General features: G+C 38.1%; 2 protein-coding genes and 1 pseudogene across 2 annotated transcripts; 1 reads left to right on the top strand and 2 right to left on the bottom strand.

Moving 5' to 3' along the window:
* Positions 1–9,964: 9,964 nt before the first annotated feature.
* Positions 9,965–56,261, bottom strand: LOC125137686 (transmembrane protease serine 11A-like). The gene is given in 11 exon segments (XM_047798619.1): positions 9,965–10,498; positions 12,264–12,406; positions 15,803–15,965; positions 15,967–16,063; positions 18,554–18,725; positions 21,159–21,197; positions 24,677–24,837; positions 27,135–27,202; positions 41,234–41,352; positions 43,126–43,247; positions 56,113–56,261. Coding segments are annotated over 11 exon segments (1,257 nt in total). The 5' UTR covers positions 56,124–56,261; the 3' UTR covers positions 9,965–10,336.
* Positions 23,091–23,542, top strand: LOC125137687 (protein mago nashi homolog 2-like; annotated as a pseudogene).
* Positions 56,262–62,023: 5,762 nt separating the features above from the next.
* Positions 62,024–80,855, bottom strand: LOC125137431 (transmembrane protease serine 11G-like; the record flags this gene model as incomplete). The annotated part of the gene is made up of 8 exons (XM_047798117.1): positions 62,024–63,606; positions 65,271–65,413; positions 67,069–67,328; positions 68,522–68,693; positions 69,972–70,010; positions 75,758–75,918; positions 77,491–77,558; positions 80,799–80,855. Coding segments are annotated over 8 exons (1,062 nt in total), but the record flags the coding sequence as incomplete, so codon positions are not given.
* Between the last annotated feature and the right edge of the window lie 28,181 nt (positions 80,856–109,036).

Genomic DNA, 109,036 nt, shown 5'->3' on the forward strand with positions numbered 1-109,036 from the left:
TATTAGTATCTGTTTTGAGATTGATCCCATTATCTGTTTATGACTGTTGGTATTAGCTTACTCTTCATTACTGCCTAGCAATACAGCCACATTCCCCTAGTCAGGGTTTAGTGTTTACAAAAACCATTTCATATCTTCTCTATTAGAAGATTTTTATTTTCCATCCCTTGTATCTGCTCTTGCTTTTGACGGATGACCTATAGTTCTATTGTTGGAGAAAAAGATAGAAGCCTTCAGAGGGACTCTTCCTTAAGTACTTGTCATTGTGCCTGTAAATTTCACACATCTGCCTGTATCCTACCTATATGATGGAAGAGGTGTTCGTCCTCCCTTGGGAGGCTAATCTTTTCACTAGTGCTTTGTATGCATATCTTTATGTTTCTTCCTAATCTGCTTTTCTATGATTTCCTATCTCTACAAGTCACCTCCTATTCACCCAGTTTCTCAGACTAGAAACCTGGGTGCCATCCTGGGCTCCATCTCTTTTCTCAGTGTTTTATGTGCATAAATATTTGTCGAACCCATTTTTTTCCCTTGTCCTTATATCCACTGCCACCATGAGACTCTGGGCCCCTATGATCTTTCAGCTGGATTACTGCCACAGTCTTCTGATTAGCTTTTCTGCTCCTAATCTTTTTCCACTCTAGTCTCTTCTTCACACCTACAAGAATGATCATTGCACATTGAGTTGTGTCATTACCCTCTTAAAAGTTCTTCAGTAGCTTCTCTTGAATTATGATAGAGTTCACTCTCCTTAGCACAGGTGACAGAGCCCTGTAGCATCTGAACCTTGCCTGTCTTTTCACCCTTCTTCCCCACCCTGCTTCTCAAACACTATACTCTATCCATTGGATTTCTTTTAGTTACTTGAGTATACTGCCCTCTCTATCTCCTCCAGCTCTGTTCCCTCAGCTTGCCCTGTTATCTTCTACCTCTTTGAATACATGTCTTTTTAGTTCCCAAATCTGAATTTTTTTTTTTACATCTGCTTATAAGCATCACCTTCCACGAAGGCTTCTTAACTCTTAGAGTTGGTTGGTTCTTCTTCAGTGCGATTTCCTAGCAGTTTGCTTCTCCTCTCACACTCCTGCATGCTCAGCACACTGAGAAACTATTCCACAGTAGACCATAGGGCCTATGGGGGAAAGGACGGCTAAGTTTTCAGAGCCAGTCATCCCTACCTGGCATGTGGTTAATTCAAAAATTATTGGATGAAATAGTGAATAAAAAGTCACTGCTTTCTGAAGTGTCACAGGTATATTCGAGCCATGTAAAAGATCACTCTTTTAGGACAAATGGCAATAGCCTGGAGATCACCCTTCAAGATTAACTGCTCAGCTGCAAAAAGTATAAGTATCTGTATTTTAAAAACATAGATTTTGTTTTTAATTTAGGTATGATGAGGCCAGCAGACCAGAAGATGACTGCCATTGAAGAGATAGTTTGTTGTTTACTGCTCTCAAGAAGGGCATGTGCCACAACATGCAGGGCCACATGGGAAAGCACCAGGGTCAGTCAGGAAGCAGAGGGAAAAAGGAGAAACTGTGCAAGAGTCTTTAATGTGATTTCCATGGGAAGGACAGGTGAGTCAGGGTAAGCAGGCTTATGACTAGCTAGTTTGAATAATGTCAGTGGCCTTTGTGGTATAGAGGCTGTCCCTCCTTGTCTGGTACTTGGCCTTGGCATGGATACACTGTAATGGTATGTACCCTGTCTTCTGGAAGAGGAACAGAGGCCCAGACTATAAGAGCTCAAAGAAGGATTGGTTGGGGTATGAACTCTGGGTTGGTTTGCATATGAAGGACATGCTCACAGGGGAGTCATTTGCTGTCTCTTGGACTTAACTAGCCCTGGGGAGGCAGTGCCTCCAGGGTCAGTAAGCCCTCAGAGATCAAAGCGTCAGAATAAAGAGATATGCTTAATACAAACTGACAGATTCTAGCTGTTAGTTTTATCAAGATCTGCCTATTTCAAGCTCAGCACATTTTCTTCTCTGGGTAGCCCATGGCCAATGACTGAACAAAGGTGGTGGTGTAGAGGTCTAGTTGTTTCCACTCAGTGTGGATTTCTCTAACAGGTAATGTTTACTTCAGAATTCCCAGTTGATCTGGGATAGATTTTTGTCAGATTGGCACTGCTGACTGATCCCCACCCCAGCCCAATCCTGTGTCCTTCCTTTTCTTTAGCAGGCGTCATTTCTCAATAAGCCTTTGCAATTTTACTTTGTCAAAGTGTCTGCTGCTCAGAAAGCCCAGTTTGTAATAGGTACTACTGAAAGAGCTCCAAGAAGACGGGTTTAGATACGATTTGGAGACTGAATCAGGTACTGGCCAGTGAGGACATGATGGTGGGTGGCATGCCCACAGCCTGGAGCACAAAGGGGTGGTGTGATTGTTATAACCTCTACCACTAGTGCTAGGCCAGCCTGATGGTAGAGGTGAGCGCTCAGGCCTGTGCCGAGTGACGTGTTTTAAAGTTATGAAGGCAGGAGACCTAAGGACATAAGGACAATGGAATTTTATGGTTGCCACCAGGTTGTGTATATGTACAAGAGATGGATGGTGATAAATTGAAGGTAATTAAGGTAATGGAAAGCTGAGTATGAGACCCAGAGATTCTCTTTGGTAGATTATTAAGAAGCCCTCATCTCATATAGCAGGTAAGCAGAAAAAGTTGAATACTAAGCACAGAATTGGATAGAGTGGCTGAATTCCAGTGATGGTTGAATGTTCAACAGAGACAGATCTGTCATTCCAAAGTCAGAACCCTAGTTGGGAGCACGTGTGACCTGACACACAGGATTTGGCTTTCTGGCCAGATGTCCCTGGAGTGTTTGACTTTGCAGACTTTGAGCCTCCTGAGTCTGCAGAAGTAGGTCCTCTCTCCTTTAAGAGCTAGCTTTCTTTAGGGACATTGCAGAAGCCTCTTTCCCACATGGTGACAGTCGTCCTTGCCTTCTTTCCTATTCCCAAGGTGAAGTCATAGTAGGAGAGAGCTCAGTGAGAGGCAGGACAAGTAGGAGTGTTTAGGGAGACAAAACTACATTAAGTATTAGCATTAAAACTTTCTTTTTCATTTTTGTTTTTAGATGCTTTAAAGGAAGCAGTGTATACATGTCTAAAATAGAGTGATTAGACTATTATAAATAAGATGTAGAAATCTCCCACCAAGGAAAGAAAGTACCTAGAAATATTTACTAAGATCTCTATTATTCTGGGGATGGGTGTGTGTTTAGGGAATAAAGTAAAGACAATGAAGAAATTAGAAAACATAGGAAATAAATTAGAAAACATAAGTAAGGTGGCAGAGTTATACAAAACATAAAAATTATGCCAGTACACATAAACAGTTTCAATAGATGTAGTAAAAGGCAAAGATTCTTATGATGGTTTTAAAAAGAAAATCCAGTTATCAGAAGCCTGTGTATTGTCAGATACACAACTAAAACAAAAAGAAACTTAAAGAACAAAGGAGACATATATACAGAGATAGTAAGGAGGGCAGAGGTCTAAAACAGTAACATTAACCAGAATAGTTATTTGTATTGATAAAAAGTACACAAACGCGGGAGTTCCACTCGTGGTGCAGCAGAAACGAATCCAGCTGGGAACCATGAGGTTGTGGTTTTGATCCCTGGCTTCGCTCAGTGGGTTAAGGACCCGACGTTGCTGAGAGCTGTGGTATATAGATCACAGACATGGCTCAGATCTGGCGTTGCTGTTGCTGTGGCATAGGCTGGCAGCTACAGCTCCGATTAGACCCCTAGCCTGGGAACCTCCATATGCCGTGGGTGCAGCCCTAAAAAGACAAAAGACAAAAAAAAAGTACACAAATATAATTTTAATAATGAGAAAAATAATGTAATAGATGTAGAAGAGATGAGAATGTGTAAAACTATACTAAAAATTTTAATCTTAAGAAAATAATACATTTCTTAAAAAATTATTGAAATTAATTCAAGAACTAGGAAAATTGGACAGAAAAATAACTGGATAAAATAGAAAACATTATATACATTTTTTTTCCCTAAAAGCATCCGGAAAGCCTCTGGACTCATAATGTTTCAAGAAACATCTGTTTTCTGTGCTATTTTCTTAACTGTTCCCAAGTATAAAACATGCTAAAATTTTATAACACTGACATTATCTTAGTTAATAAAAATCTAAATAGAGCACTAAGAAATGTACCAATCTGCCCCTGAGAAATTATGAACTATAAGTCCCTGGATCTGTCTTTCCTAGAATAATAAGCTACCTAGGTTTGCTTGTGTAAAAGACAAACCAAACACTTGTAATTTAGAGTGTTTGCCCTTCAGTTTGCGGTTGATATAGCAAATATTGCTTTTTTTGTTTACTTCTGATGTACATGGCATGGCCTCCTACGAGATCTTTAGTTACATAGACCTTTCACGGAATTTGGGTTTTCCTTGCTTTGGCACTAGGGGTGGTCAAAGCAGATTTCTTGATTTTGATTTGTGGATGTATTATTGTTACCTAGAAGAGGTTAATATCCATTTCTCTTTCTCTGTGTTTATGCTAAATTCAAGATAGTTCCCTGCTTTATTGAGATGTAATTTATATAAAACATTGTGTAAGTTTAGTGTGATGACATACATGTATATTGCAAAATGTTTATTACAGTAAGATTAGTTAATAATATAACCTTCACCTCACAATAATTACCATTTTATTGTCATTATGCTCTACTCTCAGAGAAACTTTCAAGTATTTAATATAGTATTATTAATTATAGTCACTATGCATGTATTAGATCCTGGATCTTATTCCTGTGTAGCTGAGAGTGTGTATCCTTTAAACCGACATCTCCCCATTTCCCCTGCCCTGCAGCCCATCAACCTGATGTACAGCCTAGTGACTTTAATTAATAATACTGTATCACATACTCAAAATTTTCTGAGAGAGTAAGTCTTAAGCATTTTCATTACAAAAAGAAAAGATAACTATGTTAGGTGATGGATGTGTTGGTTAACTTAATGTGGTAATCATTTTACAATGTATACATAAATCCAGTTACCATGTTGTATACTTTAAATATATATAATTTTAAATTTTATTTCAATAAAGCTGGAAATATGTTAGTATTGTCCAAAACACTCTCAGAATAACATCCACAATAATGTTTAATCATGTATCTGGGCACCATGGCCCAGTCAGGATGAAACATAAAACCAACCATCACAGAGTTCAAATAACACACTCATAGTCACCCAGCTGATAGGCTGAGAAGTGGGATTCAAATAAATTCTGTATAACTTCATATTGTTTATTCTGTTTTGCTGCCTGCTATCTAGCAAGTGTATGATTTGGTATTGTAATCACTTACAACCATTTCAAAAGATTATTTGAACCTGAATAATAATCCATTTGATTCAAATGAGCATCAGTGGCCAGATTTTGTATTTGTGTTGAATTCTTTCACTAATCTGTGAAACACAGGATTGTAGAGAGGAGGACTTGAACAACGTTTGAGGTCATTTGGAACCATGACAGTGCATCATAACATTCTTTTTACACAAAGATAATAATTCTCACTTACTGTTGGAAGAGCATATACTTGAGTTGTTTTTTTTAGTAATGCTGGTTCATTTCCACTGATTCATCCTCATTTGTTTTCCAAGACTTTTGAGCAAGAACATTTTTTTAATACTGTGGTAGTTTTTTGAGATTAGGAATAGTCTGTAGTCATAGAATAGGGAGAAGCTACCAGCTCACATTGGAATGTTGGAATCCAATGTGTGTGTGTATTTAATTTATCTTGTGAATCTTTTGATCATGTTTTTTTCCAGAGGCATCCAAATGAGAAGGAAATAAGGAATGTGAATCAAATAGGAGATGGTGATGATGTCCTATTTGATGGTTATATTCTTAAAAAATGCCCTACTGAAGGACAGTGTGAGGCTGTGGTTTGAGAGTGGTTTTCATGAAAAGCCTTTTAGAAAAGGTGTTTGTGCTTTTGCACCAGGAATAGTATTCATTGCCTCAGACACCATCAGAGAGAGAGGGGGCAGAGCTGTGGTCAACTGTGGCATGACTCCTGACCTAGAATGAGCTCCATCCTACTTCTATTTGTCCAACCAGGGAAACCAGGAGGGGCTTGGAGTGTTGGAGGGTCAAGGCTTGTTCTGGACCACCACTGAGCAGTGTGTGATGGAGCCAGATCACGCTGCAGGCATGAACCCAGCAAGATAACTGACAGCAGTTTATAAGGAGGAACCTTCAAGTTAGATTAAAAACGTGTAAGCTTCTCCAGTGATTTGTTTCATGCTTTCTGACTTGGCCACTTAAACAAAACAAAACAACAGCAAACATTTACATGGGAAAGAGGTTTGTCTGGATCCTCAGAGACAGCCGTGGACAATGACAGGAATTACTCCAACCTCCTCCTCTAAATTAACCCTACCTTCCACAGTGAAACTGGAATTATTTTTTTAAAGGATCTCCACTCATGTCTGATTCTTCAGGATAGCATTCCTACAAAGGTAAAACACTTTTTCCTTTCAGTATCAAGCATACTTTTGGGAGTTAGAAACATTCCTTTGAGGGGGAGCCAGTATCATGTCTAGACTTTGGTGGCCTGTTCTGCCATGGTTACTGCCTCTGTTCTTTTTGGTTGTCCTTTCCCTGAAGTAGAGCCCAAACTGCCAGATGGCTCCCCTAGTCCTGGAAGCTAGGTTACTGAGGATGTAAAGGGAATTTTTCCTCGGGAGATCTAACAGACTTGAGAATTTTGAGGTCATCTAGCTTTCAGCCAGACTAAAGCAGATGGTCCCTTACAGGCTAGCAGAAGAATCCTATGGATAATAATGCCTCATAAATGGCAGGGCCTCCTGAGAGCCCTGGTGGGCCCCGGGGGCAGTGGTGGTCACTTCGTGATAGTGGTGGCTGATAACTCAGAAACGTCCTCCCTGTACCAGGGTGTTGCCCTAGTTGATCCCTGCAGCCCATGCAGAATACTCAACAGGCTATGCAGGGATTTCGGAACCCTTGTATGTATGACATGACATAACTAGAGCTTCTCATGTTCTAGTAGCTACTTTTCTAAAATAGAGAAATAGTGTTTATATTAAGAGAAGGTTAAAATTCATAGTATAATTGACACTGAAAGTACAAGGAGCTGCCGTATACTCGCTACTCCCTGACATACACAGCCTCTCCACCACTCACATCCTGAACCGGAGTGGTGTACTTATTACAATCAATGGCCCTGCAGTGACACATCATTATCACGCAAAGGTCACAGTTTCCATCAGGATTCACTCTTGCTGTTGGGAGCCTATAGGTTTTGACAACAATTAGAGTATCACACAGAATAGTTTTACTGCCCTAAAAGTCCTCCATCCCCTACCAGTCCATCCCTCCCTTGCCTCAGTTCCTGTCAGCCACTGATATTTTTACTGTCTTCATAGTCTTGTCTTTTTCAGAATGTCATATAGTTGGAATCATTCAGTATAGAGCCTTTTCATCTTGGCTTCTTTCACTTACTAATATGCATTGAAATTTCTTCCATGTCTTTTCATGGCTTGATAGCTCCTTTCTTTTTATCATTGAGTAATACTGCATTGTCTGGTGGTACCAAGTTTATTTGCTCACCTACTGGAGAATATCTTGGTTGTTTCCAAGTTTTCGTAACTATGAGTAAAGCTACTATAAAACATTCTTGTGTACGTTTTTGTATGGACACAGATTTTTCACCCCATTTAGGTAAATACTAAGGAGCACAACTGCTAGATTGTACAGTGAGAGTATGCTTAGTTTTTATAAGAAACTATCAAACTTTTTTCCAAAGTGGGTGAACTTTTTAGCATTTGGAAAATGTATAGGCCACACAGAAGCATAGTCTGTGAGGTATCAGGATCAAGTGCAAACATTATGTCAGATATGTAGCATCTTTAGGGACGTTGAATTTTTTAATTAGGGAAGAGTACTATGCAGAATATATGCTCTGTTCTTCTGACTTATGCCATAGTCTAGAGGTCATCAGGACTGCTTTGAGATGTTAGTAGCTGATAATATTAAGGCCTTATTATATTTTTCTGATAAAAATGCTAGTAGTCTAACATAGATTCAATGATACTATTTGTAGAATGCTCTAATCACCAACTTTATTATTAGATTTTAAATGATACATCAGTATTTGCTTACATGTGACCCAGAATTAAATGTTTCATGAAACAGTTTAGAAATATAAAGTTATAACTCTCAGATCATTTCTTGAATCTTAATACTAAAAATCAGAATTATACCTTACCACCATAACATTGAATAATTTATATGCCTATGTATAGTTCTACATGTGAAGAAATATTATCTTGAAGTGAGTTCAGAGACTTGGCAGCCAGCTGCCTAAATGAATCACATTATTTAAAATTCTTGAGTTTCTTAATTTAAAATGAATTCAGTAGAACTCACTGAAGTTTTTATAAAGCTGATGCTTCAGTAAATATAGATGATCATCAGGGTATACCTTGTAAGGAAAAGGGCATGTGAAATTGCTTCCTGGGTTCAGGGCCACTGGGATACAAATTACCTACAGCTTCACCAGCTCATTTACTTTCCTGACTTTAGTTGTCTGAACAGTAAGTGTTTTGTTTCATTTTCTGAACAATAAGTGTTTTGTTAATACATAGAACTATACATAGGCCCATGAGAGTTATCTTCTCTCCTGAGGAGCTTTAAAATTCTATGAGTCTAAGTTATAGACCAGTTTTTATGGAAAATAAATTTTAAATCTCTTTTATATTATTTTGGGATTATTTTTATGCCTGATCAATAGTACATGAGAGAAATTACTATAATGTAAGTCAGCTTTCTAATAGTTTGGTTAATAGCTGGACTGCATGAGTAAATGATCCCCTGCCTATAATCCTGAGGTTTAGTCAGCATTGTCACACAGAGTAACAGTTTCCACAAAATTTTCATTTAATTCTTATCATGGACTCTCCAAATGTCTTCATGAGACACTTTAACTAGGAGGTTCATTTGCCCTTTCAGATCACTCTGTTCATGTGTTCTTTATGGTAGGTCCTCAAAATTTATGTTTATTAAAATTAAAAAAACAAAACAAAACTAGTGTTTCGGAGTTCCCGTCGTGGCGCAGTGGTCAACGAATCCGACTAGGAACCATGAGGTTGCGGGTTCGGTCCCTGCCCTTCCTCAGTGGGTTAACGATCCGGCGTTGCCTGAGCTGTGGTGTAGGTTGCAGACGCAGCTCGGATCCCGCGTTGCTCTGGCTCTGGTGTAGGCCGGTGGCTACAGCTCCGATTCAACCCCGAGCCTGGCAACCTCCATATGCCACGGGAGCAGCCCAAGAAATAGCAAAAAAAAAAAAAAGCCCAAACAAACAAACAAACAAACAAAAAACTAGTGTTTCATAGTTAGAGTAGTCAGGCTATTTTGCTACAAGCCTTAGGAGATAATTGGCTGCAACAGTACAAAGGAATAAACTTTTTCTTTCTCCGTGGAAAGATAATACTTGTTGATTCTTCAACATGTATTTCTTGGTATTTAACCTTACAGTAATAATGTACAAAGCTGCCTCCTGGTGGTACAGACATGTAAACGCATCTATAAAATGCCCAATTTTTGTGCCATTGTTTTGGGACTGACTGCTCATCAAGTTACTGCCACTTTTCCCAAAATTTTTGTAGCAAAAATACATTTTTGATTAGCTAATTAATCTATATAATTATTTATTAATCAGGGCTTTTTCTGAGTATATCTGAGGGTAGGAGTATTCTCTGTGTGTGTGTGTGTGTGTGTGTGTGTTTGTGAAGGAATCACCAAAAAAATCAGGGTGATTACACAGCAAACAAAGGTTAGAAGATCTCTGGTTTGATTTATCAGCATAGATTATTTTCCTAGATATAACTTCTTAAAAAATGAGGACCACTTAAACCTTGGAAGAACAAGAAAAAAGAAAAAAGTATTTGTGAGCTCTAGAGAAATGATAGAAAATTATATAAAGGTTTTGTGAACTCTGAAAATTTAAAAAGTTTCTCACTTTAGGGGACATTGCTAACAAAGACACTGTAATAATCTCATGGATTATCCTCAGAAATTTTCACTGTTCCTCTTTTATACTCTAGTTTGTATGATTTAAAAAGCTAAGTATCTCTGCTGTACTTTTCAAACCAGGCTAAACTGACCCACTACTTTACAGATTTAAATTCTTTATGAATTGGCTATGGGTTTTTGGTTGATTCAAGTGATTCTGAAATAATTCATGTCGTTTAATCTCACTTCATTGAATAGAATATTTGGATTCTTATACATGTATGACCTGCATACAACTCTCAGTGTTTAACTTGTATAGTGAATTAAAGGCCTGTTTTTGAAGCAATCCAGTTTCGGTAATTAGCCACTTTTGTGTAGACTCCAGGTTTGTTCTTTTGACCACAGTTATCACCCCAGCTCACAATTCCAATGAGATACCAGGTGTCTTTAAGATCCTTTCCAACTAAAGGCCCCCCAGAATCACCCTGAAAAGAAAAAAAAAAAGAAAGAAAGAAGAATATTAGCAAAATGTAAAACTTGTTACTCAGAATATTTCGATGAACCACATGTTTTATTGTTAGTATTCATATAGATTGCCAGTTATAGAATAATTAATTGAAACATGGATTTCAACTTATAAACATCTTAACATTCCATTTCCACATTTTAATTAAAAATTTTTTCAGTTTTATAGATGTATAATTTACAAGTAAAATTATATATATTTAAAATGTACAATGTGATAGTTTGACATGTATACTTTGTGAAATGATTACCATAGTCGTGTTAGTTAACACATCCATCACCTCACATAGTTACCGTGTGTGTGTGTGTGTGTGTGTGTGTGTGATGGGAATGCTTAAAGTCTACTCTTAGCAAATATGAAGTATGTAACACAGAAAGTCCAGCTGATGTTGGTTCTTCTGACTCCAAGTAGGGTGCCTGGGCCTCTGTTTTATCGGACAGACTCTGCCCCTGGCCATGTGCCTCAGCAGCACTTACTGTATTCAGGTCTTGGACCCCTGTGCCTGAGTCGCTTCCTCAGTCACTTTCCCAATTTTTCTAAGGCCAGGGCTTTGCCTTATATGCACTGTGGAGTCATAGGGTAGAAATCTGACTGCTGCTCCCCAGTCTAGTGAAAGTTCTTGGTGACTCCAATCTTCCCTGAGGTTTGTCCTTAGAGCCCCATGTCCTGTGTGACCCTGTATTCCTGTTGCCACTTTCCACTTGTCTGTCATAGCAAGAACCTCTCTTTGGGTTTCTTGAATCCCAGCTGCCTCCCTCCACATTCTCAGCAACTGAGGCTGGGTGTGTACTAGATTCCACTCTTGCCCAGCATATATGTTGCAAAACTCCCCGCTCTGTTTCTCACAGAGGTTGGCTATGTTGTATAATTTGTGGGGCTCTGGGCAGGACTTACCACCACCTGCTAACAATATATTTCCAATTATTTCATCATGTAGAATTAATTATCTCCTTGGAATTTTCAAGAATCTCACATCATAAAGCAAGTGTCTCCAGGAAGAAACACTCTTTACACCTTTGTCAAAAATATACATGCAGGATAGAAGTTGTCCAACAGACAATGGACAGCAGAGGGCCCTGGAAGGTGGTAGATATTCGTGCTATGTCTAACTCATCTTCTTAGCATTAACTGCTCCTCACTCTCATCTTCTTTTGGCTGAGACTCAATGGACTTGCCTCAAATATAAACTGTAATTTTACACCTTCGTAGTTTTGGCTGTGCTTTTCCTCTTTTCTGTAATATTCTCTTCTTATTCAATAATTGGGCAAATGCTTTATCCTTTAGGCCTCACTGACTATCATCTCTGTAATACCTATTCCAAAAATGTTTCCTTCCAACAAAAAATATTTGTTCTCCACACTTGAAACTGACACAATATTATAAATAAACTATAATTTAATGAAAAATATGTTCTCCATTATATATTTATGACATCATATCATAGTTCATTGTTCATGATTGTTTGCTTTATAGATATGAGCTCTTTAAGGAAAGGGATTCTGCTTTATGAACCTTTGGATTTCTGGTATTAAGAAAACTTAATTTTGTTGGTTAGTTTGACAGCATCGGAGAAATTCTGCTTGTTTCATAAAACATTTAAGAACATGTGCATTTAGAAATTTTTGAACTGACATTTGTATTTTACCAGTATAAAGAATATAGAATATTTATTGAGCTATATAAAATATTTTGAGTTAATATAAAACTAATCTCTCTCTACCTACCCTGCAGGCATCATAAATTCCTTCCAGATATCCAGCACAAAACATTCCAAATTTTATATCACTGCCGTACACGTGTGGCTGCTTGCATACATCATCACTTATGATTTTCACTCTGGCTTCTCGAAGATTATTTTGGGATTCCCCTTAAAGGAAAGCAAAGCAATTTCAGCATTTACAATCAGCATCCTTAGTTTGAGTGAAGTGTGTGGACCTTTTCCTAATTTTTTCATACTGAAATTGTCAGTACAGAATGAGGTTAATGTAAGCGGTTCTGAGAGAAGAAATTTCTATTCAGTGTCTGGTACATGTAAGTGACAGCTGTCTTTATCTTATTTTTATAAATACCCATGCTAGCAAGAAAAACATTTTGTTTCTCTTTCTGGAAAACCTTTGTACCTTTAAAAACAATCAGTTCATGTTTTAGGAAGGCATTTTTTAAAAAAATAAAGTTTGTAGATTCCACATCGTTCCCAGAAACTTTGTAGGCATAGGTAGTTTCCTCCCTTAGCTTGATAAAATAAAGATGTACCTTTATTTTATCCTTAACATTTTATGAAGAACTTCCACACACATAATGACATTTAAAGGCAATGATTTCATTATGTATTACAATTTGGGGACTCCAGATCATAAATTAGATCCTGAGTTACAGAAACCAATATTAATGCAGAGGACATCTGCTTATGGTGAAAAGCAATAATATCACAAGCATTCAGAGATTCTTTATATCAGACCATATACTTGTCAGGAAACTGACTCTGTAGTAGAGAGCATGTTACCATGATCCCCAAGATTCCTATGTGATCGCTTTTTCCGTGGGTATAGGTGGGATCTGTGAATATAATGGATGTCATTCTCATGATTAGCTTATGATATGGCACAAGTGAGGGATTTTGCATATTAATTAAGATGTAGTCAGTTCGACACTGAGTGCATCTAAAGGGAGATTATCCAAGGTGGGCCTGACCTAATCAGGCGAGCCCTTTTAAAAAGGGCTTATGCTTCTCTGAGTTCAGACTTTTTCCTAATGGTGTTGGAGAGGCAGGCTGTCATGAGCTCTACAGCTGCAAGAAACTGAATTCTACTAACAACCAGTGAGCTTGGAAGAGAACTCAGATTTACAGATGAGATCACAACCCTAGCTGTATGATATTTTGATTGCTGTTTTGTGAAACCCTGAGAAGAGAACCCATCTAAGCTGTGTCTGAACTTCTGACCCATGGAAACTGTGAGATAATAAATGCATGCTCTTTTTTATTTGAAATTTCATTTATTATGATGAAAACAGTTGCAAATCACACTACCACAGAGGATACTGTAAAACCAGCATGCTCTTTTATACTGTTAAATTTGTAGTAACTTTGTTATACAACAGTGGAAAACTAATATTGACACTCATTTCTATAGAATTACAATTCAGGACTTACTTGTGGAGAAGTGTTTGCTAAGATGTTTAAAAGTTCCTCAAGCGATTCTGTTACTTGAATACAACTGATGTAATTTTTTTTTCCTACTAAATTATTAATTAAAAATAATTCACACCCAGTGCTGGGAAGAGTTAAGATGAAATGTATATTTAGGTAACAGTGTAAATTCATAACTTTTTCATAAAGCTAGTTGGCAAAAAGTTATTAAAAGTATAGCTTGTGAATCCTTTATATTCCTGAATTATTTCTCAGTTATTATGAGACTGATCAATGATAATTTCTCAGAAAGTATTGATTTTTTTCAAAGAATTAGCTTTTTATTTAGTTAACTTCTCTGTTTTTTTTTTTTTTTGCTTTTGATTTTATTTATTTCTACTCTTACCTTAATTATTTTCTTCTTCCTGTTTGTTTTAGATTTAGTTTGTGCTTCCTTTCTAGTTTTTTTGACATGGGAACATATGTTATTGATTTGAGACCTTATTTTCTAATGCATGCATTTGCTATAAGTTTCCCTCTTTCTGTACTGTTTTAGCTGCATCCTTTATGTATTGATTTTTTTAGTTTTCATTTTGTTCTTTGTAATTTTTTCAAGATTTCTTCTTTGACCTATGGATTATTTAGAAGTGTATTCTTTAATTTTTAATCATTTAGAGAGTTTCCTGTTATTGTTCTGTTACTCACTTATTCAGTTACGATCAGAAAGCATACTGTATATGACTTCCATTCTTTCAAGTTGGAGATTTTTTAATGGACTTAGATACAGAATCTCTTGGTTAATGCTCTGTGAATGCTTTAAAAAAATTTGGTAGTCTCTTGTTCATTATAGTGTTCTATATAAGGTAGATTCTATTGCTATGCAAAAACTGTTCTGGCAGGTATATTTCTATTCCAACCTTAAACTCTGGGACAGAAATGATTCTTTCCACCAAACCAAAGGAAATTTGAGATGCCCTTCTCATCAAGCAATGAATGCCAACTCTGTCTTAGGAGAAAACCCATCAGAGAGAGTGCAGACATAGTGGTGCCAGGGTAAACCAGGCCTTGCACAGAGACGACACAGGGAATAGAGTTTTAGTGTTGCTGAGGGAACATTCTTTTATATCTGCCTTGAAGTCTTCCCTTTGAAACTGTCTTTCCCTTGTTTCAAGTGATTCTGACCGGGCTCCCAGTCACATGCCTGCCTTTCTTGGTATAGGCAGAGGAATGAGTATTTGAGTTAGCCAGTCAAACCAGGCACCCTGGGCCAAAAGAGACCTTTTCAGGGGTTAACATTGGTTCTGGCAAAAAGAGGGACATATTCTTTCCTGGCATCACCTAGGTAAAGATGATGAAAACCCTAAGCTAGTTAGTCACCTTTGCCACTATGTGGAGCTAGAATCCCATTAATATGCAGGTGACCTGTGGAAAACAGAAGTAAGCAGTGAAAAGACTCAGATTCATTGCTTAATGACATCATACAAACTCTTGAATCCAGCTGTGCCTTGAAGCCAGACTCACTACAAGGGCCAAATTTGCTATTTTATTATTATTAGGGGTTATTATTACTATGTTTTGCTTTTTGGGTCAGCATCCTCGACCTATGGAAGTTCCCAGTCTAGGGGTAGAATCGGAGTTACAGCTGCCAGCCTACACCATAGCTCATGACAACACCAGATCCTTAACCCACGGAGCAAGGACATGGATTGAGTCCACATATTCTTCATGGATAATAATTGGGTTCGTTACTGCTGAGACACGAAGAGAACTCCTTATTTTTTTACTTTAGTTAATTTAAGTTGAGGTTCTGTCACTTATAAAACAAGAGCCCTAACTAATCCAACCAAACTGTGTGGAAAATTCTGACAGGATAATGTTGACACTAATTTCTATAGAATGACAATTCAGGACCTATTTGTGGAGAGGTGTTTGCTAAAATGTTTAAAAGATGCTCAAGTGATTCTGTTCTTTGAATACCACTGGTGTTAATTATTATAATTATTTTTTTGCCTACTAAATTGTCAATTAAAAATAATTCATATCCAGTGCTGGGAAGAGTAAGATAAAATGCATATTGTAGGTGACAGTGCCGTAAATAGGGCTGAGTGTTCTGTGATCCATTTTTGAGCTACCTACCACCATAAAAAAGTGCTCCAAATCCTGTGATATAAACAGTTGAATTTGGTTGGAAGGTTGCAGAGGCTTCTGGCAAACAAACTCGACGGATGTCATCAGTAAAGGTGACTCTGGGAGAGAATTGCACAACAGCAATATCATACTCTCTTGCTGGGGAGCGGTACCCTCTCATGGACAATAATTCTTTTAATACTTCTTTTCATCAATGGAGGGTTGATTGTTGTTCCAAAGCTAACGGTCCATTGACGTGGATTTGCTTTACTGGAAATGGTTAGAAATAAACAATATATGAACTGCATTTCAGTTATTGCAGGTAGGCTAATAAAACTTCCATCCTCAAATGCTTAGTTTCAATGAAAGTTTCCTTTTTTTTTTTTTTTTCCATTTCTAGGGCTGCTCCCGTGGCATATGGAGGTTCCCAGGCTAGGGGTCTAGTCTAACTGGACTGTAGCCACTGGCCTACACCATAGCCACAGCAATGCGGGATCCGAGCCTACACCATAGCTCACGGCAACACCAGATCCCCAACCCACTGAGCAAGGCCAGGGATTGAACCCACAACCTCATGGTTCCTAGTCGGATTCATTAACCACGGTGCCACAACGGGAACTCCTCAATGAAAGTTTTCTTTGACCATATAGTCTATTGCTACTATTTTGAAAGGTAAAATATATTCGAACAGCATCTTTGAGTAAAATCCAATACAGAATTATTTTATTGTAGCACACAAAATAGTATTCATTTATTTCTTCAGCAAATATTTATTGAATATCTGTATGTTGAGCCTTATTTGACATACTGGGAATAAAGTGGGTGAATAAGACGGAAAAGGTCCCTCTTGGTGGAAGTATTTGATTGCCGTGAAGAAAAAAGAGCAAAACAAATTAGCGAATAGATAAATAACCTCCAACAGCGATGAGGACTATAAATGCAATAGAGTAATGGAGTAGAGCACAATGTAATGGAGTTACATAAGTCTCTTTTGAGAACTCCAAAGTGCTCAGAGAGAACACTGCATTTGGGCTGAAACATGGTTGATGAGGGGTCAGCTGTGAGAAGATGGGGCAACAAATTTTCCTTCTTAAGGCCTGAGATCAGTTGGGCTATGGTCCAGGCCACAAGGGAAGAATGGTGGAGAGTGAGGTTGGCAACGTAGGTGGCTACCAGATTTTAGAGGGTCTTATAGGTCATGAATAGTGCTTAGATTTTATTCAAGTGACATGGAAATTCGCTGGTGGATTTTAAGCTGAGAGTAATGTAGTTTCATTTACATAAAAAAATCATGTTGATTCTTTCCAGAGAATAGATTGGAAGAGGGCAAGAGTCATTGAGGTAAAGTTGTCAGAGGTCCTATGAGAAATGGTCGGAGAGGGGACTTTTAGCTTGTGGGATTGAGCAGCTGTGGGTCATGATATATACAGGGTTGGGAAGATGATCTGTAATGATGGGTGATCTGGCAAAGCCTTTTTTAAAACTCTATTTTGGGGGGGTGGGAGGGCTGTGCCCATAGCATGTGGAGGTTCCTGGGCCGGGAATCAAACCCAAGCCACAGCAGCTACCCAAGTCACTGCAGTGACAGTGCCGGAGCCTTAACTCATTGAGCCATCAGGGAACTCCAAAGCCTTTGTTTTATACTTAAGGAAAATAGGGCTTAGTTGGTTTACATTATAAGCTTATTGTCACAAGTCTGAGTACCTCTTTCTGCTTTTTATAGGATACCATCTCTCATCAAAAATCTACTTGTTAATAACAAGATTAATGGTTCCTGTCACTTAATTGAACTAACATCCATGAGAAATAAGCACAGAGACAGATATTGCCTGTATAGATACTTGTTTCTCAACCTGTTTCTTTTTTTTAATTGAAATATAGTTGATTCACAGTGTTTTTGGTGCGCAGCAAAGAATATACCTGTATATTCTTTTTCAGATTCTTAGCACTGTAAGTTATTATAAGATATTGAATATAGTTCCCCATGCTATATAGTAGGTCTTTGTTGTTTATGTATTTTATATGTAGTTGTGTGTATCTGTTGATCCCATACTCCTAATTTACCTCCCCCACTTACCTTTCCCCTTTGGTAACCATAAATTTGTTTTCTGTGTCTGTGACTCTATTTCTGTTTTGTAAATAAGTTCATTCATACCATTTTCAAAGATTCCACTTATAAGTGATATATTGATATTTGTGTTTCTCAGTCTGACTACATCATGTACCACCTTTTCTTAATCTATTCATGTGCCGATGGACACTTAGGTTGTTTCCATGTCTTGGCTGTTGTAAATAGTGCTGCTATGAACATTGGGGTTCGTGTATCTTTTTGAATTAGAGTTTTTTTTTTTTTCTGGATATATGCCCAGGACGAGGATTGCGGGATCATATGGTAGTTCTAGTTTTAGTTTTTTAAGGACTCTCCATACTGTTTTCCATAGTTGCTGCACCATTTTACATTCCCACAACAGTGTTCCCTTCATGCTCTCTCTAGCCATAATTTCTGTATTTAAAACCCTAAGGATCTGATCAATGTATACTAGGATAATGACTACTACTTCTACTGACTTTCCAAATAAATGCAAGTTTAACATTATTTTAGAAAAGAATAAAAGAAGTTTTATTCTTTTCTTCATGAAAGAAGTTTTTTTTTCTCATTTTACCTCAGTAATATTTGGGGGGGCACTGGTTATTACTCAGAAGATAATAAAACTCAGAGTTTTTTTTATCAGTAGTAGTAAGTTAATGTCAGTTACTTACGTCTTAAAGCAGTGTGCTGCAGTAACAAGCCACGTATTACTAATCAAGGTGGCCCCACACTGATGCACGTTATTATGCTGAAGGGAGGCTTGCCATGGCCAGGCAGCTTTGGCTGCCATGTCTCCAGACATTATTCTGTTGACTATTAATGGAACGGCCCGTTTACCACAACCTGAAAGAGATGAGATCATTAAGTTATGAGAAATGCCGTTATAATCCTTGAAACAGAGAAACTAGTAGGTGCTGCAGTGCCATATTTGCACTTGTCATTATGAATGTGCACAGTATTAATATCCACCCTCTGTATTTCCTGACGGTTGATATCTTGTCCACTCCTTCCATTTATAGATGTGGGCCTAGAGAAGTTAGGTAAGGCTGTAAAGGGCTGACACGCCACAGTCTGTGACCTGAGGACTTGCAGTGTCAATTATCCCCATGTTCTGGGAGCTCCTCCTAAGATTATTCTTCCCAGGTTTAGGTGATCCCACTGTGTTACTGTGACATGAAGTCCTCACCACAAGAACTGGTCAGAAGAGTAATTGCCAGTTCCTTATAACTCCTTCTCCCATACATTTTCCTAAGAGACTTGTCGCTAAAGTGCACCTGGGTTAACATCCATGATCAGTCTCTTACTCTTCAGGATGGAGGGTTCCATGTTCCCACAGAAACATCACATTCAAGGGGCTCCATCATGGCACAGTGGTTTAACAAGTCTGACTAGGAACTATGAGGTTTCGGGTTTGATCCCTGGCCTTGCTCAGTGGGTTAAGGATCCGGTGTTGCCGTGAACTGTGGTGTAGGTCACAGACGCAGCTTGCATCCTGCATTGCTGTGACTGAGGCGTAGGTCTGTGGCTACAGCTCCGATTGGACCCCTAGCCTGGGAACCTCCATATGCCACAGGAGTGGCCCCAGAAAGGGCAAACAGCCAAAAAAGCCAAAAAAAAAAAAGAAACATCACATTCACTCTTGGTGGGAATAAATATGTTATTATGTGCATCAGATCAGAGATGAGGGTTCCTTAGGGTTCCTACTAAGAATTAAGCCTGTTTAGAGATGGTGCTAATAAGGAAAATTTGGTTAGGTTCAGTTCTTGTTCCAAGAAATTAGTTATCAAAAAAGAAAACTCACTTTATTGGTACTGATTACGCGCCTACTGTGGCAAATCATTTTAGAAATCCATCGCTCTGCCATATCTCTAGTTGAAACTACCATTTTTCTCATCTGGAGGACCGCGAGATTCCCTGTTCATCTCTGTATCTCCATTGCTGCTCCTCTAGTCCGTTCTCCACACTGAAAGCCGAGTGACCTTTCTGATAGGCGTGAAACACTTCAGTGACTTCTCTCTGCCTTCCAAATAGAGTCAAAATGTTTTGGCATGGTTCTGATCCTTGATCACTGTTAATCACAGCCCTTTCCTATGCACTCCTGACCCCCATTCTATGTTCCACCCACACTGACATTTTTTGATTAAAAGAAATGACCATGTTCCTCCTTTTTTTTTTTTTTTTCTTTCTTCTTTTTAAGGCTGCAACTGCAGCATATGGAAGTTCCCAGGCTAGGGGTCAAATTGGAGTTGCAGCTACCAGCCTACACCACAGCCACAATAATGCAGGATCTAAGCTACATCGGCAACCTACACCACTGCTCATAGCAACGCCAGATCCTTAACCCCCTGAGTGGGGCCAGGGATCGAACCTGTGTCCTCATGGATACTAGTCAGATTCATTTCTGCTGTGCCACAACGGGAACTCCCAATGTTCCTACTTTTCCTGAAGACATTTTTCTATACTGCTCCCTTCTGCCAAGGACACTCAACCCACTTGTCATTTGATTTGTGGTTCTCCCTTTCTCCTGTCTGAGGGATCACTTTCTGAGTCCACAAGACCAGGTTGGGTGACTTTGTGTTTGACTCTCAGAGCACTGTGCACTTTGTCTGTCATAGCGTTTATCACACTATTTTAACATTTCCTGATTCATGTCTTCCCCAACCTTCAAACTCCTAATTTTAGAAGAGCCATCCTGTCTTACTGACACATATATTCACTTTCTGGCACTTGGTGGATGTTAAAAAGGTATTTGGTGAATGAAAGAATAAAAATTTATAGTTGGTTGGCAAGACACAGGTGAAAATGAATGAACATCTTTGGTCAAATTCATCACCACACTTATATAATCTTTCCAAATTTAAGCCATAGTGATATGAAGTGAGTGGAGCTGCTGTCACCCATGAAGGTGAGTGTAAGTAAATTTTGTAGGTTTGTCACAAATCATGGGGTCTATTTCTTCCCCACGTATCACTTCATTATTTTATTTCTCAGCAGAAAGCATATTTCATAGCATTTAAAAAACTTAGAAAGGCAAGCCCCTTTATTCCAAACCAGAAATATATAATTTCTTCAAGTTGTTCCCAAATTTCCAACCATGTAAAATGTTTTTCTTGAACACGACAGAAAGATCAGTCTTAAGTTTAGAAAAAAAGTATTTTCGTCTTTGGTTCAATTGTGATTCTCTCTCAAAGAAAATGTGGGACATGTCAGGGCTAATATTTGAAGATATTTCTGAAACAGAAATTGAATTTGTTTTTATAAGCTAACTAGACTTACATGCTTGGACAGTTAGCCTCCCTGTTGAAGAGCTCATTGCTGAAAAAGAAAACAGAACAGAAAATCATAGACTTGGGGAATAGACTTGTGGTTGCCAAGGGGGAGGGGGAGGGAGTGGGGGTGGTTGGGGAACTTGGGGTTAATAGATACAAACTATTGCCTTTGGAAAGGATTAGCAATGAGATAGTGCCGTGTAGCACCGGGAACTGTCTAGTAACTTATAATGGAGCATGATAATGTGTGAAAATAGAATGTGTACATGTATATGTAACTGGGTCACCATGCTAAGTGTAATGGTTGGGAGTGTAACTGGATTTTTAAGGAAAGAATTTTTAGGGAGAATGATTACACCTGGAGGTAAACACAAATAACTAGCTGGTGGAGATTTCCAATTCTGCCCAAGTATTTTTACTTTATACCTCCAGGAGGGAGAAGAAACATTAACACCTTAGTTTTGAAAATGACCCTCTATCACACTTCTGAGTTGGGGGTAATCTAGTTATTGTTCAGGGCTGTACATGGTACAGGAGAAAGTGGTGGGAATTGGAGCCCACAGCAACATGTAGGTGGCGAGCCTTTTGCAATTGAAATGAGTTGAGTTTTGCTTTGGCACGTTTCATCACACAAAGAACCCATACCACACAGTTCTTTGTCAAACCAGAACACAGATTCTTGACAAATTACAGATAAATCATGGGCTACAGGGTTATTTCTAGACTTGGTTGAGAATTTCTGCGGTTTTCCATTCATTTGAAGTTCCTCTAATTAAGTGTCAATGGAGAGCAATGTTTTTGTCTATAAGAATCGCCTTGAGGAGCCTACTGAGCTTTCTACTAAATGGGCCTTTCCTAAGTGCTAGTAAACACTGCTCTTTTTACGTTTGGAAATTTTGGGACTTTCAAGGTTCTAGCCTTTTCTACCACCCATCACTTGTATTAATGTTTTCAGGTTCCCAAAGCATATGCACAATTTCCTAGTTTTCTGAGGGGTAACAGCCTATATGTTCCACATTATATTTTCTATTTTTCTGAATATCTTCAGGTATTTCTTTGATTTTTGGAAGAACAAACATTATTATTGCAAGCTTACAGATGTGAAAATGGAGGCCAAGGCCTGGGCCAGTTACTTGGGTGGTCCTGCAGTGACTCAGGGGAGTTAGAAATTAGGTAACTCTCAGATCAGGTTCTCCATCAGCACATCCTGCTCTTTAATCTTCTCTAATCATTAAAATAAGCTGCAGGTCACAAACAGCCTATAAGAAACAAAAATCCCAAGCAGCTGGTGACCATTTTGTGCTTCATTTCTGGTTTCAGATAGCTCAGGCTTATGAGTTCCTGCTTATTGGAAATTACATAGAACACATCATGTAACTTATCAGAACTTCCACTATGTCACAACCTCAATTCATTTGTTTTCCCACAAACGGGAAAACAAAGAGGGTGGATTAAGCCCGTGACAGGTCCTTGGCTCCTGGGTTGGGAGCGGTCCCCAGGTTTATTCCCTGAGTAGCTGACTCTTTCTCATCAGCAGACTCCTGCCCATCCCATTCCCTCAGATTTTCACTTCCTGGTCAGGCTTCCTCTTGAAGAGTCAGCCAGACCCTTCCTTGCAAGGAAGGGCAGGGCTGCCTATTTCATCTGAGATTAATCATGCCTACTCTGATTCTCTTCTGTGGCTGTAAGCCTGGTGTTGGTTGGAATTGGTAGGGGCTCTGCACTTGTCTGCCAGGAGTAGATGGTTGTGGGAAGCTGCTTAACGTGCAGGGGTACACAGCTTTCTGCTTGGCTGGATGCCTCCAAGTCTTTAATAGGCTAATATAAAGGATGAATTTCCAAGAGGGAAATATCATGGAATTTCTAAAATGTGACCACAGACTGCCAGGTGCTCGGTACCACGTTGGCCGGGCCTTCGGCGGGCTTTTCAGGGACCAAGATGTCTATAGCCAGCGATTTCTACCTGCGCTACTACATAGGACACAGGGCAAGTTTGGACACGAGTTTCTGAAGTTCGAGTTTCGGCTGGATGGAAAACTTAGATATGCCAACAACTGCAATTATAAAAATGATGTCATGATCAGAAAGGAGGCTTATGTACACAAGAGTGTAATGGAAGAACTGAAGAGAATTATTGATGACAGTGAAATTACAAAGGAAGATGATGCTTTGTGGCCTCCTCCTGACAGGGTTGGTTGGCAGGAGCTTGAAGTTGTGATTGGAGATGAACACATTTCTTTCACCACATCAAAAATAGGTTCTCTTATTGATGTTAATCAGTCAAAGGATCCTGAAGGCCTTCAAGTATTTTATTATTTGGTACAGGACCTGAAATGTTTAGTTTTTAGTCTTATTGGATTACATTTCAAGATTAAACCAATCTAAATTGTATGTTTTTTTGAAACTTTTTATATTTAATTAAGGGATGGGTGAGGGAGGGGTTGTCATTTATTATACTGGGTTTTTTATGAATGCAAAGCAAACTTTTGTATGCAAATTGAAAATAAGAAAATACATAAACACGGAGTTCCCTTGTGGCACAGCAGGTTAAGGATTCCATGTTGTCACTTGTGGCACAGGTTCTATCCCTGCCCAGGAACTTGCGCATGCTGTGAGTGTGGCCAAAAAGAAAGAAAGAAAGAAAATACATAAATGGACTTAATGGTTATCTTCACTAGGGTCCAAGTGGGTTGGACAGTCCCCACATGCATTAAATTCTGTAAATAAAAACCACCTTTCATTGAAATGTTGCTCTAATAAAATATATCAAAGCCTGAAAAAAAAGGGGGCCACAGAAACCTTTTTTAATAAAGCCTCTCAAGAAATTAGAGATCTAGATTTGAATCTTTTCTTCTTTTAATCACTGGTGTCCTTAACCTCTCCTCCCCCCACCCCACATCTATAAAGGTGAATTTTCCTACTTCATATGAATATAGAAGTTAGATGCTGCATGTAAAGGACATAGAGAAGGGCCTCAATAAAGGTTACTTCTTCTTTTAGAGAAGCAGTAATGGTTCCAGTGATTTCTTTTCTAGTTTAGTGATTTTTAAAGCATTACTTATAAGCTGGCTCCAAAGTTGGTTTACCATTTCCCCAAATGCCCATATGGAAAAAGTCAACACAAACTTCATAATTCCACTATTTACAGAAACTATTAATATTTTAAAAAGGCAACAAATGAATTTATGTTTTAGAAACAGAAAAAGAGTTGTTGCTAAGCACTTGGTATTTTCACCAGCTTAGTCATGGAGGCAGTGGCTGGGTCAGATTAGTTCTGTTAGTGGTAAAGATTTGCCTTTATTTTGGGATGAGCTCCAGTTAGCTACTACAGGGAAAAAACACATCATGGCTAACTTCAGTCATGCTTTCATCCGAGAATAATAAAACCTGTGTCACCTTTTTAACCTGAAGTGTTTTTTCATCTGAATTCTAGCTATTACTTGGAGTGGAAACAATGGAAAGTAAGTTTAGGATTAGACATAAGATGGATTGAATAGAGAACTTCATATAGAAAGGGCTACTTACCATTAACTTCAACTGATGAGGCATTTATTGATAAGGCTCTGGTGTTCTTTATTTTCTCATTTAAGATGCTACGGATTTTCCTCTTTCTAACTGTCCTTGGCTCGGCAGAGGGGAACTGGAACACTATAATGACATCTACTTTCACATCATCTTCCTCTGGACTACAACACACAAGAGAAAGGTACTTGTTCAAAGAATACATCCAGTATTTTCTTACGTTCTTTTCTTCTCCTAAATTATGATTTTTTTTTTTTTTTGCTTTTTAGGGCCGCACCTGCAGCGTATGGAAATTCGCAGGCTAGGGGTCAAATCGGAGCTGCTGCCAGCCTATACCACAGCTCATGGCAACACCGGATCCTTAACCCACTGAGTGAGGCTAGGGATTGAACCAGTATCCTCAGGATCCTAGTTGGGTTCATTACTGCTGAGACACATGGCAACTCCTATGCTTCAGTTTTTGAAAGGATCAAAAGCTGTCATCTCACGTGAACACTCATATATGTCACTCTTCAAGTTTTCATTGTTTTGAGTACATTTTCCCCATTAAGTTGAAAGCTTGGTATAGAAGCCGAGTAAGACTTAGACACCAAAATGTTATCACCCAAATCATAAACTCTGAGAACTGGAAAAAATTTTAGCAGTCCCCTTGGCTAGTTACTCATCTGATACCTTAATCAGCTCTACAGCATCTATGACAAGTAGTCATCTAATCCCAACACAGTAATTAAAACGATGGGAAATGTACTTCCCTAAGGAGGCTATTTCTCTTTGATCAGCTCTGATTTTAGGAGATTTCTTCATTTGGAGTAGAAATATATCTCCCTATATCTTCCATTTTGTAGGCTTAGGTCTACGAGTCAGGACATAAATAAAACATCAGTTCCCTCTTCCACATAAAATATGTGAAGACAGTGATAATCTTGGTCTTGGGTCTTCTCCAGATTAAACACACCCAATTCCTTGAACTTTTCCATATAAACAGGTTCACATCCCTTCACTTATGGGGTTGAATTTTTACATACTTGTAAAGTGGGAAAACCAAACAATTAAAGGTCGTTAAGGACTTGTTGCTGTGGCACAGTGGGTTAAGAATCCGACTGCAGTGACTTGGGTAGCTGCGGAGTTTGATCCCCAGCTCAGTGCAGTGGGTTAAAGGATCCTGTGTTGCTGCGTAGGTCTTAGCTGCAGCTCAGATTTAATTCCTGGCCTGTGAACCTCCATATATTGAGGACCATTAAAAAAAAAAAGGTCTTTAAAAAATTGGAACCCTATATATTGATCTGCCATCTCATTGAGTTTTACACAACAAAAGATCCAAGCTGTAAAAAGCACTAAAGCCCTATTTTCCTGAATCCTTTTATTTAATAAAAAGGGGAAATCATGTCAATTTCAAGGCATTTTATATATTGCGGTTCATTTAGGCTCTAGAATATGAATCTATAAATAATCAGAATTTTGTGTCAAATATATGACCAAGTAATGTTCCCTTTTCTTAAATTGGGGGGAGAACATTGTTTACCAGATATAATTTCTCTGGACCTACACAAAACTTACATAGTGATAATGGCTGCACTTCAGAGGGTCTTGTAAGACTATGATAATTTTTCTAGAATGTTATGGTGAGTCACAATTTGAAAATGGAGGGCATGAAATCTAGGAAGTTTCAGCAAATAATATGCTTTTTATCTCCTAAATATTATAGGATTTATCCAGTTTATACTGTATAATCCTTCTGGATTACCTAGTAAAGTTGTAAGAAACTTGGAATAAGTCTGCAAATAAGGCATTAGCCTATTGGTGACAAAACTATTATTTCCTTCAAATAAATCTGTCAGAATAAATTAATTTTCTTTAACAAGATGAATCACACAGGCCCGGAGGTTTGTATCTGTTATGTATATGTTCTGCTCTGTGCTTTCCAAATAACACAATTGAAACCTCTGCTCAATTTCTGAAGCTGATAGTAGTCTTACCCCTTCACCACAATAAACAGAACTTCATTAAAACAGGAACATCTTTTTGTCTGGGCATGCCTCCTGCCACAAGGACTTCATTACAGGTAATCCTAAGATTCCACTTTGTAGTCAACTCTGCCTTCTTAAAATTTTTGAAAGGACATGTGTATGGAAAGGGTACAGTTTGGTGCACGCAGTGACCCGTGGCTGGGTTTTCTCAAGGCCATGGGTTCAGGTAGTCTCCGGCCTTACAATCAGCTCTTGGGTTTTGAATCCTGGGTCTGTCACTTGGGGAAATTTGAATGTATTGCTTAACCTCCCAGAGTCTTAGTTTTTGCGTTTACAAAAATGGTGGTCAGCCCTGTACCTCGAGACTCTTGTAGAGGCAGTATTTATGAGAAATCCTATCCAAGAGCTAAACCCATAGAGGCAACAATGTATGTACATCTTATTGACCTTTGTCCCTCCAGGCTGTGAATCTACATTTGCCCAAACATACATACGTCAGTCTGACCACTTGGTTCTTGATATAATGCTTGTTCAAGGCCGAATCTATAAATATTTCATCCACCTGTTATTACAAGAGAGAAACTGTGTGTTAATAAGATATTTCGTAATAAGAATATACTCCTAATTAAATGTTAAAGCAATAGAAAATGTCTTAAAGAGTAATATCATTATTTAAACCAGTGGTTCTCAACTCTAGTAGTATAACAGAATCATTTGTAGAATTAAAAAAAACAAACACACAAACCAACAGGCTGGGTCCTCTCTCCCAGTTTTGGTTATAAACCATCTGGAGGGGACCTGGGCATCCGTAGTTGTAAAGTCTCCCCAGGTGACTAATGTGCTGGTGTAGGTATCGGGGCAGACAGTATCTTCCTAAAGCTCCATGGGAGGTGAAACAGAGCACAGATGGGACATGGAGGGAGAGAACCTTGGCTCAGTATGGGGTTTGAAGCCTGTGCTGCTGCTCAGGTGCCGGACAACCTAGGAAAAGTTCCTGAATCATTTTGAGCCTCAGTATGCTAGTTTCTGAAACAAAAGTAGTGATACACTGCTCATAGGGTTGTGAAGATTAAACACATATAAAATGCTGGGTATATTTTGGTAGTAGACTCCTGGTGGCTCCCTGACCCCATGGCGAGTCTCAGATTTCTTTGCAGATCTTTGACTATAAGTACAGGGAAAAGGATTTAGAGATGGTAAGAGCCAACTATTGATTTTCTAATTGTTGTTGATTGTGAGCCCTAGAGTAAGTCAAGGAGAAAGAGTAAGGTGGTTTTGCATGTTTAGGTCAAAGTTGTATTGTTACTCAGTTTATGTCAACAGGGAAGGAAAAGAAAAGCTACTGTTTTTGGTCCATTTACACAGAATGAATTAATTGCCTGCCAAGGAATCATGGCACTGTGATTTATAGCACCTAGATTTTGGCTTGCAGTATCTGCTAGTGACCACTTGGTGGCAACAGTACTATCTGAATGCAGGCACTGTACTTTGATAGTAGATGAAACAAAAGTGCGAAAACTGCAAAGAGGCAAGAAAATGAACTCTCATTAGAAAAGCCCAAAAAATAAAGATAAAGGGAAGAGTGTTTCAGAGGTCAGGAAACAAGTTATGACCTCCTTAGCACTATCAAGCATTCATAAATGGGAAAGTCGGGAAATAAAATATTCATGATCCCTCTTAACCCTTGTAATAACTGTATGAAATAAGAATTATTTTGATTCTTTGTTTGAAAAGGAAGCTGACACTTGAGACATTATGTGAAAGATACTCAGAAAGGAAAGCTTAAATAGGCTGAGGATGAATTGAAATTGTTTTGGAAGATATATTTTTGCAGGAGTGACATTGTTTTAATCATTTCTCTTCTACACCCACAGTCAGTCCTAGTACTCAGTATCTGGGGGAAATCCAAAAGAAAAGACAAGGCTAACAAAAAACAACAAGGAGAAAAGTGACCAGTATTAAAAGGAAGAAAAGGAAATAGCAGTTGGGTATTTAAAGAAGTTTGGTTTGTAATTATCCTCTGAAATTCCACCCACAGTAGATCCCTGGGCTGTTTATGACTTGTTAGTAAAGGTACTGGATTAAGTTTGTGACTGTGGATGACACCATTCATCTGGCAGAGTGCCTGCTGGGAAGAATATCTAGCCCCAGAATCAGTTCCATCCTTGGACGGTTGGGGTATCTGGGCAGATAGAACCTAAAGAATAACATAGGAAGAGTCTAGCTAGAAGTAGCTTCAGTAATCACAGAAATAGAGAATTTTCTTCCGTATAATTCGAATTCCAGGACCCTGTCCTTATAAAGCCTCATTAGTTGTATCTGGGGGAGACTTAGGATCTTCAGAGGATCCAGGTACCCAGGAAAACACTTTGAGAATTGCTGGGGAACAGAGACTGGCTAAAAGGGTTCCCACATGAAAGGAATTCACAACAGAGGGGAAATCGGAGAAAACATGAAGATAAATTTTATTGCTGAATGGAGTTTGTGTATGAATTAGCTTTCTAGAAACACCCCCCCCCCCCAAAAAAAAAAAAGTTTCCCTGGCAGAGAAAGGCTTACTTTATCATAAACATCCTGCCAGCACTTTGGCATTTTAATTCTAAATATGCAGAAGTTTAGAAGAACACTTTTTTTAAAAAAGTTGTGTGCCAACTTGTAAATTTATTATTTATTTAACCTAATGGTAGTGATTTATAAATCTACCTTGCCTCCCATTTTGGGGAACATTTGTCAAGTTTTGTAGTTAGTCTCCTAACATTGAACAAAAGACCCTTTTTCAGGGTAGTACCTTTTTATGTTTGATGATTTTGAAATGCTGGAAGCTGCACTGAGATTAAGTTCTAAGAGGGCAATTGAAGGTTAGTTGGGTGTTTAATGAAAGAGTTAGGGAGAGGCCTTCAACTCAAACAGAGGCACCCAGCCATTCAGCTCTCTTTTCCCAGCCAACTCTGTTCACACACATAGCCCGCCTTTCCCTGTAGACGCTTCCCAGCTGGTTTGTCTCATAGTCTTTGTATTCACGTGGGGGTGTTTCAGGGCTGAGACTGCAAACTTCAGAGGGATATGCTACTGAAGATTGGCCAGTGGAATAGGAAAGCGATTTCTTCCAATATCACACCAGATGAGCTCCTGAGAACTAAGAGTTTAGAGCCAAAAGCATGCTGAGAAAAAAACTTTTAGATCCAGTTGCTTTCTCCTGGATACTATTAGGGATACTTTAAAAAAACCACACCTTTAACCTTAAATACGGTTTAACTGAAGTTGCTTTACTCTAAGGACTGAACTTAGGTAGAAGTAGAGACTAGGACACAATTGCCTTTGAGCCTCTGGTCACAGAGTTACAAGTTTAAGGAACTGTCACTGACCCCCCCCCCCCCAATCAACACTGCCACCGCCTTCCATGCTTGGCAGCACTGTCTCAGGTGTGACCCCCCTTTCCCTGGGTACCTGCCCTTTTCAGGCCATTTCTTTGGTCTGTAGCTCCCTCTCTACTCTGCTAGCTCTGCTTTATTGAATCACAACTCCCCTTCAAGGTATATTTCAGATAAGACCTACTTTGGGCTTATTCCTTGAACCTCAGAGTAATTTTTCCTCTTCCTGTCATAATTGTTCTTTTCCCTCTTATAACTTCTACTTCTTAATATAGTTGCTTATGCAAATACAGTCTCTCCTCTACTAAACTGCAAACTCTTATGGATAGGGACAGTTATCCATCTTTCATACTCTACAACATGTAGGAGGGCAGCATTTTTTTTTGAATGAATTAATACAAGAAAGTGAGACTTGGAGTTCTCTTGTGGCACAGTGGGTTCAGAATCCAGCATTCTCACTGCAGTGGCTTGTGTTTGCTCCTTGGCCTGGGAATTTACACATGTCACAGGTGTAGCCAAAAATAAAAATAAAAAAAATTAAAGTGAGACTTTATTTATCAGAAAGCTTTGCATTTACCAAGAAACTTTCATAAGAGTTTTTAATGAGATTTATATCATATTGAGATTAGTGCTCCTAGAGAAAAAAGAAAATTCCTATGAATTATTTGAAGGGAATTTTTTTCTCCTTGTTAACATTTTCAGTAATTTGGCTCCTTAGGGAAAGCTCCATGGTGAGACTACAATAGCTGTAACAGTGGGTGTAGTTATTACTATTTTCTGCCACCTGTGAACCAAGCATAAACTCCATTATATTTGAGCTTGTTTTGCTTTACAAATCAACCCTCTGAAGTAAACCCTATTATAATCTGTATCATATAGATGAGGAGGTGACTTGCCGAAAGTGACACAGCAGTGAGCCAGATGACCTCAGGGTGAGGACACCAGGTGGGTTTTCAGTAACGGCTCCTATCCTCTGACATGTAACAGGCAGCATGTAAGGGTTACTCCTCTCCAAAGGCAGCCTGTATTCTTTGCCTTCTAAAAATAAGGACCATAATCTTGATAGTTCTTATTGCAATCCTTTAAAGTTGTTACTGTATCTATTTAAAATCCAGATTTTTGTTAAAACCCAGGATTGGAGAAGTTAGCTGTGAGTCATCATCGTGAGCCTGGGTAGAGCATGGTCACCCTGAGCTCTGGTAGTACCTGCAGGATTTCAAGGCTCATTGGCCTCCTGGGAGTCCTGTCACTTTGTTTTGCAAAATTCTTATTTTTACCTCCCACAATATTGAACCTAGTGCTGTGTCTGTTGGAGGGGGAGGTTGGATGCGATGGGATCTGTGGGGGAGTGAAATGGAAGTGTGAATTTCTGATTACTCTAAACCAAGAGGTAATAATATCACCAGATGAGTTGTGACATCATGTGATGTTATCAAACTTCTGTATTTAATTGCACTTATCCTTCCTCAGTGTTTCTTGTGGGATGTTAGAAGGAAACAGACATCTGTGAGAAACTAATCACATAGCAAGCAGCAATCCATAGGATAAACTCTTCCCAAATTGTGTTATATTCCCAAGACTGAGAGGTAAAGCAAATTCATAGGATTAAAAGTGTTGCAGTTAAGGTTACAAAGGATAAACTACTAACTTTTGATATACCACAGAGGCCTAGATTCTGAGTTACCTTTTTAAACGAGGCAGGTATCTAATAGGTATCTGCTTAGATTTGTACAAAAGGCATTTAAACCAGATTTCCTGAAGAAAGTAGTTAGACCTTGTCCAGGTGTGTTGTGCTTGAAATCTCTAATTCAGTTCTTCTATCAGAGGGAGAGGGAGAATCATTTCTCTTCATCTTTCTTATTTACCTGTGTGATGAATGATAATCTAAATAGATAATCCAGCAGAGTGAAGACTATGCTACATTTACAGCTGGATCAGGAGGTTTAGAGTTGGCTCATATTGCTTCCTTTCCAAAAATAACTTTTCTCAGAAAACATCTGTCCACATCTTTCCTCCAGTTATTGATTGTTTAGGCTGGACATATGAACTACAACCATCAAACTCCTTCCTCTCTCTAATATAGCTGCTTCTACTGTTAACTTCCTCCTCAAAAACTGTTACAGACAAAAGAGACTGGCAACCAAAATCATAGCAAAAGACAAAAAGTTATTTTATAATGATAAAGGGGTCAATTCATCAAGAAGATATAACAATCATTAATATATATATACCCAACAGCAAAGCACTTAATTATTAAGCAAATACTAACAGGTCTCAAGGGAGAAATGTATTAAGCAAATGCTAACAGATCTCAAGGAAGAAATACGGTAATAGAGGTCTTTCAGCAGTGGATAGGTCATCCAGATGGAAAATCATAAGGAAATGTTGGATTTGAGCCATACTTTCTTTTTTTTAGCCTGCATTGGTGGCATGTGGAAGTTCCCAGGCCAGGGATCGAACCCACACCACAGCAGCAACCTGGGCCACTGCATCAACAATGCCAGATCCTTAACCTGTTGTGCCCACAGGAGAACTCCAAATTCGGGCCATACTTAGATCAAACAGACCTAACAGACATCTACAGAATATTTCACCCAACATCAGCAGAATACACGTTCTTCTCAAGCACACACACATGGCATATTCTCCAGGATAGATCAGAAATAATATGATCGTCTTAATAAACACAGAAAAACATTTGATAAAATACAAGGTCCTTTCATGGTAAAAACACTGGACAGGCTGCAGTACAAGGAACACACCTCAATATAATAAAGGCCATATATGGCAAACCTAGAGCTTACATCAAACTCAATACTAAAAGATTGAAAGCTTTCCCTCTAAGATCAGGAACAAGATAAGAAAGATGCTCACTCTCACCAATCCTAATCAACATAGTACTGGAAGCTCCAGCTAGAGCAGTCAGGCAAGAAAAAGAAAGAAAAGGCATCCAAATCAGAAGGGAAGAAGTAAAATCGCCTTTATTTGCAGATGAAAGGATTTTATGTATAGGAAATCCTAAAGCCCACCAAAAACCTGTTAGAACTAGTCGGTGAATCTAAAAGTAAGGTTCTTCAGTAAGTTTGCATACACATCAACAAGCAGAAATCAAATATATAGAATCAACATTCAGAAGTCATTTGTTTTTATACACAAACAGCAAAATATCTGAAAAAGTGAAAAAAATCCCATTCAAGATAGCATCAGAAACAGTAAAATACTTGGAGATAAATTTAAACAAGGAAGTGAAAGATTTGAATGGTAAAACTACAAGACTTTGATGAAAGGAACCCTTGTGTACTGTGAGTATGAATGTAATTTGTATGGAAATTAGCATGGAAAACTGTATGGAGGTTTCTCACAAAAACTAAAACTATTATATGAAGCAGTAATCCCACTTCTGGGTGTATAGCCAAAGGAAATGAAAACAGGATCTCTACCTTCATTCCCATGTTCATTGCAGCATTATTCACAATAGCCAAGATATGGAAACAGTCTAAGTATGTGTTAGCAAATAAATGCATAAAGAAGATGTGGCATATGTAGATATACATACACATAGTTGACACTTGAACAAAGTTGAGGTTAGGGGAGCTGACCCTCCATGAAGCTGAAAATCCTTGTGTAATGTATAGTAGGCCCTCGTTCCACAGTTCATCCATGTGAGGATTTCTTTATATTCATGGGTCTGCATCCATGGTTGAATCATGTAATACTACAGTACTTGCTAATGAAAGAAAATCTGCATGTGAGTGGACCGTTGCAGTTAAAATCTATTTTATTCAAAGATCAGCTGTGTATTCCTCAGCCATGAGAAAGAATGAAATTCTGCCATTTGCACCAACACGGGTGGATTTTGAGAACATTATGCTAAGTGAAATAAGAGAGACAAAGATAAATACTTTATTAATATCACTTATATGTGGAATCTAAAAGACAGAAAGAGAGTAGGATGGTAGTTACCAAGGCTAGGGGATGGAAAAAAGGAAGAAATATTGATGGAGGAGTACAAACTTCTGGTTATGAAATGAATAAGTTCTGGGATCCAATGTACTTTGTGGTGATTTTAGTTATAGTTAGTTTAGTTTAGAAAGTTGCTAAGAGAGTGTATATTAAATATTCTCACTACAAAAAGGAATGGTAATTATGTGACGATAGAGGTGTTAGAGTGGTAATCATTTTGCAATATATAAGTGTATCATATCATCACCTTTTATACCTTAAATTTACACATTGTTACGTGTCAATTATATCTTAATAAAGCTGAAAAAAAAAAAAACCCCGACTTAAGGAAATGAAGAAACTAAGGATGAAGACATCTTTATATAATTAGTAATATAATCCCAACCTGTCGGCTAAGTAAAAGTGATCTAGCACAGCATGTAGATTTATAATCTTTATAAAAGTTAAGTGGGGGAGTTCCCGTCCTGGCGCAGTGGTTAACGAATCCGACTAGGAACCATGAGGTTGCGGGTTCGGTCCCTGCCCTTGCTCAGTGGGTTAAGGATCCGGCGTTGCTGTGAGCTGTGGTGTAGGTTGCAGACGCGGCTCAGATCCCGCGTTGCTGTGGCTCTGGCGTAGGCCGGTGGCTACAGCTCTGATTCAACCCCTAGCCTGGAAACCTCCATATGCCGTGGGAGCGGCCCAAGAAATAGCAACAACAACAACAACAACAAAGACAAAAGACAAAAAAAAAAAAAAGTTAAGTGGGAGAAGAATTGATATAGAACTGAACTTTCTCTCATTGCTGAGTCCCTTTCTGATAAGTAGAAAAATTGAGTGGAGCAAGCACATGTTGGAGTTACCTATATGGTTTCACCTCTCGCTTCCATGATTTACTAGCTGTGGACCTTAACTTCAGAGGCTTAGTTCTCTTATCTACAAACTGTGGATAACAGTGCCTCCTTTGAAGTGTTATACTGTAGATTAGACATGAAATATACAACTGGGACTCTCTTTTGTGTGTGTGTGTGTGTGTGTTTTTGCCATTTCTTGGGCTGCTCCCTCGGCATATGGAGGTTCCCAGGCTAGGGGTCCAATCGGAGCTGTAGCCACCAGCCTATGCCAGAGCCACAGCAACACCGGGTCCGAGCTGCATCTGCAACCTACACCACAGCTCACGACAACGCCGGATCCTTAACCCACTGAGCAAGGCCAGGGATCGAACCCACAACCGCATGGTTCCTAGTCGAATTTGTTAACCACTGAGCCACAATGGGAACTCCCCTACAACTGAGATTCTAATTAAACACATTGAAGATAGAGGCTGTGATATACATCTTCCTCTTTTAGTCATGTCTGAACTTCAGTTACAAAATGAATGTAAGTTTGATCTTTTAAGTAAGAACCAAGGCACATTCTACACCCAATATTTCTAACCTCTGAACATGAAGTTTTTTAAGAAATAATCTCTGCTTATTACTTTTCTAAGCTTTCACATCCAATCTCTTCTCTGGGCATAGGCCCCTAGCCCTACACCAGGCATTGGGCTTCTTACTTCTCTTACTTTATGCAACTGCAAACTTCAGATGGTCGAATACCTTTGTTAAGTTTAAGTTTACTGTGGCCCAGGTAAACGTCCTTCTTCCGAGAGCCAAGTCTCTCTCGCTCATGTCTTCTAATTCTTTTAGACAGTGTTCTTTAAACTACGTGATCTCCTTACATGGCTTTCTAGTCCGAGTTCTTTGTCTCTACAACTCTAGAAACATAGCTCCTAGGATATTTTAAGGATCATTTTAGGCCCTGTTTCTGGTATGCCTGGGCACAAAGAAGATAAAAATTGAGAACTGCCTTCAGCACAGGAGCAGTGTTTTTTTATTTATTATTATTATTTTTTGAGACAACCCTAAGAAAATGCCTAACGAAGCCATTGTTAATTTAGATGGTGGTCCCTGGCACACATACCTTTGACCTTTGAACAGTGTGGGTGTTGGGGAGAAATCTGCATATAACTTTACGGTCGCCCTAGTATCCCTGGTTCTGCATCTGCAGATTCAGCCAACCACAGGTCATACAGTACTGTGGCACGTATTTATGGAAAAAATCTGCATGCAAGTGCACCTGTGCAGTTCAGACCCAGCTTGTTCAAGGGTCAGCTGTTAACTGAAAGACAGTAACGTATCAGGGATAACTACTTGATGTCTGATATTTTGTGGGATGGTAGGTGGGGAGTAAGCTCTTACAGATGATTCTTTCGGATGACAAAAAGGTATTAAGAACACATCATTTCAAATCCTAATTGTATCGCTTACTAGCTGAATAATCTTGGTCAAATTAACGTCTCTGTACTTGGTTTTCCCATCTGTAAAATTGTGATAATAATTGCACTTATAAGTTTGTTTTTGAGCATTAACCAAAGTAATACAGATAAAGTGCTTAGTGTGCTAAGCTGAGTACTTGTCATTCAATACATGTTAACTAGTGTTATTGTTATGCTAAAACATTTTTTAACTTTCACATTTGTAATGACCCTCTCTCTACTTTAAAAATATTTCTGAAACATATTATACATACATACATATTAACTAGTGTTATTGTTATGCTCTTACAGTTTTTTAACTTTCACATTTGTAATGACCATCTGCTTTAAAAATATTTCTTGGAGTTCCCATCGTGGCTCAGTGGTTAACGAATCCGACTAGGAACCATGAGGTTGCGGGTTCAATCCCTGGCCTCGCTCAGTGGGTTAAGGATCCAGCGTTGCCGTGAGCTGTGGTGTAGGTTACAGACTTGGCTCGGATCCCTTGTTGTTGTGGCTCTGGCGTAGGCCGGTGGCTACAGCTCCGATTTGACCCCTAGCCTGGGAACCTCCATATGCCGCGGGAGTGGCCCAAGAAATAGCAAAAAGAAAAAAAAAAAAAGAAAATATTTCTGAAATATATTTCTCCAAATGAAGTCCTCCCTCCCTCAATGATCCTACACAAACTTAACGATAATAATGGAAATGACCTACTTATTTGGGAGTACCATCAGTTACTGGTGTCTGGTTACTGAAGTCTTCTCTGGAATGATATGAAAGGTGAGCTGTGTCTGTGTTACCATCTCAAGGAACTGGAATGGGTTTTAGCAGTAGCTGAGTATGATCTCATTTTATTTTTGCATCTCTGTTTGCATTCAGATCAGTAATTCCCAAATTATGAGGAAGAACAGGACCTATAACCTGTCTTTCTTGGCTGTCTAATTAGCATCAACATAGGGCAGAGAGAAGAATCTGGTTTTATTCATTGGGATTTAGCAACAATAAAACAGGAGTGGCTCAGGATGAGGCATGAGCCCTTTCTGTAATTGTCCAAAAGTTAAATTGGTGGGGAGTGGAGAGAAAGGGACACTGTCTTGCTTAAATAGGGCTAAAATAATACACAGCCTTCCTGACCATGGGAACCCTGACTGATCCTCCTCATCTTTGAAGTTCTGTACCTATTGTCCTCACATACAGTTCAGTTCCTAATTATATCATGTTATGCCGTTTTGGTTTCCTGCACGTTGCTGTCAGCTCTCCAGGGAGGTGGGAAGCAGTTTGAAGAGATGGATCAAAGTTCCTTTTCTCTAAGACTCAGGGGCCAAGAAGTATCATGAGCTGAATAATCATACCATATACTGGGGAGACAAATTGTTTAGTTAGTTACAGTGGGAAAACTGGCTCACTATATGGAGAATAAAATTTGGGTTCCTACCCAACATCCCATTCAAAGGTGGACATCATATGCATTAGGAACTTTATGTAGAAGGTAAAAGTATAAATTTAATGGAAGAAAATATAGTGAAATAAATTTTATGACTTAAAAAAAACTTTAAAAACACAACCATGAGGCAAAAAAAACCTGATGAATATGATTATTTTAAAGTTACGAATTTTTTTTTTTTGGTCTTTTTAGGGCCGCATTTGTGGCACATGGAGGTTCCCAGGCTAGGGGTCGAATCTGAGCTGAGGTCTATAGCAATGTGGGGTCTGAGTTGTGTCTGCGACCTACACCACAGCTCACGGCAACATTGGATTCTTAACCCACTGAGCAAGGCCAGGGATCGAATCTGCATCCTCATGGATGCTAGTTAGATTCATTTCTGCTGAGCTATGATGGGAACCCCCTAAAATTATGGATTTTTGATTTATGAAGGGCAGTATAGTCCAGATTAATAAAAGAATGGATAAGTGCAATGTATACCACGGACAAACTGTTCATATCTAGAAAACATAAGAAACTTCTGCAAAGCAGTATTAATAAAGCAGGTCTAATAGAAAAACAAGCAAAGGATAGGTACAGACAATTTATGGAAATGAAAATCCTAAAGTCTAACAAGTATATGCAGTGATACATGAACTCATTAGTAATTGAAATATGCAGTAGAAAAATGCAAATTAAACCACAAATAAGATACAATTTAAATACCTATTAGGCTGGCCATAATTAGCCAAAAATTACCAAGCATTGGCAAAGATGTGGGGACACTGATTCAGCTGTTTTGAAGAGCAATCCAGTACCAATTAGTCAAATTAAGTGTACGCACAATTGACGACCCAGTAATTCTGCTTCTAGAAGAACTGGAATGGGTCTATACAGGGATAAGTAGAAGACTGTTTAGTGCAGCATTTCTTGAGATGATGGGCAGGAAGAAAAATATGGTAAATAAATACACTATAACTCATAATGTAGCAGTTACTAGAAATGAATTAAATGTACATTTAGCAATATGGATAGAGCTTAAAAAACAGATCGGAGCTGGAGTTCCCACTGTAGGTTGTGGCTCGGGTTCAGTTCCCGGCCTGGGAATTTCCACATGCCATGGTGGGGCAGCCCCCACCCCCCAAAAAAGTATGAAATGAAAATGATGCAATGAATTGACTTTGTTTCCCACAAAATTCATATGTTGAAATTCTAACCCCTAATTTGATGATCTTAGGAGGTGGGGCTTTGGGAGGTGATGAGGTCATGAAAGGATCAGTGCTTTATAAAACAGGCCCCAGAGAGCTCTTTAGCTCCCTGCTCTCCCCCAGGCGAGGCTATGCCAAGAAGTCTCCAGTCTGCAAATGACAGAGGGTCCTTGCCAGACCCCGATCATTCCAGGGTCCTGATTTCAGACTTCCAGCCGCCATCAGTACCATGAGAAATATATTTCTGTTGATTATAAGCCACTCAAATCATGGCACTTTGTCATAGCAGCCCAAACTGATTACAATAAGGGATTTATAACACAGAAAATAAGTTAAAAACATGTACTGTGCACAAAACAATGAAATACATTTTTGCAAGAACAAATACAAACAAAAGAATACATGTGAAATACAGAATGGTTGCCTGCAAGGAGAGACAGATCAGAGTGTGTTATGAGAATAAAGAAGAAATAAATGACAACTAGAAAAGGGCCTTGCATATTCTCATGATAATGATGTGGCATTACCTAACTCAGCCTTTGTGCTTGAGCCTCTCTCATGCCTAGAAATATGTGCTTGACTGAAGCTTCAAAATCTGCCGTCAAGCACACTGTTATAGATGCACCTTTGCATTGTTCACTCTTAAAAGACCTGCTGCACTCCTGTCCATTTACTTCAGTAGAAATAACATCTTAGCCTAAAACAATGATGTTGGCTGTAAATTTTCATATTTCTCAATTTTGAAAGAAAGTGTATACTTAACTGAGCTAGATTAATTATTATTATATTGAGGTTATGTGGAGTCACTCAGGGTCAGAGGAGTAAAAGAGGTCCTGGCTACATATCCAAGTTTTTTCTGGCATTCCTCAAGAAATGATTGCAAATACTGTTTTTTGAGGTGCTCTGAATATAAGAGAATGGAGGGTATATATCCATCTATAAATGCTAGTTGTTGATTTAGACAATGGGGATGAGACTATAAGAGAACAAAAGAGCATAATTTAATGAGAATTGAAAATGTAGATTATAGGAGTTCCCGTCGTTGTGCAGTGGAAACAAATCTGACTGGGAACCATGCGGTTGCGGGTTCGATCCCTGGCCTCACTCAGTGGGTTAAGGATCCGGCATTGCCGTGAGCTGTGGTGTAGGTCGCAGACGTGGCTCGGATCTGATATTGCTGTGGCTGTGGTGTAGGCCAGCGGCTACAGCTCCGATTCGACCACTAGCCTGGGAACCTCCATGTGCCGTGGGTGTGGCCATAAAAAGACAAAAAGACAAAAAAAAAGTAGATTATAAACTCCATCTATGATATCACTGTAAACATCTTGCAGTTGAGTATGCATATGGACAAAGATCAAATAGTGATAGGAAAAAATGAAAATAAGAAAGGAAATGTTTTTAGTAAAAAAAAGATTCTTTGACTGAAACAAACCAACGCACCTGACATTTCCACCCTTTTAAAATTAATTTTGTGCTATTTTTCCTTGTTGAGGAAGTTAACTTGACCTTAGTTTTTTTGTTTTTTTTTTCTTTTTGGGGCCGCATCTGTGGCAGATGGAGGTTCCGAGGCTAGGGGTTAAGTGGAGCTGTAGCTGCCAGCCTACACCACAGCCATGGCAATGCTGGATCCTTTAACCCACTGAGCGAGGCCAGGAATCGAACCCACATCCTCATGGATACTAGTTGGGTTCTTAACCCACTGAACCACAACAGCAACTCTCATCCTGAACTTAGTTTTTGAGTGAGGGTTCACAGGCATTGTGAGCCGAGTTGTTATACAACTGAGTTTACTTTTTTCCTTTTGGGGACAGACATCTATTTTAGTTTTAACAAAATTGTAAGCATTTCATTTGAAAATTGCACAGTAAGTGTGGGTATTTTACCTTAATTAGCATGTGAGATAAAGTGAACATTTATCATTATCTTTCCTCTTCTTACGTATTTAAAAATATTTTAAATCTCAAAATGTGGTCTAACAAAAAAAATCATTGGTTTTACAAATACCCACTTCTGATAGGCTTGGGCTTTTGCGTTTGAGTCATATTGTGGTGCTGTGGTGGAGCGGTGAGCCAGGATACCTTGGCTCTTGTTCTCTGGCTTTTGAGTTAAAGGGTGTTTCTTGCAGTCACTGATTTGCTAGGATGCAGATTCCTTTACTGCTCTATCCCCGCCAACCCACCTACCCCGCTGGACGTTGATTCAGAACGTCCAGAGTGGGGCCTAGGCATCTACAAGACGCTTCTGATGCAAGTCATCTGAAAGTCATGTTTTTTAAGAAATAGTGAAGGAAATGAGTCACAGAACCCCTGCCATCTGCATTATTTTATAATAGGAAGAATTTTATCTGACTTACCAAGGTCTCACTCATCTCCCGTAAGTCCTTAAGTTGGTATGGGGTATTTTGTCCAGAATTACTCTTGACTTGTAGATCTGAAATTTTAAAGGTGCCATGATAATACTCCATTTTCTGGCCTGTGATGAAAAGGAAAAATAGGAAATGAAGTGGTTGGGGATAGATTTCAGGCTGTAAAACCCAACTAGAATGGGGCTGATACGAAGTCTTGAATATATCTCTGAGATTTTAATTTAGCTTAAAAATAAATATAATAAAATAATGATTATAATAGTAGCTGATATTTGTTCAGTGCCTAATATGTGCCAAGCTCTGTTCTGGGCACTTTACTTCTATTGATTCATTTGATTCTCACTAAGCTAAGATCAGCATCACCTTCATTTCAGAGATCAAGAAAGTGAGGAGTGAGGCATTAAGTGGTTTACTCTGTGCTATACAACGAGTGAGTGGCCTTTCCAAGTTTAAACCCAGACACATGTGGCTCTAGAAGTGGAACATTTAAGTACTGTATTGCTTCTTGCTGAAGTGAAAAGTATACTGCCTTATGCTCTCTTGGAAGTAGAGGTAAATGAATGTTCTTATAAAGTTTGATTGAAATGGGAGAGCCAGGCACACTAAGAAAGATGTGTAAAAAAAGGCAGGAAAAAAAACTGTCTGAGGTTAGAAGTGAGAACAGTGTGTAACAAGGATGACTCAATCCATCTCTGCTTGTTTTTCTGGAAAGTTAAGAAAACAGAGAGCAGTGGAGACTCCTGAAGAATTTGGAGATCTTAGTAAGGAGTGTGGCCCTGTTGGGGCAAGAAATCAGCAAAAAGTTAAAGATGAGAATGGAGTGATCACAAAACAACCTACTTGGGGAGTCTTGGACCTTGAAAAGACTCAGGGTGGTCTGTCTCCTAGGAACATCTCTGGACTCTAGTGCTTTTGTGGTCCCCTGGATTATTAATTGATATAATCCATATTATTATCAAAGCTTATACTCAAAAAGAGTACAGGGGCTTTTATGCATTAAATTAACTGATCTGAGTGTCTTTTGCCTTTGGTGTAAACTATGGATGGAGGTGTTATATGGGGCCCAAGAACAATGTTCTTAAGCCTTTTAAAGCTCCTAAAAGTCTTTACTCCCCCATCAAGTCTGAGGACGATGACAACAGATAAGTGCACTCATGAAAGCAGCTTGGGCTAGTTGCTTTATCACATACATGTGTATGAGAGTGACACTGTGGACATGTGTCAAAAAATGTAAATGCTTTGCATCATGAAGAGTGTGCAGTATAAAAAGAGAATTCTGAAATTAATTTGTGTGATTATAGATATATCAGGCAGTAGAAGAATAATACCTGAATATGGTTTAGGAAAGTATAAAACTTTTTTCTCTAAAAATAATAATATTATATCATATTTATACTTTCCTGATAATTTGAAAGTTCACTGTTTCACTGGAATATGGTTTTATTTTTCCCGTAGAAATGTTAGTGGGTGAAAAATGCTGAGGAAAATAGCCAATTTTAATAACTAATTTAATAATTATTTCATTTGAATATACAATAAATAAGTAGTTTATTATGATTATTAGTAAATTTTAGGCAATTACCATTTTGATCTTTTGTGTAGATTCTCCAAAAAATACTAGATTGTGATTTCCAAGAAGGTGGGAAATTTGTGTGGTTTGCTTAATGCTGTTTCTCGAGTGCCCTGAAAAATACTTTGTAAACACTAGGGATTCAGTAGTTATTTGTTGATGAAACCGATTGAATAAATAAAAAGATTCAAAGCGTTGACATTTACTAGTGAACATACGATATTTTTGGATGGAATTAGATTTACACAGATACAAATGAAGCTTTATAGAAAAATGAAATAAACTGAACAAAATCCATGGTTGTACCTACCAGAGACCAAGAAGTGAGCCAGAAGACCAATACCCACTGCCACCACTGTCAGTAATAGCAGAACAAGAAGGGCCACCATCCATGGTTTCAAACTTCTGCGTTGGGTGCCAAATTCTACTGCTCTGCAAGAAGGAAAACCCACCAGTTACTCTCACATTGTCATCATTATGGGCTGTCTGGTCCTCCTTGGAGAACTGCATAGTGCTTTGGCCCACCTTTCCCAGCAAGAAGACATTTATCTTCAGTTTTGGTCAAGGTCATTTTGGCATGAAGGGGTGTGCGAAAAAGATCAGAATCTGGGAATCGGTGCTACTAACTGCTCTTGGCTTTTCTATTTCCATAAGCATCGAGTGGCTCTCTGAGGTGGCTGGTCCAGACTTCTCTTAAATGGTCTGAAGTAGCACCTGTGCTTGAAAAAGGACCATTCCTTTTTTCTTCAACAATTTTTTTTTAAAAATCTCTTTTTATCTATCTATCCTTTTAAGGTTTAAAAAGTGATTTCAAATCTATTATCTCATTTACTTTTTCCTTTTATTTTTAGCTATCATGAAAATTTTCAGGCACAAATTTAGAAAGAATAGTATGATAGTACACCCCGGTATTCATTACATCATTTTATAAAGTGTTAATACTTTTTGCTGTATTGGATGTATTTGTTTTTTGCTGCTATATTTTAATGTAAAGTAGGACATCAAGATTTTTCAATAAATCATTATTATAAACAATTAGGATGTTTTCAAAATAACCACAATGCCATAACACTCCTAAAGAATTTACAGTATTTCTGTAGGATCTTCTAATATCCAATTTATCTTCACATTTCCTCCATTGTCCCTATTATATTTACAGGTATTATACAAATCAGGACATAATCCAGGACCACATAGAGTCTTCATTATTAGGTCTTTTAAGTCTTTTTTAATGTAAAAGAGTCCTGCTTCCTTTTTAATTTTTAATGACATTGACTTGTTAAAGAGCTCAAGCTAAGTCATCCTTGAGAAAGTCCACCTTTTGGACTTACGTGAATGCTTTCTTGTGATCGCATTTAACTTGTTCTTCTATCTTCCTCATTTCCTATAAGCTTAAATTTAGATCTAAAGACTTACTTAGATTTAAATTCCTTTGGAAAGAATACTTCAAAAGTGATGCTGTATACTTTATGTAGCATCATCTCTGGATAAGAAGAAGTTTCCACAATTTAGGAGAAAAAAATTAACACTATTCTTCATTTAGCACCTTATATTCAACAGTAGTGCCAATCACATTGTATTATCTATTTGTTTGCAGGTATATAAACCTATACTTGACTGTGAGCTCCTCAATGGGTTGAGCTAGTTTTGTTCATCTTTTTTTTTCTTTTTAGAGCCACACCTGCAGCATATGGGAGTATGGAAGTTCCCGGGCCAGGGGTTGAACTGGAGCCGCAGTTGCTGGCCTATGCCACAGCCATAGCCATGGCACATCTGAGTCACCTCTGCAGCCTACACCACATTTTGCAGCAATGCCAGATCCTTAACCCACTGAGTGAGGCCAGGGATCAAACCTGTTTCCTCATGGACACTATGTTGGGTTCTTAACCTACTGAGCCATGATAGGAACTCCTAGTTCATCCTTTTATAAAGTACCTGGTTCAAAGTAGGAATTTTATAAATCTGTGAAAGTCAGGCAGTTATTATACCAACCTTACATATGAAATAACAGAGGCTGAGAGAGAGGGTGCCTTATTTGTTAGAGGCAAGTGGCTTAAAAGAGCCCTGGTCATCTAACTCATTTTCTAGTGGTCCTTCTCTGCAACATGCCATTGTAGTCAACTTAATTTATCTCTTTCATTAGAATTTATCACTGTGTGCATATTGATATACTAACTTCCTTGGGGGCAGAAGGTATTTTTCATATTTCATAAGATTTAGTGCATTGATTTACCCTAAGTAGACTTTTAATAAATATTGATTGATTTACAGGAATTTTTAAAAAATATGAAACATTTTTATGTATATGTAAATATTTTTATATATAATGCCAGCATAAAAAATACAAACTGTTTGGACCTAAATAGTTAAGAAGGTGATAGTTTTGGCATAAGTAATACATTTAGTCAGTAAACCTAGTGGAACTTGAGATACCTGAATTCTTTAGGGTATGGAAAATTCTGACAATGCATGCTGATTAAAAAGAATCTAGAGAGCTCACTGTAGAAAGGCAGTCTGTCCTCTGATAGATAAGAACTAAGGTACCAGAACATAAAAGCAACAAACAGCTCTTGGTTTTATTAATTTTCTCTATTATTTTCAAATCTCTATTTATTGATTTCCTCTTTGATCTTTATGATTTCCTTCCATCTGGTGACTTTAGGTCTTTTTTGTTCTTCTTTTTCTAATTCACTTAGGTGGTGGGTTAAGTTGTCAATTTTAGATCTTTCTTCTTTTTTTGAGGAAGGCCTGTATTGCTACTTGAACTTACTAACAAATTCAGCAAAGTAGTAGGATATAAGATTAACATTCAGAAATCTGTAATTTCTGTATACTAACAATGAAATATTAGAAAAGAAGTACAAAGATACAATACCTTTTAAAATTGCACCCCCAAAAATCAAATACCTGGGAATACTCCTGACCAAGGAGGTAAAGGATTTATATGCCGAGAACTGTAAAACACTAATCAAGGAAATTAAAGAAGATGTAAAGAAATGGAAAGATATTCCATGTTCCTGGATTGGAAAAATTAATATTGTAAAAATGACCATACTACCCAAAGCAATCTACAGATTCAATGCAATCCCTATCAAATTACCCATGACATTTTTCACAGAACTAGAACAAACAATCCAAAAATTTATATGGTACCACAAAAGACCCAGAATTGCCAAAGCAATCCTGAGAAACAAAAAACCAAGCAAGGGACATAACTCTCCCAGACCTCAAGCAATATTACAAAGCCACAGTCATCAAGACAGTGTGGTACTGGTACCAAAACAGACATACAGACCAATGGAACAGAACAGAGAACACGGAAATAAACCCTGACACCTAGGGTCAATTAACCTTTGCCAGAGGAGGCAAGAGCATAAAAATGGGAAAAAGACAGTCTATTCAGCAAGCATTGCTGGGAAACCTGGACAGCTGCATGCAAATCAATGAAACTAGAACACACCCTCACACCATGCATGAATATAAACTCAAAATGGTTTAAAGACTTAAATGTAAGACAAGACACCATCAAACTCCTGGAAGAGAACATAGGCAAAACATTCTCTGACATCAACCCTATGAATATTTTCTCAGGTCAGTCTCCCAAAGCAACAGAAATAAAAGCAAAAATAAGCCAATGGGACCTAATCAAACTGACAAGCTTTTGCACAGGAAAAAGAAACCAAAAAGAAAATGAAAAGACAACTTACAGAATGGGAGAAAATAGTTTCAAATGATGCAACAGACAAGGGCTTAATCTCTAAAATATGCAAACATCTTATGCAACTCGACAGCAAAAAAAGTCAACCACCCAGTGGAAAAATGGGCAAAAGACCTGGATAGACATTTTTCCAAGGAAGATATATAGATGGCCAACAAGCACATGAAAAAAATGCAACATCCCTGATTATTAGAGAAATGCAAATCAAAACTACCATGAGATACAACCTCCCCTACCAGTCAGAATGGCCATCATTAGTAAGTCCACAAATAACAAGTGCTGGAGGGCATGTGGAGAAAAGGGAACCCTCCTGCACTGTTGGTGGGAATGTAAGCTGGTACAGCCACTACAAAGAACAGTATGGAGGTACCTTAGAAATCTATACATAGAACTACCATATGACCTAGCAGTCCCACTCTTGGGCATATATCTGGACAAAACTTTTCTTAAAAAAGACACATGCACCTGCATGTTCATTGCAGCTCTATTCACAATAGCCAAGACATGGAAACACCCCAAATGTCCATTGACAGATGATTGGATTAGGAAGAGGTGGTGTATATATACACAATGGAATACTACTCAGTCATAAAGAAGAACAACATAATGCCATTTGCAGCAGCATGGATGGAACTAGAGACTCTCATCCTGAGTGAAATAAGTCAGAAAGAGAATGACAAATACCATATGATATCACTTATAACTGGAATCTAATATACAGCATGAATGAACCTTTCCACAGAAAAGAAAATCATGAACTTGGAGAATAGACTTGTGGCTGACCAGGGCGGGGCGGGGGGGGGGGGCAGTGAGGGGGAGAGTGGGAATGGGAGGGATTGGGAGCTTGGGATTAATGGATGCAAACTATTGCTCTTAGAATGGATTAACAATGAGATCCTCCTGTGTAGCACTAAGAACTATGTCTAGATACTTACAATGGAGCACAACAATGGGAGAAAAAAATTGTATATACATGTATGTGTAACTGGGTCCCCATGCTGCACAGTGGAAAAAAAAAAGTGTGTTGGGGGAAATAACAATAAAAAATAAATTAAAAAAATTAAAGACAACTCATAAAAATAAATTATTGGTTAGCTTTCTGGGCCAACTTACAAGTCTACTTAACTGCAAATTAAACTGACAAAGGTATGCATTGAATATGCATTGAATTCCTGGAAGCCAGTTATGCGGAAAACTTTGCCCCTCTTTTCCTAGCCTGGCGCCCATCCCTGGAGGAAAGTTCTTATAAAAGCAAAGTGCCAAATTCTCCTTCCACCAATGAAAATGTCTCCCTCTGAGCTGCTAAACTCTGTCATTTGTTAGAGAAGAGCAAACTTCTGCTGTGATGTAATATACTCTGATCAGGTGAATATCTGTCTGGGTACCCCTGTGACTGTTTTGGAATGAACACTTAGTACTGTATGCAATAAGAGCAAGAGCTACTATTTAGTTAAATGCTGACTTTTTGGGGCCAGTTGATTTTGTGCTCCAAATGCTCATATTAGTAGAATTAATTATCTTCATTTTAAGGTGAACAACTTGCTCAATTCAGCAGCCAGGTGCAGAGGTAGAACCTAGCTCTTGCTGCTACGACTCAGATGCCCCCTTTTCTCTGTGATACCAGACTTCCTTTTGAGAGTGATTTTTTTTTTCCTTTTTGCAGAACAGTCTTCCTCTTAACCCAAATGAATAATGTGCAGAATATCAAGAAGCATAAAAGGCAGGTAAAGAGGTCTATGAAGTAAAGACAGGGGTCGTTTTACTGATCACAGAGACGACCCATCTCCATTGCGGTCAAGTCTTGAATTTGCTTTTGCTTTCATATCTTATTACTTTCTAATGGTTTTTAATCCTTACGAGCTCTCAAAAGTTAGGATTCCCTCACCCTTCTGGTGACACTGGCAGAATCTCCGAAAGAGGAGGAGGAGGAAGGAAAGAGCGCTGTGGAAGAAGGCAGGTATGAAGAGAATTAAGGGGCTTATCTCTGTACTTTGAAGGCTTTTATTTGATTTGATGCTTTCCCCCTGCTGCTCCCTATAAATTTTATATCTTGAGATAGTAGGTGTGCACATGTCCTCTTACCCCACAGTGTAGAAGGTCTTGAAGACAGTAAGTCATACACAGCACTGAGGCATTTCTGCTCCCAGGTGCTAGGGGAAAGGGCTGTTTCCCATATTTGAACAGGTTTGGAAATAATGGATTAACTAGGGTTAAATAGGATTCTAACTTCTAGAAGTCTTAGAGCCTTGAGTGGATTTAGAAGGTGAGGCAGTGTTTCTGTCTTGGTTATACATAAATCCTGTTCACTGAGGGCAGCCTCAGTGCCTAATACATTATGTGACTCTTAGAAGATACTTGAATACTATTTATTGAATTGGATTGAAATAAAAATTTTCTAAATGTACATGTTAAAAAAAATCACTATATCAGTAGATATCTTTTGGGATTCTGATTTTCCGCAGAACCCAGTTATGAGAATGTGGCTCTGGATATGTTTATATCATTTTGGGCTACAGGGAATGATTCATTGTCAGCAGGATGAAAAATGAAGAAACACAGAAAGGTTACTGATACTCCTTTTGTATCTAACTCCCAGATATGAAGGGAGTGAGGGCTATGGCAAAGATGGATTTAAAGTTGAATAAAATACCATGTGAGTCCAGACCAAAGAGTTTTCTGTAGAAAATAATGAAGAGATTCAGGCTGAGCTGCATTCAGGAGACTCAGAAAAAGAAAGTGAGGGACCCCAGGAAAGACAAGTATCCATGTCCTCACTTATCGAGGGAAATGCCCTCACCCTGGACACAGGCGTGGAAATTGGGCATGCTGGCCAAAAAGGAGCATGACCGAAGATGGAAGAAGAAAACTAGCTACAGGGGATTGGTAAGACTCCCCTGTATTCCCATGGATGTACTCCTCAGAGGAGCAATCCCAAACTTTCTCACAGTGTCGAATTACTCCCACCTGCTGGGCTGGACCCACTCCAGGTTCTGGCAGCCCTGTCTTTCCTCTAGCCCTAATGAGTGCACTTAATTTCAGATTCTTGTCCTTTCTGATCTCCCTGACCTGATTCAGTAAGAGAGCCTTTTCTAGGCCTTATTCTGAGCCGTGATTGACACTAATTCTCTCATCTTCACATATAAGTAAAATAGTTATTGTGCTGGTTTAGAACAAGGCCTTTCTTAAATGGTGTTCAACTTAGATTTCGAATTAGAAGTAGAGCACAGTCACATGTTAGTTTAAATTTATGCAGTATGATTTAACTCACTTTTACTGGGGGTTGTATAGAGTTAATAACTAGAGGTTGATCTTACTATAGCCTGGAGCCAAAAGACCAGAGTTCAAGTCCTAGCCCTGCCACTGCCTAGCTCTGCAACATGAGGCAACATATTTGGCCTTTTTGTTTGTTTGTTTTCGTTCCTCCATTTATAAAGTAGAAATGAAATTAATACCTAACTCACTGAAAAGTATTTAGTGTGTTAAATGGAAATTAAGTGTGTTAATTCATGTGACGAGACCAGCACATAATAAATACTATATAAACATGAGCTGTTATCACTATTTTTGTTATTATTACACACTCAATATTAGCCATGCTGAGAAAATAGGCATTTCACTATGAGAGTATTCATGGCAGGTAATGATGATACCAGAAGCATTTTGGATTTTAGGGTCATCTTGGAGTGGACCGCAAGAGAAAGCTTAGATGGATAGGTTATTAAGAAATACCCAAAATATTTTAAATGCAATATTAATTAATAAAAAATGTGTCCTACTATGGCTCAAAGTGGCACAATAAAATGCAGATGCTGTTTTTACAAGTACTCTGTTAATAAGGGAACATGGAATTGAGTAACAAAACAGAAACTTATTAAAAAATGTTTTACTTTACTAGAAAAGGTAAATAGCACCAAATGTTATGTAGTTTGTGAAATGTGTATGTTTGGTTTAGCCCTCACATGTTTTTGACTGTAAGTGCAGTACCATGTATTAAGGTCTGTAAACTATTTGCAGGTTAGAGGTGAAGGTCTAGGCTGGGATGCTGTTCATATGTGCAAAATGAGTTGTTTGTGTACAGATGCTTGGGTCAGAGCCTTACACGGTGTAAATGCATCTTAACAAACTTCTAAGAATCAGCTATTACAGTGTTTCTTATTACTCGTTTGTCCTTTCATTTGTCTGTCTGTGTATCCATCCAGTGATCCATCCATCCTATTCATCTACCCACTATTTTTCTTTTCCACAACATTTATTGAACCTTCATTATGCTCTAAGGCATTGTGCAGGGCTTAGAGAGGCAAAGATGAGTAATACAGGGTTTCCACCCTCATGCCAGCTCATGGTTCAACCTGTAATGATTTTGTCTCAGTCTGTGCCATGTGATTGATAATAATTAGGTATTGTAAATTTATTTTCTCTAAATATTTAAAATAACACAAATGGCAAATTTCTTTGAGGTAACAAAAATGAGGGTTAAAAATTATGAAATAAAGGAAAAAAAAAACATATTTGTCTCTTCCCCCAGTTCCTGGCACAAGGCTTCTAAAACCGTTGTAATTTCCTAAGTGAGAAGAGTGCTCAGAACATCTTTGGGTCTAATAGTTTGTCTTTGACCCCAGTCCCTGCCCTAGAGCTCTTAGTCCCTTGGTGTTTCCTGGCTGAGAGCAGCATCTTCTATTCCAGTGGGATAACTTCTGGTGGGCCACATGGCTTCACGGTGGGGGCCAGTCACTAGGAAGATCAGGCATGACTAGACTCTTGGGACTTTACGCTCCACGCTCCACCCTATCCTCTGGGAAGGGGACAGGGCTGGGGATTGAGTTAATAATCATTCATGCCTGTGTGATGAAGCCTCCATGAAAATCCCAGTGGTACATGGTTCAGAGGGCTCCTGGGTGGGTGCACACATCTATGTGCTGGGAGGGTGATGTGCCCCTGCTCTTTGGGGACAGAATCTCCTGTACTGGGGACCTTTCTAGACCTTATCATATGTATCCTTTAATAATCTAGTAGGTAAACTTTTTTTTTTTTTTTTTTTTTGCTTTTCAGGGCCGTACCCATGGCACATGTAAATTCCCAGGCTAGGGGTCGAATTGGACTGCATCTGTGATCTACGCCACAGCTCACGGCATCACCAGATCCTTAACCCACTGAGCGAGGCCAGGGATGGAACCTGCATCCTCATGGATCTTAGTCAGGTTTGTTGTCTTTAAGCCATGATGGGACTACCCAGTAAACACTTCTCTTGAATTCTGTGAACCACTCTACCAAATTAAAGTGGCGGAGGGGATTGTGGAAGCTCTAGTTTATAAACAGTCAGTCAGGAGCACAGGTGACAATGGGGATGAGCCATTGAGATCTGAAGTGGAAGCAGGGGCAGTCTTTTTTTTTTTTTTTTTAAAGGGCCACACCTACGACGTATGGAAGTTCCCAGGATAGGGGTCGAATTGGAGCTGAAGCAGCCAGCTTATGCCCTAGCCCTGGCAATGCCAGGTCCTTAACCCCCTGAGCGAGGCCAGGGATCAAACCCGCATCCTCATTGATACTAGTTGGGTTTATAACCCCCTGAGCCACAACGGCAACTCCTGGCAGAAGAGTCTTAGAGAACTGAGCCCTTAAGCTCTGGGGTCTGTGTTAACTCTGCTTAGCATCAGGATTGAATTGAGTTGTAGGTGCCCAGCTGGTATTGGAGAGTTGCTTGGAGACACACCCTACACAGCTGGTGTTACAAGTGTTGTGAGTGTGGTAATAGGGTGAGAGTAAAGAAAACACACGATACGGAATTTTTAAAACGTCCTTGAAGTCTTCCCCTGCCTGGACAGATCCTCTCTAGCTCCTGGTGTGGCAGATCTGTCCGACCTGCAGAGTCAGAACACGGTGACTCCAGTCCTTGCTTGTAACTCCTTAACATGTATCTTTAGACGTTTATGAAACCTCTCTGAATTCCATTCTCACCTGTGAAATGGTGAGAATAGATACTACCCAGGGATGTGAGCCAGTGAAGTGAGAAGACTCTAGCACGAATCAAATCCTCCTCTGGGTCAGGAGTCACAGCTTGAGAGGGCAGACCTTATGAAGCTGTTCAGCAGTGAGCAAACAGCATCAGAGAGGAAGTCATCGCAGGCTGCAGAGCTAAGGGAGGCCTTGTGTGTCTGACTTCAAATTTGTCTGTACGGTTTATAACCAGGCCACTCTGACAAGAAATGTGAAACGCGTTAATAAGTATGCTGTTTATATGTTGCTAATGTTAGTTTTGTACCCAAGGGGTCAACTTCTTGTCATTGCTCAGATGTGTCAGAGGCACAGCTTTGAATGTATTGGGGTTAGGATGGTGTGTATAGCTTGGGTTTAAAGCTCAATAATTCTATAATCTGCAAGATGAGGTAATAACAGCTAATATAAGTAAATAATGAGATAATGTATGGAGAACGATGTATATTTTGTAAATAGATGATAAATGGTAGATGTTATTATAATAATTACAGATAAATTACTATACCCAATAGATTCATATCCTTATCTGAACATAAATTCCTCTCCTCTTGGTTTCCAAGTACTTTGTATACATATTTGCTAGCCTCCCTAGTTTGTCTCAAATACATTATTCCCTGGATGACAGACAGTTGGAAAGAAGAAAAGCAAAACCAAGAAGAGGATTCTATACACTAGCCTTTAAATCTCAATGGTAGGAATACATGTATAGATAAAGACGTATTATGAATCTTTTACTCAAATTTCAAATTAAAAAGCAAAAAGTGATTTTTCTCTTGAAAATTATCAAAAGGAAGGAAAAACAGTATACCCTAACAGTTAAACTCAGACTCTGGCTCCAGCCTGCCTCAAATCCCAACTCTGCCACTTGTTAGCTTGTGATTATTTGGCTAGTTACTTTTTCATTTATAAAATGGAGATAGTAGTAGTACCTAGTCATAGAATTGTAGTGAGAATTACATAAGCTAATATAGTGTAGTGCCTTTATGGCACCTAGGAAGCACTATGAGTTTGCTGAAAACTAACAAAATAGTAAAATTAAATGATTTTTATTTTTTTCCATTATAGCTGGCTTACAGTGTTCTGTCAATTTTCTTCTGTAGAGCAAGGTGACCCAGTCACACATACATATATACATTCTTTTTCTCACATTATCCTCCATCATAAGTGACTAGATATAGTTCCCAGTGCTATGTAGCAGGGTCTCATTGCTTATCCATTCTAAAGGCAACAGTTTGCACCTATTAACCCCAAATTCCCAGTCCATCCCACTCCTTCCTTCCCCCAAAGCAGTAAAATTTAATTGATAATTTATACAAAGTTTAGTGATCAGTAAGTAACATGGAGGTTTTACTTTGTTATTTTGGCTCTAACTCTGAAGATACAGTTCTTGAGTATATTAGATAATGGACTTGACAAATTAAGCTGATTAAAATGAGTATTTGAGATGAAATTAAAGTGCAAAATACTTGCAAAAACTTTCCCAGGAGGACCTACTCTCTAGAGGAGGATAATGATGAGGAGAAATCTAATTTTTGTATTGATTTAATGATGCTGAAAATAACGGCAATAGGAAGAGAAAGATGTCCGACTTCTGAGAACAGTACAGCAATCTTAGATGAAGAAGTGACTAAATGTTTCATCTTTTATAAGGGAAACAATTGAGATTTTAAGTGAACGTATCACCCAATTAAAACCTGGAGGAAAGAGCAGGGATATGGATTTGCTAAAGGCAAATGCAAATGAACATTTACAGCCAAGTACGAAAGCGAAAGGCTATCTCTGAAAAGTAGAAAAGGGGGTCACAAAACCCACAGACAAGATCCAGGGTTCAGTAGAGCAGAAACAGGAAAGGTATGAATCAAATATATTTTGACAAGCTGTCCACATTGTGTTTCTTGTTAGTAGAAAAATAAAGATGGCGAGCATGACTACAGAACATACTGTGTAGAATTAATGCAGGTGAGACATAGGGCGTCATAGTAATTATTAAGCATTTGCTTTGCCTCACTCCTTAAGCCTGCCTATGACCTGCCATCTCCTGCAAATCCTCCAAATCCTGGGTTAATGTTGAATGAGTTTATTTTAAAGAAACCATAAACATTCAGTGCTCCCCACTGTCCCCTTTCTTTACGAAAAAGTGTCATGGATGATCCGGAACAACAGCACTGATCCCCAGTATTACTCTTCTAATTTACTTCTCTTAAACTGAAAACAATCCTATAAACTCATAAATATTCACTAGAAAAGAAGAGTTTTAGTGCCTATAATCATGAGACTTGACATTTTTAAAGGAATATTTGAGGAATTTGGGGAATGTAAAATATGAAAGGTTAGAATTACTGCTTTACAGTATTATGATTTCCATAGCCCTGGAATATGCATTTTCAAATTCATTGAATTTTAATAAGCAAAACAGAAATGCTATACATTTATATTTATTTACTCATAAATTTGTTCAGCAGATATTTATGGGATGTCAGTTCTCTGTGAGGCATTGTGGACGGTGTCTAAAATCTTAGAGATCCTATGACAATTACTATGTGCTCACTAAAAGGCTGATCCAAAAGTGTATTTTATTAGTTGGGAAGGAAGTTCAGTTAAGTTCAATAATTCAGTGTCCAGTTCTCATCTTTGAAACTCCCCAGGTGGAAACATTGCCACCTGGAGAAGCTGCAACAGTCTAGGGAGACTGTACTTAATGCAGTTGTGGGTCGCAGCTCCGATTCTGACATCACAGCTCTGTAGACTCTGAGAAGCTCCTTAACGTCTTTTTCCCTTAGATTCCCCACTTTAAAATGGTAGTGCTGATCTCACAGGGGTGTCCTGACTATTAAATGAAATGACATATGTAAAAGTGTTTTGAAAATGGCATAAATCTAAGTAATAGTGAAATATTGTCATCATGGATGTTTAAAAATCACAAATTATATCAAATGCCAAGAAACCATTTTTTCTTCTCCTTTGCAGGTAGCAAACCTTATTTTGAAAAAGAAAACTTGGAATAATTTAGTTTTTTTTTCCTTTAGTATTTAATAGAGATTAAACACATTTTCCCTAGTCTGGATCTCATCTCCTTTCTCCCCCTAAGGAGTCCTGAAATGTCTATGATGAAGGTTTTGTAGGTTTTGCCCTCCCAGTCTGAGTTCGTTCCCAGTGACTGACTGGACAGTATAAGGAAAAGCAGCTGAAGGGTCTGTGCTACAGAAGCTAAGTTTAGTCAGGCTAAGTTTAGTCAGATTGCTGAAAGGAAGCTTTCCTTAAGACAAATTAACACCACTCCGCCCAACACTGCTTCACAATCAGAGACAATCAGGGCACAATGTAATATAGTTTTTCATTAACACCTGAAATCTCCACTGTTGAACTTGGCAATATGAAATAATGCTAATAGTGATTTTAACACAAAAATACTTAACTACAGAGATTAAGCAGTCCAGCTGCTCTAATAATTCCAGAAATTTCACTGCATCTGATGCAGATTGAATTCATTGAGGACACCTCACAGGTGGTCCTGCGGCATGTGGGGATCTAGCCACTAATGGACCGTAGAGCAAACAAGCCTTTCCTAAGCGAAATTGGACTTACCGATACATCATCCGCGGGCGGAAGAACGATTTTCGAGGTCTGCGCCCACTCCGCTCGACTTCCTAATCAGCTGTATGACATCTCTAGATATGTTACAGGTCTGTGGCTGCAAGAAATAAGGAAACACATTACAGGTAGTCGAAATGAAACTAGTTTGACAAGTCTGAACAGAGAAGCCTCAACCCATAGAACAGCTTGAAGAGAATAGCCCAGAGACAGCATAGTCCCAACAAGAAAACAATATTTCTTTTTTTGGTATTGACTAATTTTGTTAAAGGAGAAGAAATCGGTTGCAGGGATTTGAATGAGAAATACCTTAGGAATGTGCTAGGATTAAGACTTTAAAGAAGATTATTGGTAAGTATACAAATATCTTATAGAAATCTTCACATAAAAGCTCTCAGTGAAACCAATCAGATATTCTTAAAAACTAGATTCAGAATATGACTCTTGCAAAAACTTCCTAAATTTGTGTTGAACAGCAGTTACTTTCAAGTATCAGGGATATAGTGAATTTATGAATAGATAATCATTTTTCTTTTAAAAAATACCTACTTCTCAGAGTACCTACAAATAAATTTATATCAAACCAGACTTTTCCCAAAATGACCTAATATATATAAATTTAATTAATATTTACAAATATATATCTCTGTTTTTATATGTGTATACACACACACACACAGAGAGAGAGAGACTTTCAGAATGAAGAAAACAAAAAGAGACTATCACAGATCATTTTTCAATTAGACAACATGAATACCAACTCTTTGTGAATATTAAGACATTAGAAATAAGGCTGAAACTCTGACCATGTCCTAGTCATGATTCCTTTCCCTCTTCTCAGAAGTAACAAGTATTATTAGGGTCCATTTGTCATAGAACAAACTAAGCGTTTATAGGCACAAACACAGGCACACACATATAGTCATAGAAAACCATATGTGAATATTAATTAAACAAGTCATACTAAACAGTTTTGGGCCCAGACCCAGGGTTGTGTGATGGAGAATGTGATTGACAGATGGCTCCAGCTGCTGTGCTCTGAGCCCCCCAGAGCACCCACACTGAGGCCATACTTCCTACAGGCTTCTCCCAGCCTCTGACCAAGAACAGCAGGCTTGTAAACGCAGATGTATTTCTAGGAAATGTGGGTGCCTTTAACGTAAAGACTCTCTGTAAATTCGGCCAAATTTTCTTGAACCTGCACTGCTGTGGCGCACCCTTCCTATCTAACTCTTCTTCCTTTTCCCTCTACTGCACAGATGTTGGACTTCAACTGCATCCTGAAGGGTCTCTTTGCCTCTTCCGGCATGTGTCTCATTTTCTTCACAGAAATTTCTCCCAGTGAATCTCTTGTATCTCAAATCCATCTTTGGAGTCTGGTTGAGTGACCTCAGAAAATTGAAGACCAGCAAACTCATTTCCGTACCTATTGGGTAAAGGGGACGTTGAGTGGCATGTGGGGCACAGATAATCCCTGGCACAAAGTGACAACTGAATTGCTAAAGATCTCACCAGCAGTGACCCAGGGGAACTTCCTGGTGCAGGGGAAACCATTGCAAGGGTGATGGTTCAGGCAATTAAAAGAGGAGAGGGAGAAATGCCACAAAGATGGTGGCATTGGCTGGTTACTGCTAAATTGCCTTGTTGCCCTGCAAAGGGATAAGGAGAAACTGAGGGGTGTTTAAAATCAGTTAAAGGCTAAGTGTCAGAGCCAGTTACAGAGGCCCTAATCTCCTGCTGAGGAAGAGTAGACACAGCTATACTAATAGGCTGGATATTTAATAGTTAGATCCCCAGTGTTTGAATGCTCAGTTGAAGCAGATCTGCTGTGCTTTGGTCGGGACCTGGTTGAGAACGCCTGGGACCTTGAAATGTCAGATGGAAACACTGGTATTGGTGTTGTAGAGCCCCTGAACCTCAGAGGTTGCAGAAGTCTTCCCCTTCTCCTTGGTGAGAGCCAGCCCTTCTCTCATGCTGCAAGATGCTGCAGAGCCCTCTTCCCCAGTAGATGCCTCCTTGAGAGATACTCCCCCTCCTTCACTGACAACCAGGTGGATAACTCAGCTAGGCGTGAGCTGGCCCTGACAAAGGAGGAAGGGGCCACGCACTGGGGGAACTGGTAAGAATGAATGAGGGTGTGCTGCCAGGGGAGCACTCTTATTCCTGGCATTGGGTTTGAGGATGCTCGGTGAAGGAGGGCTGGATAGAGGATGGGGTAAGTAAGAATTCATTGCCTTTCTGGAGAGAGGGCCTTTAGCATCCAGGCAAGGACCAAGGAGATTGGGCACTCTCATTGCAAAGGTTGCTTCTAAATAGTCTGGAAGAAGCAATAGATCAGACCAATCAAAGCAGAAATTCTGTAGTTGCCCTGGTGGACGTTGGAGGAGGAAATAAGCTGAGGGCAATGGGTGTTCTGGAATGAGTTTGTTATCTGCAGCCAGAAGGCCCATCAGCAGATAGGCACCATAGGAAGGCTCACGCCATTTACCAGAACCACTAGAAATGAGCCAGTGAGAGGGGCTGGAGCATAACTAAGAAGTTGGGTGTTGGCTCTCCTCTGCAGGTGAAGGCTGACCAGGAGACTAAGCTGCAGAGCTTAGCAGCACTAGGGGGGAAACTGTTTCCTTAAATCTAAACTCACCAGCCCTGGAGGTCTGGAGGACTGAAGGAGAGGAAAAGAATACCTGAAAACAGCGGATTAATCGCTGCCTTTTCTAGAAGTGCCTCTCCTTTACCCTTTTACTTCCAAGGAGGTCTGGCTTGCTGAGTCTAGTCTACTTTGAAAAGCATGTGAACATTGTCTCAAGGTAATATCAGACAAAGCAGGGTGCTGGGGACAGAGCAAAACTTAAAAAGCTTTTCTTTTCTTTTTTTTTGTAATCGTACAGTGATCATCATAACCCAATTTTATAGCATTTCCAACCCAAACCCCCAGTAAAAAGCTTTTCTTTTAACTGTTTTCTCATTACTTTCTAGGCTTCAGTCACCCACCCTTCCTCATACTGCAGTTCAAGTTGGCCCAGTCTCACAGGCATATTATTATGATTTCCTGGTCTAGAAGCCATGTTTATTGATCTCTTTATTCTACAGTTTATCTCATTTGGTTGATTTGGAGAAGGGAGTTAGTATCATGCTAGTTTACCATTTTGGCAGAAACAAAATCAAAATCTCAGATAAACTTGTGTGTGTATATGTATGTGTGTGCACATGCACACGTGCAGGTGTGCTAGGCGTGTGTATAAAATAATGCCATTTTTGAAAAAAAAGTAGATAAGCCCTTTATAAGTGAACAGTTATATCTGTTTATGTTTGTATATAGACAGAACCATGTGAAAGGAAACTTGAGTTACCTCAGGAAAAAATTGGAGAGAGATTTCTGGAATTTTCTTTCTACTACCCTGTTTGGAAAACAGCTCTTTGGCTTTTATAGCTTATAATGAAATTGCAATAAAATGTATTTAAAAATAACACAGACCAGGAGTTCCTGTCATGGCTCAGTGGCAATGAATCTGACTAGCATCCATGAGGACACAGGTTCGATCCCTGGCCTTGCTTAGTGGGTTAAGGATCTGGGTTGTGGTGAGCTGTGGTGTGGGTCGCAGATGTGGCTTGGATCCCTCATTGCCATGGCTGTGGTGTGGGCCGGCAGCTACAGCTCTGCTTCAGCCCCTAGCCTGGGAACCTCCACATGCCTGGGTTCAGCCCTAAAAAGACAAAAAACAAAGGCTAGACCAGGAGATGGCAGCATAGTAACACATATGGTCTGTTTTTCATGCCTTGCAGTGTTTCCGTGGACTTAGGTGTGGGTCACAGGGATCTGTAGTTCTGAGTTATATATAATAAATTAACATGAACAGATTATATAGTCCATTCCTTGTTTTATTTGGATTAGCTCTTGCTTAATTTATCATTTGATATTTTTTATCTTTGTGACCATGTCACTCTGATGCTCCTGCATTATTTGCTACACTTGTGTTTGGTTGCCATTGACATAGCTTTTGGGGTTATAAGAAATTCCTTGTTGATTTAAGAGGCAAGCAAAAACTCTATTTGATTCTTTAATATACTATTAACTGGGGAATTTCTGGATCTTTATCTAAGGGAGGTAGGAAAAAAACGATTTCTACCTGTGGGTTTCGGTGGCCTGCTGTAGCCCATCCAAATCCCCTCTCCATTAGTGATCCAGCACCCCCAGGGGAAAGAGTGTCTAAGAGTGGTTGTGCTGTACCCGGCAACCACACTCTCCAGAGGGTCTGCTACTTCCAACAGCAGTTACCCCAAACACTTTTGCCTCTTTATATGGTCTTGAGAACAGGACTTGGTTTTCTAAACAACTGTATACCCAGTGTCTAGAATATCCAATGCCTGCCACATAGAAGTTCAAGGGATGTTTGTTAGATGAATAAGTGATTATGTAGGTAGTTGCATAGAATCCTCTAGGTCAGTGATGTCCAGTAAAACTTTCTATGATGATGATAATGACATATATCTGTGCTACCCAATGTGGTACCCACTAGCCACATGTGGTTATTTTGTGTCTAAAATGTGATTCATAGGAGTTCCTGGATTGCTCAGCAAGTTAAGGATCTGATGTTGTCGTTGTTGTGGCTGGGTACCTGCTGTGGCGTGGGTTGGATCCCTGACCCTGGAACTTCGACATGCCATGGTGCAGCCACCCCATTCCCACCCCCCCCCCCAAAAAAAACTCCAAACAAGTAAAAAATGAGATTTGTGTGACTGAAAAACTAAATTTTTAATCGCATTTAATTAAATTAATTTATGTCTAAATAGCTCCATCTAGCTAGCCCCTGCCATACTGGACAGTGCAGATTTTAGTGCATGGCGATGCTATGTGATCTTCTATTTTCCACTCTGCAGTGTTAGTGAATGATAGACTGAGCAATTCTGCCACAGCTGATTATGTAATACTCTTCCAAATAGTATGAGACAATTATACAATACTTAGGTATTTGACAAATTCCTCTCTCTAGATCTCTTACTATATAGAGATATATCTTTATATCTCTCTCTATATGGATATATATCTCTTTAATCTCTGTAGATCTCTCTATATATAGAAAGAGATCTATTTATCTACATCTATAGCTATTTATCCATCCACCTATCTAGAGATGAATTATTTGCTTGTAGCAACTCATTTTTCAAACTACCTCCTTTCTCCAACCAATTTCAGTTTCCAAATGGTCTTTCTTTTTTTCCTTTTTTTTTTTTTTTTTTTTTTTTTTGAGGGCTGCACTCATGGCATATGTAGGTTCCCAGGCTAGGGGTTGAATCGGAGCTGTAGCCACCAGCCTGTGCCACAGCCACAGAACACCAGATCCAGGCCATATCTGAGACCTACGCCCCAGCTCATGGCAATACCGGATCCTTAACCCACTGAACAAGGCCAGGGATTGAACCTGCATCCTAATGGGTACTAGTCGAGTTTGTTAACGCTGAGGCACAACGGGAACTCCCCTAGATAATCTTTATTTGGCTAGGAGAGTTTAGATATAAGTGTGATCATGATAGGTGGTCTTTTAGCATTCTCAAGTGCATTAGCATTATATAAAAGGGGACAAGAAAGATATTCTCAAACATGTAAGGAAATTTTGGGTGCAAGATTCTTAACAGTGACCCCTTTCCTCTGGCTACTGATGCCTTGGAAGTCATTCTCAACTGGAGGTGACTTTGCCCCTCAGGGGCTATTTGGCAGTGTCTGGGTACATTTTTGTTACACCTTAGTAGGGTTACCTCTGGTATCAGGTGAGCAGAGGGAAGGAAGATGCTAGACATTCTGCAATACAGAGGATGCCACCACCCCGCACCCCCTTCTCCCAATCAAAAATAATTTGTGATATGGTGTCAATAGTGCCAAGGTTGAGAAATCACCATATAGTGATGATTCAAGAGAATGTGTTTACATTTATTCTTATAAATATATTTTAAAGCATACAATATAATATTATGGGGGCAAGAGAGGCTCAGTATAAAACACAAAAAAGTCTTAACGTGGCAGTTATTTCATTAACTAAATGAATTGTAAAAGGGGGGGAGCAAATAAAGGTTTAGATGCACAGGAAAAAATTGAGTCTTGCTAATAAACACTAGTCCATAGTCATGTACAGTGCACGAAAACATACAGTTATATATGAAAATGTCGGTTTTATACAATAATTAAACCATTCCAAAGATGATTTATTGTTTAAATATATCTGTAAATACAGTTCTTCAAAGAATACCATTTTAATAGTAAATTTAAATATTATAAAGTCTTTCCCAAACTCTTATCAAATTGTCTGTGAATTTCTAATTCTCTATTAGCTTCTCATATAAGTTATTTATGAATGCGTAATTTATATTGGTTTCTTATTCTGCAGGTCCCTTATTTTTTCTGAAGTTTATTGAAAATAAAACATTTTATAAAATAAACTGCATTAGGAAATAAACAGAAGCAAAAAGTAGATTTACCCCAGAATTGGACCTTCTCCCATTTTTTAGATATGGAAGGCAATTTCTCTCATGGTCCTTGCCTCTTCTCTGTCCCACCTGGTGAAAGGCTGAGGAACTGCTTTTATTTTCTAACTGTCAAAAGGCATGTTTTCATAGTTTAGAACAAAATCCTGTACCAGGCAATATTTCCAGTTCTCTTGCTGTCTGATCCAAGGACTTAGTCATTGTTCCAAAGTAAACATTAATGTAGTTGTTTGAAGAGTTTAAAATCTGCCCTGTTGGGTGTAAACGTAAATGTCAGATTTTTCAAGTTTCCGGGAAAGGTGAAATGCACACCTGAGGGTGAAGCAGGAGGGATTCACAGTAATGCCACCTCTGAGATCTGGTTCCAGGAGTGCCCCTCCATCATTTGCATGAGCATTGAGTTTTCTGGCCCAGTAGACGTACAGATTCTTACTGTGGGTTATTAAATGAGGAAGATAGAAACTGTGAAGTCAGGGAAGGGCAGCATGCTCTGTCATGAAAAACGTAAAGAATACCTAGCCAACTGGTATTCACCTGATTAAACTGCTGGATTATTCTAAAGTGGGAATTGTAGAGTAGGAGCAGAAAGGTGGGCCAGGAGGTAGTCAGAGACACTTAGCACCAGTGGCACACCTTTGTGGAGTTGACAGTATCTTGTATGCGTCATGTTCGGCAAGACACTTCAGGTGACGTGAAAGGAATTCTGCTTTCCTCAAGTTTGTGGGGAGAGTTGTCAGGTCACCCTTATTTGCATCTTGAACTTAATGACAGTAAGGGGCACATACTAAAATCAGTTTGCTAGGGACCACACACAGCATTTACATTTTGGATATAGAGGTGTTGGTTGTGTTAGATGTTAGTTTTAGATTTAATCCAGTCCCGGTAACCAGTCACTTTGGTATAAACTCCAGGCTTGTTTTCTTTTCCACAGTCCATTCCCCAGCTAACTATTCCAATAAGATACCAAATGTTTCTATCACGTGCTATAACCAGAGGTCCCCCAGAATCACCCTGGAAAGGAGAAGAAAAAAAAAATCAGTGTAATAAAGGGGTATCAGAAATGTAAGTTAATCAGAATCTGGATGACTACTATTTGAATTGAATATGGAAAACTAATTCTATTTGTACTTACTGTTAGTATGATAATCGAGCTTATTATTTATTATCTTTATTATCTATTATCTCTGTTTAATATCTTTATACGGAAGGTAGTATGCATAAAGCTAAGGTCTCAGTTTTATCTTGCACAGTTTTTAGTTTTGCTTGATCTCAACAGAGAGCACAGACTGCTTAGGATGTTTCTAAGTCAAAACATCCACTTATGTAAATATAACCTCAAGGCTCAACTAAATGTCACCTCCTCCATGAAGCCTCTCCTAGCTCTGTTAGGTAGGAATAAACTCTTGCTTTGAATTTGAGTGGAATTTCTTGTTCCACTCATTCTAGTTGTTAGGAAGGTGTCTGAGACGCAGTATCATTGTGCAGAAACAGATTTGAGAGGAGGAAGATATGCAAAGGGCATTCCAAACAACTGTGTACCGTGTATTACACAAAGGATTTTGCTCCCAAGGAACTGGTTTGAGTGTGTGAATCATGAGGACTTCCCTTTCTTACAGAATAAACTCAAATACAACTCTCTATTCAACAAATCCTTGTTTGTGTTTTTGAGTCTATTCCTCCTTTTCAGTGATGTAATCTAATTGTATCTGGACCACCTGTGTTTCTGCTTTGCAGGAAGTAAAGTGATGGAAGGAGATGTTATATCCTAGAGTATGTTCCCAGATCCTTTCACTGGTGTTCATTGGTACTAAAACCAATAACTAAATATTGTATGCTATATTACTAGATTGAAATTCATTGTACATTCATTGTATTTTTTAATGTTGATATCTTTTAGTAATTGCCACACTAACTTGCAATTCACAAAAATTTTGAATGTGTAGTGAATGACTATTTATTACTGTTGTATGACAGATAGCTAATGGTGGATCAATAGTGATACCTTTGCAAATAAAAAAAGCTCTTATGTATAAAATTCTCAAAGCCTAATCCTTCAAGAATTGCTCAACCGTTAGTTTCAGTTTCAAATGCTATAGGTAAACTTTTTATTATTTTAATTATTTATTTTCAGTCTTTTAAATAGCCATACTTTAAAATGTATTATCTTTAAATGCTTACTAATTAAAATTAATATTTTGTATGGTTGAGGGAAAATGCCATTTATTAGTTTCTGTACATGATTCTTGAGGTAACATTTTAGAATTAATATAGTTTTTTTTTCCCTAAATATGTAATTCTATCTGATGTACGCTGTTTAAGCACTGGTGCTACGATGCTCTTTTGGCCATGGAGATAAGCTGCAGATCCCATTCCACACTGACTGCAGTTGGAGAGACTTGATACCTAACATTTGATATTACTGTGGCTTGAAGCACTGACTGTGTGTCTTTCTGATTTGGTTTCTGCTGTTGCTTGTGGTCTTTTCTCTAAGCAGAGCCCTAGTACGCAGCTGGTGATTATTTTTTATGTATGGCTCTAGACCTTAGGCTGATAAATGATGACTCTTTCTTACGGTTCTTCCATTTCGTCTATTTTATACTCTTCTCCACACTTGAATATTGTAGTCACAGGACTCTACTAACAGATGCATTTTGTAGATCTGAGTCTCTTCTTACCTCACAGGCATCTAGTTTTCCTCTTAAGAATCCAGCACATATCATTCTTGATGATACAGCACCACCGTATACACTAACTCGATTACATATATCATTACTTATGATCTCTACTTCAACTTCTCGCAGAGTGTTGGGAAAAGGACCTAAAGAAGAAAAAAATGAATAGATGAAGAATTTCCATGTTATTGCTTATGACAGGTAATTTTTGTTTCTTACAAAAGGTGAAACTGTGATAAAACATGCTGTTTGGAGGACTCTGGCCTCAATGGGTGTTCAGATTCAAGTTCAACATCTTCTATGTACTCGGTCCCATGCTTGGCACATTTACTCTCACTGTTTTATTTAATCCTAGCAGCAACCACCAAAGGTAGATATGGGTATTCATTCTCTTTTTTTTCAGATGAGGAAACCAAAGCTCACCTGGTTTTGAGTCTTAGCCATGATAACATATCTAAATGGAGGATAACATTAGATTTAAAATCACCACCTGGCATAATCTGTAACAGTTTACCTTACCTTTTCTGGAAATCTGACTCATTGCTTCACAAGTGATACATCTATATGGGCATATCTCTAAGATACTGCAGGTTTGGTTTCAGACCACCTCAATAAAGTGAACATTGCAATAAAGCAAGTCACACAATTTTTTGCTTTTCCAATAAATAGAGAAAGCTATGTTTACACTATTCTGTAGTCTATTAAGTGTGCAACAGAATTATATCTAATATATATGTGTATATATAAACACCCTAATTAAAAATACTTTATTGCCAAAAAATGCTAACCACCATCTGATAAAGAATCAGATAAAGGTTGTACTTTGAGCAAGCATATAAATAAGACTACAATGCCATAAGAGAATTTTCTACAACAAGAGTCAGAAAATCAAGGGGAGGAGTTCCCTTCATGGCTTGGTGGTTAACGAACCCAACTAGTATCCATGAGGATGCAGGTTTGATCCCTGGCCTTGCTCAATGGGTTAAGGATCTGACATTGCTATGAGCTGTGGTGTAGATCAGAGATGAGGCTCAGGTCCCATGTTGCTGTGTCTGTGGTGTAGGCCAGCAGCTGCAGCTCTGATTCAAACCCTAGCCTAGGAACTTCCATATGCTGTGGGTGTGGCCTGGAAAAAAAAAAAAGAAAATCAAGAGATTAAACCATATGTAAAAAATCCTGCCAAAAGACAGAAACTGCAAACTCCTATCAGGATCTAAAAAGTCTATTTTTACAGTTTATTATGTATTATTAAGTGTAGTAAAATGTCATTCTTGTCAACTTTATAAAGTTTCAGGCTCAAAACTATTCCACAGATACATGGATCAGAAGATCCCCATTAATATTTAGCATTAGGAGCACCATTCAGATTGCTTGTTTAAGGCTCTTTCTGTTTAATTGTATGACACATTGAGGAAGCTTATCATTATTACTGCTTGCAAATAACATACTTCAGGAATCGTGCAGCCATAGCAGAATCACTACATATGGAAGGCAGTAACAGAAAGAAAAAAAAAAATCATGTGAAAAAAATGCTTCAAGTTTTTTGAAGAGTGTTAAAACTATGTAGTTTCCAAAATATCCCATAAAGAGGACAATAAACATAAATACTGTGATCATAATAGTGGTTTTCCTAATTCACCATAGCTGGTTTTATTTGTTGTTTTTGCCATATTTGTCATGGGACAGCTTGATTTCATCTCTTATTTTTTGTATTTTGATTTTGTGTCTTATTTTATATCTCCATCCCAATGGGGGATAAGTTTTCATTTCTTTGCTTGGATGTTTTTACTGCGATACTCACCGTTTGCTTTTAATGCTCCCCATCCAGTGACAAACACTTTACTCTTTGGTAAGGCTTCAAAAGTAGCATCTGGGAGGCAGACTCTGTGCACGTCTTCTGAAAATAGGACAGGTGTGGAGAGCTTCACCACAGCGATGTCATCGTCGTGCTTATGGGCAGCATAGTTTTCGTGAATGATAATCGACTGCACCTCTCTTCTCATTAGTGGAGGGCTTAGGGTTGTTCCAAAACTAACCATCCAGAGTTTGGGGTTTTTATAACTGATCACAGATGAAAAGGATGGTTATGGTTAGTTTAGATCATTTCTCTGGCTGAGCATGGGACATAGGGGTGAAGGAAGGGCAAACTCTTTAAGGTGATAGTTGATGGGAACCCTCCCACATCCTTACTGGGGGCTTCTCCCCCAGGACTGCTTTGCTTTCATTTTGCTGAGAACAACCCCCCCATTCTGCGGTAGCATAAATTCCTCTCCTTGAGGGGAAGTTTGTGGTTTTTTTTCCAAAGGAAACAATATATTATTGCCATTTTTAGTTGTAAAAGTAATTCAGATTGGTTGAGGAAATGATAAATAAAAATTAGACGTTATGCACCCACATGTACATAAACACACATGCAGCCATATCTGTGCACAGTTATATAAATCTATGTATATCTATGGAGAGAGAAAGAAGGAGAGAGAGAGAATTGCAGCCACACTTTATATAGTTTTGGCATCCTTTCTTTTTAGTTAACATTTTATCCAGAAACTAGGGTTGCTGTATCTCTATTATCTCCAAGTTCCCCATATGTTAAATTTCCAAAAAGCGTACAAATAATAAATTCACAGCACCACGATATTCATGTGGGATAATCAGATATAGTTTTGTGGGTTGGGGTACTATTATCTGAGGGTTTTTTTTTTAAGTTTATGATATATCTCAAGAAAACCAATGAGTGTGTTTAACTTTTGGCAGTGTTGACTTGTTCTTAATGTTGAGGTTGCTGGAGAATATATATTCAGTTGGAGCTGAAGGTACTCTAATTTTTCTACTATTCTTCAGTAATTGTTACTTCTAAGTCTGCAGGACAATTATGAATACTATTTTAGGGCCTAGGATGATCAGTTAAAAAAGGATAAGAATTATAGGAAGTGGAGATCCCATTGTGGTGCAGTGGAAACGAATCCTACTAGGAACCATGAGGTTGCGAGTTCAATCCATGGCCTCGCTCAGTGGGTTAAGGATCTGGTGTTGCCATGAGCTGTGGTGTAGGTTGCAGATGTGGCTCAGATCTGGCGTTGCTATGGCTGTGGTGTAGGCTGGCAGCAGCAGCAGCTCCGGTTAGACCCCTAGCCTGGGAACCTCCATATGCCACTAGCGCGGCCCTAAAAGGACAAAAGACAAAGAATTATAGGAAGTGAAGGTGAGAAAAAAGATGAAATTGGTTATCTGGTCCGTGCAGACTGAGGACTTACATGTCAAAGCAATGAGCAGCAGTCAGGAGCCACTCCTCACTGATCAAAGATGCTCCACAGAAATGGACGCCGTCCACCTGCAGGCTGGCTTGCCAAGGCCAGTCAGCTTTCTTTGCAACACTACCGTCAGCAATTCTTTCCATGGACGGGGACTCCCTGCCTAAACCGCAACCTGTCAGAGGACATTACATGGTTATTTCCAGAGTTATCAATGTGTGTGTGTGTTTGGCACATAAAGATGGAAACATTATAAATGTTATAAGACTGGCTTACCTTAAAAATTAATCAAAGTTGTATGACAGAATAAATACTCACATTAAAAAAGGATTAGGAGTTCCTATTGTGGTGCAGCGGAAATGAATCTGACTAGGAACCATGAGGTTGTGGGTTCGATCCCTGACCTTGCTCAATGGGGATTGTGTTGCCATGAGCTGCGGTGTAGGTCGAAGACATGGCTCGAATCTGGCGTTGCTATGGCTCTGGCATGAGCTGGCAGCAGCAGCTCTGATTAGATGCCTAGCCTGGGAACCTCCATATGCCACAGGTGTGGCCCTAAAAAGCCAAAAGACAAAAAATAAATAAGTAAAATAAAAAAGGATAAACTTAAAAAGTAATTAACACCCTTCCTGATATACTTAACAGCAATTTGACTTTAAAATTTGTGGGTTTTTTTTTCATACTTTCTGGGTCACTTAGAGGCAGGAGTTTACACTTGTGATGTCTGCATTTTTTCTAGTGTGAAATGTACACTACTTATAACAAAAATACCATTTGTACACTTTTGAAAAATACTGCAATAAGAAAAAAAATACTTGTCTAATATTGCAGTTATTAATTACTGTAGCATAAATGTCAAAGTTCACATATTAAGTTAGTGGGTATTAAGTTTTAAGCAAAATTTTTTTGCTCTAATGAAATGAGGCCAATAATGATAAAGATAAAATAAAAGGGAACTGTTAAAACAAAGTCATCATGGAGTTCCCATCGTGGCTCAGGTGAAATGAATCTGACCAGCATCTGTGAAGATGCAGGTTCCATTCCTGGCCTCCCACAGTGGGTTGAGGATCTGGTGTTGCTGTGAGCTGTGATGTAGGTCACAGATGTGCCTCGGATCTGGGGTTGCTGTGACTGTGGTGTAGGCTGGGAGCTGTAGTTCCAATTCGACCCCTAGTCTGTGAACCACCATATGCTATGGGTGCAACCCTAAAATAATAATAATAAAAAAGAAGTCATCAGTGGAACTTTCTGTGATGAAGAACAAGCATGTCCATATAAACATTCCCAATAACTAGTAATAATTTTTTCCCCTTGGGGAGACTTAAGTTATATATCCATTCAGAGATAATACATACTTTTGGGAAAAAATAAACATTGGGATAGAGATATTCTGAAAGTGTTTTGAGTTCTGTTATTTGATTTATATACATCTCAATAATGTTCTTTAACTTACAGCTGTTCAGAATGTGCTCTGCTTGTACTTTATTCATATCTGGAAAAAAAATAAGATGCTTGCTCAGCAAGAGAACAATTACAATTTAAAGTAGTCTGCCTATATGACATGAATATTTCTGGTTGGGAGGAACTGGATTAGTCAAGAAATTTATAATTTAAATAAAATTCTACAAAAAGGAGAGGCTGAGATATAAATTAAACCCAGTGTATGTAGACTTTGGGAAAATGCTAGTTCATAATTATAAAGTCATTGACATAGGGAAAGACTTTTTTTTTTTGCCATTGCCTTTAATTACTATCATATCAGGTTAAACAGAAGAGGGTCTAGGTGGTTGTCACTACACACATATCAGGAAGGTTAATGTGAAAAATAGTGATAACATCAAATGTTGGCAAAGTTGCAGAGACCTGGGTCATCCTTATGATGAAAATGCAAAATGGTACAGCCACTCTGAAAAGTAGTTTGAAAACCAGAATGGTTTTATCAACTGCAGTTGTACTCTTGGACATTTATCCTAGAGAAATGGAGACAATTTCCTGAAGGAACTTACGCATGAATGTATAGCAGCTTCATTATGTAGCCCCAAATTCAGAACTACGCAAGTGCTCTTCAATGGATAAGTGGTTAGACAAACTATGGAAGGCTATGGAAAACTACTCAAGGATAACAAGGAACAAGGAACATACAACAAGGTGGATGAGCCTCAAGAAAGTCATGCTGAGCAAAAAGGTCCTTCTCAAAGGATACAAAGTACATAATTCTATGTATGTGAAATTTATAAACTAAGATAATTACAGAGATGTAAAATGGATTGGTGGTTGGGGGGCTGGAGAGGGGTAGAGGAAATGGGTGTGAGCTTTAAAGAGCTAGCACCTCTTGATATGGTATATTGATTGTGGTGCAAGGCTATGCAAGGCTATACCTGTGATAAAACTGTGGAGACCTGTATACACACAAATGAACTCGTGTATAATTGTGAAATATGAGTAAGCGCCAAGGACTGTGTACACCTGAATTTCTTGGATGAAGTAGAGCTGGGGAAAGGGTGTAAGTACATGAGATTTCTCTATAAATTTCTTTGCAACATCCCGCAACTGTGTATTTCAAAATAACATTTTAAAAATCAGTCAAACATGATGGTAGAAAGCCTGAATTATTTTTCTATTCTTCCTATAGAAAATATTACAAAACCACTGATATTTGAAGAGATGATCAGAGAGTATTCAGCCAAAGAAAATAATGTAAGGAGAAAATTTACAAAGAGTATTATTAGCTGTGTAAAATTTGTGGTTTGTTGTGATTTCTTCCTTTTCTAACTACTCACTTTCCTACCCAAAAGAAAATTTAGTTGAATGGTGGATGAGATACTGGATCTGAATGAAGAAGATAACACAGTTTCTAATTGGAAGCAAACTGAAAAATGGGTCAAATGAAATATTAAATATTAATATTTCTTATTAACTTATTCTTATGCTAAATAAAAACTGCTATAAAATATGCAAACTATTAAATTTAAAAGTAAAAGAGGAATTCCTATTGTGGCTCAGCAGATTGAGAACTTGATTAGTATCCATGAGGAAGTGGGTTCAATCCTAGGTTAAGGATCTGGTGTTGCCATGGGCTGTGGTATAGGTTGCAGACGTGGGTTGGGTCCCTGGTTTCTGTGTCTGTGGTGTAGACCGGCAGCTGCAGCTCTGATTCAACCCCTAGAAACTTCCATACGCCACAGGTGTGGCCCTTAAAAAAAAAAATGTAAAAGAGCCACTGGCTGAGACCAGCAAAATTATTTTAAAATCTTCAAAAATGTTTACATTATACTAGTGTAAATGAAAGTCATAAAAGTCATAGCACATATTATTTGACTTTGGTCTGAGATAATTCATATAGAATTAGAGACAAAGTTTATACATTTAAAAAAATATTATGAAACAAAAATATAATTAATTAATTAATTTATTTATTTTAAAAAGGACTACCACCTTACCCTCTCCTAGAGTGTGAAGGTAGCAGATTATGCCACTCCAGAATAATGCCATTTTGGCATAAGAATTATTTTGAGCTGAAGATAATTGAGAAGAAGCAGGTATAAGAAAAGCTCTCCGTGCTTCCCTTATTTGCCTGAAAGCCAAACGCGAACGTAGTAAGGTGCCCTCCCTTCCTCTCTGCCAGGAAGGAGGAAGATTAACCCCTGGAGAAAGTGTGAGGCCCTCTCAGCCTGGAGAAGGCACCAGAGGAATCTGCATAACACCCTCCACTAATTACCTTTACCTCTGCCCTTGGGTGACAAAAACTGTTTTTTTTTTTTTTTTTTTTGTCCTGCCATTTCATTTCTTCACAAAGGTATTGTTCTTTGATGAAGATGCTGAAGCTGAATTCTGAGTCATCTCTTTGAGTTTCTCATTTTCCCCTGGTTATCTCCCATGTATGCATGTTAATAAACTTCTTTTTCTCTTGTTAATCTTTTACTACAGAGGTCTTAGCCAAGAACTCAGAAGGGTAGAAGGAAAATTATTTTTCCTTCCCTATAAGAAATTCTGTGTACTTTTTCTTTATATTGTGTTTACACATTTTCTTACTTTTTTTATTGGCTGTGCCCATGGCGTGTGGATATTTCCAGGCTAAGGATTGATTCCAAGCTGCAGCTGCCAACCTATGCTCCATTCCTATGCTGCAGCTGTGGCAATGCCAGATCCTTTAACCCACTTCGCTGGTCTAGGGATCAAACCTGTGCCTCTGCAGTGACCCAAGCCACTGCAGTTGGATTCTTAACCCACTGTGCCACAGCGGGAACTCCTACATTGTATATATTTAAATAATGAGGGAAGTAGAATAGAGGCATTTTGAGGATCAATAAAAAAATTACCTAATAGTTTCATGCAGGGATGTAATGGTAAAATTAATGACTAAAAATTCACTTTCATGAAATACTGACAATTTTAGTTAATTGGTTCTTTCAATTAATTTTATTCCTTTCCCTTCTTTCCCTTTACTCTCTTTTCTCCTTCCTTCTCTTTTTCCCTTTCTTTCTCCTTTCCCCCTCCCTGCCTTCCTTTTCTTTTCTTTTTTCCCCTTCTTTTTCTTTCATCTAAAATCTAGTCTTTCTTTTAAAATTCAGTTACTTGAAACCATTGGAAAGAATTCTGATTTCTACAAAATGAGAAGAAATTGTTGCAAGATTATGTATTTTAGAAATAAATTACCTAATTATATATGAACAATTTAAAATTATGCAGTGTTTTTTTAAGAAGATATACATAGACAACTTTATCAGACTTGCATTTTATTATGTCTAAAAGCTAAATTCAAAGCATCACCTTGAACTTTATTATAATCCTGTAAGAGATACTTTTAAATGATCAAACTTAATAGATTTCTGTTGGACTCAAGGTATTCCCAGCTAACTCTTCCAATATTTGAATTTTCAGGCCAAAGGTATTTTAGTTTCCAAGCTCTCATTTTTGAGAGACAAGTTAATTCTTCAGCTTCCCATTTAAAACCCATCAGCGTTTTAAAGATATCTGAGAAAATCCATAAAATAATATATTAGTTTGTTTGCACTTGTACTTTTCAAAGCACTTTAACATTTTCCTACAGAATAAGTTCCACAGTTGTTACTATTTTCATTTTGTGAAATAGGAACTGAGTCCCAGAGGTTCAGCAACTTATCCAAGTCTGCACCTGTAGTTCCCGGTAGGGCACAGGGCTTCTGATCTCCCTTTCTTTCTTTCCACTACTACCTTCAGTCTCTCGTAGATGTGTTCCAGGCATGTTTTCTTTATAGTGGATATATTTATTTTATTTTATTTTTATTTTGTTTTTTGTCTTTTTAGGGCTGCACCCATGGCCTATGGAGGTTCCCAGGCTAAAGGTTGAATTGGAGCTGCTGGCCTATGCCACAGCCACACCAATGTGGGATCTGAGCCTCATCTGTGACCTATGCCACACCTCATGGCAATGCCGGATCCTTAACCCACTGAGCGAGGCCAGGGATTGAAACCCGTGTCCTCATGGATACTAGTCTGGTTCGTTAGCCACTGAGCCGCGACAGGAACTCCAATATACTGGATATGTTTAAATGATTTCTCTTACCATATGAAACTTAACTTTTGGTTTTTAAATTTTCTATGTACAACCTCTCACTTTTGAAAGCATAGTTCTAAAACTCCATGTGGAAAAGGTAATGATTCCAAATTCTTCATGTTCTGTGGCTTTTATTAATTTTAAAAGAGTGCTTTTGTTCCATGCCCACTTTCAATTGCTTGGTTGAAGACACCACATTTTACAAATACCCCATTCCTACCCTGTGCTGAGTTCTATGCTAATCTTGGGAATGTGATTGTATCCACAAAAGACACACTTCCTGTATTCAAGGAATTATCAGTCTTTTGCAGAGAGAAGTAACATTTTAAAAATATGCAAATTAATTCCCAAGCACCCTGGGAAGCACAGAAATCTCAGGATAAATATGAATCTGAGTCGAGACCATTTCATGGGAATGGGGAGTGTCTTAACTTCCTTAGACAGGCACCTGATGACCTGGTGATGGATGGATCACCAGCAGGTGCTGCATGGACCATTCCCCACCCTGATCTAGCTACACTAGGTATGACCTCAATTCCCTAACATCACAGAGTGGGGGTGAGGGTGGGGGATAGACCCAGAGATGATGGAGTATTTAAGTTTCTCACCATTGGCTTAATGGGAGCTCAACATCAAAATTAAATGTTTAAAGAATAAAAACTACGTCTCTTCAACAGATTGTTTCCTTCAGGAAGTCTTTGCTATCTAAAGCCCAGTGCAGTGGATTGAGGCTGTTCTGTTGCAGAAGTGACTAGCAGAAGTGAATGTTGAGCATTACTCACAGAGATGTCAGGTGTTTTCCTTCAAGCTATTTTTTTCTTCTTTCTGACTTTGGCCAAACCTGTGATGCAATTTTCTCCTTTTTGAACATATTATACCTGCTCTGGTTCTCTGGAACAACTTGGGAGAAAAAGTACCAGGGGAAGACTTACCGGTCACTCGTAATTATCTGTCAGCTTTAGAATCTCATTTCACAACTTACACAGTCTGGTAAAATAGGACAACTTCAAAGTTAATTTATAGAAGGGTTAACACTATAGTCTTCGAACTATAATGAGCTGTGTTGAATCTCAGACCCCAAACATTTATCACCCAGATAAATGTCTGTGTTATAAATAAGATGGTGTCTTTATGCCTGAGACAGATACTACCAGAGTCTGTCACCTTTCCCTTCCTTCTGTTCCCTTCATGTCCTTGGCCAATCCCATCCTGTTTGTCTAGGAAGAGTTATGGGAGGGAGTGTAAGAGAAAATGTCAGACTGCTTTTCACCAAAGTCACATCATGTTTGTGCCTCACATATGGTGATTTCCGTGTGCACACCATACTCACATTCTGGATTCCGACTGGATTGCAGCAGAAAGAACCAGGTACTACAGCTTATTGTATCAGTAGCAGAGTGTAGGTTTTTTCACATGCATGCTTAATCAGTTCACACAATTCCACTAAGATCTCTTTTTTAAAGAGTAAAAATGCTATTATATTTGGGTTATCATATAGTTCTTGTTGCATAGTTGTTTCCATACTAACCAAAGGAAGATAATTGTTAGGATTGATTCTGTGGGAATTTGCTCATTATCGGGTAAATGAGAGACTTAAAAATGAAAAGAGGTTTCATTTTGTTGTAAAATAAAGATTCCTCTTTAGATGAAAAGATTATTAAAGTGATAAACTGTAATAAAGAAAGAAAAGTGGTATTTCTTGCCTCTAAGATAAGGTGATGAATTATCTATCTTCAAGAAGCTTTCATTTAATTCTAACTTCTGGTGCAAAATGTTATCAGCTTGTCTTTTGATTGTGTCTGCATTGTTAGAAGTAAACTGAAATTTAAGCAATACATCTGTTTTTAAACCATCATTACTTGACCTGAAAAACAAAAACACCAGAATTAATAAATCAGGACCTAGCCATAGTAATATTATTATATAATTTACTATTTAAATATTAGTTTTATCTTCAAATAAATACAATATAAATATTTCATTTTATTGTCATGAATTTTTTTCCCTTCCTTTATCACACAGGTGTTAATACCTGAATGATTCCCAGCCTGTAAAACTTGATCCTATTTAGGGAGGGGAGGGTAAAAAGAAGTAAAAAGATATACTAGAATTTTTTTTTTTCTGGAAAAATAAATCAAAAATATTAGTTAAATTCATCAGCTTTTTTACCCTTGATTAAAAAATCCATAGTGTCTGTTTTTATTAGAAGTTAAGGATCCGGTGTTGCTGCAGCTGTGGCGTAGGTCCCAACTGAGGCTTGGATTCAATCCCTGGCCCTGGGAACTTGTATGTGCTAAGGGTGCGGCTGAAAAAAGGGGGGAAAAATAAGTAAAATCGAGAGGAGTTTTTAATGATTGTAAGAATCTTTAACTAAAATGCAAAAAGACTTCTTTTTTTATTTTTATTTTTTGCTTCTTAGGGCCACACCAGCGGCATACGGAGATTCCCGGGCTAGGGGTCCAATCAGAGCTACAGCTGCCGGCCTACACCACAGCCACAGTAATATCAGATGCAAGCCGTGGCTGTGACCTACACCACAGCTCGTGGCAACACCGGCTCCCTAACACACTGAGTGAGGCCAAGAATCAAACCTGAAACCTCATGGTTCCTAGTTGGATTTGTTTCTGCTGCACCACAAGAGGAACTCCCAAAAAGACTTTAAAAGGACAACCAGTAGAATATATTTACTACCCAAGTTAAGAAATTCTCTCTAGGAGTTCGCATCGTGGAGCAGCAGAAACGAATCCAACTAGGAACCACGAGGTTGCGGGGTTCTATCCCTGGCTTCGCTCAGTGGGTTAAGGATCTGGCATTGCCATGAGCTGTGTGGTGTAGATGGCAGATGCGGCTTGGATCTGGCGTTGCTGTGGCTGTGGCTGTGGCTGGCAGCTGCAGCTCCAATTAGACCCCTATCCTGGGAACCTCCATATGCCACGGGTGCAGCGCTCAAAAGACCAAAAAAAAAAAAAAAGAAAAGAAATTCTCTCCATATAGGTACTCTGTACAGGAGATCTAACAATTAAATGTAGGGGAGTTCCTGTTGTGGCTCAGTGGAAATGAATCTGATTAGCATCTAGGAGGATGAAGGTTCGATCCCTGACCTGACTCAGTGGGTTAAGAATCTGGCGTTGCCATGAGCTGTGGTGTAGGTCACAGACATGGCTTGGATCTGGTGTTGCTGTGGCTATAGTGTAGACCAGCAGCTACAGCTCCGATTAGACCCCTTGCCTGGGAACCTCCACATGCCACCATTGTGGCCCTAAAAAGACAAAAGAGAAAAAAACTCCAAAAAACAAAAAACAATTAAATGTAATAATATTAAATTATTTTTTCTCTCAGTATATCTAAAATTTTTAGGTTCTATGCAAAAAAGCAAATAATTGAAGAATAACTAAATAACACAAAGTTGCCTTTTCATCAAAGTAATTGTGATTACCTAAGGTTGACAGCATGAGACTTGATGTAATGATGATTTAAACTGGATCTTTGAAATATCTGGTCTATCTGAGAGAAGGAAAAAACCAACAGTATAGAATTTTGTTAAATATGAACTTCATACATTTCAGTAAAGATGCTTGTATAAAATCCAAGGTAATTCAAATAGCATTTACTTCTAAGTTTGTCCTCAGAAAGCTCATTTGGGCCTAATCTTATTGTCTTAAAGGTCATCCCTGTAACTGAATGTTGGTATTTAAATCACTTGTCACATGGTTAAAAGGATGAATTAAGTTAGATATTTCAATAGCCAATACAGAGACTGAATTTCTTTGAAAACTTGATATGTATGGACTTATCAATCACTATCATTCATACTTAGTTATCACCCTCATGGATATGATTGAAAGATCAGCTTTTTAGGCTTTAGCGAAAATTTTTAGGCCATGATTTCATCCTGCGATAAATGGGGAAGAGGAGGAGAATGAATATTGGGCATTTAAAAAATGAGTATATTCATCTAGAAGAGTACATTAAATCATTACTTAGAATAAAATACAACAACATTTGCCATCTTGTGTCATTTTAGACTTCCTATGTGGGATAATTTCTCTGTGGTGTAAATTCTTAGAAGAAATTATTTCTTACTAAATCCGTAACTTGTTACAGAATCTCTGGTTTTGCAGACCAGTTTATTATCATTGACTCACTAAGCTGGCTTCTCAGAAAAAAATGTCAAACCTTAAGTGAACCTCAGTCTCAATAATTAGTTCCATAAATCAAAAGAGAAGAGCTGCCAAATTGTGAAACTGGGTGTGTGTTGAAGAGGTGTTTTTGACTCTTCTGATTTGACTTGTGAAATTTTTTTCTGGTCAAGTGCTGTGCCGTATCATAGTGGATAGCTTGGTGAGCATACGCTTACTAAGAAATCAGTAGTTATCCAAAAATGAATGGCCATGTATTCTACTTTTGACTATGAAGTGAATTTTTTTTCAAAGGAAACCATTTTATATACACACATGTATACTTATATGACAAAGCAAACATATTCATTGTCAAAAGTTATAAAAAGCAAGGAATACAGCAAAGTATGATGTGAAGTCTTAAAATCACTTCTAAATCACCATATAGAGAATCTTCTGTTTACATTTCAGATTTTCAACATATATTTATGTATAACTTTTATATTTTAGATACATTATTTTTTATGCTTGCTTTCTTCCATTCTCTTTCCAGTTCTCACTTTTTTTCCCCTTTAAATCAAAGCTTTGTGAGCCATGTATTAGCCATGGCAAGAGCGCATATAAACGATTTAGATTGTTGGACTCCACAAGAATTCTCTAAAGTGCATTTTAGGTACTGGTTTTAATTACTTCTTCTAGGAAAATGTTTGCTAAAACTGTGACTCATAGTCTAAATCAGGGGTCAGCAAATTATAGCCTATAGGGCAAATCTAGTCAGCCACTTGTTTTGTATGTCTTATCTAAGAATGGTCTTCATGGTTGTTTAATAATGGAAAAAAATAAAAAGAATGATGTTTCATGACACCTAAAATTTTTACAAAATTCAGTTAGAAGTCCATAATGAAGTTTTATTGGATCACAGCCATTGCTGCCATATTGCCTGTGGTTGCTTTTGCATGACAATGACAGATTTAGGTAGTTACAGAGAGACCTTTTGACCTGCAAAGCTGAAGATATTTACTCTCTGGTGATTTACAGGAAAAATTTGCCAACTCCTTGTCTAAATTACTATACTTCCCTTCTTTATGTTGTCTCCATTTATACTCTAGATGTCAGGGCCAGTATTAATGAACTGGCCATTTATTTGCTAGTCATCTTCTTGATGAGTATTTTATGGTCCTACCATGTGGCAGACTTTGTGACAGTCACACGAATAAGTAGACTTATCTCTTCAAAAATCCAGAGGGGCATAGACATATACAAAATAATGATGCAACAGTGTGGTAAGTGCTTCAGCAGAAGTGTATGAAAAGTTCTTAGATCATGAAGCAGATGCTAACATTTATTTAGACATTACTTTTTATACTTTTTATTCACAGCATAAACTAATCCCTAGAGTAACTCAGGAAGGTGGATGAAATTATCCCTATTTTGTAGTTCAAATTTTGAGGATTCAGGTAGCCCTCCCAAAGTTGATAAGCTGACAAAGGGTAAAACTGGGATATAAATCTAGACATTCTGACTTGAAAGCTTCGATTGTCTGATTCACTACATTGCTTCCTATAACAAAATAGTTTATATCCTGCACTGATTTTTTTTCCCCCTAATCAAAATTTCCTTAGGATGTAGTTTTGAAAAGGCATGCCAGTCCTACCCAGTTGCTTCCTTCAACTCATCAGCTTTTGCTTTTGTTGGGAAAGAGCTAAAGAGGTATTTCTGAACTTGGCAAAATGATCTGCCATTTTTGGTCAGTGCTAGACTCAGTTGAAGCCATGTACACAAGTGAAAGAGCTAATCTGTGTGTTTCTGTGGTATATTTCCAGGAATAAATGTTTAGTGTAAGTTGCCTAATAGGAAATGTATTGGGTCATGTACACAGAAGGAGCTTACTATCTGATATATGGAAGTATTTGTACCTGAGTTATATTTCCAGATAACTCTAATAATTTTTTTTCATATCTGAGCTGTTTATTTTTATATTGGGCTTTTGTTTTTCAGTATAGTGCAATTATCCTTTTTCTAATGTATTTTTTTCAGTATTCACGAAGTAATGTTGGTTAATTAGAGTTGCCAGGATTATCAGATAAAAATACAGATAAATTTTAATTTCAGATAAACAGTGAATGATTTTTAAGTATAAGCAGGTTTCAGATATTGCATGAGGTATATTTTTAGGAGGACCTGATGGTGAACTGGGCATTCTGTATTTTTAGGTGCAATTTGGTGTGTTCTTTGGTGTGTGCATTTTTTATTTTATTTTATTTTATTTTATTTATTTATTTATTTATTTATTTATTTTGTCTTTTTGCCTTTTCTAGGGCCTCTCCTGTGGCATATGGAGGTTCCCAGGCTAGGGGTCTAATTGGAGCTGTAGCCACTGGCCTATGCCAGAGCCACAGCAATGCCAGATCCAAGCTGTGTCTGTGACCTACACCACAGCTCACAGCATCACTGGATCCTTAACCCACTGAGCAAAGCCAGGGATTGAACCTGCAACCTCATGGTTCCTAGTCGGATTCGTTAACCACTGAGTCACAATGGGAACTCTTGGTGTGTGCAACTTTAAACTCTTTCTTTGCAGTAGTTTTGTCAGGGTAGGAATGATGTCATCAGAGCTCAGGCTTACCTCATTACTGATTTTTGTTTCAGGTCTGTTGTAAGTTTTGAGTCTTCCACTGAAAAATCAAGATTATATTCAATACTGGGGATCTGAAAGGAGGTTTGGTAGTAGTGAAACTTCTTATCTGGAAAGGAGAATAAAAATGGAAGGTTTATCTTTAGTTCATTTGAGTTGTATCAGAAGAGATGATGTGAAAAAAACTCCAATAACTGATGAACTGCTAAGAATTAAACCCTTGACAACTTGGGCCAAGACCTACTACTGTCCTGTTTTTAATCATAGACACATGGTTGTCAGTTATAGCCTGACAGTTATCACCTGTTGGTGATAATTCATAAACTTAGCTGTTAAATAATAGTAATAGAATGTATTATGTTTCCAAACATGGACTTCCAAGTTAGAATTGCTACTAAAATAATTTTTTATTTTTCATTTTAAACCGTATAATAACATAACATGAATCTATTGCATTATTCGAGATAATATGTGAACCAAGTCAAATTTTAAGTGCTAGAAGTAATTTTTATACCTAAATGATTATCATTTCCCAGTGTAGGCAAATTTATGAAAATAAGCATTGAATTATACTATATCTATACACATTTATGCAAATTATTATTACAATAAAAATTCCACTTTAAAATGTTATGAAAGTTTTTATAAGATATTAAGGTTTTGAAATAAATTGACTAGATCTTCAGATTTTCAAAATAATACGAGATAGATTCTTACCAAATGCCAAAAGATAAACAGGAACACCGATGATTATTGCTAGAACCAACACACCCACTGCAATAATAAGGACTATCATCCATGGTTTCAGTGAACTTGTTCTTCTACCCAGTGTTGATGGCCTTTTGAGAAAGAGTTGTAGATTAAAAACAAGCAGGAGTTCCCTGGTCTCTTAGCAGCTTAAGGACCCGATGTTGTCACTGCTATGGTGCAGGTTTGTTCCCTGGCCTAGGAACTTCTATATGCTGCAGGTGTGGCTAAAAAATAAACAAACAGAAGTTAAACACTAGAATCTCAATTTCACATAGTTTTGGTATACAATGGTTTTTTTTCCTGAGATTTATGGTTAGCCATTATTGCATTTAGTAACATTTAAGTATGTTTTTCTATAAAAATTAGAAAAAAATTGTCCAAAATTTGATTGACGTCTGACTTCATCTTTTGATTTTAAAAAGTCAGCTCCTGGTCCATTAGAGTCGATGTTCTGAAATACTTCTGTCTTTTAAATGCACATGTGTTTGAAATGACAATATTCTTCAAAGGTCAAGGGCATCCAGGACTCCCCTCTCAGTGTCCAGCATGGACAGGCAGAGACTCAGAGGGGTTTCTAAAACCTCACTGTTGGATATTGGAGGAACTGAAACCAGAGCTTTGGGGCTCTGTTTACACCTCTGAAACCCATAATCCCCATTTATAAAACAGGTAATCTGTAATGCATATGAAGAGCATCTAAAATAGGACAGGTTCTGTTTGCACGAAATGTCCACAATAGGCAAATCCATAGAGACAGAACAGATTAATTCTTATCAGGGGATTTGAGGAAGGGGATGGGGAGTAAGTGCTTAATGTGACAAGAAGTACTGGCATGAGATAGCGGGGATGGTATGGCAGGGCTCAAAAAGCAAAGTCATCATTTTTGTGAAGTTCTCCTTATTTAGTGTACTTAATACCCCTGAATTGTAAATTTTAAAGTGGTTAAAATGGTAAATTTTATGGTATGTCTATTTTACCTTGATAAAGAAAATGTCATTTGTAAAAAAATAAAATAGGACAGGTTGAAGAAAATAGAAGAAATCTTTATAGATTTCATATGCTTCCTTATGGAAGCAATAACATGCCAACCAAGAGGGGTAGTTCATATAATGAACAAATAAATAGTGAGAGCTCAGGACTTTGGATCCAGGAACTCCATTGTGTGAGAACCACTGGTGGAATATAGTGAATATCATTTCATAAGGTTATAATATTTCAAACCCATGATTTTTATAGATGATACTGGACGGGATAACGCCCTAATTATTTGAGTACATAAAAAATAAATTTGAATAAAAATATTATGACAGTAATGGTATCCATAGCATGCAAATGTAGCAAAAAGCATGAAAGTGATACGCAAATGACTGATTTTGGGAAAACTTTATGGAAGCAAGGAAGTGTGACAAAGCTCTGTCCCCATCCTAGTGTCAGAGCTGACAGTCTAAGGACCAAATCTGAACAATTACAGAGTTGAGACCAATGTGGATTTCCCAGGGGGGATCTAATCCACAGGAGAACTGAATGGGAATATGCTTCTGAAAGTTAAAGATACCAGCTGGTAGCTGGTGGTGGTAAAGTGGAAAATAGACTCTACTTAAAAAATTAAAGATAGCAACTGCGGTATGACTTTCAATATCAGTGATCTGCCCTGCATCTGGGCAAAGGAGCCAGAGGAAATTTCCCCACCCCAGAACCATCAACCTGAGCCTGATAAGGACCTCAGGTAGTGCTGATTCTGAGTTCTGCTATGTTTCCTGAAGGGTCTAAGTTAGTCTGGCCTGCTACTTTTTGATTGGTGGCAATGCAAGGGTATTACAATCTACAAACATCTAAAGTATCTTTCAAAGAGCTGGGAACCTGCTGGGGCACAGGCCTGGGCTGGTGAACATATTCTTCACCTTTATTAGTGGAAGATCATGGACAATCATGAAGTCAGTAGTTGAAATTTACTGAATTTCTTCTGTGTGCCAAACAATTCCTTCTCAAGATTTAGAAATGAGTATGACATATTCTCCTGTCTTCAAGAATATGTAATCTAGAAACATAGTAACTAATATAATACAGTGATAAATGTCATAATGGAATTACGCCCAATATGCTCTGGGGGATGAGTGGGTAAAAAAGGTTTTGCCTTAGAGAACTTGTCCTTTGAACAGAGCCATGAAGGCTGAGGAAGAGGGATGAACAGGTGGAGGAAACAGCATAAATTAAGACAAGGAGACAGAAGAATAGGACAAGAATTTCTCAAGAACATACTTGAGAAAGTAGAGTTTATGAATGAGAATAGAAGTGAAATTAGTTAATGAGAGTAATTAGTTAACTCAGGAAACATTTATTGAGCATTACTATGTACAAAACACAGGGGAACAGAAAGGAAAATTCAATTAATGAGGAGGAGCACAGTGTACACAAATTGCTACCAGTTTGCAAAGAATTTCTAAAAAAAATTTCAGAGGACTAATTTCTCTTTGGAAAAAATAATGGCTGAAAAATAGTACTTTTTTAAAACTTGAAAATGCTGGACCCATTTTCCCACTGTCTTCCCCTCTGCATCAGATACAGAAAACCTTTCATAAAGAGAGAGATTGTTTTTCAACAAAATTCTCTTTTTTTAAATTTAATGACTTTTATTTTTTTCTGTTACAGCTGGTTTACAGTGTTCTACCAGTTTTCTACCGTACCCAGTCACACATACACTCTTTTTTCTCACATTGTCATGCTCCATCATAAGTGACTAGATATAGTTCCCACTGCTATACAGCAGGATCTCATTGCTTATCCATTCCAAAGGCAATAGTTTGCATCTATTAACCCCAAATTCCCAGTCCATCCCACTTTCCTCTTCCTTGGCAACCACAAGTGTGTTCTCCAAGTCCATGATTTTCTTTTCTGTGGAAAGGTTCATTTGTGCCATATATTAGATTCCAGATATAAGTGATATCATATGGTATTTGTCTTTCTCTTTCTGAACTTATTTCACTTAGTATGAGAGCCTCTAGTTCCATCCATGTTGCTGCAAATGGCATTATTTTGTTCTTTTTTTTACAGCTGAGTAGTATCCATTGTGTATATAGACCACATCTTTTTTTTTTTTTTGGTCTTTTTGTTATTTCTTTGGGCCACTCCCGCGGCACATGGAGGTTCCCAGGCCAGGGGTTGAATCGGAGCTGTAGCTTTCAGCCTATGCCAGAGCCACAGCAACGCAGGATCCGAGCCGCATCTGCAACCTACACCACAGCTCACGGCAACGCTGGATCGTTAACCCACTGAGCAAGGGCAGGGACCGAACCCGCAACCTCATGGTTCCTAGTCGGATTCGTCAACCACTGCGCCACGACGAGAACTCCAGACCACATCTTCTTAATCCATTCATCTGTCCTTGGACGTTTAGGTTGTTTCCATGTCTTGGCTATTGTGAATAGTGCTGCAGTGAACATAACAAGTACATGTGTCTTTTTCAAGGACAGTTTTGTCCAGATATAAGCCCAAGAGTGGGATTGCTGGGTCATATGGTAGTTCTATGTATGGTTTCTAAAGTACCTCCATACTGTTCTCCATAGTGGTTGTACCAGCTTACATTCCCACCAACAGTGCAGGAGGGTTCCCTTTTCTCCACATGCCCTCCAGCACTTGTTATTTGTGGACTTATTAATGATGGCCATTCTGACTGGTGTGAGGTGGTACCTCATAGTAGTTTTGATTTGCATTTCTCTAATAATCAGGGATGTTGAACATTGTTTCAAATGTTTGTTGGCCATCTGTATATCTTCTTTGGAGAGCTGTCTATTCAGGTCTTTTTCCCATTTTTCCATTGGGTTGTTGCCTTTTTTGTTGTTGAGTTGTGCAAGTAGTTTGTATATTTCAGAGATTAACCCCTCGTCAGTTGCATCATTTGAAACTATTTTCTCCCATTCTATAAGTTGTCTTTTTGTTTTCTTTTTGGTTTCCTTTGCTGTGCAAAAGCTTGTCAATTTGATTAGGTCCCATTGGTTTATTTTGCTTTTATTTCTGTTGCCTTGGGAGACTGACAAAATTCTCATCTTAAAAAGAATATGGTTTCCTTTTGAACTGTTCTACTTCTAACTCCAGAAACATCTCTGTGATTGAAATTTTATGTATGGGTCACAAGTGAAAAATTTTTCAAGTTCATTTCCTTAACCATGCATATATGTCCTAAATAATCCATGCAATTATTCCTAGGTACTTTTAGAAAATAAAAATCATTTCTCACTAATTTCTTTTAGTACTAACCTGGTTTTAACTTAAACATTGACTTATTCAATGGCTCATTCAGTGGTTTTTTCATGTTGGTAGAACTTGCACCTCATGGGTGACTTGGTAAATACTTACTACTAAATAAAATAACAGGTCATAGGTAATGCGCAATCCTAAGCTATTGGCAACACAAAAGTTATTTTTAGCAAAGGGTTTGGCTAGAAATAAATAGCTCTAAACATAGCAGCAGGAGAAAAGGGATTTGGCATTTATCTGGAATGAAGATACAATTACAAATTTTGTACTTAAAAATTGCAGAAGGGCAAAAATTGCTTACCCTATTTCCTTCTTGGCTTTTCCCTCACATGATCCCTTCTGATTGAAAGAATTTGGTCAGACTATCCCAATAAGTTGACCAAACAGGTTCACTGTAGTCTAGGAAAATTCAGTCTTAGCATTCCAGCCTTTGGCATCCAAAGGAAAAAACATATGTGATGTCACCTTTGAGATATTCATGCCAAAGTGAAGAAGAGCAGTGACAAAACTACCCAGGGAACAGGTCAGTCTAGAAAACCTTTCACAAAGAGTCAAAGCATTTTTGAAAAGTGTCATCCTTTTTATCCCTCCCTTTCATTTAAATTCCAAGTGGCTAATTATCTAGACTGTCTTACCAGGAGGTATGGAACCAAACCTCAGCAGAATGGGAAGAACTCTTTTTGCTCTTTTCAACGTGAGCCATTTTCTTTCAACATTATGTCTTTCACCAAGGTACCCCTTCAAGTTTTTTGTCTTTAGATAGCTCTCTGAGCATCCATTATGTTTCCTGGAACTTACTTAGATGCTTTATTTAACCACAGTGCTGTCACTCAATCATTCAAAGATGAGGAATAAAGTGATTTTTTTCTGGCACAGCAATGACCACATGATTTGAAGGCCCCATGGTCTCTGAAAGAGGTTGCCTAGTGTAGTGGCTGATAGTGTGGGTTCTCTAGCCAGCCTGCCTAGTTCTTATCCTGCCTCTCCACTGCAGCACCTTGGTCAGTTCTTCAGCTTCTTTGCATCTCAGGTTCCTTATCAGTAAAATATACCTACTTTGTGGGATTGATTGAAAAGATTAAATGAGTTAATATATGGAAATGCACTTAGAGCAGTAACTAAAATGTGGTAATGGCTTAGGTGTTTTGATTACTTTATTATCCTTATCATCAAAAGTAATTGAGAAAAGATCGAAAGCAGTTTGTACTTAGATGGAGTGGAGTGAGTTGGTGGAAAGTGTAGGCTGGATGGTGGATGTGCTGTTCATGAGAGGAAAGAGGTGAGAACTGGCATCCAGGACCTTGGAATCTGAGTGGCAACACTGGGCACAAAATATACAGAGATAGGTGTTCATTTGTGGTGCAGCAGATGGAGGAAGGATCCAGTGTTGTCACTGTACTGGCTTGAATCACTGCTGTGGTGCAGCTTTAATTCCTGGCCTGGGTACTTCCATGTGCTATGAGTGTGGCAAAAAATAAATAAATTATATATATGTGCACACACACATATATTTATAAATAAATGTATACACACACACTCAGGGAAGCAGCTTGGGAGGCTAGCAAACCCTCCTCATCTCCTTATAGAAAAAAAATCCAGGCTTGGAGGAAGGGAGGCTTCAGAGCTTTCACGAGTAATCCCAGGGTTCAGGAACAGGCCTTAGGTGGTGAGCACATTTTGGAGCATCCTTAGGGAAAGAATTACTGGACAGAAATACTGGTTATGGGAAAATTTGAGGCAAGACAAATGGGTGAATCGTCTAGTTTGGGTTTTAAATCATTACCTGAGAGAGAATAATTCTGGAAGAAAATTGTTGTTATGCAGATATCAGAAGGTAGTGATGTTATTATTCATAATAATAGTGGCTTAGCAATGATGATGCTCATCATTTTAATGGTACCTCTAGATATGATGAGACTTTCATTAAATCTGTAATGTGGGTAGAAATGTTAAAAGTTGTGCAAAAGATTAAATGAAGATTTGTGCTTCCTTTCATCTTTCGTATTCTGACAAGCTGTGTGTCTTGTTTCCACAACCCCACATAACGCACATGAGAAAGATAAAATGTTTCGTAAATGAAAAGTTGATGGGGGTCATAATTAAAATATAATTAAAATACCAGTGTTTTATTTGATAAGAGTTCAAAAGGAGATAAACACATCAGAGAATGCTACCCTTCAGAGCTCATGCAAATTTTTGTGGTGAAATTTCATGAGAAGTAGTTTCTTGAAGGGAAATCTAGAATACTCAGGTAATTAAAACCCAGTGAGCACCAAAAAGAATGCATGTGCCATTGACCTAGGCTGTTGAAGATGATGGGCCTTCAACATGATGTTGAAGATGTGTAGTACTTCCCACCCATTTTGGCTTCATTTTTTTTTGGTATAATTTCCTGCTTTCTTACTGATGTTTTCAATTAAGCATTGTTTATCTTTAATCATATCTCTTCTCGCTGCTATTTAACAACACATTTTGACCTCTATAAAGACATAGGGGTTTCTTCAAACATTGAAACATGCACAATTGTGTTAGATACAAATATTTTCTAATGAACAAGTCCCGCCAGCCCTGTATCTGATCATTGGGAAGTAGTTTTATTTAAAAAAAATTTTTTTAATGCAACGAGAAAATTAACTAAAGCCATTCCTGAGTCAGAAAGAGCCATGTGATATTGCTGGGGAGGATAATGATAGGTAGGTACTAACAGCTTCAGTTAACAAAAGCTCCCAGGAGCTTTTGCATTTAATTGAAACACACTTTGAGCTTCCAGACGTTTTTGGCATCTTCCCTCCTGTCTTCCTTTCTTTTCTCTTTCGTTCTTTTATTTCTTTAACAGCTTTGTTGAGATATAATTCACATACCCTACAGTTCACCCAGCATGCAATTCACTTGTTTTCAGTATTTTCACAAAGTTGTGCAACCCTCATCAGAATCAATTTTCAAACATTTCATAATCCCAATCAGAAACTCCATACCCATTAATAGTCATTCTCTGTTTTCTCCTTAACTCCCTTAACTCTAGACAATTACTAATCTACTTCTGTCTCTATGAAGTGGCTTATTCTGGACATTTCACATAAATAAAATCATATATTATGTGGTATTTTGTACCTGTCTTCTTTCACTTAACATAATATTTCAAAATTCATCCATGAGATAGCATGTATCACCTCCATACTGTTTCCCGTACTGGAAGGTAAGACTTCGTTTCTTTTTATTACCAAATAATACTCCATTTTATGGATATACTATAATTTATTTATGTTTTCAGGAGCTTATGGGCATTTGGATTGTTTCTACTTTTCGACTATTATAAATAGTGCCCCATTAATATTAATATTCAAGTTTTGTATTGACATGTTCTCATTTTTTTGCTTGTCCATCAAAGAGTGGAATTTGTGGGTCGTATGATACTCTGTGTTTAAAATTTGGAGGAGCTTCTAAACTTTTCCAAAGCATTATACCATTTTACATTCCGACCAACAATTTTAAAATGTTATAATTTCTCGATATCTTCACTAATCTTTTTCTTTGTCATCCCATAGTGGTTTTTTCCTCACTTTTTCTTCCTTCTCCTTATTTCTTCTGCCTCATTCTTTTTATATCACTCCTTTCCACCTGAATCTGTTCATTTCTTATTCCCTTTACTTCCCTTTACTTTTAAATCACATTAAAACAACCAAATATATGTATTAATAAGATTATTCACAATTTTCTAGATTACCCACTCTCTGAACCTTGAAGTCACGGACATCTTCTCCACAATTTCTTCTCATCAGTTTACCTCTGAATTGTCTTTTCTATTTGCCCCCTTTTATTAACTTAATGCCGTCCTACCTCAGGCACTCAGTGTGTTGCATCTGGACAAGCACAGTAGCCATGAATAGATCTCTTTATCTTCAGATAAGTTCTCCTCCAATACATTCTACAACGTTGCAGCCAGAATTATTTTCTAAATATACAGTTCTGGTAATGTAATCATCTAGTGCAAAAACTCTCAGGTTTTTATCATTACATAGACTGTTAAACTCTTTAGATTAATATTCTTTCATTCAATCAATCAGTCAAGAAATATTTATAGAGATCCAATTATAGGTTAATAACTGATTCTGTTGCTGGAAAAACAGTGGTGAACAAGACTACTTTCATGGAGCTCTCAGGCTAGTGGAGGGAGACTGAAAATAAACAAGCCAAAGAATAAGTTTCAACTCAGGCAAGTGTGAACTGCGGTTTGGCACTTGCCATTTGCCTCTTCATGAACCACTGCACCTACCCACCTGCAGCTCTCCCTGAGCAGAGTTCAGGGTGGAGACCCAGAGTGAGGCACTCTGTGCTCTGGGAAAAACTGGAAGAACAGGTCTTCAGACAGTTAGATATTTTTAGGGGAAGATTTTGTGAGCCCAATTCTTGCATCTCCTCATATCTAGAAAAACACTAAAATCCTTCATGGTGACTGACATCTGTGACTAGTAGTGACCTTCAGGAGACCAGCAGGAGACTTGTAAAATGTGCACCTGGCTGCATGGACTTCCCCCCTCCCCTTTATCACTTATATTTTGATATTCCCCCTTTCCTCTTTGGGGCTTTACTTCAGAGCTGTCTGAAACACTTCCTCCTGGGCTGTAGTTAGTGGACAAACAAAAGATGTCACTGTCATCTGCGAGAACAGCCACTCCCAAGGGTGGGCTGGTGAGCCCTGAGGAACCTGAGGAAAGAAACAAAGACTGGCCCACAGCGGAGGTGCAGCTCAAAGGAGTGATTCCTGGAAGCCCAGACCTTTACAGCTTCCTGTAGAAACTGGTTTTCTGAAAATCTTTTTCTGTAAATATGGATTTCTGTAAATCTTGTTCTGTTACCTCCCCTTTGTTGCAAAAATTCCTATATATCCTAGCTTTCCCCTCACCTCCTCAGAGTGGTTTCTTAACTTTCAGGTTGTGCAGTTTTTCTTTAAGTCAACAAAAGAAAACACATTAATGAACAGAGAGTGACTGGAGGCCAGGGGGTGAAGGTACTTAATTGGGCAGCAGGGAGCCTTCCTTGAAGAGATGCCATTTGAGCTGAGAGGTGAATAGTGAGGAAACATCTAGAAGAACTTGGGAAAGAGCAGCCAGGTGGTGGCAGGTTCCTACAGCTGGAACAGGAGTGAGTTTATTGAGTTCCTGAAAGAAATGAGGCTGTGTGGTGCGTTACGGTGGGTCCAAAGCAAAACCGAGAGGTTTTAGCCAGAGAGACAAGCAAGGACCAAATCACATGGTCCCTGAAGACTGTAGCAAGGTGTTTTTATTTCTAAGGATTGTAGGAACCCATTGAACCATTTTAAATATGGGAGGGGTGTCACATAATTTATTTTTTAAAGGAAGGGTCTTCCATTTGCTATGTCTAACTTCCTTTTGAGCTCTTACTACATAGCTCATACTACACTCCCTTCACGTGTGCTATTCTCTTTCTGACAGCCACCCACCCCGCTTTGCTCACAACATCCTCTCTGCCTAAAATGTCCTCTCTTCCCCTGTATTCCTAACCTTCTTTTCCCCAGGGGCTGGCATTGCCATTCTGGAAACCATTCAGTATGCTCCACTAATGCCTTCTTTAAGGTCCAGTTCCTTTTCACAGCTGTCCCACCCCAGTTAGCAACTATCTTGAACTTTCCTATATCACTTTTTTGCTTTTTTGTTGTATTGATCATGTTCTGTTTTATGTTCTGGCTATTTGTCCAATGACCTTGTGCTCCTCTACTTCAGCTACCCACTCCTGTCATTACCAAGAGCTTCAATTTCCCCCGCAATGTCAGTTTTAATCATCTAACTCTTCAGCTGCCACAACTCATCCTTCCAGCTTGCTGCCTTAGTACCCTGCCTTCAGTCCCACTGGGACTTATAATACAATGACCCGACCATCTTTTCACTGTCTCCCATCACCCTCACATTGGCATTGGTCTCTTGCCTACTGTAAATCCTATGGCCCCTCATTATCCTCATTCTCTGGTGTACACCCTCAGTCCTGCAACCCTCTCTTACTCTTATCATAATCACCTATCAAAACTCCAACCAACCTGGGTTAAATACATCGTTTTACCTTCTTTGCATTTATACAGATGTAGCTGGGAAAATGTTCAACTGTGCTCATGAATCTCATTTTAAATGCAAGACCAGGAGTTCCCGTCATGGCTCAGTGCTTAATGAACCTGAGTAGCATCTATGAGGACGTGAGTTCAATCCCTGACCTCGCTCAGTGGATTAAGGATCTTGCGTTGCTGTGAGCTGTGGTGTATGTCGCAGACACGGCTTAGACCCCACGTTGCTGTGGCTGTGGCATAGGCCAGCAGCAACAGCTCCGATTCAACCCCTAGCCTGGGAACTTCCATATGCCGCCAGTGAGGCCCTAAGAGACAAAAAGACAAAACAAAAAAACCCTTTAAATCCAAGACCACTAGCAGTTCACTTGGATCCCAGTTTTTCCTGGTCGCCATACTAATTTAGTTATTCTTTCTTTCTCCTAGTATGAAAAAATATCACCTCCTCATCCTCATCCTCAGCTGATGGCCTTAATTTCATTTCACTGAGATGATAGAAATCAGAAGAGAACATCCGCAAACTCCTCCTAACCCATCTGACATCCCTGCAGTGGCTTTTTTTATGTCTTATTTCTCTGCCCCTGTTCTCTGTCTTTCTTCTTGTTATGCCAGTAAGGTTTGATACAGTGTTTAGCCCAAAGTGGACGATGAATTCTGGTTAATTTGTTGAACTGGCAATGCTGTGTTTTCTATAGAGACAATGAAATTTAAGATAAGAAATGTTGGGTACAGAGTGAAAAGGTTGGGTTCTAGGCTTATCTTGCAATTTTTCAGAATCATTTTGAGAAGAGGAAATCAGGAATTAAGACAATTATCTAGATAATTAAGAGGAACATGTCTCACATTCTCTTAATTGCTCAGATGGTTTTCTCACTATCCCATTCACCTATATAATCTGGTTGTATGTGATCATCACATGATAAGAATGTTTTCTCTAGATTGCTCTTATTTCATGGGCAGGAAAGAAGCTGATAGCTGTTTATTTGGTTTCATCTTAATGCATGAATTGTGCACTATTATTGGTCAGGCTCTTAAAAAGATGTTTGAAGACAAAGTCAAGATACACTATGCATTTTATATGCTATACACCTTCTTCTAGCAATCCTGCTTATCTTATAGTCTTGAATAGAAAATAAGCAATATTTCTCTCACATTATTTTTTTATATAGCTTTTTTATTACTCAATTACATTTATAGTTGTACAATGATCATCACAACCAAAATTTTGGTCACAGCAGCCTCACCAGCTCTCTGAAGAGAGGTGGCATGTTTGGTGGAAAGGGCCTGGTTGTTTTCAGACAGAATGCATTTGCACTCTCTAGTCATGTGATCTTACTTCATTTATTAGATCCTGAGTTTATTAATCTATAAAATGCAGATGATCCCTGCAGAGATATTATGAGAATGTCATTTGATGTTAGCTGTTGTTATTAGACATGATCAAAGAAATGGCTGTGACTGGTTGGCCCTGATGAACAAAGTAGATGGTTTGAAAGTGTAAACACTGCTCTGACCAAGGCAGTGCATAGAAGTTACACTCTCGAAAATTCCCGTCTGCATAATAACCAAGGGATCCTTGTCCAATTCTTTGTTCCCAGTTTCCTATTGCTCACCATCACTTTCCAATGGCAAAATACCTACCAGAGGGGGACTATTTTATTACAGTTAAATATAAATGGCATTTGTATAGATCTGATAAGCTATCTTAATTCTTGAGAGTTCTTTCTGTGTTTGGTAGATTTGCACAATGTAGTCAGAACCTCCTATAGGTAGTTCTAGACAGAGTCTTAGAGCCCCTGAAAAGGGAGGGAGTGGTCCTTTACTCAAGTTGCCCCACCTTATTCCAAACAGGTTTGGGAGAACAAAGGGTGAGGTCTAAATGTGTAAGGGTGAATTATAAGTCATCCTGACAGTAATACTAATGTTGATGATAGTATTTTTCATTTATAGAGCATTTTAAAATTTTAAGGAATCCGAGCATACCTTGTAACTTGATCCACTCAACATCTATGTGGGGTTCACATGGTAAATATTATGCCCATTTTTAAATTGAAGCTAAAGCGATTTGCCCAAGAAACATAAAAGTACTAATCAGTTGAATTTACCTAAGTTCCCTGTCTTCTATCTATGAACATTTTCCTCTGTAGAACACAGGTTCTAATGCAAAATTATTGGTATGCAATGACCAATGGGGCATGTGAGAAAAAAATAGAAGCTTGAGAAGAGGGAGATAGATTGTGCTGAGCAGAATTGCACTAAGAGAAGATTTATTTTCAGCTGAGATCCCAGGATCTAGAAGAGCCCCAAGCTCCTAAGTGTAGTACTTGGCAGCCATTAGGAGCTTCTAGTATGTTGGAGTAACCATGGCAACAAAGCCTCACAGTGGAGCTATCAGCAGACCATGTGGAAGAGGTACACCTGGGTCACACAGCGTACATCTCAAGATGGATGGTGGGGTCACTGCCTGGCTAGGCACCCCAAAAAGATATGGAAGCCAGACAGTGATTCCTGTTGGAGAGACCGAAAATCCTTTTGCTTATAAGTGGAACACAATACACCATTCTGTCAGCTCTGCTCCTAGAAACCTGGCTAGGAATCAAAGCCAAAGTATAAAGCCCTAGAAAATCACCTGGTCATTTGTTCCACAGGTGCCTCTGGTACAAGATCATGATCAAATCTCACTTTAATACACCAAACTTCTCAAAGCCACCTCCATTGGGTCTGTTACATATGTATCTTTTGCTTTCATACTGTTTATCTCAAATATCAGTACAGACATAAAAACAGGTCTCTAGTCTGATCTAATGACACATAGTTGCTAACTGGAGGAATTTTGATTGAAAGTCAGGTGTAATGACCCCAGACTTTTCCCCATGATTTTTCATTCTGTTTCTGTGCCTTTCCCTTGCTGTTTGCTCTAAACTTCTATTTATTTTGTAATGGGAGCATTTCAGTAATCTGGATTTTAGTTTATTAGTTTTTCATAAAATAGAGAATTTTTAGAGAAGATGTGGGTATTTTGCCAGAGAGTTGGTATTCAGCTTGAATTGCAGGAATTATAGAAAATTTCACTTGTATAAACGTGAGAGAATTAGTAAATTCAGGTAGTTACTGTCAAAGCAATATTTAATTGTTGTAATTATAAAAATGATAGGAACAAAAGTGAACTTAAAAATCAAATTATATGTAGAGTTTTTCCTGCCTTGTTTGTGATATATTTTTATGACTGCTAGAACATGTAAATATCCTCTATAATAAACCTATGAAACGACCATTTTGTTTTAAAAAAGAAGGCCTTATAATTTGCATTTTCTTGAGAATATCAACCTGGTCAAAAACAAAACAAAAAGAATAGAATACCTATGACTTGAATTAAAGAGGCATTCTGCATTGCTAGTCTAATAAATCCCAGAATTGCTCTCTCCTGTTCCCCTGCTTACAAGAAATGTACTTATCTCTAAGATAAGTACAAGTGCTCTGTTTGAAGTATTGATTTTTGGTCCTACTTGAAATTAACTTTCTTTCTTTGAGTTCCTAAATTTTTTTCCAGATTTAAGTGTCATCGCAGTTTTTGCCATAAGCCTCTAAATTGATTTCCTTAAAATTTAAAAATGGACTCATTTTTAATGTATCCAATCCCTATGCACGATAGCCACCAATTTGAGTTTGATATAGTAGCTTCATTTTCTCTAATACACATTGAAATAAATCCTACCTAAGTCACCTCATTCATCACCAACAATATGAGTACTAATCTTTTAGGTAATGCGGCTGAAGTACATTGATGATATCTGTGCTTAGCATTTATTAAATTTCAAATTGTATTATATTTGTTACTACTTACAATTCTCTCTCTCTTCCCCTTATCAAAGTTCATGTTTCCTTTATCCCACCACCCATGTGCTCAGTTACAAGTCTCATCCTTTGTGTTCATTGTGTACCTTTTTGTGTTATTGTTGAAATGAAATCTCACTGAGTTCATCTTGCTGTTATTTAGATTCTTGGTTGGCATAAGAAATACTCTCAGTATTCACTCACTATGAGCCCTATGTATGACCTGAAATGGTTCATTTACAAAACCTGAGAATTGAGATTGCATTTTTACTCAGAAATATTTCAATACCTAGGAAATTTGGAAGTCATTTCCTCTTAGATGACTAATTAACTGGCAAAAAAAAAAAAAAAAAAGAACATAGCCTGCCCATAAATTCGTGAAGCAAGATTAGTTGTGGTGGATTAGGCAATAGTAATTTCAGGCTACAAACTACTCTTTTATAAGTCTATAAAATAAAATAATTATTGTACATTACTTATTCCTACATGGGAAATTTAAGTATTGTATTATATCAACAGTATTCAGAAAGCAAAAAACTATTGTGTCCTACTTAAATACCACATGAGAAGGAAGACTCTCCTTTAACTGCCTTAATTGTACAAATTATGTATATTTTTTACTGTTTTACATTACTTATAAATTTCTTGGAGCTAAGAGATTAGAAAAATTTAATTCTGTGTGATCTTGGCTTATTTTCACTCTTTGCTATGGTATTTAGAAATGAAATCTCCAATTCCTAAAAATGACATAAGAAGGCAAAAATTACCAAGAGAAAAACTAAATAATTTGACTAATTAGAAAAGGGGAGGGAAAAAACTAATGATAGCATCAAATCTATGTATCAGCATTTCATTAAATAAAAATGAAATGACAGATTGAAGTTGTATGTTACAAATATGAAAAGAAGTAGGTTAATTTATCAACAGGAAGAAAATTCCATTAAATATGAATTTCTTTCAATCTAGCAATTTTACTTTACCATTTAAAAGTGCCAGGTACTGTGATAGAATTCATCATTTTATTTTCAGCACCTGGAGTATGGTAGATCTTCAAGAATATTTTTAAATTGAAATAATAGGAAGAGAGCAAAACTAAAAGATGAATTCTAAAGAAGGCTAACATTTAAGATACAGGAAAAGAGTGAAGAAGCCTAAAAACCACAGAGGAAAATACAAAGGAAATAAAAGGAGGAAAGTAAATGAACTAATGATAACAAAGGATAAAAGATGTTCACGGAGAGGCTGATCTACAGTGTCAAATGATTTGAGGAAATCAAATATGATAAAATTTAGAAGACCCATAAGCAATAGTGAATCACAGTGACCAAAATAGGAACAGAGAAGTGGAGTTATAAACCAAGTGTCAGGAGTTTGAGGAATAATTGGAAGTGAAGAGACGATACTATGGATGTCAACATTTTCTACACAAGTTGGATTATGGGTGGGAAGAGAGAGAGAGAGAGAGAGAGAGCAGTCATCACGTATATGGGGTTGATGGAAGACTTTTTCCTTGTGACTGGGAAAGCTTTGGTTATACTTACAGTGGTGTAAACAAGCCAGTATAGATCTTGAAGTTGGGAGGAGAATATTTGAAAGATGAATTCCAAACTATCAAGTTTACACATATGAAATCGACATTTGTTTAGGCAAAATTGGTCATATATTAACATTTTCATGTGGTTCAACCTCATAGGCTGAAGAACTTGGACAAATGATAGGCATCCTCTTGAGAGTGTGAATGGAAATAGGTTTGTTGGTTTGATGTTAGGAAGTTGAAGGAATCCTCATCTCATTGATCATCACATTATTTTCTTTGAGGTAGTAGAAGCATGAGAGGACAGGTGGTGAGAACTGGAAGTTTGAGGAGCCTGGAGAAGTTGAAAATAGTCATTGTGGAAAATGGGAGTATAGAGTAAGGGAATATAGTAGAAATAGTGGGTAGAGTTGAGGGCTCAGATGAACTGGTACCTTCTGCACATTCGTAGCATTCCTTAGTCTGTCTGGGCAAAGGTGAATCATTGTTCAAATAGTTATATTCTGTCTAGAATTTACCCAGGAATGAATGAATATGGGACACATGAATTTAGTGGAGTTTAAGATATCACTGGCGTTCCCTTCATGTCACAGTGGAAATGAATCTGACTAGTATCCATGAGGGTGCGGGATCGATCTCTGGCCTCACTGAGTTGGAGATTGGCATTGCCGTGAGCTGTGGTATAGGTGGTAGACATGGCTCAGATCCCGCATTGCTATGGCTGTGGCTTCAGTCAGCAGCTGAAAAATTTGTTGAAATGATGAACCTAAGGCTTACAAGAAAAACAAAGATTGTGTTTGTGTGTGTGTTGTGTGTTTGGTGGAGGTGGAGTGTCAGTTGAAAGATGTGAAGAATTTACAGGTTTGGGGAGCCATTAGATAATAATTTAAAAAAACCCCAATGTGTTATACACTAGAGGTAACTAAGCCTGTAAGGAGGAAGGGTAGGATAGTGATGATGAGAGAGTTATGATTCAGAGAGAGTAATTCCAAGTCATGACAAAGTCTACGGTGTTGTCATGAGATTAATGTTTGAAGAAAAGATTATAGAGGTGAAACAATTAAGGAAACAAATGACTAGGATGTTGGAGATCAACCACATGGGCACTGAGAGTACACAGGGTAAATAAATGTAGGACTTGGGGTAGATAATGAGATAGGGAAGCAGGGTCAGTCTTCAATAAATAAAAGGCATTGTCAAGAATCCATAGGACAATGATGAGGTGGGAAAGGAGCAGAGCTTTAAAAGAACAAAGCAGTTTCGAGGGTGTGAATGACCTGAGGTGGCATTAAGGAGCAAGGAGACTAAATATTCAATAATAACTATTACTTGAGAGGGCTGTAAAAAGGCTGTGTCCTGAGGATAGAATTATATTTCAATTTTCAGGCATATAGGCAATATTCAGTGGAAAAAAAATTTAGGAGGTAGAGTCATTGATGAATCATGGGATGGCACTTGAGAAATTATGAAAGTGCAGAAGATAATTTAGCCTAAGGAAATAATTTTGAATGTATGTAAAAATTAGGCAGAAGGATGTTCATTATTATTGTGTTATTTATAATATGTGTGTCATTTTTATCAAGATTGAACAACTTTTAAAATGAGGATTAAATAAGATAATCTATTTTTCCTGTAAAAGCACTTAATACATAAAACACATATGTTTGTATCATGTTTTATTTTTAAAAATATGTATGATAAAAAATTTAAAAAACCAAATGTGTATATGTGTAACGTGGGTATATGTTCTAGTGAAGCTTAAAGCGCATTTTTAAACTTGGAATTCTGCCACTTCAGAGATACTAAATTACTTTTCTTCACCTTGGGGGCCATCTGTCATCTCATTATTTTGCTGTCTAGTTCCAGTCCTACACTGACAGTGCTGACCTCCTAGAGCCTAAGGTGCTATTATAGAAGCCCAGGGAAGCCTCTTATTCAAATGACAGTTTTGGCTGCAAATTAAAATCATTAGACCCTGTTTTCTACATTGACATGTTTTCACTTGACAGAGTCTCTTTTGGCTATTACTATAAAACCCAAACTTGATTTTAACAATTTATGTGGGAAATAAGTTAAAATCCACAGACAAGTGTTACTCCAGGCAAAGGGACCCTAAGTGGTTGCCAGAGGTGGGGGTGGAGGATGGTAGTGAAGAGGGTCAAAAAGTACAAACTTCTAGTTACAGAATAAACAAGTCATGGGCATGTCACATACAGCATTATGATTATAGTTAATAATACCATATTATGTATTTGAAAATTGCTAAGAATTTTTCATCACAAGAACAAATCTTTGTAACTGTATGATGACAAATGTTAATGAGACATTGTGGTGATCATTTCTCAAAATACACAAATATCAAATCATTATATTGTACACCTGAAACTATAATAGTATGTGTCAATTATAAATTTTTTGTTACTATTATTTTTTGTCTTTTGTCATTTTTAGGGCTGCACCTGCGGCATATGGAGGTTCCCAGGCTCGGGGTCGAATTGGAGCTGTAGCTGCTGGCCTATGCCACAGCCATGGCAGCACCATATCCGAGCCATGTCTGCGACCTACACCACAGCTCACAGCAACAGTGGATCCTTAACCAACTGGGCGAGGCCAGGGATCGAACCTGTGCCTTCATGGATGCTAGTCAGATTCCTTTCCACTGAGCCATGACAGGAACTCTTATTTGTGTATTTCAAATGGAGAAAACCCTCTAAGACTTGGTTACACAGGGGCATGGATTATCAATGGAAAGAGTAGAGATAGGTTTTCAACAACACCTTTTTCACTCATTCCTGTGAGCTCCAAAGCAAGGAAAGCCAAGGGCAATATGGAAAAAATCTGTAAAGCAGTCATTCTGATTTATAAGGGTAGGGAGTGGGACCATCGAATTTTTACAGATTTTGGACCTGGAGGGGAAATGTTTAAAAATCTCGAAAATGGAAAATAATAGGAATGGAGAGGTCTAAATGGTTTCTTCATCTCTTGGCCAGATGTAGGTTTTATACTTTTCCCAGTTTTTACTTTAGGTTTTTTTTTTCCTATCTCTCTCCCTTTAGGTCACTTTCATTTTTCTCCTTATCATTTTGCTAGATTTCTTTTGCTTTTAACCAGCTATAACATTTAACTAGAATTTGATTTACATAAATAAGCCTTAAAAGAAACTGAATTAAAACTGGTTGTTTGTTTATTTATCACTCTGCTTTTAATGCCTAAAATGGTGACTGGAACATAGCAGTTCTTGAGTAAATACATGACTATTAAAGATATTGGGGAGGAAAAATAATTGGACTAATTGAATTATCTTTATTGCTATGGAATCACTATTTCCCCTGCAGATTAGAGATGCTTTGAAATAGTAAAAATTAAAATAATGTTAATAGTAATCATTATCCTGTGTATCTTACTGTCTGTTTGAAAAGAAAATCCTAATGTGTGTCTCTTCTAGAAATAAGATCAATTAAGTGTGAAAAGTTGTTTTTAGCTTTTTTTTTTTTTTTTAAAAACAACTTTGATTTAATTTGTGGCTGTAAGCTGAGCAGAGAGAAAGGGGACATTTTAAATGCTTGTAAAGAATTTGTTGGGGGATCGTGGTCTAGAAATCCATGTGTGTTTAACTGAGTTTTATATACAATATCCTTTTATTACTAATGAAGAGTGCCACTCTTGGTAAAAGTCATTAGAAGAGATATTTGTAATTCCCTTATTACCTTGAGAAATTATACTCATTGACATCATATTTGTATATGAAGAATTAATGTTCAAAATGTAGAAAAATGCAGAATAGAGGAGGAAGTTGGCTAAAAAAACATTTAAGATTTATTTTCTATGGAATTCCTTCCCAATCTATTAAAAAATGAAAATCTTAGACTTATTATTTGCTTCTTACTTTTTATAGACTTATATAAAAATTACTCCTATGTTGCTCTTTAATTTTTTTATTTTAAAAGGTAAAGAATTTCTCAAATGATATTAAAATTCTTATTTTTAATTTTGTAAGTTTTAATTATATTTATCGATTTAAGAATGAGGGTTAAAATACATTCTTCCTATACAGCTTATATATTTCTCCTCTTGTCAGTATATCAATTAAATGCATAATTGAGAAAGATCACAAACAGTATTACGTATTCTAAACTCTGGGTTGAGGGTGAGAAAACACCTTCTTACTTTCTCCATTCTTCCACGCCTACAAACTTAGTTTTACCTCAGGCTCTCTGTTTCTCCTCCCTCTTTCCGTGATTAGGTCATTTTCACATTAAATTTCCAATTAAAATCCAACATGCCAAACTTTTCAAATCTTAAATTGAAAAATTATTCACATGATTAACTGAAATAAAGAGTATTAACATTGCTATGCTATGTAATTATTTTCTCCCATAGTAAACTATTAAATTCACAATTCAGAATAATTTCCTGAATTAGAAACCACAAATCTGAAACAAATCTTTCAAACATGGAATAAAATTAAACTTACTGATACATCATCCACTGTTGAGAATGCAAACTGTTCCACCTCTGCTGCTTTGTGACTTCTCGTCAAATGAGTAGCATCGTGGGCATTCTTTCAGACTTGTAAGCTGACTGAAGGAAGAATATTTAAAGATTTAAAATAAACTAGTCAGACAAGTTGGGATGGGTAAACGTTAACCAATAGTATGGTTTGAGGTGAAGAATCACTTGATAATCTTGGTTGCAGGAAGTGAGAATTTCCTGGTTCTAGCTAATTAAATGAGAAACAATGTCATGTCCAAAACCTAAGCAACACCCTTGAATGCTTGGAGCAGTTTTATGTTTGTCTTTCAAGAAATGACACTCTTTGTTCTGAGTCAGTACAGTCTGGTCTTCAGGCCCTGCCTTTATCGCTTTCAGAGGAAGGTGTGAAGCAAGATCAGAGATTTTCATAAAAGGTTTGATAGCCCTCGAGTTGTTTTTCTTAGTGCAGTGGCACATGTGCCCATTCTGGTTGGTTGGACTAGGGTTGCATTTGTGTCTGCTTAAAGGGGAATCTAGCTTTAAGGTGGGGAAGTGAAAATGTATTTGTGTCAACTGCCATTTTCAAGGGCATTGCCAACTCTCCTTGTGCCTTTCTTTTAGCTACAGCAGTATCTATCTACTTTGTGTAATTTGAGCTTTCTTTTTTAAAATTTTTTCATTAAAGAAGTTGATTTACAGTGCTCCTTCAATTTCAGCTATAAGCAAAGTGACCCAGTCAATCACATATATATATGGATGGGTGTGTGTGTGTGTGTGTGTGTGTGTGTGTGTGTGTGTGTGTGTGTGTAGACCACATTTTTATGGTCTTTTTAGGGCTGAACCTGCGGCATTTTTAAGTTCCCAGGCTAGGGCTTGAATCAGGGCTGTGTCTGTAGGCCACAGCCACAGCCACAGCAAGCCAGATCTGAGCTGCATCTGCTACCTACACCACAGCCGTAGCTATGCCAGATCCTTAACCCACTGAGCAAGGCCAGGGATTGAACTAGCATCCTCATGAATACTAGTCAGATTCTTAACCTGCTAAACCGCAAAGGGAACTAACTTTGAGCTTTCTTTTCTGTTAATCCAGTCCTTTTTCCCCCTTGTGTCTTTGCCTACATACCCAAAATATTGTTTCCCTTCTTTGCAGTAGAGTTCTCTTTCAAAACCCACCTCACTGTAGGATTCAAGTCATTTAGTTAGAATCTGACTAGACTCTGAAAGCCTATGCTCTAACATAACTCTTCCTGATGTTTTCTTCCAATTTTCCTATTGTCTGAATAGCCCTTGACTCATGTGTTCCCTTCAAGCAGGCATCTAGTTTTAGTTTTTCTTATTTTCAAACTATTTCTCCTGTTGGGTAGTGAAAGGTTTGAGGCCTGAGGCCAGAAACTGCGAAGTCTTTGAATGAATACACTTATCAGCACCTCTGCATACACTTTGACATTCAGTATTTACTAAATCTTTCTTTTAGCTAATTTGACAATCAACATTTAATTTCATATTGTAATTTCCATTTTGTTTTGAAAAGAAGACTTTGGCAAAACAGGAATGTATAATTACAATTCATAAATGAACATATGAAAAAAATGTTAAAATTGGCTAATAAAAATCCTATACCTTTGTCAATTTTCTATTAATATGTGTATCTGCAAACTTAACCTCTTAAAATGAGAGCCATTTATTATCTATTTTTATTTTGTTGCTCAGAAGTCCAGGTGAGCTCAACTTTATTCTCTGCTTACCATTTAAAGGCTAAAAGCAAGGTGTGGCTCCCTTGGGTTTCGGCCTGCAGGCTCACTCACCAGCTCACTCAGGCTATTGGTAGAATTAGGTTGGCTGCAGAGGGTGAAGGTCCCTGTTTCTTCATCAGCCTGGTCTGCCCTCACTTTCCAGAGGCTCCCTGCCAGCCGCATAGCATCTTTTCATACTTGGAATCTCCTTGATTGTTCGCTGCCCAGAAGAGAGAATTACCTGCTTCTAAGAAATTCTATTTCTAAAGGAGCAGACTTAGACCTGCCTGGAAAATCTTTTTTTTTTTTGTCTTTTGTCTTTTTTGTTGTTGTTGTTGTTGCTATTTCTTGGGCCGCTCCTGCGGCATATGGAGGTTCCCAGGCTAGGGGTCAAATCGGAGCTGTAGCCACCAGCCTACGCCAGAGCCACAGCAACTCGGGATCCGAGCCGCATCTGCAACCTACACCACAGCTCACGGCAACGCCAGATCGTTAACCCACTGAGCAAGGGCAGGGACCGAACCCGCAACCTCATGGTTCCTAGTCGGATTCGTTAACCACTGTGCCATGACGGGAACCCCTGGAAAATTTTTTTGATTAACTCAAAGTCAAGTGACTAGTAACCTTAATCATATCTATAAAATTCCTTTTGCCACTATAATGTAAGATAAGCATGGGTATGATAACTAATTGTATTCACAGTAAAATTAGGGCAGAAGATCTCAAAGGACTATTAGAGTTCTGCCTACCACAATGCTAAAAAAAGTATCATTTTTAATCTTTTAAACTATATGTGTAATAATGTTTGATTTTAGTAAAAATTCAACAGTCACATACTCTAGGATATTATGGTCACTTGGTACAGTAGTTTCAAGAATGCAAACTTGCCAAAGTGGTAAGGAGGGAAGCATTGTGCAAAGGGGTTCATTTGTGCACGCAACATGATAGTGTGTTTAGAGCACTAGAAGTACATTTAAAAAATGAAGAAAGAAGCCAAGATGAAAGATTAAAATGGAAAATAGGAAGATGAAAATCATGAAATTTTTGTATATCTAGAAACTAAATCTTTATAGGTCAAGGGCTCTTAATGTGTTTTTGTGCCTTGTCCATGGTCATCTCTGGTTGTCTGGTGAAGACTGTGGAACCCTGCTCATAATAGTGCTTTGAGATGCATAAACTAGAATTATACAAAAACCAATGTATGGCAATATAATTATCAAAATATTTTAAAACTTCGTGAAGAGTAATAAATATGTGGGATATGGGGCTGAGTCTAATAAAATAATTCCAAAGTTGAGATGAGTATAAATATGTTTTGATGTATATGTAGCAACTATCAAATGAAATTAAAATATTTATGATTTTGCTTGGTGACAAAGTCATTGATACAGCTTATGTTCCTGGGTTGTTGGAGTTTTTCTGCCTATTTTATAATGGGAAAAATAGTAAGTTTCTGTTACAAGTTAATGAAGATAAAGTTTTTTTTTTTTACTATCCAGTTGTTCTGCTCTAGATTAATATGTACCTCTTCTGTAGGTGTTGGAGAAATTAGAGGTATTTGAAATGAGAGGAGAAGGAACATGGACTAGGGGACATCAAGATTGGAGAAAGAAGTTGATTCTGAGTTTCAGTTCAGACAGAAGATGATGGGCTTGGAAACAAAGTTAAAGTCATTTGGATTTATGAGTTCAAAGAATTGAGGATAGGTGTGGATTTCCCTCTTGGATGTTGAATTGACCACAATGAAGGTAGGAGTCAGGTGGAGAGGTCTGTTTTAAGCAGGTGCCTAGTACCTCAGTTAGTGTGGGGAGTGTCCAGAGGTTGGAAGTGATTAGAAGGGGTTGTATGTGGTATAGCTAGAGGCATGAGCCTGTATGCTAAAAATAGTATATATTTTTGTATGATCATGCAGCGTTAATGTTTGGAAGACTCCACACATATTTGTAACCTTTTAATTGGGAGTTGGAAGAATTTTGACTTGGTATTAGAACCAGAGATGAAGAGCAATCACTTGACAGGTTACAGTGAAGGGATGGATTAGAGAGGGACATCCAGACTTGAGTAAGATGATGAAGTAGCATTCCGTGAAAGGTTAAAGCTATAGGAACATTTTGATTAAAAAAAAAAAAAAGCGAAGGAGACTCAGTGAGAATGAGAGTAGGAGTGAGGTGTTAAACCAGTGGGGAAGACAGAAGCAGTATGGGGAGGAGGAGAGCACCCAGGAGTTATGAGGAGGAAGCTAGTAGAGGAAAGCATCCTCCTTCGGTGCAGTGCAAGAGGGTTTGTATGCAAGGGGAGGATGCCGCATGTTATGATTCAAGACCCGGATGTAAAACTTAGTTGATTGTAGCCCAGCCTGATGTTCTGGGCAAGGTCTATTGCTGTGACTAACATATCAGCCCAGAGTATCCATTAAGAATGAACATGTGGTCATTGAAAAATACATAATCTCAGGTGGAGAAATGCATAGTTTTACATATGCTGTTATGTCAGTTTCATGAAATATGTGTACATATATACAAGAATGGGAAGATAAAAAGTAAAAATGGTTAAGTTGAATAATTGTGTGTCCTCTCCCTCTCAAAGAGTATTAGTTATAATGTTCCTGTAGTTTTTTTAAGCAGGATAAATAAGTCATTCTTTTCCTTTAATTAAAAAAAAACCCTTTTATTCTGTAGTCCAACTGTCGTTTTTCTGTGGGAATTTTATCAAGTGGCTGTGGAGTTTTCTTTTCTATTCTCTTTGTCTCTCTCTATCTTTTTTTTTTTTTTTTTTTTTTTTTTTTGGCTGTGTCTGCAGCATATGGAAGTTCCTGGGCCACAGCAGTGACCTTAGCTACAGCAGTGGTGATGCCACATCCTTAACCCGCTGAGCCACCAGGGAACTCTGGCTCAGGCTTAATATTTGTCTTTCCAGTGGCTCGTTTTTCACTTCAGGTTCTATTTATTTCTCCTCTCCACTTAAAAATTCTCCTTTCTTCATAGTGTGTTTTAGCTGATTCATTCAACTTTCTAATCCTCTTTCCATAAGGACTATTACCTGTAGGACAAACACTAGAGTATTTAAAAATTTATCCTGAGAGTTCATTATCTCCACCTAGATTTAAACAGGAAGATACAAGTTTGAGGTTCAACAGAAGGCACTCGTTTTGAATACAGATGAAGGGTAGTTGAAACCATTAGGAAAATAATCTTATGCATTTCTGAAATTTCCTCCTGGTTAATGCTTTAATGGTGTGGGGGGCAGATGAACCTCTTTTATGGATGAATACTGACTTTTGGGAGTAGAAAGAGAAGATGATCTAACAGAATGACCTCATCTCCAGAACTATATTTAAAAATAAAAGTTATCAGAGTCTTTAAAATGTACTTTGTTAAATTCTGACTTTGGAATGATTTTGATATTTTCCACTCTCATCTACATAATAGCTTTAACAGTGTCCCAAGCTGATTGATTATAGAGTTCTCCAACATGTTAGAGTAAAATATGCTGTACATAAAATGAATTGGGATTATATCCATTCTTAAAGCTATCAAGTGTTCAACAGTTAATTTGTTTTGCTTGGTATTTTTCTGTGATAAGCTAATGTTAACCCTGTGAGCTGTATTATATATTATTTTTCTTCAAAAAAATGCTTAATATCATTTCAACAAAGCAGTGGTGTTTGCTAAATACATAAAGCAACGTTAATGATCAATGAAACTGCCATCCTTGAAAAAGACACATGCACCCGCATATTCACTGCAGCACTATTCGCAATAGCCAAGACATGGAAACAACCCAAATGTCCATCGACAGATGATTGGATTAGGAAGAGGTGGTATATATACACAGTGGAATACTACTCAGCCATAAAAAAGAATGGCATAAGATCCTGCTGAGTAGCATTGACAATTACATCTAGATACTTATATCGCAACAGAACAAAGGTTGGAAAAAAAATGTATACATGTAAGTGTAACTTGGTCCCCATGCCTGGAGGTGGGGGGGGAGAGAAACCTTAATGACAGTCTCAGTGCATGTGTAGCATCAGCTAACCAGTTTATAGTAGTATACTTTTCAAATAGTTTGAAACAGTGTATGACTTCTGATAGCAAGAAAGCCTCACAGCATCATGGGGTAGATAGATTAATGCTCCATTTAACAGATTAAGGGCAGATGGGAGCAGAGGATTATTTCTCTTCTTAATTGTGTGACAAGATTATGTTTTCCTCATTTCTTATTAGCCATAGGTAAAACCTCCAGGCAAGGAAAATATTAAAACCCGTAAAAGAATGTTCATTGTAAGCATCTACAAAATCATCTTAATCGAAACCTTTTAGTTTGCTGCATTTTGTAGTTTTGTTTGTAAAACAGGCATCTAATGAGGCATTAAAAAGAGCAAAGTTCAAAACAAACTTTGGTTATTTTAGCAGGGTCTTTTACTGCTCCTCATTTTAAAATATGGTATAGAGTTTTAATTTATACAACAGCATGTCTTTAAATTATTTCATAGTTATAAAGCTTAGTGTGGAGGGGAGAAAAGGATGGGCTAAGATATAGATTTGGAGGGTAAACACTCCATGGAGTTCTGGCTTGCCAGTTTTACTGGCTTTGCAGCTTCGCCTACATTAAAATCATCCTTCATTTCCTTAGGGATAGTTAGATATAGTTTTAAGTGGTATTGTTTGGTTTAAGCATAAATCTGGTGTGGTCAAATGATATACTTTGCTAAACAACATTGAGTTTTATTTACATATTTCCAAGGGGAGACATTGTTTTGGCAACAGTTATTTAATTCCAGTGACTTCTAGAGTTGCAGTACTCCTGGCTAGTGAACATGCATAACTCAAATTAAGTGGAGAGAAGACTAAACTGGATGAAAGAGCTCTGGATTCTGTTCCTTTAGTGACTTTAATCAGCTGTATTTCTTGGGGAAATTCTCTTGACTCTGATTTCACATCAGTCAAAAAGGAGATTGATGTAGGTAGTCTCTTAGGACCCTCCCAACTCCAACAGTTAGAATTCCAGCATTGATTTCAATAATTTCCAAGTTTATTTTTCATTTTCATGATGGCATGAAGGAATGCCTTATACACATTCCGTCTCCATCAGATAAATACATGAGTAAAGCAAAAGTTCATTGGTCAATTGCTATTAATATTTTGTTCTTATTATTGAATCATGAAGATTTCACTAAGAGGTAGTTAAATATTGCAGCGATTTTGGTTCAGTCTTGATCTGGTATTAAAAACTTACCCCTTTAGTCCTCATAGCACCCAAAATTCTATCACGATTCCACAAGTAGTATGTGCTGTATTCTTTATTGTCAACATAATGGATTTAATCTATCTTTTAAAACAATGAGTCAGAAAAATTGTAGAGGTTTTTTTTTTCTTTGAAAAGATGTAAGTATTATTATTATTCATTTATTTAATTTTTTTGTCTTTTTGCCTTTTCTTATGCCGCTCCTGTGGCATATGGAGGTTCCCAGGCTAGGGATCTAATTAAAGCTGTAGCCCCTGGCCTACGCCAGAGACACAGCAACGCGGGATCTGAGCCATGTCTGCAACCTTCACCACAGCTCACGGCAACGCTG

Source organism: Phacochoerus africanus, chromosome 10, assembly GCF_016906955.1.
Source record: "Phacochoerus africanus isolate WHEZ1 chromosome 10, ROS_Pafr_v1, whole genome shotgun sequence".
Taxonomy (NCBI): domain Eukaryota; kingdom Metazoa; phylum Chordata; class Mammalia; order Artiodactyla; family Suidae; genus Phacochoerus; species Phacochoerus africanus.